Source organism: Brassica napus, unplaced genomic scaffold, assembly GCF_020379485.1.
Source record: "Brassica napus cultivar Da-Ae unplaced genomic scaffold, Da-Ae ScsIHWf_2397;HRSCAF=3098, whole genome shotgun sequence".
Lineage (NCBI taxonomy): Eukaryota > Viridiplantae > Streptophyta > Magnoliopsida > Brassicales > Brassicaceae > Brassica > Brassica napus.
Genome location: NW_026015745.1, coordinates 115,990 through 223,421, shown reverse-complemented (window position 1 = coordinate 223,421; position 107,432 = coordinate 115,990). Strand labels below are relative to the sequence as shown.

The 107,432-nt window shown below is 35.8% G+C and overlaps 12 protein-coding genes, 7 non-coding genes and 2 pseudogenes across 19 annotated transcripts; 11 read left to right on the top strand and 10 right to left on the bottom strand.

Moving 5' to 3' along the window:
• Window positions 1-5,242: 5,242 nt before the first annotated feature.
• Window positions 5,243-5,348, top strand: LOC125600821. The gene has a single exon (XR_007333930.1). It is a non-coding gene; the product is annotated as a small nucleolar RNA R71 (small nucleolar RNA).
• A 3,202-nt stretch (window positions 5,349-8,550) lies between these two features.
• Window positions 8,551-11,480, top strand: LOC106382660 (myrosinase-like). The gene is made up of 12 exons (XM_048773406.1): window positions 8,551-8,779; window positions 8,868-8,928; window positions 9,010-9,071; window positions 9,163-9,238; window positions 9,332-9,497; window positions 9,630-9,891; window positions 9,978-10,093; window positions 10,170-10,390; window positions 10,513-10,547; window positions 10,669-10,783; window positions 10,896-10,998; window positions 11,092-11,480. The coding sequence occupies exons 1-12, from the start codon at window positions 8,603-8,605 to the stop codon at window positions 11,342-11,344; spliced, it is 1,647 nt and encodes a 548-aa protein (XP_048629363.1). The 5' UTR covers window positions 8,551-8,602; the 3' UTR covers window positions 11,345-11,480.
• A 1,883-nt stretch (window positions 11,481-13,363) lies between these two features.
• Window positions 13,364-14,452, top strand: LOC125600777 (MADS-box transcription factor PHERES 1-like). The gene has a single exon (XM_048773355.1). It carries the CDS (start codon window positions 13,364-13,366, stop codon window positions 14,450-14,452), a length of 1,089 nt encoding a protein of 362 aa, XP_048629312.1.
• Window positions 14,453-18,005: 3,553 nt separating this feature from the next.
• On the bottom strand, window positions 18,006-19,655 carry LOC111199542 (anaphase-promoting complex subunit 11). Its single transcript, XM_022689656.2, has 5 exons — window positions 19,629-19,655; window positions 19,420-19,498; window positions 18,952-18,979; window positions 18,428-18,546; window positions 18,006-18,343 (listed from the first exon to the last, which is right to left on the bottom strand). Exons 1-5 carry the CDS (start codon window positions 19,653-19,655, stop codon window positions 18,228-18,230), a joined length of 369 nt encoding a protein of 122 aa, XP_022545377.2. The 3' UTR covers window positions 18,006-18,227.
• Window positions 19,656-21,376: 1,721 nt separating this feature from the next.
• Window positions 21,377-25,611, top strand: LOC125600792 (agamous-like MADS-box protein AGL80). Its single transcript, XM_048773373.1, has one exon. It carries the CDS (start codon window positions 21,832-21,834, stop codon window positions 22,480-22,482), a length of 651 nt encoding a protein of 216 aa, XP_048629330.1. The 5' UTR covers window positions 21,377-21,831; the 3' UTR covers window positions 22,483-25,611.
• Window positions 25,612-26,933: 1,322 nt separating this feature from the next.
• Window positions 26,934-28,358, bottom strand: LOC125600782. The gene has a single exon (XM_048773361.1). The coding sequence runs from the start codon at window positions 27,350-27,352 to the stop codon at window positions 27,092-27,094; it is 261 nt and encodes an 86-aa protein (XP_048629318.1). The 5' UTR covers window positions 27,353-28,358; the 3' UTR covers window positions 26,934-27,091.
• A 1,663-nt stretch (window positions 28,359-30,021) lies between these two features.
• On the bottom strand, window positions 30,022-34,286 carry LOC106354996 (putative RNA polymerase II subunit B1 CTD phosphatase RPAP2 homolog). The gene is made up of 9 exons (XM_022688599.2): window positions 33,658-34,286; window positions 33,241-33,363; window positions 32,755-32,877; window positions 32,493-32,672; window positions 31,492-32,247; window positions 31,192-31,397; window positions 30,860-31,123; window positions 30,489-30,635; window positions 30,022-30,413 (listed from the first exon to the last, which is right to left on the bottom strand). Exons 1-9 carry the CDS (start codon window positions 34,277-34,279, stop codon window positions 30,309-30,311), a joined length of 2,526 nt encoding a protein of 841 aa, XP_022544320.2. The 5' UTR covers window positions 34,280-34,286; the 3' UTR covers window positions 30,022-30,308.
• Window positions 34,287-40,094: 5,808 nt separating this feature from the next.
• LOC125600787 (solute carrier family 40 member 3, chloroplastic-like) lies at window positions 40,095-43,984 on the top strand. The gene is made up of 12 exons (XM_048773368.1): window positions 40,095-40,544; window positions 41,174-41,384; window positions 41,479-41,542; window positions 41,721-41,935; window positions 42,017-42,193; window positions 42,349-42,423; window positions 42,515-42,616; window positions 42,702-42,807; window positions 42,877-43,023; window positions 43,089-43,195; window positions 43,274-43,387; window positions 43,461-43,984. The coding sequence occupies exons 1-12, from the start codon at window positions 40,372-40,374 to the stop codon at window positions 43,755-43,757; spliced, it is 1,788 nt and encodes a 595-aa protein (XP_048629325.1). The 5' UTR covers window positions 40,095-40,371; the 3' UTR covers window positions 43,758-43,984.
• A 1,980-nt stretch (window positions 43,985-45,964) lies between these two features.
• On the top strand, window positions 45,965-48,082 carry LOC125600804 (germin-like protein subfamily 1 member 16). Its single transcript, XM_048773392.1, has 4 exons — window positions 45,965-46,084; window positions 46,165-46,251; window positions 46,374-47,293; window positions 47,399-48,082. The coding sequence occupies exons 3-4, from the start codon at window positions 47,167-47,169 to the stop codon at window positions 47,941-47,943; spliced, it is 672 nt and encodes a 223-aa protein (XP_048629349.1). The 5' UTR covers window positions 45,965-46,084; window positions 46,165-46,251; window positions 46,374-47,166; the 3' UTR covers window positions 47,944-48,082.
• Window positions 48,083-50,366: 2,284 nt separating this feature from the next.
• LOC125600781 lies at window positions 50,367-56,614 on the top strand (annotated as a pseudogene).
• A 3,856-nt stretch (window positions 56,615-60,470) lies between these two features.
• Window positions 60,471-64,455, bottom strand: LOC111207574. Its single transcript, XM_048773397.1, has 5 exons — window positions 63,877-64,455; window positions 63,516-63,651; window positions 63,284-63,336; window positions 61,817-63,178; window positions 60,471-61,231 (listed from the first exon to the last, which is right to left on the bottom strand). Exons 2-5 carry the CDS (start codon window positions 63,625-63,627, stop codon window positions 60,779-60,781), a joined length of 1,980 nt encoding a protein of 659 aa, XP_048629354.1. The 5' UTR covers window positions 63,628-63,651; window positions 63,877-64,455; the 3' UTR covers window positions 60,471-60,778.
• A 5,438-nt stretch (window positions 64,456-69,893) lies between these two features.
• LOC125600805 (calmodulin-binding protein 60 G-like) lies at window positions 69,894-73,971 on the top strand. Its single transcript, XM_048773393.1, has 6 exons — window positions 69,894-70,965; window positions 71,065-71,140; window positions 71,652-72,183; window positions 72,549-72,703; window positions 72,786-73,089; window positions 73,224-73,971. Exons 1-6 carry the CDS (start codon window positions 70,889-70,891, stop codon window positions 73,709-73,711), a joined length of 1,632 nt encoding a protein of 543 aa, XP_048629350.1. The 5' UTR covers window positions 69,894-70,888; the 3' UTR covers window positions 73,712-73,971.
• A 2,279-nt stretch (window positions 73,972-76,250) lies between these two features.
• LOC111207570 (protein DEHYDRATION-INDUCED 19 homolog 6-like) lies at window positions 76,251-78,489 on the top strand. The gene is made up of 5 exons (XM_022705755.2): window positions 76,251-76,602; window positions 77,078-77,220; window positions 77,627-77,704; window positions 77,797-78,050; window positions 78,132-78,489. The coding sequence occupies exons 1-5, from the start codon at window positions 76,527-76,529 to the stop codon at window positions 78,238-78,240; spliced, it is 660 nt and encodes a 219-aa protein (XP_022561476.1). The 5' UTR covers window positions 76,251-76,526; the 3' UTR covers window positions 78,241-78,489.
• Window positions 78,490-78,645: 156 nt separating this feature from the next.
• Window positions 78,646-78,807, bottom strand: LOC125600825. Its single transcript, XR_007333934.1, has one exon. It is a non-coding gene; the product is annotated as a U1 spliceosomal RNA (small nuclear RNA).
• Window positions 78,808-80,174: 1,367 nt separating this feature from the next.
• LOC125600818 lies at window positions 80,175-80,336 on the bottom strand. Its single transcript, XR_007333927.1, has one exon. It is a non-coding gene; the product is annotated as a U1 spliceosomal RNA (small nuclear RNA).
• Window positions 80,337-81,332: 996 nt separating this feature from the next.
• Window positions 81,333-81,487, bottom strand: LOC125600819. Its single transcript, XR_007333928.1, has one exon. It is a non-coding gene; the product is annotated as a U1 spliceosomal RNA (small nuclear RNA).
• A 1,265-nt stretch (window positions 81,488-82,752) lies between these two features.
• LOC125600803 lies at window positions 82,753-84,758 on the top strand (annotated as a pseudogene).
• Window positions 84,578-84,739, bottom strand: LOC125600824. The gene has a single exon (XR_007333933.1). It is a non-coding gene; the product is annotated as a U1 spliceosomal RNA (small nuclear RNA).
• Window positions 84,759-85,799: 1,041 nt separating the features above from the next.
• LOC125600823 lies at window positions 85,800-85,961 on the bottom strand. Its single transcript, XR_007333932.1, has one exon. It is a non-coding gene; the product is annotated as a U1 spliceosomal RNA (small nuclear RNA).
• A 687-nt stretch (window positions 85,962-86,648) lies between these two features.
• LOC125600802 (topless-related protein 3-like) lies at window positions 86,649-93,679 on the bottom strand. The gene is made up of 25 exons (XM_048773390.1): window positions 93,408-93,679; window positions 92,636-92,815; window positions 92,447-92,560; window positions 92,115-92,273; window positions 91,864-92,038; window positions 91,634-91,769; window positions 91,420-91,532; window positions 91,199-91,334; window positions 90,990-91,099; window positions 90,753-90,822; window positions 90,614-90,687; window positions 90,446-90,541; window positions 90,275-90,367; window positions 90,039-90,166; window positions 89,496-89,730; window positions 89,236-89,406; window positions 89,077-89,142; window positions 88,757-88,891; window positions 88,554-88,664; window positions 88,300-88,479; window positions 88,050-88,178; window positions 87,845-87,940; window positions 87,547-87,729; window positions 87,243-87,406; window positions 86,649-87,103 (listed from the first exon to the last, which is right to left on the bottom strand). The coding sequence occupies exons 1-25, from the start codon at window positions 93,485-93,487 to the stop codon at window positions 86,902-86,904; spliced, it is 3,336 nt and encodes a 1,111-aa protein (XP_048629347.1). The 5' UTR covers window positions 93,488-93,679; the 3' UTR covers window positions 86,649-86,901.
• A 5,313-nt stretch (window positions 93,680-98,992) lies between these two features.
• On the top strand, window positions 98,993-99,098 carry LOC125600820. Its single transcript, XR_007333929.1, has one exon. It is a non-coding gene; the product is annotated as a small nucleolar RNA R71 (small nucleolar RNA).
• The last annotated feature ends 8,334 nt before the right edge of the window (window positions 99,099-107,432 follow it).

The following is a 107,432-nucleotide window of genomic DNA, read 5'->3' as shown; positions in this document are numbered from 1 at the left end:
TATACCCAAACACATGTTCTTAGTGTGGTTGATGGTCAGGAACAGATGCCCCACTCGTGACAGGATCCTCAGTTGGGGATTACAAACAGACCCCCGTTGCCTCCTATGCAATGTTGCTGATGAGTCAATTGCTCATTGTTTCTTTGACTGTAACTTTGCTTGGGATGTTTGGAGAATCATGGCAGCAAAATGTCACTTCGCCTCATCTCGTCAATGGACTGCAATACTTCCCCAAATTAAGAGCCATACTTCAAACAAAGTCCAAACGACTTTTCTTCTTCTATGCTGGCAGGCGACACTTTATGCGCTCTGAACAGAGAGGAACAATCGACTGCACAATGCTCATTTCACTTCACCAGACGGCCTGGTAGCTCAAATAAAGCTTACGGTAAAAAACAGGATCTCCAGTCTAAGAATCGACAGGCCAAATTTCTCTTCTTCTCTACTTCAGTTATGGTTCTCTACGTGAAACCCATTGATGTTAGGAGTTTTCAAGGCTCCTAAGACAAATGTTGTAGTATAAATGATTGTCGAACCAGTTCTGAGGGATATCAAAGCACCGAGAATGCAAGTACTCACTTAATCTAAGTGCAACCAATGATTTAGATGGGTTTTAAGCTATGACTAAAACTAAAAAGCAATGACAGAATGATACTTTCTTAACTAAGGGAAAAGAGAACTCATGGGCATAGGGATTAGACCTTGGGTGATCAAGTATCGAACTAAGGATGGCAAATGATCAATCAAACTATCAACCTTAAGCCTAGACACAATTCTAAGCAAGCTCTATGTCTAGATGAATGCTCATTTGCTAACATATCTCAAACATCAAATGTCTTTGGTTGAATAATATGAAAGCAATCATTACTAACAAGTCTATTAGCTATCTTAGCATCTTTAACAACAAATGTCTTTGGCAAAGTATACTAAAAGCCTAGGAGAGTTGTCTCGGGCATTTCATCGAACACCTTTCGGGTGAGAAATGCCTAAGGATCAACTTTTGAGTGGCCAACTCAGAAGATGCATTATGATTACTCTACTAGCAAGGAAATATGAATGATCTACACTAAAACATCCTAGCTCTAACCTAATCACCCTTAATCTCCCTAACCCATGAATTCAAAAGGTGATTACTCACTAATCTCCATGATTCCTCTTAAACCCATATTGGATTTCAGATTAATCATGTAGAGAAATACAGGAAATAAAAGGAACACAGAATTTCAATAACAAACTGATCAATTCATTCAAAGAGATCCCTTTCCAAAGGTTTTTGGTGGTTTTTCTAAGAACAAAGATGATCTGCCTCCTGGTGGCTTACAGAGTAATAAAACATAGGTTTAGAAAATAAAAACGTGCATAATGAAATGACCAAAATGCCCTTGAGAAATCACAAGTTCGAGCAGAAACAAAACACGGAGCGACCTCAGCCCGTCGCTCCGACAAGTCGCTCCAGGCTTCGGGAGCGACCTCGCTGTGTCGCTGCGAGAGGTCGCTCCGGGCTCGTTCTGAGCATCTCCGGGTGATGAAAACGCGAGCGACTTCTCCCTGTCGCTCTGGTATGGTCGCTCTGAGCTTCGGGAGCGACTTCAGCACGTCGCTCTGGAAGGTCGCTCCGAGGTGTAAATGTGTGTCTCCAGACGTGAAAACGCGAGCGACCTTGTGCAGTCGCTCTGGATGAGTCGCTCCGGGATGTGGTGCACAGCGACCTCATGCCGTCGCTCCGAGAGGTCGCTCCGGCTGTGCTCGTCCAAAGATCACTCTTTTCACCTCTTTTGAGCTCCAAATAACCTCATGTGGTACTCCAGTACCTAATAGAGACTCATGTATGCAAAATGCAACCTAAACATGTCTGAATCCTAATCTATATGATGAAAATGCTCATGGATGAATGGATAAAACAATGCAAATATGCAAGATATCAACTCCCCCAAACTTGTTCTTTTACTTGTCCACAAGTGAACTTTCTAGAACTCATAGGAAGAGAGGTTGAAGGTGGGAGCACATAGCCAAAAGAAACACAACTAGCACACTCTCTTATTACACTCTAGCTTCTCTAGGCCTATCTTAACTCTTTTTGTTCTTACACTCATCATCAAGCATCCACACATTCAAATCAACCAACTCTCACATTCATTAAGCACAAAACATCAGGTGAATTCTTGCAAATGGTCAGTTGGTCCAAGTCATTTGGTTGGGTAAGGGAAGGCTTTTATTCAAGTGATTCAAGAGGTTCAAAACATATGATCTTTAAGGTGGTTTACTCTCAAAACAAGTAGCCTTGACATTGCACATAATATATCTAAGAAAGGGACCAACTCATGCATACAATGCTCAATCTCCATTGTTCTACCCTTTTCCCAAACATACAATTACACAATCATTCCCCAATGTCAAACCCAACTCACATCTCTCACCAAAAGATCCTAAGAACTTTAACTCTTTCTCTTTGAAATCTACAAGGGATTTTTCACAACCTCAAAACATTTCTTAGCTCCTAACAACTTTGCTAGCCCCCTTTTCTTTCTTTTTCTTTTTTTTCGATTTCTTTTTTTTTTTTTTTTTTTTTTTTTTTTTTTTTTTTTTTTAGGTTGGGGGCCAAGACTTTTCAAAACTAGAGCTAGAGGTTCTCTACTTATCCCAGAAAATCAATTCACTTAAGCACAAAGAGTCTATCCTTTTTATTTTTCATTTCTCCCAAATCATGATCACAACACTCACCCTCCCACCTATAGCTAGACAAAAGAGTGTCCAATCTAGCAAAAATGAAGATCAAGCATTGTCGTTCCCGATACTCTCAACATTATGCGCATGTAAGACTTTCCGAAGAAGGCCTCACTCATCAAACAATGAAAGCTTAAAAGGAAGGAAAGGTTTTGGGAGTGGTCTACCACTAGAGTTTGTCAAAAAGATTGGCATAAAAGATGTGACAACTCCAGTGTGTATAGCCATGACTCAGTACACAAGGGACCCTAAGCAAGAAGCATTAAGTTCATTCATTTCTAATAAGGTTGTAGTTGGCTTCAAAGACTGAGTTTCAGCAATCAACAAGTTTCAGGAAGAGTTTTCAAGGCTCGAAACATACAAGTCTTTTTGAGAGGTGCAAAAGCTAGTCAAGTGCAACGTAGTGTTCTTTACAAGGCATTCAAATCATTGCTCCCAATGCAAGTGAATGCAACCTATATGCTCTAGACTCTCCTAAAAATGCAAATGATGCAAACTAAATGATTGATTTTTTTTTTTTTTTATCTATGCAAATAGGTATGCCATGCATGACTCAATGAAACAACATCAAAGCAAACATGATCAAATACTTGGTACCTCCCCCAAACTTGAGTGACACAGTCTCTGTGTCGTCAAGTAGAGAGAGAGATACCGAAAAGAAGACTAATATGCAAAAATGAAATGGTATATACAAGGGAGTGTGGTGGGTTACCTTCTATAGGGAATGAGTAGAGGGAGATGCTCCCTCCTCGTCGTCCTCAGGTGGTAACTCTTCAAGGTGCTCATCAGCAGGGTGTCCATCTCTTCAATGTAGAAGGCTTGCCCGAACACAGTTGGTTTCCTCATTTTCCTCTTGATGTCAAAGTGGAGGATGTTCTCTTTACCCAAATGGAGATCAATCGTGCCTTCCTTCACATTAACAATAGCTCCTGCTGTAGCTAAGAATGGCCTTCCTAGAATCAATGGATCTTGAGCCTCCTCACCCATCTCAAGCACCACAAAATCTGTAGGTATCTCATACCTTCCAATCTTCACAGGGAGGTCCTCTAAGATGCCCACAGGGTACTTCACTGAACGATCAGCTAACACCAGAGAGAGTCTACACTTCTTGTACTGAGTGAATCCAAGCTTCTTTGCAACAGACAAAGGCATCAAGCTGACACTAGCTCCCAAATCGCAGAGACTTTTCTCAAATACCATAGGTCCAAGAGCACAAGGTAGTGTGAAGCTTCCTGGATCCTCTAATTTCTCTGGAACATCAAGCCTCTGGATGATGGCATTGCACTCATGGGTAAGAATCATCATGCCTTCCATCTCCTTCTTCTTTGCAGCTACAACATCTTTCAGGAAATTGTTGTATTGAGGAATCAACATGAAAGCATCGATGATGGGCATTGCAACCTGAGCTTCACTCATTTGCTTCTCAAACAGAGCCTTGTACTTCTCTAGCAGCTGCTTCTTGAATCTACCAGGGAATGGAAGTTTGGGTTCATAGGGAGGAGGAACAAAAGAACTTTCACTTGCTGGAGTAACAACTTCACCATCCTTTACTGTCTTCTTCTCCTCTCCAACCTTTCCTTTACCTTTGGCTTCCACTATCTTCTCCAAGATCTCGTCATTGATCTTCTCATCAACAATCACCACTTCATCATCTATGTTGATGGCAACCCCCTCACCTAGTTTCTCAGCATCCTTGGTGAGGGTTCTAGGAGGTAACTGCTTACCACTCCTAAGGGTGATAGCTTTGGCCTCCTTGGGATTTTGGTCAGACTTTCCAGGTAGAGATCCTTGCTGGCGATTCTGGTGAGTGTTCATGGAAGCAAATTGATTCTCTAAATTCCTGACTGTAGAAGCAAGGTGTGAGAATTTGTTGTTGAGCTCATTGTAGCTCCCATCAATCTTGGAATGAAGGTTCTTCAACTCATAACCAACTTGCTTCTCACTTCTAGTCTGAGACTCCAAGATTTGCTTCAGTAAGGTATCAGTGCTGCTCTCTTGAGGAGCAGAGGAACCAGACGAGGGGTTTTGCTGAGGCTGATAGCTGCCTTGCTGGTTGTTTCTTGGCGGATAGCCACTCTGTTGGTTGTTTGGGTAGGACTTCTGTTGGTAGTTGTTGTACTGAAAGTTGGGTTCTTTCTTGTACCAGCTACCATTGTTGTTGATGAAACACAGCTCTTCCTGACCTTCCAAACCCTCAACTTCATGGACAACAGCTGGTGTCTCTTGGCTTGGGTTGCCAACAAAGTGCAGCTGCTCTTGGGTAGCTTTATCAGCAAGGAGGATGTCTATCTTATCCTGTAGAGCTTTCAACTCCTTCCTCGTTTGCTTATCCTCAGTTCTACTGCTTCTGTCGTGGTCTCCACTGTAGACTGCATCACTCTTTACCATGTTGTCAACCAGCTCCTCTGCATCCTCCTCAGTTCTCCCCAAGAAGAACCCATTACTAGCTGTATCCAGTCTGGCTCTGTACTTAGGGAGAGCACCACGGTAGAATGTGCTCAGCAAGCTCTCCTTAGAGAAACCATGGTGTGGGCATTGAGCTTGGTAGCCCTTGAATCTCTCCCAGGCTTCACTGAACCTTCCAAGTTCTTCTGTTGAAAGCTGGAAATCTCGTTTCTCAGCTTAGCAGTTCTTGAAGTAGAGAAGAACTTCTCCAAGAATGCTTTCTTGCAGTCATCCCAAGTGGTGATGGAGTCGCTGGGTAGAGACTTCTCCCACTGACGTGCCTTATCCCCCAAAGAGAAAGGGAATAGCTTGAGCTTTAAGGCATCTTCGGACACACCATTGGTTTTTGACAACCCACAGTAGCTGTCGAACCTGTCCAAGTGATCAAATGGATCCTCTAGAGCCAAGCCATGATACTTGTTGTTCTCGATCACGTTGAGGAGTCCTGATTTGATCTCAAAGTTGTTGGCTGCCACAGCGGGTGCTCGGATTCCCAATCTATGACCATGAATGTTGGGGCGGTCGTAAGTGCCAATGGGTCGAGCTGCTCGCTGTTGGTTTTGAGGTATGTCTCCCATATCAGTATCCAATCTCTGCAAGTGAGCCTGTTGCTCTTCTTCTCTTCTCTTTCTAGCACACTCTCTCTCTAAAGCTCTGATGTCTGCAGCTCTTGGAACTAGGTTTGATGGACCCCTGCTCCTCAAGTTCATACACCTGTAGATTAAAGGGAGGTGAAGAAGAATCAGTAACAAAAGAAAATAAAAATGACTTAGTCTCAAGCAAGTGACTAAATCTCAATGTTCAAATCTACTCAGAATTTGGCAACGGCGCCAATTTGATGTTAGGAGTTTTCAAGGCTCCTAAGACAAATGTTGTAGTATAAAGATTGTCGAACCAGTTCTGAGGGATATCAAAGCACTGAGAATGCAAGTACTCACTTAATCTAAGTGCAACCAATGATTTAGATGGGTTTTAAACTATGACTAAAACTAAAAGCAATAACAGAATGATACTTTCTTGACTAAGGGAAAAGAGAACTCATGGGCATAGGGATTAGACCTTGGGTGATCAAGTATCGAACTAAGGATGGCAAATGATCAATCAAACTATCAACCTTAAGCCTAGACACAATTCTAAGCAAGCTCTATGTCTAGATGAATGCTCATTTGCTAACATATCTCAAACATCAAATGTCTTTGGTTGAATAATATGAAAGCAATCATTACTAACAAGTCTATTAGCTATCTTAGCATCTTTAACAACAAATGTCTTTGGCAAAGTATACTAAAAGCCTAGGAGAGTTGTCTCGGGCATTTCATCGAACACCTTTCGGGTGAGAAATGCCTAAGGATCAACTTTTGAGTGGCCAACTCAGAAGATGCATTATGATTACTCTACTAGCAAGGAAATATGAATGATCTACACTAAAACATCCTAGCTCTAACCTAATCACCCTTAATCTCCCTAACCCATGAATTCAAAAGGTGATTACTCACTAATCTCCATGATTCCTCTTAAACCCATATTGGATTTCAGATTAATCATGTAGAGAAATACAGGAAATAAAAGAACACAGAATTTCAATAACAAACTGATCAATTCATTCAAAGAGATCCCTTTCCAAAGGTTTTTGGTGGTTTTTCTAAGAACAAAGATGATCTGCCTCCTGGTGGCTTACAGAGTAATAAAACATAGGTTTAGAAAATAAAAACGTGCATAATGAAATGACCAAAATGCCCTTGAGAAATCACAAGTTCGAGCAGAAACAAAACACGGAGCGACCTCAGCCCGTCGCTCCGACAAGTCGCTCCAGGCTTCGGGAGCGACCTCGCTGTGTCGCTGCGAGAGGTCGCTCCGGGCTCGTTCTGAGCGTCTCCGGGTGATGAAAACGCGAGCGACTTCTCCCTGTCGCTCTGGTATGGTCGCTCTGAGCTTCGGGAGCGACTTCAGCACGTCGCTCTGGAAGGTCGCTCCGAGGTGTAAATGTGTGTCTCCAGACGTGAAAACACGAGCGACCTTGTGCAGTCGCTCTGGATGAGTCGCTCCGGGATGTGGTGCACAGCGACCTCATGCCGTCGCTCCGAGAGGTCGCTCCGGCTGTGCTCGTCCAAAGATCACTCTTTTCACCTCTTTTGAGCTCCAAATAACCTCATGTGGTACTCCAGTACCTAATAGAGACTCATGTATGCAAAATGCAACCTAAACATGTCTGAATCCTAATCTATATGATGAAAATGCTCATGGATGAATGGATAAAACAATGCAAATATGCAAGATATCACCCATCCAGCTAATTCACTGATTCAAGTTTGTATCTTTTAGATATGTAAGGCCACTTGGCCTACTGAGTTCAATCTCTGTAAAATATTTTCGGTCTCCTGCATTTAAATAGTAAAATCTTTTTCAAAAAAAAGTAACTATCTTATTTATTCAGAAGTCATGGTTTTGTATTTATTCAGAAGTCATGGTTTTTTTATTCTCTATAATAAAACGTATTATTATTTTTATTGAAAATATTTTTATCATTCGTCTCGGTCATACGGCTCTGATTATCTAGAAACGATGGAAAAATGCAAAAAATGTGGTTGGTTTTGGTTTTCTTTAAAAAAATGCAAATTTTTTTGTCTTTCGTAGAGTCCGGTCTCATGTGATAAAAGCATATATAGAGAGGTAAAAAGACTCAAAACCAAAATAAGATATGCTGTGATTATGAGCGGTGAGGCTCGTGATAAGTGTGGCCTTGGATCAGTGTTAGTCTAGATTCAACACTTGATAATATTTCGATAAAAATCTTCAATAATTTATGTCGTTAATCATGACGAATGTTTGAACATTATTTAATACAACAAATCTTGATGAATGATGATACGTGTCGTTCTAGTTTTGCGCAAACCTTCGATATATACATGCTGCATTCACCACTGTCGACGGATCAATTTGAAGATGTGAGACAATTCGTGTTCCAAGTTGTGTGTTCCAGATATGGAATGTAACAAAAAAAAATTACACTTGAAAACAATATAAATAATATGACAAGAAAATGACACCAGATTTATTTGTCCAAAGACGTGCTTCCGTTCAACTTCATAGGTTATTTCCTAAAATTAACTCTAGGAAAAGTAGCAATAAATCATTAACAATTCATCCCGATAAAAAATGCAACATCTTGTATTTTTTTCCCAATGTAATGGTTGATTGAAGAACAAGGCATGCTAAAAACTGGAAACAAAACAAAAAAAAAAACATAATCAATCGGTGAACACTGAGCTAAAGTAAATGATCACACGGGTTTCATCTCAGCTAAACCTCTCCCAAAATATCAGAACACTTAGACAAAGAAAATGCATACGTCACTCTTCTTTTGGAAGGGCTATATAAACCCTAGATGGTCACAAGGTTCCATTAACACAACACCTACATCAACAGATTAACCATGAAGCTTCTTCATGGACTCGCTTTAGTGTTTCTATTAGCTGGTGCGAGTTGCAAAGCTGATGAAGAAATTACTTGCGAAGAGAACAATCCATTCACATGTAGTAACACTGATATTTTAAGCAGTAAAAACTTCGGAAAAGACTTCATCTTCGGTGTTGCATCTTCTGCTTACCAGGCATGCAACAAATGTTTTTGACGTATCAATAAATACAATTCAAAAATACTAAAATGCAACTTCGCATGGTTGTTTCTTTTCATTTCAGATCGAAGGAGGAAGAGGTCGTGGTGTTAACATTTGGGATGGCTTCAGTCACCGATATCCAGGTACGTCACAGTGTATATATACACATGAGATGAACGTCGGTTTATATGTACATGTATTAATGTATTTGTAACTACTATCAGAGAAATCAGGGTCAGATTTGAAGAATGGAGACACTACTTGTGAGTCCTATACGAGATGGCAGGTTAATACATTGATACTCGTATGATTGAACTATATATGTATAAAAACTATACGTGTGGAATTGACATGTGATTAAAATATGTAAACTGCAGAAAGATGTAGACGTGATGGGTGAACTCAATGCTACTGGCTACAGGTTCTCCTTTGCGTGGTCAAGAATCATTCCAAGTATGTACATGTTATCCATTCGTTTGTATTTTAATTGGGATCATTTAGTTGAAAAAGTACTAATTAATGTACGACATATATATACATGAGCAGAAGGAAAGGTGAGTAGGGGAGTGAACCAAGGAGGTCTTGATTACTACCACAAACTCATAGATGCACTCCTCGAAAAGAATATAACGCCTTTCGTTACCCTCTTTCACTGGGACCTTCCTCAAACACTCCAAGATGAGTATGAAGGTTTCTTGGACCGCCAGATCATGTATGTGCCATGCAGACATATTATATATGAATTTAAGAGATTGATTAATATAAAATTATTAATAAAAAAGAAGAAGGTTTGGTCTTATTTAATTACATGTATTAACTGAAATAATTATATATTCATATGCAGACAAGATTTCAAAGATTACGCGGATCTATGTTTCAAAGAATTTGGTGGAAAGGTAAAGCACTGGATCACGATCAACCAGTTATACACAGTCCCTACGAGAGGCTATGCGGTCGGAACAGATGCACCCGGTCGATGTTCTCCTATGGTTGATACCAAGCACAGGTGTTACGGTGGAAATTCTTCAACAGAACCCTACATCGTTGCACATAACCAGCTTCTTGCTCATGCCACGGTCGTCGATCTTTACAGGACCAAATATAAGGTGAGTGGTCTCTCCATATTAAGGTGGTGCAAATCTAACATATCTGATTCTAATGTATAGTCATATATATATCACGTGACCAACAGTTTCAAAAAGGGAAGATTGGACCTGTGATGATAACAAGATGGTTTCTTCCATTTGATGAGTCTGATCCTGCCTCCATAGAAGCAGCTGAGAGGATGAACCAATTCTTCCATGGATGGTATATATATATATTACAGAACAATGTAACAGTATATAGTGTATGTATATATAATTAAAACATATACATGGATCAGGTACATGGAGCCGCTAACAAAGGGTAGATACCCAGACATCATGAGGCAGATTGTGGGTAGTAGGCTTCCCAACTTTACCGAGGAAGAAGCCGCACTCGTTGCCGGTTCATATGATTTTCTTGGTCTCAACTATTACGTCACTCAGTACGCCCAGCCAAAACCTAACCCATATCCTTCAGAGACACACACTGCCATGATGGACGCTGGCGTAAAGCTCACATGTACTAGTCTATTACCACTAATTAGATACAGCCTTTCTATACATATAAATATTCTTTTATCTCCTTTTTGTTGCAACGTACTTTGTGAGTGACCATCTGTTATTTCATCCTTGTGTTTACAGATGATAACTCACGTGGTGAATTTCTTGGTCCACTGGTATATATCAATGATCCACCCCCTAAGATTTGTTTTTCTTTCATTTTTTCAGTTTTCAGTATAACAACCCTAATTATGTTTTTTAATTGATGTGTATATTTATTTACTTCCATTTTCACAGTTCGTTGAAGACAAGGTAAACGGCAACAGCTATTACTACCCAAAAGGCATTTACTACGTAATGGACTACTTCAAAACCAAATACGGAGACCCTTTAATCTATGTCACCGAGAACGGTGAGTTTTACGAACTCTTTTCATTTATACCACATAATAATTATTGTATTTTGATATTAGTCGAAGAAACTGACTTTATTGTGGAATATTTTTAATGTGGCGGTTTATTTAGGATTTAGTACCCCCAGTGAAGAAAACCGTGAGCAGGCTATTGCCGATTACAAGCGAATTGATTATCTCTGCAGTCATTTATGTTTTCTCCGCAAGGTCATCAAGTGAGTGGATGCTACTATAAATGATTTTCTACATCTGTTATATTCTTCTTCTTTCTTGGTAACATTTTTATATATGATTGTTCTTGTTTTCAGGGAGAAGGGTGTCAACGTGAGAGGATACTTCGCATGGGCTCTTGGAGACAATTATGAATTCTGTAAAGGCTTTACCGTCAGATTTGGACTCAGTTACGTTAATTGGGAAGATCTTGACGATAGAAACCTCAAAGAATCTGGCAAATGGTACCAGAGATTCATCAACGGGACCGTCAAGAACGCTGTGAAACAAGATTTCCTCCGCTCAAGCCTCTCTTCCCAGAGTCAGAAGAAGAGGTTCGCTGATGCATGAACACTTTTTCCCCCGGTCAAGATCATCTCCATGTCTCTCACTCTTTCTAGTTGCTCCAAAGATAAGGAGCTTCTTCTACCTATAATAATGTACTAAATAAATATTCTCAATAAAAAGATGATCAGTTACTAATGAATTAAAAAATTGTCTACACCTACATTTTGTCAAGATGATCGAGAGAGAGAGTGAAATAACACAATTTAAACCAAAAACGTCACTTAGACACACATAGAAAATAAATAAATAATTACCCCAAACTAGTTTTGTGTAATAAATATATAAACATCAAACCGATCAGCTTAAATTAACTTAATAAGTTCAACTTTATATACTAGAATAGATTTTCAACATAATAAACAATGACCAAACCTTATACAAACTCAAATCTAGCTACACCAAAGTTCTATCATCCTCAACTAAAATTTAATAGTATTTTACATATGATTTTCCTATCATTCAAATGATTTTATTTTATTTTGGTTCTTATATAATCAAGAAAACCAAAAGAAGCTAAACCTCAGTAATTTATGTTTTATGAATGCTTCCCCATTCTCATATTAAGATCTCGACGACAGAAACCTCAAAGAATCTGGCAAATGGTACCAGAGATTCATTAACGGGACTGTCAAGAATTCTGCGAAACAAGATTTCCTCCGCTCAAGCCTATCTTCCCAGAGTCAGAAGAAGAGGCTTTCTGATGCATGAAACACTTTTTCCCCTCAAGATCATCTCTATGCATGTCTCTCACTCTTTCTACTTGCTCCATACATAAGGAGCTTTTTCCATCTATAATGTACTAAGTAAACAATCTCAATAAAAAGATGATCAATTATTAATGAATAAAAATAATTTATCTACAGCTACATTATGACAAGTCAAGAGGACGAGGAAAGAGGGAAAATAACACAATTTAAAACAGAAAACACTCAGAAATCTCAAACTACTCTAGTGTAAAAAAATATATATTGACGGGACGGATTAGCCTAAATTCACTAATTAGTTTAATGAGTGCAACTTATATAATAAAAGGTATCTTCAACATAATAAATAGCAACCAAACCTAATACAAACTCAAAAGTTTCTAACCAAAGTTCTATAATCCTCAACTAAAACTTTATGAGATATTGCATATGATCTTTTTTTAACAAACTACCTTTCATCCAATAAAAGGGAAATACACTCCATCCTGGGAGGAGAGGTTTAGAGTAGCGAAGGAATTTTGTTACTTATATAATCAATAAACCCAAAAGAAGCTAAACCGCAATCCTTTGTTTTTATTTGTTTGTATTTCAACATTGTATTCTACTCTTAAATGATGGAAAAATAATATCAAGAATTGAAGTATCAGAAGTTTCTGAAAGAACATGTCATTTCCGGTTTCCTATATTCTTTAAGACTTTTTGCGGATTTCCAAACCAAAAATAAAGACGTGATTAGCCATTTCCGGTTTCTTATAAAGATTCGATTTATCTTGTGTTACACAAGCTATAGTAATTTAATGAGTCTCAAATTTATAATTTTGGTTTAACTAATATAATAAGTTTTTTTCTTTAATTCAGAAAATAAGCATGTTTAGTAGTATTATTAGAATTGTATAAATTTTCCTTTGGATATATCTCTGTAATTTTAGTTCTACTACCTACGCAGCATTAGCTGGCAACATTTTCTTCTAAATTTGCATTGAAATTTACTGTTTCCTTATTGGTTGGTTAAATTGCTTCAACTAAGAGAAACATATCTTGAGTTATACAAATAATATCTAAAGTTACATGATTATTATCTGCTCTATCCAATGATTTCCTGACAACTGTTAATGAGTATATATACATTCTTTTTGTAACTATTATAATTATACATTACTGCAATTTTGCATTAATGATCCCAAAGAAAGTGATAAGACCTGCATACGTAATACCAGCCTCATTACACTATATAAACAAGAGCATTATCAAGTGCCAACATATCTCTATCATTCACCAACACAAAACAATGCCAAGGGGAAGGATAAAAATAGAGCCCATGACTAATAGCACTGCAAGGAACCAAACTTTCAGGAAGAGGAAGAAAGGTTTACTTAAAAAAGCCAACGAGCTGTCGACTCTCTGCGGTGTCAAAGTTTGTGTGGTTATCAACAGCTGCGACAACACGGAGACGGAGTTTTGGCCGTCAAGGGAAGACGCTGAAGCAGTGCACTCGGCGTTTATGGGTGTTCTGCCGGAGGAACGGTGCAAGAAGATGTACGACCAAGAGAGGCATCTGGAGGAGAGGATCCAGAAGGGACAAGCGAAAGCGATGAGGCTACAAGCGGAGAATCGAGAGATTGAGCTTAGAGAGGTTATGTTCGATCTTTTCAAGGGGGAGACGCTAAAGCCGCATCACTATGATGATCCATGTTTTATTGGAGAACTAAATCATTTTATTGGTGATTATGTCAAAAATCTAAGTCACAGGATCGAGTTCCTCGAGGCGAATGGTGAGCCAGTTCCTCCTAATGTCGCTGCTACAGATGCGTCTGGTCCTTTTGTTGTCGGAACTGAGGGTTTGGTAAGTAACCCTACTGAAGCTTATGATCATATGCGTCAATTTGATGGTATGGATATGAGTGTGAAGGAGGAAGCTCCTGGAGGTTTTAATGATCATGTTCATCATCAGAATATGAATCATCAAGAACCATTTCAATACCAAACTTCTACTAACTCTTATGATCAGACTCAGCCTATGTTTTATGGTTCGAGCCAGGATATGAATATGAATCTTGAAGAACCATTTCAATACCAAACTCCTGCTAACTTTGATGATCAGACTCAGCCTATGTTCTATGGTTCGAGCCAGGATATGTATACAGGTTTGAATCATGATCAGGGACAGAGTTCGAATCAGTATCCAAATTCAAACCAATCGTTCGTGGGTCTTTTGATGGGACAACCTCAGCAGATGAGTGATGGTCAAGATCCTGCAATCGTTGCTTCGATGGATGACAAAAATAATGGCTATCACCAACTACTAATCACCAGTCAGATGCCTCTCACCACCACCGCTGCCGCCGCTGCTGATCTTTCTGGTCATAGGATCAACAATGGTTGGCTAACAAGGTTTGGTTTGGATTGAAGTTTTTGCGTTTGCAATTCTGAATTTTCATATTGTAATGATTAAAGGTTTTCGCCTTTAAATCAGTTATGATTATCAGGCAATGTTGTGTCGTGTACCATATTGTCCTTGAATATTTTATTGTTTTGAATAAAGACTGTTGTTTTTTGATATTAAATCATAAAGAGTAAATTTTTTTTTCCTTAAGGCCGTGGAGGAAGAATGCAACAAGCATTTCGCAAAAAAATTATTATCAGACAAACCATTAATCAAGAAATGTGGCCATAAGACAGAAATATAGAGTTAAGTTCAAAAGGAAAAAATAAAGACAGAAATATAGAGTTAGGTGACATGTAATTGCGTATGGATATAGAATGCTTATTTAAAGATACACCATTATCTTCCCAAAGCCACATGTCATGCAATAAATAATCACTCAGATTATCAAGATAACTATGTCTGATGATATCCATTGTGTATTAATTAAAAAATGCTTCAGTCTTTATTCGAAACAATAAAATCATGAAGTGTGTATTAATTAAAAAAATCTTGTGTATTAATTAAAAAATTATATTCTCTCCATTTCATTTTAATTGTCATATGCACACAGATTAATAGAACACTAGGTTAAGACCCGCGCCTTGCGCGGGATGAACATTATATATATAAATTATTTTATATTTTATATGTTTATAACATATTATGAAATAATAAATATATATTAAATAATTAAAAATTCATTATCTACTACTTATATAATTAAATTGGTGCGAACATATAAAAAAATTTTATAAATCAAAAAAAAAATTCTATTTGATATGATATATAATTAAATTTAAATAATAGTAACATATATATGGTATATTTTAATATTAATATTTATTAGATGATGATTTTTGCTCATATTGTTTCTTATCATTTGGATCTGTTATAGCAAAAAGTCTAAATTAGTGATAACAAAATTTTTACTGTGGGATTAATGGTTTAAGTAATTTATAATATTTTAAAAAATTAAGTTGTCAATATTTTTTCAAACTTTTTATCAAAAAAATGTTCAAAGTATATTTCAAAATTAAGATATTTATGTATTTTTATATGGCATATAGTTTAATTTAAAATGATACATATATTTATATATCTTTTATTTTGATACTTATTAAATGAGACTTTCAACTTATATTATTTTTAAATTATTTGTATCATGTCATAACAAAAGTTTTAAATCATAGATCACAAAATTTGAATGTGAAACTTTTAACGATTTTAGTAATTTATACTTGTTTTTAAAAATTTAAAATATAATATATATATAATTTTTTTAATTTTTATTATATGGTTACTATGATTGTTTAATTTATTTTAATAGCTTAAAATTAAACAAATATAATTATAATACACACTTATTTTTCTCAAATTTTTGTTATTCAAAATTATTAATTGTCATATATACTTTAGCCACATTAGGCAATTCCGTAATCTTATTTAAGGAAATAATAAAGCACATTAATAATGTAATTAATAATATATTTATTGTGGTTTAATAAAAAACTTATTATATATTTAGATGGACCAACCTATTTCTCTAAGGATTCTAAGAATCATTGTAGTGATGACACGTGGCTACAAAAAAATGTTGCAATGCTTCTCAAATAATATATAGGGGATATGATTTCGTATAAAGTTTAACTAGAAAGAAAGAAAGATTTTGAAATTTGAAAACGCTCTCAGACCCGAATATCGAGACTCCCGTTTTGTCATCATCCTCCGACGTCGGTGGAGCTCGTGCTCGCTGGCATCGACCTCTCCTCCCTCCTCTCATGCTCTCTCTTTATCTTTTGTATTTTTTTGGTTCTTCCTCGCTAGTCTTAGATCCATCTCATCCGGGTAGAGCCTCGGTGAGCGCTATGGTTTCTAGCCACTTTAGAAAGCTCGCCGGAACTGCTAGTTCAATCAGAGATTCCTGGGATGCTCTCCAGTTTACCACCCTTCACTGCCTTGTTTCTCTAACAAAGACACGGATCTTCTCCTCACCGCCGTGGTATCTAGGATATGCTCCGACCCAGCCAGATCCACCACAATCTCCCGCCTGCTTTCTCCCTCGGGTCTCCGTGGTGACAACAACTTGGTCAAATCTCGTCGCTGCTGCTACCAACAACACCTCAACTCAAACATCTTCTCGAAGGCCTCTTGGCGTCAAAGATCGAAGGTGCTGGCTTTCTCACTACAGATCCATTTCAACAAGATCTGTTTCTCTCAGGGGGAATCCCCTGACCATCTCTCCACCGTTCAACTACATCCACCAGCCTTACCATCCATCATCTATACCGTCTACGCCTTCAGGTCTTGCTCGGGTGCGACCTTTGCCTCTCCGGAAAAGCTTCCGTCAAGCTATGCCTCACGTAACCTCAACAACTGCCGACCAGAGGTCTGAACCGGCGTTCTTCATCTCACCAAATCGAAACTGTTCACTCACCAGGCGATGTACTGAACCCGATGCTCCAATCTATATCACCGGGGTTGCTCTGTCCATATCGAGCGAAACCACAAAGTTATGAGATTGGGTCTATACTTTCTCTCACAATTATTTGTAAAGCTGGTGTCCATTGTAGGTGGGAATCCACTCCGGCATCCAGTCCTGAGCCATCTGTTCGTAAATCTGGCGTCCGATGTAGGTGGAAATCCACTCCGGCGTCCAGTTACGAGCTATCTGTCTGTTTATTTGGCGTCCGATGTAGGTGGGAATCCACTCCGGCATCCAGTTCAGAGCCATCAAAAACTAGTAAGGACTTGTCGGCACACAATCCTCACCTCCTCCTATGTGTTGGAGAATATTTCACTCCCATGTCTCCTTTCTATGAATGGAGAAAAATTTAGGATTCTTTTCCGAGCTTTAGTTTCAGTTTACTCACCGGTTTGTTACCTTGTGGAGCGGTCTGTACGGGGTCTGAAGGTGCAATCGAGAATACTTGGGTTTTTCTCGTTGGTGAGGACTGTCTCTCGACGTTACTTATGACTATCTCTCAACTCTCCTACTTTGTCGTGAAAGTCTTATCGACGCATCTAAGCTTTGTTTTGAATTCGCTGTCAACTTCATGTGAAAATTTATTATGCTTAGTTGTACTTCCTAGTGTGTTTTATGAATTGTCTTTGAGAGGATGTTTAATTCTCTCATCGCTTTGTAATCGTTGAATTTGAAGTTAATGAAAATTGTGTTTCAAAAAAAAAAATGATTTCGTATATTTTCAAATTGAAAACACAATTACCTATACACCTAACCATATTTCAACCAATAGATAAATGAAGTGAATAATCTTATTAATAAATTTTGCATTAAAACTCTAAAACAACACTTATTTTGAAACGAAATGTTTTCTCTACAACGACAATTAAATCGAAACGAAGTGAACGACAATTAAATCGAGACGAAGTGAGTATTAAGTATTGTAAAGTTGATAATGGAGTTAAGTTTTCAAACGAGGACTACCATAAAACCTAACGTAATCAACACGTATCGAACTTTCAGTCAACATTTTAGAAGTTAAAATTTACTTGTCTTAATCTCACTTGACTCAAGTGACCAAGTAATCATGTCAATTATAATCAGGTTGCCCTATACATGGGCCCGCATAAAATGGACCAAAAACTCTTTGCTACATTTTTTATCGTTAGTTACTTATATATGCATCCATTAACAATCCATCAAGGGTCGTACAAAATTCGGAACAATGATCCAACAATGATGGAAACCTAGACATTTAATCAAGGCACAACACAAAGGGTCTCTCTTCACTCCTTATTACTCTTTGAATTGCCATTCTCTACGACACATGGGGCAATGAGCTTGACTCGTCTGTGAGTTAACCCATTTCAGTATACAATGAAGATGAAACGAATGGTTGCAAGCTCCCCAAACTGCTCAATAACCATAATGATCAAGGCGTAAGAATATTTAAGGCAGGGGTTTTAATTTTGAAATAGACAAAGAGAGGAACTTACTTAGAGGGCAATCGTCTCCAGGGAGTTTGCAGTCTGGACAACAACCGTCAAATGGCATACGACATATCCCACATGTCTCATCTTGAGCATCCCATGTCCATGACGCAACCGCATGCCACCTACAATGTAAGAGTTCATGTACTGGAATCGAGAATGCATATAATAAACGTAGTAATGGGACAAAGAAACTTACTCTGTTTTTTTTTTTTAAGTCAGGAGACATTGTAGCACTGAGAGTCAAGGAAGAAACAGTTCTTTGAAAATAAAATCCTAAAATTAAGAAACTCTGAGCTAATCTTCGCCTACCCTATATGAACTAGTTGAGAGTTAATAACAAGAATCCTCACCGAAAAAATCTATTAGAAACTCATCAAAATCAGTTAATCAAAACTGAGTTTCATGAAAAGAGAACAGCTTTAGATCTCATGAATCATGAAACCTAAGCTGCATCTTTAAAAAAATCATGTTTTAAACATCAAAGCTTTGGATGCATGATATGCAGAGAAAATGAAGTAGAAGGATACGCAAGATCTTGACTTTCATGTCTTTCTCCTGAAGGAAACAAAAAAAAACTTACATCAGCTTTACAAACCCACCAAATGAAAAAAAAAACACAAAGCCAAGCTATGAAGCACTCATACACAACACCAAACAGAGAGATTAACTATAAGATAATAAGAAAAACAAAAAAAAGAAACATTTTAAATTAAAACTCACAATTAGCAAAGAGATTACTAATCACAAAGAGTGAATATACATCTCAGCTTCCCCCAAAAGTTCGATAGTTTCAATAGACTACCAATCAAATCCAGAAGAAACAAAGTATAATCTCTGATATTGATTTCTCTCAGACATTTGATCGAACACCTGGTGGACACCAAGATATTTGAGGACTCTAAATCTAAAACTGTAAAGGCTTGATCGTCTGGAAACTTAGTAAGATTGATATCAACGGAACGGAATAAAGCAATCAGAAAATTTCAAAAACTCACCGGCGATGATGGGGAAGCTAACTGCGACAGAGAAGAAGCGGCGAGATTGGGAATGGAAATCAATTATTAAATTATGGGGCTTTATTTAGAATTGGGCTTTATTTGAAACTGGGCTTAGAACCACTATGTGGGCTCATAATAAGTTATTTTATTTTAAAAATGGTTTTTTTTTTGTTATTATTTTAATACATATTTGTAAGACAAGAAACATTGTATTGATTAGGAATAAAATCCATTCCTATTTTAACTTTAATTCAAGATTATCTACCATATTTTTCTAGATTTCTATACTAAACATATTTATAGCTATTAGATATCAAAATATCTTCTTATTTTTGAATTAGTTATTATAATTCATAGATGACTTATATTTCTTTCATATTTATTTTTCAGCATTTTTCAAAGTTAGCAGATGTGTTTAAATAATTTTATTAATATACATAACAATTATACATATAATGAAATAGAACTAATATATATAATTTTAAAATTATATTTTCAATTGTTTTGAATGTTAATTATTATTATTTTCTGCATTTTATCCGATCATAGCTAAATGTCTAGAGATGTCTTCTATTTTCTATCTTAAAATTTACATAAGTTTTTGGATCTAAATATAATATTTTTGTTTGTATTCTTTTTCATTAATTTTAAATAGTAATAAAAATTTATACAGAATTACTTTTAAGTTGACTTATTTTGATTCGAAAACTTACCGGCGATGATGGAAAAGTGAACTGCGACAGACAAGAGAAAAGTGCGGCGAAATAGGAATCGAAATCAATGATCAAATTATGAGGTTTTATTTGAATTGGGCTTTTGTAAATTGGGCTTAAGATCCATAGGTGGGCTCTTTAATGATAACAAATAAGTTTTTTTAATTAAAAACTTATTCAAGTCAAGGAATTGGTCTAAATGTTTCCTTTTGTTATTATTTTAATTATCTTTTTATTAGGAAAAAAATCCCTTCCTATTTTAGTTTTTATTCAAGACTATCTACCATATTTTTATAGATTTCTATACTAAACATATTTATAGCTATTAGATATCAAAATATCTTCTTATTTTTTAATTAGTTATTATCTATATATTTTCTTGTTAAATTCATCGATTTACATTTCTTTCATATTTGTTTTTTCAGCATTTTCAAAGTTAGAAGCTGTGTTTAAATAATTTTATTAACATACATATAAATTAAGAACTAATATATATAATTTTAAAATTATATTTTCATTTTTTTGAATGTTAATTATTATTATAGTTTTTTTGCATTTTATCCAATCATAGCTAAATGTCTACAGGTGTCTTCTATTTTTCTATCTTAAAGTTTATATAAATTTGTGGATCTAAATATAATATTTTTGTTTGTATTTTTTTATTGATTTTAAATAGTTATGAAAAATTACACATAATTATTTTTAAATTGACTTATTTTGATTCGAAAGCAGAATAAAATCTAAAATATATATTTTAATCGTTAAACTTTTTTGACGTATTTTTAATTAAGTTTCTAACATTATTGTTGTCCAATAAGTTTTTATTTTGCTAGATACAAATGTGTAAGTATCATAAAAAAATTTAAAAAAAAAATAAAACTTAAAATAAGGAAAAGTATTAACCCCGCGTGTGGTCACCGTCAATTAACATGGGGTAAAATTGGCGGCCCTCTGGGATGCCTTCGGCGGCGGTGTCATTAAGCACTAGTCAGATTCCGTAAGGTGTTTGGATATCCGGATCATAAAAAAAATTCTTTTCATTTTCATAACCACTTCATTATTTTGATTACTGTATTACACTAACTTCGACATATTTTAAATTGATAAAAGCAAAATTATAGATTTGAATAATAGAATTATTTTTATTGTTTTTTTTCTACTCTCTTTTTACTTTATTTTAACTTTTATTTTCATAAACTTCTAAATCTGATATAAAAATATTATTCGATTTTCTTACTGTTTATAATTGATAATATCTAATAATTTTTATTTCTGCTATATGTATGCATATTTTATATATAATATATTCTTACAAAAATATAGATATAGATATGTTCTAAATATATCTAAATCATATTTCTCCTAAATTATGAAAAATAATTTTAACTGCATCCACTTGCCAGTCATAATTCATAACCAGATACTTGTTAATACAAGTATTGGTCCTTATCATGAAAGTTTGGCTATGAAAATGTAACTATACTCCAAAACTGAATGACTTCCTCCAAAAAAAATTTGCATTCAGATATAATATCCCTGAAATGGTATGATATTCATATGTAGATAAATATGTTTAGATTTAGATAATATACATCCATTTAAAATAATTCAAACATTGATATGTATATATAAACAATACTCCATTGTTATCAAATTATAATATACACAAGAAAAAGAAAAAAACAAAGAGTTAATCATGACAAGACAAAAGGTGAAGATGGCTTTCATAGAAAATGAGTCCTCAAGAAAAGCAACATACAAGAAAAGAAAGAAAGGTATCTTGAAGAAAGCCAACGAGTTAGCAACTCTCTGTGGCGTCCCAGTTGGTGTAATCATCGACAGTCCATACGACTTGACCCCGGAGGTGTGGCCATCGAGAGAAGATATGGACAATGTTCTGTCCCAGTTGCAGAGGTTGCCGGTGATGGACAGGACCAAGAAGATGCTGAACCAAGAGTCTTATCTTAAACAAAGTATCTCCAAAGCATCTGAGACATGTAAGAAGCTGACCAAAGAGAACAAAGAGTTGGAGATGAAAGAGGTAATGTTTGATTGTCTTAGTGGCAAGACTTCACCATCTCGTATTGAGAAAAATGATCTTGGTGCTTGTGGTAATGTCATTGAGCAGTACCTAAGAAATCTTAATCGTAGGATTGAGATTCTTAGTAAGAACGACGGAGCGTCTTCTTCATCTGTTCATGTTGTTGCTTCAACATCTGTTGCCATGCCTATAGTTGAGTTGGGTTCTTCTTCAACCGCATTTTGCGATATGATTCGTCAACAGCAGATTCAAAGTAATATGAATCAGAACGTTGGGAGCTTGGATCTGAATCAGCAACAGTGGTGAGCATTGGTGAACATCCTTAGAGGTCTCTCTGACCATGTTTCTGTTTCGTCAAGCTATCAATAAAAATATATTTAAGCATTTTTTTTGTTTTATACATGTATTCAATATTCATTGCTTTTAAACGTAATGCATTTTATCTTTAATGACATTTCATTTTCTCAAGTTCTAGTTCTTTGGTAAGAACCTAAATTATGTGAATTTAAATTTCAATGGTGAAACAAGAAAATACTAACACAATCCAGTTAATAGGCTATATGTCTAGTTGATTAACTTCTTATTACTCCTTAACCAAGTACATATATACTTGAAAGTTAAAACTATTTACAGCCTAAAAAACATCAAAATAATACGTGTTAAATTAAATAAATATAGACCATATTTTTGTCTAATACGAAACTTTGGAATATTACGTCTTAAATCAAATAAATATATTTAAGCATTTTGTCTTTTCGTTACATGTATTCATTGCTTTGACATGTAATGTAATTTATCTTTAATGGCATTTCCATTTTCGCAAGAACATGAATTATGTGAATTTAATTTCCAATGGTGAAACAACACAGTACACAATCTAATTAATATGATATATCTCTTGAATTGTCTAGTTTATTAACTTCTTATTATTCCTTAACAAAGTATGTATATACTTGAAAGTTGAAACTATTTACAGCCTAAGAAACTTCGAAATAATATGTGTTAAATCAAATGAATATAAGGAAGAACTAAGGAAAAAACTAAATAAATAAATAAAATAGACCAGATCTTTGTCTTATACGAAACTTTGGAATAATATGTCTTAAATCACATAAATATATTTAAGCATTTTGTGTTTTAGTTACATGTAAGTAATGTATTTTATCTTGAATGGCATTTCATTTTTTCTAGTTCTTTGGCAAGAACATTAATTATGTGAATTTAAATTCCAGTGGTGAAACAACACAATACTAAAACAATCCAATTAATAGGCTGGCTATATGTCTTGATTTGTCTAGTTGATTAACTTATTACTACTTAACCAAGTATATACTTGAAAGTTGAAACTATTTACAGCCTAAGAAACTTCAAAAATAATATGTGTTAAATCAAATAAATAAAAGGAAAAAATAAGGAAAAAGTTCAAAAAAATAAAAATTAATAAAATAGACCACAATTTTGTCTTATGGAAAATTTTGGAATAATACGTTTTAAATCAAATAAAAATAAGGAAAATTTCCAATAAAAAAAGTTAGTATTATTGCATTGTTCTGCAGAATTTTTTTACTGAAATCTAAGTTCTCAAGTCGTCCTCTTTTTTTCTTTTGGTTACATTTGTATTACTAAAAATCTGGTAGTCCTTAGCAAAGTCCAAAGAAACATCATGTTAGTTGATATATTTACATTTTTCAATTTGATAGAAAGTGGTTAACACGTGAATGCTATATTTCAGCAACAATCAGTCTTCTTTTTGCTTTTACAGTGTGCGGTAGAACTTCTTTATTCCGATCCTCTTTATTCATCTAATTATTAATTCCATATGATTCGGCAACTATGTAAATAGATACTCCAAGGAAAGAAATCAAATAGCAGACAAAAAGCTGAAAATGAAATAAAAACGATAGTAGAAAAAAGAAGAAGAGATTTTAGATGGTTGGTTCTAATACGAAAGACACGAAGGGAGTGATGTCTTGTCCATTTTGACAGAAAATGTTTCAAAACCAAATTGATGGGCTTGACTTGATCTTCAAATAATGAACCTGTTTATTCCGATTTTAGAACAACTTTGGTATACAATTTATAGCCTACTTACACTCTAGGTTTTGTCTTGTGTTTCTTCTAGGTCTAAGCATATATATATATATATATATCCTATTAAAGAATCTATAGATCAAATCTTTAAGTAAGAGATATCACTACTATTCTTGGATGATCACGTGTCTTGGTTTTTCAAAAATGTATCGTGTTTAATTTGAACGGATGGTTACTAACATTGATCGAGCAATTACATTACTATTCGAGTTTGTTATTGACTGGGACATGTAAAAATGTATGATAAATTATACTTTTTGCCAAATGAATATATTTTACCAACAGCCGACAAAAAAAAGAATATATTTTACCAACAAAACAACATGATGAATATTTACTAGTGTACCTATATTTTATAAGAATGATTTATTTAGAAATTTAGTTAAATTGTTTACGTTAAAATCGATTTCATATATTTGTATACACCAAAAAGATCAGTTTCATATACGAAAACATTTAATTTACCAAATACGTAATGCATCCCTAAAGTTGACTTTCATCAGTGAATTGACTATGGAGTATAATCAACTATTACATGGTCTTCGCTAGATGAAGTTATATAATTTTTAAGATAATAATTGATCACGAAATTTTTGCAATGTTATTAGGTTAGTTCCACTGATGATCCACTTTAGTAACAATTTGACATTTTGAATTAGACCCAGCTCAAAACAAATTGTTTTGTGTCAAAAACTACATAATTAGTAAAGGTACGCACCATATTACAGATATCTTATATTATAGATATCTTATAATTAGTAAAGGTACGCACCTTTTAAATTTCTTAGTGATATATTTTAATATATTTCAAAGAAAATTTGATATTATTATTTTATTGTCAATTAAATTTTCTTGATATAATTATATATCTTTCATTTGTTGGGACTTGCAAGCTAACAAGAATCCAACCCATAAAAAGTGAATAAGCTATAGATTTGACATTTTGACTGTAATTACTAAGAAATATTTTTGTCAGTTTATGTGTGGCTTTCGATCATCATGCATTGTGCGTTGTTGATGTGATCAACAAATCGAGTAAAACCTACCTTTAGTTGTTCTCTTTATGATTATAACATCAATTTTATTGTTCATGCTCCTGAATTTGTTGTGTTTATATTACGGCTAGATTCCGTCGTTCGATTATAAGTTAACTTTGGTATGTTTCGGTTTAAAAAATACCGGATTTTTCAATGCGAATGGTTGGCCCTGGTTTGGGCCTATCGATATTTTTCCCGAAATTCTTTATGTTCAACCGGAAAAAATACCGTTGAACCAAATAGTAACAGACCGGGTTGGTATACTTGACAGATGTAAACGAGAAGAAAGAACATATACAGGAAACCATTTTGGCCAATTCAGATAGAGAGAAGAGATATTTGGCTACTGCCGAATCATTCAACTGCAAAGATACTGCAGCTAAAACTCAGATGGCTTTTTATGATTCCAATGTTACTTTTAGTTAACATAAACTTGTGGCTAGTACTTATTCACTTCACCTTTAAGGAAAGCTGAAGATACGTACCAGGACCATTAAACTACTTAAAATTTTTTAACAGATTTGTGTTTCTCTTGTGATTATAGAGAATTGGTTTGATGAATTCATTGTTTTTTTTTTGAGAAAGGAATGGTTGATGAATTCATATATAAGGTTTTACATGCTTATTCCTACATATATATGGTAAAAGAAAGTGTTCATATATATCGTAGAGATTTATATATCCATTTCATGATCTATGCATGCAATGGCAAACGCCTTTGAGTCATGAAAAACAAAAGAGCTAAACAGGATCCTTAGTGGTTATCGTTAAATAAATAAAATCAAGAAAACAAAAAGCTAAGGCCATTTTTCATGAAAATATCTGATGAAGTTTCTTACTAAAAAATTAAAAATTAAAAATAAAGAAAGATGAGAAATGGTCTTTACTATTTCTGAAATTCAAACTACACATGTAAATGTTTTTTTTATAACAGTTTAATTCACTACAACTAAATAAATAAAATATTATTGTTGAGAAATTTATGTAGATTTTTACCAATGTAGATGTTTTTAAAACCAAAGAAGGTGAGAGGAAGAGAAAAAAACAAGGAATACATGTACTCTTAGAAATGTACCTTTGTATACAAGCTACAATATATGTGGGAAAATAATATCCTCCACATCTTGTTATATATTCTATACAGCTGGCTCTAAATCTTTGTTCTTATTTAATTAGCCCTAATAAATACATGTCATTTCTAATTGCTGCTTGGATACTAAATTACTAATTGAAAAAATGTATCAAAGTAATACAAAAACAAAATGTTACATACTGACTACGAATATTACAGTCGTCTTCAGATTATACTAGATTACAGGTATTTTGGTTTTTGGTATTTTACGATGGTTACTTATACATAGTAGCTAAAATTTTTAATAAACAGAATAGTATATTTTATTACGAAGGTGTTAGTGCAAGTACTAGCTACGTAGAGATCGATGCTATAGTGTAAGATCCGAACGTCTTGGCATGATGTTCTTGGCATATATCATTTATATAAGATTTTTTTGTTTAGAGTGAGTTATTTGGAATATTTCTATGGATCATATATAGTGTTCAACACTTAAACGTAGCGAATTATAGACTGGTCAAGTCAATTTATAATTTAGTAATTAATGTAAGATAGAATTAACTTAAACTGCATATAACACATTTTATAAACAAATCATCGTAAGGACATCATCATGAACATCAAATAAAAGAGAATATACATAGAACCAAACTAAATAAGCTAGCTATTAGCATTCTTTCATTTATCATCATCATGATGATGATTGTGATGATGGCTAGTTATGATGAGAGTGGCAAGGAGGGAGAGTTTGGCACTCGGACTCAGAAACACGAGAGGCATGGAACTTGGCGATAAAGGCAGAAGCCTTACGGTCAATACCTGGCTCAGCCACCCAATATCGCTTGTCCTCGTCGCTGGCCCATGCCTTTCTTGTGTATACGCCGTCGTCCCATGCGTCTGCTTCAATCATATGAGATGACCTTCGTGATTTAAAGAAGCTGAAGAGAGAGAACTTCTTTCTGCTGTTGCCTCCCATTAGTTAGAACAAGAATACACCAAGATGTAAGAAAAAAAACTGTAAATTTGTTTAAGGTTGATGTGTTTGTGTTTATGTAGAGAGATGGGGGGGTTGAGGAAGTATTTATAGGGTGACTGAGCAAAACAGCTTTTTGTGGGAGTTCTTTATGGTCCGGTTTGATTAGAATCTTGGTTGGTACGTTGTGTTTAGAAATTATCAAAGAAAAAATAAATAATTTCTTAAAGAAAAAAATAAAGTTTCGTTCAGCTACTACTACATTGTAGGACCAACGTTCATTTATGTGTCGCTTGCAATTATTTGGACCTATTCCTTTGTGGGATTATGTGTCGTTTATTGTAACTCAAACCTGCTAGTAGTAATAAAACAATATAAAATCCATACAATTTAATGGAGTATATTATTGCATGCAATTTCTTATTCAATAATAGCTACATGTTAACAAGTTATGTTCGTATAATTTCTTTTCTAACTCGTTGTACAGATAATTAGCTTTATGTATATTTGTCTAATTAATGAATCATATAATGAGGATTATGGTATAACGTTTTTTCGCTAATCCGTTGTTGGTACAATTCATATAATTATTTTCTACAATAACATAAAAGTGTTGATCATGAGAAAATCATAGTAATAGAGGTATTATGCGAGAATCTGAAATGGAGGAATGAGGAAGAAGACGAAGAAACGTGGAAGCTGGTATATTACAATCAGACGGTTGTTGAGATTTCATCAAACAAGCTTCTGAAAGGGGTCCGAATTCACTTTAGCTTAAGAGTCTTTGCTCTAGTTTATTTTATTGTTATTAATTCCTAACTAAAGTCATCCAAGTTCTCTGTCTCTTTAAGTCTTTCCTTTTGATCTTTCTTCAAACAATTTTTATTCGAGTGATAGAATCAAACAAAAAGTGTGTATTATTTTATGTTTCGCTACATGTAAAGATAGAATTATTGTAATAGATGTCCAGACATAGTAGTGTTTCTTTGCTGGTTCTTGCTTCCTTATCTTACTTATGCTTCTAGATATCGCTCTCTCAAATTTCAACGAAGTGCCAAACTCTAACAGTTAGATTCATCTGCCTAGAATCAGTCAAAGTAAATAAGAAAGGTCTTTTTAGTGTCATGATTTTCTTTTGGCTTTTTAGAAAAACTGTTCAATTTTGTCTTCAGCCCTTAATCATATACAAATTTTAAACTTAAATATACGTTTTCTTGAAATTGTAACATGTTGCATATTTTAATATCAATGGACTCTAGTAACATATGTTTATACTTCAACACTAAATATCTCTGTTGAACAAATTGGTAAACACGTTAGGTCAAATACTATAACAACATAACTAAAATATTACAATAACTATATTAAATCGTATATTAAATCGTATACTAAACTATGATGCAGTTAGACGTAGATCTTCAGAAGACATATAGTATTGTTAATTGTCGATTGTCTATGTAATATTTTTCATAAATGTAATGTTATAATAAATCAATGTTGAAAAAAATCGTATATACTAAACTACAGTAAGTTCATATAATTCTATAAATAAGAAATCTCAACTATGATTTAGTGGAGGTTGTCCAATAATGTAAATGCAAAATCAAGGAAGATAGAAGATGTAGTCAAAAGGCAAATGAAAAGAAACCTCTCGAAGCACACACACTGAAAATGTGTTTGTATATGACAAAGAGTTTCTTCCTCTTTTGAGGAATATATTCAACAGCTTCTACCTACATAATAACAATTATTAGTTAATGAATATCTTGAAGACTTTTTCATACAAATATCCAAATCTTATATAGTAATCTTTTAGCCAGTAAACTGTATATTTTAAGCTATAATTAAAGTATAAATTAATCCACCACCAATAGTGATCGTTATCGAATTTTATAGGGAATATATAGAGAGAAATTTTTTGTTCATTCTTTTGGGATTTGAATGGATTAATCTTGATTGATTTTTCTTTTTGCTAAGAGATTTTTATAAAGGTCCATATATTTTTTCAGGTTCAGGATTATTGTACTCTAGTCATTTTCAAATATATGACATTTTAAAAGAATTCTTTTGTTTTAAATTAGATGATGTTCTTATTTTTAGAATGTTATATGATCATTTGTATTCATCATATAAAAGTGATGTTTCTGTTTTAAAAATATGCTCTTTCGTTTCATTTTAACTGTCTTTTTAGAGTTGTACACAAAGTTAAAAAAAAAATTTAATTTTGTATATTTATTAAAATAAAAACATTATTACCGATATACTTAATCACATTTCAACCAACAAAAAAATATATTGAAATATAAATTTAATAAATTTTATATTAAAATTATAAAACACATTTATTTTGAAACTAAAATTTTACTTTATAACGACATTTAAACTGAAATGAAGAAAATATATAAAAGAACAGTCAAAATAACTATGATTGTACATGCCACTATTCAAAATCCATTTTTATTTGTTTGTACATGAATGTTCTTGGAACTAACTAAAAGGAAAGGCTTATTTGTGAAATGACAAGGAAAAAGAGGAAATTAGTCTATTAATTCGTTTCCCAGTACTTAGCAAGTAATTGCTTTGGTCAATATCATTATTTTCCTTCTCACATGGAAAAAACTCGGGTCCTATAGAATCAACAACATCTTAGACTAAAAACAGCAACGTCCGAGTCAATCAAATTTCACATTTCAATTCAACTATTTTAACTCACTAATCACGACTTAAAGAGTTTTTAATTTTTATAACACATCATCTCTCACCCCACTTTTATCAAACTCATATCGAAACATTTTGTTCCAAGTAGCCAAGCCTGACTTCTGAAATTTTGTTTACCACATTCTCTTCCCACTAAACAATCCATCTGTCAAATAACATAAGCCAGCTTTTGAATGATTTTTTCATTTTTTCAAAGTTGCTTTTATATTCCCCCAAGTAAAACTCTAAACCGGGTTTTGTCTTAAGCCCCGCATAGTGTAGCAAACTGAGGAACACGGCCAAGCGGTAACAGAATCTCCTTCATTGTCTCATACTCTTCATTACCAATCCCACTTCCTTCCAACACCTGTTTTTAAATTTTCCACCAACACAATAAACTCAATAGACTTCACCTTATATGTTCAAGTTAACTGCAACTAACCTTGTTTCTGTTTAATAAATAAGGCGCAATCCGAGGGATCCGGCACACAGACAACGCGTCCAGGAACAGAAGTACAACCACTAACCATTGCTCTATCCTAAACGACGGAACCGCCCCTGTCAACGACATTGTCTCCAACAAGCTTCCCTGCTCAACACCAAACCACAACCACCACATTGCTAAGAAACTATACATATATAAAACTTCCCAGCATAACTCTGGGATGATATTACTATGTCACAACTAGATAAAGAGCTTCAAATGCCATTTTATTTTTAAATATCAGGAGGTTCGGGCCCAAGCCAGTAATCCCATGTTATATTAATTTCGTCCCAGCGGTCACTAAAGTTTCCTTTTAGGAGAGTACTTACTAGTCCCTTTTCCAGCTCGGATATAGGAACTGGCAGCCTAAGATCAGTGGCGACTCTAGACACAGCTCTTGCAAGACACCCAGCAACTGTCTCCTTGATCTCTGACGAAAGCCCTTCTCCCAATCTAATCCTCCTGGGATACTCCTTCCCGTTAACTGACAAGAACTCCTCATGAGCAGACTCATCCTTCCCATAGATATACGCAAGTGAAGAGGATGAGACCCATCCAAACAGTGAGTCCCACATCATAGCAAAAGGTGATAACTGAGGAAAGGTCAGTGAACGTTAGCTCCCATGTATAGTCCTAATGGGTTAATTACAAAAAGACTTACAGTTAGATTGAACCCCTCTGGAGTTTCATCGAACCAAGACTGATCACGGTCGAATAAATCAGAATCTGGCGTCCCTGGCTTGTTTGGCCACTTCAGAAGAGTTGCTTCCTCCTCCTCCTCCTCCTCCTCTTCACTCATTTCCTCCTCGGAAACCTCTTCATCAAGTTGATGTGTGCTTGGCAACAAAACGATTCCAGCTTTTGCAGCTGTATAAAACATGACAAAGTGCATTATTCAGAAACTTATAGACACTCAAAGGGTATCATAATAGCATAGTTAACACTTCCTATGGGGACTTACCAGCATCACTTGCATCTAAATCTCCCGAAGAAACAGCTTCAGCAGCGTGGCTCAACGCCTTAGCGCATGCTTCTGCTAATGCAAGGCGTGAGACACTGTTCACATCCTCTGTATCATCGCTTCTAACCTCACAAAGATCACCACGGACGTCACTCTGATCAGCCCAAGTAACTGAATGGCTTAGCTTCTTAGAGCCAGAGACTTTAAGGCATGACTTAGTGACGGTTTCACTTGATGAACACATATCCTGATGAGCTTTAAGTCCCTCACAAGAATCAGAAATAACTTTCTTTCCCAAGGCTTTTGTATTAGAACTAGATGATGATCCTAGTAGAGCATTTTTCTTGTCCAACGGCATTGAACATGGTGGCTGCTTAGACACATTATATTCCACACTGTATCCATCTCTCATTACACCCATCTCATCAACCAGAGAACTTTGAATGTCCTTCTCCGTAATTTTCACAACTGTTTTCCCTTTGCTTGATTCGCCTACATGAGAAGCTTGTTTTCGCCGTGGTGGAGGCTTAAACCCTTTCCCTTTAGACGCAGAAGAGGAACTTTTCTCATCCAGAGGCTTGAGACTATCTTTCATTTGGCCATCAAGAGGGTCTTCCTTTGAACAAGGAGGCTGCTTAGACACGCTATATTCAACGCTGTATCCATCATTCCCAGTGACAGGGCTCGCACAGCCCATTGCATCAAACCCAAAGCTCGCCAAATCGATCTTTTCCTTTTCCTTTTCACGACGAAACCCTGCAACATGTGGTAATGAACTTCAAAACCATCCATATAAACAAAGAGCATGGTATATAACAGTATCTATTGCCACACACATCAGCAGCAATAGCCTAATAAGTTAATAACCATCACAACATCTAAAGCTCCCCTAACAATAAACCAAATGATTCATGATACAAGTAAGTAACATATACAGCTACATTTCTTAGGGATAACTTTGTCGTAAGGCCTACTACTCTTAACACTTTCTTAGTGCTTACTCGATTTTTTTGGTGTTTTCCCTTGGCCATCCTCAGGTTTCACCACAGGAGGAGTTTGTTTGGTCTGTGGCGGAACCTTTGAAACACTGCACTCATCAGGAATGATAACTTCGCTAGTGAAACCCATCTCGTTAAAAGGCGGATCCTCCTGTTTCTTTTGATTATTCTTAGCCTTGGAATCTGTTCAAAACCAAGCACATGCTATAAGCAGCATAGAGACAGAGACAAAACCAAACAGATATGGTTTCATCACCAAACTTACCCTGTCTGGAGTTGTAATTGCTTACACTACACTCATCAGGAACAATAACTGTGCTAGTAAAACCCATCTCGTTAAAAGGCGGCTCCTCCTGCTTCTTTTGTTTATTCTTAGTAGCCTTAGCATCTGTCAAGAATCAAATCTCATACTATAAGCAGCATAGAGACAGTAAACCAAACTACTAACAAACATAAGAAGCAAAAACCAAACGGATAACATGTCCAGTTACAATTTTTTTCAATGTTCTAAAAAATGGTGTAGTCATCAAATCGGACCTAAATGAAACAATTTAAAAAAAAAAAAAAATCAGTCTTGAAGCTTTAAAAAAATCGGTTTAGGCGCCTGACTAATCAATAATCTCATATAAAATGTCTAACTGACGACTAGCCTTTTTTTTTTATAGTCAGTGAAGAATATGGTTTCCATCATCCAACTTATAAGCAGTATAGAGACAGACACCAACAGATATGGTTTCATCATCGAACTTACCTTGTTTAGAGTTGTAATTGCTAGGAACACTACACTCATCAGGAACAATAACCGTGCTAGTAAAACCCATCTCGTTAAAAGACGGTTCCTCCTGCTTCTTTTGTTTATTCTTAGCCTTGGACTCTGTCAACAATCAAATCTCATATCATAATCAGTATAGAGACAGTAAACCAAACTACTAACAAACATAAGAAAACAAAAACCAAACAGATAACATGTCCAGTTACAATATTCTCAATGTTCTAAAAATTGGTATATACCTAAATGAAACAATTATTAAAAGAAATCAGTCTAGAAGCTTAAAAAAAATCGGTCTAGGCGCCTGACTGATCAATAATCTCATGACTAGCGATTTCTTGAACATTGATTTTTTTTAAATAGTAAGTGAAGAATATGGTTTTCCATCATCAAACTTACCCTTACTGCCATCTTTAAATTTGCAACTGCTTCGATCAACAGGAACATAACCTTCAACAGCACTAGAAGGACCCATCCACTCCTCCAAATCCACCTCCCCACCTCTCATCACATCACTCTTCTCACAAATACTCAACTTCCCCAACCCCAAACCCTCCTCCTCTTCCACCACATCCCCATCACCAAACAACCCAACAATCCCACCAAGCTTCACCATATCAAACTCCGAGGTACGGACCTCCTGCAAACTCTTCTCAAACGCTCTGCTGCTCACAAGACACTCCCCCGAGCAGAACTTCCTACTCTCCCGAACATCGTAGACCCTGTGCTCCTTCAGGGAGACGCGGTACTTCCCTCTCCTGGAAACGACGTCGGAAGGGAGGGGGGATCTGCAGAGAGGGTAGCCGCAGAGCTTGGCGATGGTTCGCTCCGTGACGACGTCTTCGTAGTCCGATTGAGACATCAGGGCCCTTGCGGAGAAGAGGTGGGTTTGTGAAGTGATGCCGTTGAGGAGAGCGAGCTGGATCTTGTGAACCGCATCGTTGATTGCGATTGCTTCGTGGTCCTTCGACATGTTCGAACTGACGGAGGAGATTGGGAAAAATCTGAAACAACTGAACATATATGAGTTATTAGTTCGCGAGTTCCGGTCTTAAAAGGCGGTTCTGTTTAATGGGCTGTAATTGGACTCTAATATGGGCCGCTGAAAAAGATTTGCTTTTGCGTCATAATGACTCTTTTGATCATTAGCATTTGTTTTTTTTCTTATCCAAAATCTTTTTTTTTTAATAGGGGAACTCCATTCTTTTAGTATTTTTATACACCTAAAAACTATTCTAATGTTTATTTAATTTTGTTCTATTTTGCATATCACTATTATGTAAGAGCACATTTTATTCTATAAAAACTTATGAATAGAAACCTTAGAAATAATAATAATAATCTTCTTTTTCGGTGTTTTGTTTGGATAATTATAATTAATATGATTTTTATCTATGCGTACGTAGATTATGGATTTTGAATTTGTTGAAATTCTTGTTTTTTTATTCTATGTCTATAATAATATTAATTCTTGGTTTAAAGTTTTAATGAATTGATTAGCCACTATGATTTCACTTTTTGGAAACTGCTAGAGATGACATCTGTAAAATTGACATGCATCTCAGTTCATGCATTGTCGACAACTCTCTTCTTTTCTTTGGTAAATCGAGACAATATACCTTTGCTTCGGTAGAACGATCATGGAAACGTATAAAAGGTAGTGATATCCATCATTGCACTTGAGCGTGTTGGATCCAACCTTGTTGAAACTGTCAAGTCTCATGTACAAGCTGTGCACCAAAGCCAAACTCATCTCGGTTTGAAAGCGCGTTTCCAACTTATCTCAGTCTAATGAGATGCTTATTTATGGATTCTTCTTTTGCTTTCATCTCATGAAACTCTTTTCATGTCTTTAGCTTCTAGATTATAGATTATAGATTATGTTTGTTTGTATTTTCTTTGATTGACTAAGCATATTGTTTACTTTTGAATTGAACACTTTTATGTATTTGCTTCGATGTAAGGAAAATGATAGTTATATTCATACAATTGATGTTTCTAAGCATGTGAACCCAATGAAAATAAGTATATTGATGATTCTACTTAATATAAACATGTGTTAAATCATATCTTGATATCATACATTTGGGTAGAAATTTAACAAGCTGTATATGTAAGATTATGAGGCTGAATTTTCATGTGTTTTTTATGTTTACATTGATTTGAAACATTATTTTTCCCCTCGACTTGAGACACATTCCGTTTTTATTTGTTTTCTTTGCTATATATCTCAAGTGATTATTTTATAGATAAAGTTTTTAATAGAATTCTTTTTAATTTTTATGTTTTTTCTTCTAACTTTATTTTCTCTTCTTTTAAACATTTTTCTTCTGCAAAACATATATATGCAAAAACATTTTTCTAAGTCATGGTTTAAAATGTGGAATGGACTAATTTTTCAATTTTCTGCTTTCTACTTTAAAAATAAATTGAAGTTAGAATTTTAAAATATATACAAGCTATTAAATATCTAGTTAAATGTTGTTTCTTTCTAATTATATTTCAATTACAGTTTTTATAATATTTAATCAAAAATTTATTATTAAAGTGGCTATGATTATTACTGGAAATGTTTTTCAATTATTTATGATTGTTGTAAACTAAAATCTTTATAAGCCAATATGACATTATTGAATAAATTAGATGTATAACTTGTCCATTTTCATAGGTTCCGAAAATGAAGATTTCAAGATCTCCTTTCTCTTGTCCTCGTAAAACCCTCCAACTCGACATTGGCCTAATTAGCTGGGCCGAATTGTCCTAGGCCGAGTTGTTGGTTGATATTGAGTCGTGCTCTGTATTTGATGGGTCTTGATGGGGTATGCAATTCTTCTCTAACATATACATTGTGATTTTCAGGTTATGAATGTTATGAAGATGAACTATGCATTCTTTAACATTCGAAAGAAATTTTACCATTCATAAGAAATAGTTTCTCCTTTTCGTTACTTCTCATTCTTTTTATTGTAGAAAAATATAAAGCAAATTTTTTCCTCGCTATATATGATAAGGAATTACCTTCTTCTTCAGTCATATAATTTCATTCATGTTCGTTCTTTTCCTAATATGTTCCCACTGTTCAAGTGATGGTTACCAGTTAGACTATATGTGAATTTCGTATCAAGTTTGGCTAAAAAGAAAGAACATTTATGATTTTAAGTGAATATTTTAATCCAATTTGGCTAAAAAGGCTGAAACTTTAAGTTTTTGATTGATATTTTCTGACATATGCAGTGAAGGTTCCTGAGTTCTTGAGTGGAATTGGAAGAGGAGTTGCTATGTTGCACCGGGACGGATACGGGAACAGATACGGGTACGAAAGTGGGGACGGGAAACGGCAAAACTAAATAATTATTGGTACGGGTACGGCAAATATATATATATATATATATATATATATATATATATATATATTAAAAATATATATATATGCTATCCATAATGAACACAATAAGAAAACAATACACCAAAATCTTAACATAAAAAATATTTCAGTATATTATTTTAAATAATAATAATAAAAACAATGGTTAAACATTTTTTTATCAAAATTTGGTTCATGTAATAAAAGTTCATAAACTTAGAAACAAGATTGAAAGTTAAAAATACAGTTACAATGTTACTTCCTTTTATCTTTTTTGGAAAACAGTAAATGAATTAGCTTAAAATACAATAATATTGAAGAAAATTCATTTCAAATATTCCATAAATGAACTACAATGTCCCGGAAGTGTCCCCGTGCTGTTTCTATGGTGTTTCCGTCCCCAAAACGTTTCCGGTACGGGTACGTGAACCAAACTGCCGTCCCCGTGCTTCATAGAGGAGTTGAGACTCACATTCCAAAACTTGAAATCGCGATAGGTGATCTTTTGAAACTGCAAACATGTAAGTTTTATCACGTCTCTCTACTGTATGGTTTACACAGATTGCGATTGCATACTTTTGTATTGTTGTTGTAGAAAAGTAGGACACTTAGGGTCCCAGATTTCAGGGGATTAATAATATATATGTTAGAACCTTGAGTTTGTTCCATTACATAATTTCATGTGGTAACTATACAAATCAAGGAGAAGAGGAGAGAAAAGTTTGAGTTCTTGAACTTTTCAAGTACAAAGAGATTGATGTAGATGTACCTATAGTTCTATCCTAGTCCTGGAACTTGGGTTTAGCTTGCTAGTGGGGAGTATCATTATTATCACCCAAAACAAAATGCTTACATGTTTGCTTGTTCATACTTCCAGTCACTATCACATGTTATGAATTCTGGTTTTAGAGAAAACTGATACTAAAATATAGCCACAAATACAGGCTAGGGCTATGGAGACCTAGAGCTGACGCTATAAAGGCGTGATTGTTTCTTTTCTTTGTTTGGATTGTTATCATAATAGAGTTGTTATCAATTAAAAAGGCTCTTGGTTCATGGGGCTCACAAATGGATTGGTGTCTCGGTTATTAAGTACCAAACCGTTGGCCAACCAAGAGACTTGTTAAGGTCTGACAATGATTTGAGTAAAGAAGAAGAAATGTACGTGAGTGAGAGAGATAAGAAAATGTTTTTTTTCCTAACATTAAGAAAATGTTTTTGCTACTGTTTTTTAATGATCTCTTTGGATAACCATAAACATAAGGTTTGTTGCATACTTATGGGTTTCCTTTCTCTAATAAAACCATAAACGAAAGCCCACAAGGCCCATCTTATTCAAGACTATCCACCAAGTGTTTAAGATAACCAAACCAGAAATCATGTAAATCAATATATGCATTTGGACTCTCACAACTGTAAATGACCACATCAGCTTCTTCTAATAACCACTCTTAGATACCCTAAGCCTTATCAAACCAATCTTACTACCTATATTATCATCCAACTTTATCACCACAAAACCAAAAGAAACAACAAAAACTTATAGTTCTCTTGTAGCTACTTCAAAGATGATCAAAACAATGTTCTACACCTTCTTTCGAACAAAACACCAAGAAGAAAACGCCAACAATGATCAACTACTTCCTCAAGAAATCGATATCCGTCCCATAACTCCTGATCCTTGGGATATCACCAAAAACCTATCGCCCCATGAAGTATGGTACGGAGGCAAACTCCAACTTCCAATGTTGTATATCAAGGCTACTATACTGAGACACATACCAGAAGTCATGTATTTAGCACATATGAGTATTATTGCTCATTTCGATGTAAAGGTGAATGATCTCGATACAAACACAGTCCACACTCTTTCATTCTGGAAGGACATTCATGAAGATAATTTTGCTACGAGTGAAACCTGGATCGAAGAATTTGTGAAGAGGAGGAGTCTTGTGGCTGGCATGGTGATTGGTATGTATTGGGATTTTAACGTTAACATGCTTTGTTTCTCGGTGTTGGAATGAAGGGTGTGGGTGAGTAGAATCAAAATGATATGTTAAAGATCATTGATATATTCAATAAAAATTTTAATGACAATCTTGGGGAAGTAGAGGTGATTAAAAAATAAATGTATTAGATTATATGTAGAACTTGTGTTTCTCTTATGCATTCCAGTTGACGATGAATGGGAATACAAGTGTCTATGACTTATTTTTCTTTGGAAGTATGCATGAATTAAACTTTGCATTAGAATACAAACATATATTTCATAGTTGTTTCGATACAGTTGCACGCCAAAAAAAAACTATACAGATATTCAAAATCTATACAGCAACGTCTTAATTAACTGTAAAATATGTAAAGATAAGTAAATGACCGTTAAACTATGTTATAGTTATTTCAGTATCATTATCGTTGTGCACTAATTAAAAATATATAAATGTAAATATTCAATATTTATATAATAATGTCTAATCAAATGGTAAAAATTTAAAGATCGTTAAATGGCATTAAAGTATGTTATAGTTGTTTCAATATTGCGCACCAAAAAAATCTATATGAATATTCAAAATATATAAAATAACATTTTAGTTATAAGCCAAATGATATATTTATAATAAGAAGACAGTTTCTTTATATATTTTGTCAATTTTATAAACTCAAGCTGATTCATGAAAATTTAAATTAGCTGGTTTAAAATAAATTTTAATTGTCTTTAAATGTATGTGATAGGTGATGCAATTGTGTATTTTAAAATTAATTAGAATCCGCAACATTTTAATATATTATATATTATATTTTCTTACAATTGTAATCATTAAAAAATATTTATATTTTCGTAATATTAAAATTAAAATGATAAAATGAAGACATTAGAAGTTTTCTTTCTCTCCATTTGTATGATTCTAATATATAAGCAAAAAGAAAATATATAAACTTTTCAACTGGAACAATCAAAACTGAAATATATTTTACATTTTTGGAAATGATTTGCTTTAAAAAAATTATTTATATATAGGATTATGGGATGCATGAATCTACTCTATTAAAATTACATTCAAATCCAAATTCGGAACATAAGAAAAAAAGGCTTGTCTCTATAAAACAAAAGGAAACAAAAAATTACCTGGTTTGACTTTCTTAATAGACAAGATGGAAAACATAGAAATTTAATCCTGATTTTATTTCCAAAAAAAAAAACATTTTCATTCTTATCTTTCCACTAAACATTATCTTTTGCTTAATGGTTTTGGGCTTTCAATTCAATCAAATCATTTTTATATACGAGCTGGGCTAGAACGTTCACCTGCGTATGTTTTTAATGGGCTTTTTATGAACAAACAAATGGGCCACAAAAAAACAATGGAGGATTTAGTAAGCCAACGTGGCTAGATATCATTGGTGAAATTAAAATCTACGTGGCTTAATCTCCCTTACACAAACCCTCGCTTCCTTTTTGCCCACTTGAGAGCTCTTTCGTGTTACGGTGATGAACCACCATAGTCATAGATAAGGTTTTTTTTTTTAATTTATTCTTTCTGATTCTCATAACCAAAAGATTCTCTCTGGATATTTTTTTTTTCCTCTCCCTGAGGTTGAAAACAATCTAGTGGCGATGAAGCACTAAGGGGAAAAGAAAAAATAATCCAGAGACGATTCGAATTCATTTGATTTTTTTCTTTTGTTCTCGGAGGCTGCATGAGCTTCTAGAAGCCGAAGAGAACGGAGAGGATAATTAGTTTCTAGAAATGGTTGTTTCCATGGCTCTTCTCAGACAATCTCCCTCTTTCGAACTCCTGTTTCACTGTCCTGTCCAAAGAACCCGCTTTTTATCGCCGGCGGGTTTGTCTGGAGTTCGCAATCGTTTCCCTTCTTGTAGATGGTTAAGTCTAACCTCACCAGCTTCATCTTCTTATCGCAGGTTTGTGTTTTAACACATTATTATTACCAAATTTCAGACAGACATTCGAACTCATTACCAAGTTTCAGACATACATTCGAACTAGGTTTTGTCTCTTTTGTTAGTTTGATTGTTGATTCAGACCTGTGAGAATCGCCATGTGTTTCATACAGTGTCTATTGCGTTTTGAGATTAATGCAAATTGCTACTTTTGCAAGAGTTTGCGTTACCAATTTTCAGACAGACATTCAAACTAGGTTTTGTCTCTTTTGTTAGTTTGATTGCTGATTCAGACCGGTGAGAATCACCATGTAATTTAATACAGTGTCTATTGCGTTTTTGAGATGAGTGCAAATTGCTACTTTGCAAGAATTTGCCTTATTCATGATAGGTGTGCATTACCAAGTTTCAGTTCAGACTTCAGACAGACATTCAAACTAGGTTTCTGTCTCTTTATTAGTTTGTTAGTTTCATTACAATGTCTATTGCCTTACCAAGTTTCAGTTCAGACAGACATTCAAGTTCAGACACATTCAAACTATGTTTCTGTCTCTCTATTAGTTTGTTAGTTTCATTACAATGTCTATTGCATTTGAGATGAATGGTAACTGCTACTCATTGCAAAAACATTCCTTTACTCTGAATGATAGGCTAAACAGCTTTACCTCAAGATGTTCGATTACAAACACAGACGTCTGTCACGAGTTTGTCACTACTACCGATGACGAGGACTTGCCATCACCACCAGAGGATCATCCAATCCCAATTGTTCATCTTGATAATACAAACATCGCTGTAACCGAGTCTCTAAGCTTACTCACCGAGTGCACTTACGTAGACACCGTTTTAACAGCACTCCCCGTAATGTTACACTTACATCCCCTTTGATAAAAATCCAACCTTTTTCTACAGTTATTGCTTTAACCAAATCAATCTTTTTTTTTTGTTTTCTTAGGTCTTGTCTGAGGAAGAGCAGACTGCACTCGCAGCCACACCTGCTCACCCTGAAGGGTTGTATGGTTAGATCTCACTCTCATTAACTTCATTAGACTAGAAACCATGATAGATGTTTTACTCAGTGTTTTAAAAATCGGTCTAGGCGTTTGAAAAATCCGCCTAGACACCCGAATCTCCTATAAAACGTCTAATCACTGCCTAGCGATTTTTTGAACATTGGTATTTATTTTGACTTGTCAGTGTTATACGCGAGTTGTTTGGTGGGGAACTTGGTTGAACAACTTTGGAATTTCGCCTGGCCTTCCGCCATTGCGATGCTCCATCCGAGCTTACTACCAGTGGCAGTCATGGGGTTCGTCACCAAGCTGGCGATAATCATCTGCGGTCCAGTCGTTGGGAAGTTTATGGATCATAGTCCGAGAGTTCCTACATATATCTCCTTGAATGTCGTTCAGGTAGTAAAACCCTTTCAATGATCGGACATGAACTTGTTAGTTAACTACTGTCATAAAACATCTCTTGTATCTACTTTTCAGGCAGCCGCTCAAGTGCTGTCTGCAGGAATGATAATTCACGCTTACACGGTTCCTTCCACGCTGGGGTCATCGATTCTTCTGCAGCCTTGGTTTTTTGCACTGATACTCTCAGGGGCCATTGACACGTTATGTGGAATAGCTTCTGGAGTCGCTATAGAACGTGATTGGGTTGTATTGGTATGCTTTTTCTTTGTCATGCCACAATATAATACCTATATTTTTCGTTAGGGCCGGTCCTGAGATTTTGGGAGTTGTAAACGATTTAGTAAAAGTTCTTAAAACAAATTTGAGGGTCTAGACCAACTGAAGTAATTAATTTTGGCATTTGGTAGTTGGCGGGAATAAACAGACCAATTGCTCTTGCACAAGCAAATGCTGTCCTAAACAGGATTGATCTGCTTTGCGAGGTATACTAACTCTATCTTCGGCCTTATGTGTGTGTTTATGCTCTTTAAACACTATCAGTTCATCAAATGACAAGATTGTAACCTTAAACAGATCGCTGGGACTATGTTATTTGGCATCCTCTTATCTAAATATGACCCTGTGACCTGTTTAAAGTTTGCTGCTACTCTAATGATGGGTTCTTTGCCTACCATGGTAAGTAGTATTGCCCTATAACCTTTAATAAAGGAAACACAATGTGTTTCTAATAGACAAAATGTGTTTCTTTTTTTTTATTCAGACGGCTCTCATTTGGCTGACCAACAAGTTCTCCTCTGGAGTTCTGGACCGTCCTAAATGCTCCCAGAGCAGCTGTGCTCCGGAAGGACCTGAAACCGAGAGTATATGTAAGAAGACATTTTACTTTATAATACTTGGGTAAGTATATTATATGAACCATTTGCTTTGTTCATCAGTTGATTTGGGCATGGAAGCTATCAAGCTTGGATGGAAAGAATACATTCAACAGCCAGTTCTTCCCGCTAGCCTTGCTTATGTCCTTCTCTGCTTCAACATCGTCCTCACTCCAGGCAGTTTGATGACTGCCTTTCTAACTCAACGATGTATGCTTCTCTAAACCGTGATACCCAAGTAAACCAAAATCATCACTAAACTTTCTTTTCAACAGGTGTGAATCCATCGGTTATTGGGGGTTTTACTGGACTATGTGCTGTGATGGGAGTCGCTGCAACTTTCTTATCAGCAAACTTGGTCAAAAGATTTGGCATTCTAAAGGTATAAAGTCTCTTAAGAATGTGTTAGCGTTCAAGCTGGCTAATGTTTTGTTGCATTTGCGTTTTGAAAACGATGCAGGCGGGTGCAGTAGGATTGTTTTTCCAAGCTTCACTCCTTGGTGTAGCTGTTGCTGTGTACTGGAGCTCTTCTCTATCCCAAAAGAGCCCACTCTTCTTCTTCTTGTCCATGATCGTAAGTTATCTCTTTAACACTTTCCTCTCTTTGCAGTTTTGGTTTTGACACAAAAGAGGTAACAACTTCTCAGGTACTATCAAGGCTAGGCCACATGTCTTACGGCGTAGTGGGAGCTCAGATTCTTCAAACGGGTATCCCATCGTCCAAAGCTAACCTCATCGGTGCAACTGAGATATCAGTGGCTAGCCTAGCCGAGTCTCTGATGCTGGGAGTAGCCATTGCTGCTAATGACGCTTCTCATTTCGGGTTTCTTGCGGTTCTGTCTCTTCTATCAGTAGTTGCAGCCTCTTTGATATTCTGCAGGTTGCTGAGGAATCCTACTGATGAACAAAGAAGGCTCTTCTCCTTTGATCCTCTTGCGAACTGATTTGAAAAGTATACATTGAGATGTTTTGTATAGTTAGTTTATCTAGCAGTGTATAAATTCTTCATTTATTTTGAAGTTGAAAGAAAAAACATGAGTTATATAATCTCACTAGTGTATAAATTCAAACTCAAATCTCAGAAAGGACTTGTGAGTTTGAAGTTGACTTCCGGTCTAATCTCTAATCAAGATTTTAACCGGCGAATCCTCAATTAAAATTTTAAAACCAATAATTAGCATTATTATATTACTTTCTGAGTTTATGTGATGTCTGGTGAAATTTATTGGTTGCAAAATTAGTGATGTTTTCATTATTTTAAAATTTTGTATAGTTAGTTTCACTATCATTGTATAAATTCTTCATTTATTTCAAAGTTGAAAGAAAACATGAGTTTATATTAATGTAATTTTAAGGAAAATTATTGGCTGCCAAAATTGCAATGTCTTCATTATTTTAAAATTGTGTAGTTAGTTTCACTATCATTGTATACATTATTAATTTATTTCAAAGTTGAAAGAAAACATGAGTTTATCTCAGAAAGGACTTGTGAGTTTGAAGTTTAACATATGCTAATATTTTCAATAATAAATTATGTTTGCACATAGAAATAAATTATGTTTGCACATAGGGATATCAGTAGGTGCCACAACACAAAATATGAAAAAAGACCACTCTCAATAAATTTGTAGTTAAAATAGATTTTTCATTAATATCTTTTGAATTACTATTATTCCTAATATCCTATTTTGTAAAATATCGCATGAACTAAAATTAGCTATGACTATTATATTTTGTACATAATCATTTTAGATAATATATTGTTGCATACGAGTTTCAAATTATTAAATAATATATAGTTGTAGATATAAAAGTTTAATATATGCTAATACTTTTTGCATAAAATGTAAATAATTTATGAATTTTAACCTTTTTTAGCGGTGAATGATAGTTTATTTTATTTATTTAAATGAAAGCAATGATAGTTTATTTTATTTATTCAAATGAAAGCAATTTTAAAATAAAGTAGGTTAATTTACCAATTTATATAGTTTTGTTTTATTTAATTCTATAGTACTTCTATTTTAAAAAATATATTATAAAATTTATAAAAATAGCAAAGATTTTTTTTTGTTTTATAATAAAATTTTAATTAATATTAATGTATAATCATATTATATTACTAATTACGAAATTAATTATCGCATGATTTAAAAAAATACTTATAACTTTTAATAAGATTTGGGTAAATATTTTCTCAACAGATTTTATTATAATTAAAAATAAAATTTAAATCTATAGTTTCTCAACAGATTTTAATAATAATCATTATGTCATATTAAATAATTAATCAAATGGTCCTACTAAGACTTTTAAATAGTAGATAAAAATTAGGACCCTAAATTAATAGGTTAGATGGAAAATATATTTTTATTTTAAATAAATACGAAATTAATTAAATAATTAAAATAAAAGGTTTGTTTTAGTGAAAATAATAAATTTATATTGTAAAAAAGATATAAAAAGATTTTATTTTGATGCAAATTTAGAGAAAATAAAGAAATATCTATTTAATTAGTTGGTTTTAAAATAATTCAAATATTTATACAAAAATTCATTTAAGTAACTTTCTAAGGGATGGTCCAAATAAAAAATCACACATGAAATAAGTTATGACTTCTATTTTAATAGATAAGATAATAGTTGAAAGTTGAAACCGTTTGAAAACATGATGTGAGAAAATTTAGGAGTAAGAAACGTGTTGAAAGTTAAGGTTAATACTTTATTTTCTTTGAAAATCGAACGTGTTCTGGTGATCTGAGAAAATTAAGAAATAGTTTTAGAAATACTGAGAACCGAAAAAAAAAATTATTGGCATTGTTTGCTTTTTTTTTCTGAAAACAAAATACATGTGTCAAAGTTTTATTGGGCAAGTGACTTGTGATTTAGTTTATGAAGGATAATTTACATAGAAATAGGTCCCTTAATTTGTGAAAAAAAATTCTTAATAAAAACTCTTACTAAATTGTTTATATCTATTGTCTTTGTCTTGGTTGTTGCAGAAATATCTTCAGTTTCTTGAAGAAGCCAAAAAGTATGACCACAGAATTTTAGGCCAGAAGCAGGAACTCTTCTTTTGTCATCCACTCAGGTTCGTTCCAGTGCTAATATATTATGCTTCCCTCTTTGCGTTTACCTATACTGATATATATACTCACCATCTTTGATCTTCAGTCCTATGAGTTGGTTCTTTCTTCCATTAGGCACTCGTGTATATAACAAGTTGATGGAATTCATTAAAGAGCAATATTGGAAAAGGGGTTACACAGAGGTTTCTTCTACGCTCTCATCTCATATTTTTAATGCAATTGATAAGTGTGTAGCGGCTAAACTAACCTTCCACTTTGGCAGGTTATAACGCCGAATATGTACAACATGAAACTGTGGTATACTTCTGGACATGCTGAAAAGTACAAGAAAAATATGTTTACGTTTGATGTAAGTGTATATAAGATTCCCCCTTGACACTGTTACTAGTGTTACTCTAGCAAACTTCTCTCTAGAATCCAATGTTTGGCCTAGGCTATACAGTGACATTTTGGGAATGTTACCTTGTGCAGATTGAGAAACAAGAGTTCAGGCTCAAACCTATGAATTGCCCTGGTCACTGGTTGATGTTAACCGCTCTAACTTTTAACGTGAGAACGTGAAAGCTTGATTCCAAAACTAAATAAAATAAGTAATAAATAAAAATCATCAACCAATCAAATTATAATATTTTACTTAAACTTCACATATGAACGATACATAATAAAAAAATCATTTGACAACAGGAAAAAAAATCAAAAATCACTTAAGTGACTTCTCATTTGGTTCCTCTTCATTCCCTAATAATCTTGTGTATTTCCTTTGTCCAGTCCGTTAATGCATCTTATACTGACACTATTTGCAATCTAAATCTTCCCTGTGACACTTCTGTTGTGTTTTGTACATAATTAAATGCAAATTAGATTACAGTTGTTAGATAAGTTAAGCCATTGTGGGATCTCTCCTAACATTATAGGCTTATAGCCTACGTTATTTTGCCATCTACCCATTTGGCCAGTATCTTCCATTCTTCCTAAAGGAATTCCAACTACCAGTCTCTTTTGTTTAACTTTTTTTTTTATGTAACTAAGAGTCTACCGGATTCGCTGTAATCTCATTAATTACTTAATGCATTTTATCAAACAATCTGAACTACCAGTTACAACATGTGAAATACGAAAACATAAAATAATAATTTTAAACCATGTCAAATATAATATATATGACTTATGAGCTTGTCCTATAAATATAAAGCACCATGCTTCGCAAACCACACACGTAAACGAATCTAGAGAGAGCATTCACATATAGCCTTTTATTTGAAAAATGAGGTTTTTTAAGGCTCTCATCCTCATTCCTATTGCCATATTGGCTTTGGTAATTTCCTTTGCTGAAGCTTATGATCCAAGTCCACTCCAAGATTTCTGTGTCGCCATTGATGACCTAAATGGTGGTATGAAAAAAAACCATGTTTCATCTATTTCTCTTATTTTCTCCATTCAAATTGATCCTAACGTTGTAATAATGTATGATCTTTGAAATATATTTCTACATGCAGTTTTTGTGAATGGTAGGTTCTGTAAAGACCCGATGCGAGTCAATGCAGAAGATTTTTTCTTCTCTGGCCTCAACGTGCCTGGGAACACCAGTAATCAAGTTGGCTCCAATGTGACCACGGTTAATGTTGATCAGATCCCAGGGCTAAACACCATGGGCATATCATTGGTGCGCATAGACTACGCTCCACATGGACAAAACCCACCTCACACGCATCCCCGTGGCTCAGAGATCCTTGTCCTTATCAAAGGAACATTATACGTCGGGTTTGTCTCTTCCAATCAAGACAATAACCGTTTATTCGCTAAAGTATTGCATCCTGGCGACGTATTTGTGTTCCCCATTGGAATGATTCATTTTCAGGTAAATATTGGGAAAGTCCCTGCCGTTGCTTTTGCAGGATTGAGTAGTCAGAACGCTGGTGTAATCACAATCGCAAACGCTGTGTTCGGGTCAAATCCTCCTATATATCCAGAAGTTCTAGCCAGGGCGTTCCAGTTGGATGAAAACATTGTCAAAGAACTTCAGGCCAAGTTTGGTCCATGAACTTTGAAGTCATTATGAGTGCTTATCATTGCTATATGCACTTAAACAATAGTGTACAACTAAAAATGTTATGTCAAATAAAAATAAAGAAATAGTGTTGTTTACCTGATTATTTTTTTAATCTTATATGTTACTTCTAAAATAAAACACAATTATGTCTAATAAAGTAATATAGGCATAGTTAAATTTTCATGGATACCTAATCAGGTCTTTAAGAGTTGTTACAAATTACAATGTACTCATTCCGATAAGGTTAGTGAAAAATAAAGCCACATATAAATAGAGTATTACATATAATGCGCCAATGGGCTACTAAATCACATTTAATATCATAAGATACTATTTAATTTATCTAAACTCATATACTATATTACTAGGTGTTCTGCCCACACATGCGATGCGGACATAAACATTTTCATAAATTTTGTGAAAAGTTCTTTGTACACTATATTCATTACTAAAATAAATCTTAAAATAACTCAATATTATATTTTTAATTATATAATTAAGAAATTTATTTTATTAATATTTAATTATATAATTTATGTTTTTAACGTTTTACTAAAATACTTTTTCAGATAAAAATGCAATATATATATATAGAAATTATTATTTTAAATTATATTTTTAGATTTTGGATAATTTAATATTATATTTTTAATTATATAATTAAGAATTTTATTTGAGCAATATTTAGTTATATAATTTATATTTTTAATTTTTTACTAAAAGACTTTTTCAGATAACAGTACAATATATATAAAAATTATCTCTTTTTTAAATTATATTTTCAGATTTTGGATAATTCTTACTATTAGTAATATTAATCAATTATCTAATCAAATCAATTAAATTTTGTTTTTAATTTTTAATTTATTTATACATTTTATTAATTAAAGGTATAAACGATATTAATCATTCTAACTTTTAACGTGAGAGTTCGATTCCAAAAAATTTACTTCGCAAATAATAATATAGATAGAAACAGAGAGATTATATATGCGTGCAACTTACTCAAAATAAAATGGGTAAGACCTTCCAAGAAGCTATCTTGCTGACTTGGACAAAGGAAGACAAAAGAAATTGTCTTGAAGACTTGAAGTAGTTTGCATGATTGGTGATACTTTTTTCTTTACCCCCAATAACAAACAATCGCAATTTGCGTCGACTTTTTTTCTCTTCTTAAGCACAATAGAGGCTATTACGTCTGAATATACGTTTGTCTAAATCTTTGTCAGATTCCTCCGTTTTTCATTAGTACCAAGAAGTTAGTAATCTCCGAAGACATGAAGTGTTTCTTTAAAACGGAGAGTGGAGAATGTAAACATTCAGACAAAAACGGAAGCTTGTTGGTAGAGGAGCTAATCGCATCTTCAGATGGTAAATACAATCCAATCCGAGTGTTTTCTTCTGACCAAATTATCAAAGCAACAAACAACTTCGATGCAGATCATGTCATAGCAAAAGATAGATTCACATGGTACAAGGGTACTATTGAAGAGCGAAAAGTACTCATCAAGAAATGGGAAGGAGATAATGTATTTTTCCCTTCCCCTGACAACGTTTACGGCGACATCGCTGTTTTTTATGGTGAGAGTGAAGTTTCATGTGTGCAAGTGGAAGCATTTTTCAAACTTGCTATGAGATGCATTAGGTTCTGGCCAGGACAAGACATGCATGCGTACGATGATTGATGTGGCTAAAGAGCTTAAGGGGTTGGAAGATCTTTCCAAAACGTCTACTGATAGCAAACATCAACCGGTGACAGAATTGCCTAAGCCGTTGATCAAGTATAACGATGTTTTGGGGAAAGAGAAAGGTATACTTTATGAAAATTGATTCGGCTCACTGATTGGAGTAGTTAAATAAGTCTCTAGAGAGACAGAATAAGCACGCGGAGTTTTCCTTTTGTATTTTCCGTTTGTTGTGTTCTTCGACTTCGCTGTGTAAAAGTCTAAACCTTTTTCCATACTTTCAAATTATTTATTTCTTTGTTATTATATAATCATAGTCAGTGGTGGCGGAGGCAGGAAATAATTTTGTTGGGGGTATAAATAGTAACCTACAATATTTAGAATAGGTGCATATAGCATAGACTTTAATAAATTACACTAAATATTTAAATGTTGTTGGGTTCAGTGGCCCCGTCTCGTTACATGTGGCTCCGCCACTGATCATAGTTTGGTTGTTGTTACTTTGTAGAGCTAACTAATAATCTAGGCCAAGCACATAATGCTTCTCTTCAATGTTTTAAGACGGACACATCTTGTAATGATAGTGTACTATGTTCTTTTGTTGTAACAAATGATTAGTAGAGATCATCACTGTAAAGGCCGTATCTTAGTTTATACTTGCCGACCTAAAACGACGTGTTTTTTTTTTAAGAACCTAAAACGACGTAGTTTTACAGTAAGGCAAAAATGGTTGTTCTCTCTCTCTTCTTCGTCGAGGTTTATGAAGGGCTTTGAGACACATCTCCTCCGTCTTCAACCTTCTTCTCCTTCTTCGCTCTCTAATGGTTTCTTGCCTCAAAGGCAAGGCGTAAACAACCTCAAAGTCCCAACCTTTCGCCCTAGATCTTCTCCCTCCTCTCCCCCGATGTTGAAGCTCTTCTCCTCCTCCACCGCTTCACGGGCCCACCACCATCTGTCCCCGGCGATTCGTCCCGGGGCGAGCTCGGTGGAGTCTCCGTTCTTCAAAGCGCTGAGTCATCTCACCGGGTTGAATCGGAGATCGACCTCGCTGGGTGGTCGCCGCGTTTTCTTCTGCTCCGATAACGCCTCCGACGCGGCGGCTGCGGCGGCTGAGGCCGAGGCGAAGGCGGCGGAGTCAGATTCGGATGGGTCTGACGCGAAGTCTTCGTCGGCGATTGTGCCCACTAACCCTAGACCCGAAGATTGCTTAACGGTTAGTTCAATTGAATTGCATAAAGGTTGTGGCTTTATTCAATTGAATTGGGCAAATCTCAATTTTGTTGAAATGATTACAAAGTTGTAAACTTTGGTTTATAGAATGTGTGTTAGTTCAATTGTGTTCAAGCTCATTTTTTTTTTTTATTTTGTTCCCTGGGGAACTCAAAAGGTTATGGATTGATTGGATTGTTTAACGGTTATTCAAATTGTAATCAATCTCAATTGCATAAAGGTTTTGGCTTTATTGTATCGTTGGCAATTCAGTTGTATTGGGCGAATCTCAATTCTTGTTGAAATGATTATAAAGTTGTGAACTTTGGTTTATAGAATGTGTGTGTTTGTAATTGTAATGACTTGAGTGTGCATGTTGCTTATGAGCTGCTTTTCATCTTAGTGGAGACACCCTAGACCCGAAGATTGTTAAACGGTTAGTTCAAATTGTGTTGTGTTCGAACTCAATTGCATTGCATAAAGGTTGTGGCTTTATTGTGTCATTGGCAATTCAGCTCTATTGGGCAAAGCTCATTCTTGTTGAAATGATCACAAAGTTGTAAACTTTGAGTATAGAATGTGTGTGTTTTGTAATTGTAATGACTTTGAGTGCATGTTGCTTTGTGAGATGATTTTTTATCTTTGTTCTATTAGTGGAGAAATTTTTGAAAGCTTCAACGGTGGTTTTGTGTTTCTTATAGCATTTTTTGAATCTAGATTGAAGCAAAGCTAGTGGCTTTTGGGAGAATTATACATTTGAATCATTACTATTTTAGTGGATTTATGTTTCTTCTTTTGTAATTGCAGGTTCTAGCATTGCCGGTGGCACATAGACCTCTTTTTCCTGGTTTTTACATGCCAATCTATGTCAAGGTTTGTCTATTCATCCTTTTATAACCTTAATGCATTATACAAAACTTGGTCTCACTTAGACCCTCAGAAATATCATGGAATTGAACCGTTTGTAACTCTAGAAGACTTAGAAGTAGATTCAATTTTTTGGTGTCTAGTAGAGGCAGTAAGTAGAAATGAGTTATAAAAGTTGACATACATGCTTGTTGTATTTCTACGTATAGGTAAATTTTTAGCTTACAGACTTTGATTTGCAGCCTATTTGTTTCTTGTATTGTAATCTTTCATGTATAGGTCATGTGGTGAGTTTGGATGATTAGCTAAAACTACTTATGTGCAACCATAGCGATCAACATTATATTTGGTTTCGGAGATTTCAGATTTTGCGTCTCTGACTGACCAGCTTCTGCTTTTTGCTGTGGTCAGGATCCTAAAGTACTGGCAGCGTTACAAGAGAGCAGAAGACGACAAGCTCCATATGCAGGAGCTTTCCTTCTGAAGGATGACCCGTCAACTGATTCATCTTCAAGCGCTGACGTGGAGAAAAACATAAATGAGCTGAAAGGGAAAGATTTGCTTAAACGTCTTCACGAAGTTGGCACACTTGCTCAGGTGTAGTGTTGCTGCTACTGCTCTTTAGCTTCTTTTTTGTTCTCCGTGTGATAAAATCAAAAGACATGACTAGCATTACTATTTCCCTGCTTTTTCTCCAGATTTCGAGTATCCAAGGGGACCAAGTTATCCTCGTTGGTCATAGACGGCTTCGCATAACAGAGATGGTAAGTCGTTAGAGTACCAGGGTTCATAGTCTGTAGAATTTTTTTTGTTTTGAAATAACTTTATGTTCTTTATTCAGGTGAGTGAAGAACCACTTACAGTCAAAGTCGATCATCTTAAGGTACATTTATACTTCTATGCTTTTCCTCGTTTGATGTAAGACTTCTGATTGATTTTCCATTTTTGAACTCTGTAAGGAATGTAACCTTTTTTATTGCTCTTTGTACAGGATAAGCCGTTTGACATGGACGATGATGTCATCAAGGCAACATCCTTTGAAGTTATTTCAACGCTTAGGGATGTACTAAAGACAAGCTCACTATGGAGAGACCACGTCCAGACATATACCCAGGTATTATTTTCTCTTCATGATAAACATAAGTCTCAGGATATAAAAGTATCTTAGTTAGATGTCTTTCAAACTTGTGTAGCATATAGGTGAATTCACTTATCCACGATTAGCGGATTTTGGAGCGGCGATATGTGGTGCAAATAGGCATCAAGCTCAAGAAGTTCTTGAAGAACTTGATGTAAGGAGTTTCACTATTACTGGTATTACATGCTTAGTCAAAACCTCATCTCTTTTATTCCTCGACTCAGGTTCATAAACGTCTGCGGTTGACGCTGGAATTGATGAAAAAAGAAAGGGAAATTAGCAAGATTCAGGTAAGGAGCCTACCTATCCGATAGCTGTTTGAATGGCAATAGATTCTTATTTGTTTTTAATCCCTTTACAGGAAACTATAGCAAAAGCAATTGAAGAAAAAATTAGCGGTGAGCAACGCCGTTACTTGCTAAATGAACAGCTCAAGGCTATTAAGAAGGTATCCTTCACAAATTTTTCTTGTTAGTCTCGTTCCACATACCAGGTTTTGTGTAGTATATTAGCGTATTTGGTAGTCATTTTTAATTCTGAAGTGATCCAATGCAGGAGCTTGGTGTGGAGACAGATGACAAATCTGCACTGTCTGGTTAGTACTAACTTAAAAGTATCTTCATTCTCAAGTAGTGATTGTATATCCACATAAGAGATTCACCACACATTCATGAGGCGTCAGTGTTTTTAGTAACTGCAACTTATGGTCCGATTCTTAATTGCAGAAAAGTTTAAGGAAAGGATTGATCCTAACAAGGAAAAGATTCCAGCGCATGTGTTACAAGTCATAGAGGAAGAGCTCACAAAACTGCAGCTGTTAGAGGCGAGTTCAAGCGAGTTTAACGTCACCCGTAACTACCTTGATTGGTTGACCATATTGCCTTGGGGAAATTACAGGTTTTCTACTCTTTCTTTATTTTATACTTTATTAGAGGGATGAGAATACATGATCATCTTAAGGCACCAGTGGTATATGCTTTGTGTTAACTGATTGAGGAATCTGTTTATTAAAATTTGCAGTGATGAAAATTTTGATGTTGTGAGGGCACAACAAATCCTTGACGAGGATCACTATGGCTTATCTGACGTAAAGGAAAGGATACTAGAATTTATTGCTGTTGGAAGGCTTAGAGGCACTTCACAAGGTTTGATTACTTACACAGTAGTGGTACCTTTCCTGTTTATATAAGCCCTGCTTCTGAAGTTTGAGTAAATGTGTAACCAGGGAAAATCATCTGCCTCTCGGGTCCTCCTGGAGTAGGTAAAACTAGCATTGGTCGATCTATTGCACGTGCTCTTAATCGCAAGTTCTTCCGGTTCTCTGTTGGAGGGTTAGCAGATGTCGCTGAGATTAAGGTAGTATAAACACTTTTGCTTCATGTCTTAGTCAAAAAATGAAACTGCAAATCATTCTTGTAATACAATGTTTAGGGGCATCGACGAACATACGTTGGCGCCATGCCAGGAAAGATGGTCCAATGTCTCAAGAGCGTGGGGACAGCAAATCCTCTTGTTCTAATCGATGAGATTGATAAGGTAATATATCTTGTTAGTAATTGTATTAGCTTCTTGAAGTTTTGTCACCTTCATTGCAACGATATTTGTTTTATTTATATCCTGGGCAGCTTGGGAGAGGCCATGCTGGTGACCCAGCCAGTGCTTTGTTGGAGCTTCTGGATCCAGAGCAAAATGCAAATTTTCTTGACCACTATCTCGACGTTACCATTGACCTCTCAAAGGTTATTAATATGATCTGATCCACCAATTAATGGATATGGTAATCATTTGTTTTATATGAGCTGATCCATTTCGCTACAGGTTTTATTTGTGTGCACAGCAAATGTGATAGACATGATTCCAAATCCTCTGCTAGACAGAATGGAGGTGATTAGCATCGCTGGGTACATCACTGATGAGAAAGTTCATATCGCAAGAGACTATTTGGAAAAAACCGCACGTGGAGATTGTGGCATCAAGCCTGAGCAGGTCTCCACTTTTATCCTACTCTCCAATTATCTCTGGTCTTTGAGTAATTGTTTTGGAATTACATACTTTCTTCTGGAATTTTCTTAAAATTATTGTACTACTTGCAGGTTGAGGTGAGTGATGCAGCTCTTCTTTCACTGATAGAAATTACTGCAGAGAAGCAGGAGTTAGGAATCTCCAGAAACAGATCGAGAAGATTTACAGGAAGGTGAGTTTTGCTACAAGACTCTCAATTAGGCCTGGCTGAAGAAAAGTTTGGTTTGATTCGGCAGGTTTATAAAAAAACTTCGGTTTTTGGTTTCGGTTCGACAATCGGCATTTCAAAAAAAAAAATATTAACCAAATTTCGAACCGAACTGACCAAAATTTCGAACCGAACCTAAGTAACCAAAACTTTTTAACCGAAAATAACTGAAACCAAAAACTTCGGTTAGTTTCAGTAAAAGATTTAAAAACCAAACTATCCGAATACCAAACCGGACTTTTTTTTGTTCAATTTGGCGAAATTTTGGTCGAACCAAACTATCTGACCCGAACTATCCGAACCTGCATGCCTACTCTCAAATCTATTCTCTCAAGCCCGCATCTAACATGAGTTACTTTTTCATTTGTAGATTGCTCTTAAATTAGTACGTGAAGGAGTAGTCCCAGAAGAGCCTGCAGTTGCAGTTGATGCCGAAGAAGCTGAAATTGTGACCAAGCTTGACGTTGAATCCACCGAGAACCATGTTGTCGAAGAGAGCCCTGCCCCCGCTGCTAAAGAACCAAAGGAAGAGGCTCAAAACGAGAAGAAAGCGGTTGAAAAGGTTATGATTGATGAATCAAACCTTGCAGATTATGTAGGCAAGCCTGTGTTCCACGCAGAAAAGATCTATGAGCCCACACCGGTAGGAGTTGTGATGGGTCTAGCTTGGACATCAATGGGTGGTTCAACGTTGTACATAGAGACAACTGTCGTGGAGGAAGGTGAAGGTAAAGGTTGTTTGAATGTAACTGGTCAGCTCGGCGATGTGATGAAAGAAAGCGCACAGATCGCTCACACGGTCGCTAGAAAGATCATGCTTGAGAAAGAACCAGAGAACCAGTTCTTTGCGAACTCCAAGCTTCATCTCCATGTTCCTGCAGGAGCTACACCTAAGGACGGTCCAAGTGCAGGCTGCACTATGATCACGTCGTTGCTATCACTTGCCATGAAGAAACCTGTTCAGAAAGATCTTGCAATGACTGGAGAAGTCACTCTAACTGGTAGAATTCTTCCTATTGGTGGGGTAAGTTAGTCTCACTCTGTTAGTGCTTTTTGAACCTATTAGTACAGAAACTTGCTACAAGTTTCTTACACAAAATTATTTCAGGTTAAGGAGAAAACCATAGCAGCGAGGCGGAGTCAGGTGAAGACTATAATATTTCCTGAGGCAAACCGGAGGGACTTTGATGAGCTTGCGGAGAATGTGAAAGAAGGGCTTGATGTTCACTTTGTGGATGACTATAAAAAGATCTTCGACCTTGCCTTTGTCTCTGACAACAAGCAACAAGACTGAGAGAACTTAGAAGGTCACTTTGACCTTCTTCCCCTGTTGTCTCCATCTAAACAAGAAAACCATTCTTGATTCTTTCTGTTTTTCTATATACTTGTGTCCCTTCGAGAAGGGCTAATATACTGTAACATTTTTTTATCATTAGGATAGTTTATTTATGTGGTTGGACCTTTGTGGTATATTTCCACAGCCAGATCATGATGCATCAAAATAAAAATGTTATCTGCTTGTTATACTCTGAACAGTTGGTGTATGACTTGTGCATTGTTGCTAACAGACTGAAGTACAAGTATCATATTATTTGCTAATGCTTAGAGAAATTCATACGGAAAAAAATGCTACAATGCTTAGAGAAATTCACACTAACAAATCAGAAACTAACACTTCTTATTGGCTTCAATGCTCTTCTTTGGACACCAAGACAAGATCGTCGGGATGCTCTCTCTCGAAGGTCTTCTCAAATGGCAATGATCGGTTCTACTTTGGTACGTAGTACTCACTACTGGACTACCATTGTCATCAGTGTTTAATTTTTTTATCACCTGTTACTATCAGTTCAATGGTAGTTTCAAACATTGTTTTCTTTTCACCTGTTGCTATCAGTTCAGTAGGCAGAACTCCAGAAGAGAGAACAGTTTGTGACCTTATATTTTCAACTTCTCCATCACTCAAACCTGCTGAGAATAGACAGGGTTTTTTTTTTTTGCAAGCTAATGGCCAGTCCTGATCTTTCCTCAAAGTATTTTAGCACGCTAAGAATGGCTAGACAGAAGAGAAAGAAACATCTAAGAAAATGAGCAAATCATCAGCAAATGATAAATGAGTTAGATTAGCTTTACCACATCAAGAATGGTAGAGAAATTATCCATTTGCAGCAGCTTTATCCTGAACCATAGAAAGACATTCATGACCAAGACAAAGAGATAAGGGGATAAGGGAATCCCCTTGATGAAAACCTCAATTGCCTTTAAAGTAATCGTAGGTAGAATTATTGAATGCAACAGAAAATGAAGGGGGTACAAACACACCCCTCCAACTAGCGAATGAGAGTTTCCTGAATGTTGCAACTTGGTAAGCAACTGAAAAATACCCATTTCACAGTGTCAAAAGCTTTCGCAATGGTTATCCTTTTCTCACCGCCAATCCTATCCTATGATATACTTGGACAATTTCAGAAGATAGCAGTGTGTTTTCCATCAATAGAACGCAGTTTGATTAATTTGACTTGATAAAAACTCAAAACATATGCTATAAACTAGTAAAAACACATATTATCTCAGTTTTATAATGTGCTCAAAAAGGTTATGAGATTTTCTTCATGCAAAAGGTGTCAAAAATAATTAAATAATAATCTTTTCCAAAACAATAATTTTCAAAATCAACAACACATGAGAATATATGTCTTATATAGTTATATCTCCAACAGAAAAATAGCGAATTAGAATATTTTAGTTAATATGGAAAAAATGATGGTCCATTGGGCGTAATAAGGAATCACCATAACAAAGGTTATATAGCTTTCATATTTTTTTTTCTCGACTAATAAACGAACATGCTATTTAAACAAGACTTAAGGAAAAAACAAAGTGTGGAAGCCCAACATGAAGTCTGAGTTTGAATCCAGGAAAAACTAAAAATAATTATGCTCATAAGACATCTTAGAGTGATACAACCAAATAGAATTGCCGACTGTAGAATCATCTATGCAATATTTCGAATAATTGTAATATTATTAAAAAATCAGCAGAAACAGTCATCTTTCTCACCTTGTCCATCAAGTTTCTTGATTCATCTTCATTTCTTCCCTAATCTCTTCCCTCTGACTGATCTTACAATATTCTCATCTACTTAAACATCTTTTTTTCAAACACTCGTTTTCCATTACACTCTCTATGTTTTTGGCTTCCTTCTTTTCATTTCTATTTTTAGATGTTTCACAGAAGGGTTCATTCAAAAAGCAAACGCTTGCATGGGTAGGCGGGGCTGGTAGGTCAAAACGCAAATAAACAACCATCTTAGAATATAATAATGTTAATTCTTGCTTTAGAAATTTAATGAAGGATTAGCCAGTGTATGATTGATATACAAAGATTTAGGAAGTGGTTTGATCAGTGGCGGAGCCAGCCAAAGTATTTACCAGGGTCAAGTTGAAAATCAACATAAAAATTACATGGGTCAGTCAGGCTATTTTACTATATTTTTCTCAAATTTCTCTATAAAAATTCAAGTTAAAAAAAAAATTTCCTTGATTTCACATGGGTCATATGACCCCCTCATTATTAACTACCTCCGCCACTGGGTTTGATAGAATAATATACATTGGGACTAAACAGTAAATCTCGCGTCAAAGTTAGTGGTGAGCAAATGGATTGATTTGGTTTTAATCCGGTTTGATGTTCAGTATTAGCAGACATGGTACGACTCGACCGATCAAACCAAACCTGGTCCTGATTTTATTTACGTTCCACAGATTAGTCCGGTTTTCGCAGAGTAAGTGACATTAATGTGGTCCGAAACATAACGGCTTAATGGGTTGTATCCAGTTTATGAATGCCCATTATATACCCATATGTTAAGCAATTAAAAGTGTGTTTTATCTGATACACTTGTTATGTATGTTTTCGTCGTAGACGCGAAGAAACTCTAAGAAATTGCACTTCTCCATGATGTCAAGATGATTTTGGTGTGGATTCGTGATTCCTTATTCAAGATAGCTAGTAGCTTGTTCGAGTTCATCAAGAGGTGGTTCTGGGGAGGTCGAAAAGTCAGGACAAAGTCATACTCATGTTTAAAATCAGTTTCCGATGATTTGCTATCGGAGATTACTGGGTTATGCTTGCTTAGCATCTAGAAGGTTAGGAGAACTTGTGAAGTCCAATAAGCTTTGAATTTTAAAATATGTCAATGATAGAATAAATAACGTCTATGTGATATCCGACAGTACACACAAAACAAAACGATTTAATTTTTGAAACTTAGACATGAAAAGAAATCAAATTTCATGTAATCAAAAATATGTAAGATGCTTAAGAGACATAAAGAATCTTTAAATCCAAAAAAAAACATATCATAAGCATCTATGAGATGATATATCCTCAACAATCATCATCAAAGAAGTGAAAGTTTCACTATCATTTTCACGTGATACGTAATATGCGGAGTCTATGAGAAAGTACAAGTTGTGTACAATTTACCATTTAATTTAACTATATCAATACTTGTCGAGTGACAAATTATGGCATGTTTAACAACGGTTTCATGACACTTATAAAACCAAGTTACAATAATTAATAATATCACTTTGAGAAAATAAATTATTGACAACTAACGAGACAGGTTTGACATGGAAAGCAACATGATTTTTTTTAATATTTTTATCTTTTTATTAGAAAAAGGTTTGCAGTTTTGTTTTATTGATAATAACATACTTCCTCCGTTTCATTTTAATTGTCGTTTTATGTTTATGCACACAGATTAAGAAAACATATGATTTTGTATATTTCCAAAATAAAAACACAATTACCTATACACCTAACCATATTTCAACCGATAAAAAAATAAAGTAAAGAATCTTATTAATAAATGTTGCATTGAAACTCTAAAACGACATTTATTTTGAAACAAAAAATTTTCCCTACAATGACAATTAAATCGAAACGGATGGAGTAATAAACAACAACTACAAAATCAACATGTTAAACCACTAACACATAATATAATATTAAGTAAATAAATCATTAGGATATACTGAAGCTTTGCGAATTCTCTCGCTTTCCATCCCAAAGTTCACCATATAAGGCATCACCATACATTTTTTTATCATTAGGATAGTTTATTTATGTGGTTGGACCGTTGTGGTATATTCTCATTCCCACAGCCAGATCATTATGCATCAAAACAAAAAATGTTATCTGTTTGTTATACTATGAAGGCGTATTACTTGCACTGTTGATATAAGCCATTGCAGAAGTCCTTTACTGGGATGAAGGACAAGACTGTTTCATCAGAACATGTATCATACTATTTGCATTTCATCCGATCTTTAAGAATACAGAATATATTTAAATGGAATGCTTCTGAACTACATTGAGGGATATATAATGCTACTCAACATTGATTACTTTCCACTTTATCTTGGTTCTCATGTCAGAGAAACTATCACATGAAAGAAACACAGACCATAAGCTTTCAACAATGCAGAGAGAAGATCAGACTCAAAACAAATCAGAAACCAACACTTTTCATTGGCTTCAATGTTCTTCTTTGAACACTGAGGCAAGCTCATTAACTAAATCACCAACCAACGTAGATACTATCTCTCCTTCAATGTCAATACCTTCTTCATAAGTCTCTCTCTCGAAATCAAGCCAACTCCCTTCTAAGCTACTCATCTCTTTCTCAACAAGCTAGTCCATCATCATCTCCCTCATCTTCTTCAACCCTTGAACCTCTCTGTTCAGTTCTTCTGCTAACCAATCTCTATGCTCAAACAAAACCCCCTCTCTCCACAATAGCCCTCTGCAGCTACCCCTAAACATCTGCTCGCATTTGAGCGCTAAACTCTTATTGACAAAATCAAACAGCGTCTTTCTCTTGAGCTTGGCTGCTGCTGTTTCTCCACAGCCTTCCAGTTCTTTAAAGAGGCTCGCAGGTAATATGTCAGTATCCATTCCCAAAGCGAATTCTTTCACCATCAGTTGGTCAGAACCGAGGATCACAGATATGTACTCAACCTCCCAGACTAGCCTTTCTGCGGTTTGTCTGCAATCTGAGAAGCCCTTGCTGCAAGAGCTTCTGAGATCATCTGCTTCTGTTACAGTGCTAATGCTGCTAACTTCATGCTCCTCTGCATGCGTCATCTTTTTTTTTACCGGAACAAACGAAATTACACAAAAACATAATTAGTTAGAAAGCCTTGAATAATGTAGAAAGATTTACACGTATAGAGACAGTGCCAAGATACTAAAACTGGGGCTGGGATTTTGAACTGAACCGAACCAAACCAAACCCGCCAAACCGACTGAAATTTTCGATTACTTTGGTTAGGAGTTTGGTTTCGATTTGGTAGGGTTTTTAACAATATGGTGTTCGGTTCCCTTTGGCAATCGGTTTTCTTTAATAAAAATTAACCAGACCATACAAAAAACCATAACCAAACTAACCAAATTTCAAACCAGACTAACCGGATATAATTGAAATTAACCAAATTTATTTGAAATTTTAACAAAACTAAACCAAACCAACATATAACCAAAATTAAAAACTTCGGTACGATTTTCAAAAACCAAACTAACCAAATACCGAACCGAACTTTGTTTTGAGTTAATTCGGTAAGATTTGTTGAACCGAACTAACAGAGCCGAAGTACTTAAACCAGCGGGCCTAACTAAAAATATAGAATTCTAAATATGACAAATAATAAAATGCATCAGGAAGGAACTAACCTGAAGTTTTTGTTTGTCATAGGATGAGGTGCAGTCAGAAACAGACTCACTCTCTGATAAAACTTTTTCCAGACCATTTTGGGTCGACTTGTCATACTCTGATGAAGATGAAGGCTCTTCTTGGGTCAGGCTACAGCTAGAAGACTCAAGCTTAGAAGTCATCACTCTGAGCTTTTTCCCCAACAGAACATTTAAAGGATTGGCGCCAACAAACATATCGAAACTAGCTGCAGAGTCTATGTCTTGATCAGTTACTTGAGTGGAGGATAGTGAATCAGATGATAAACCTTTAACCGGAGATGAGAATGTGAATGAAATCACATCCATTTCCTTTTTCAGATCATCTTTGCCTGACTGCAAGCCACCATCACTGGCAATATTACATTTTATCACACTTTCAACCCTTTTGATTCCACACTCTTGCGTCCCATTTGGTGGTTTCTTGCTCCGGGGAACAGTCTTTTTGCGCAACAAAGATAGAGAAGCATTCTTTCCTGCCGGTTCAGTTCTCACACCGGACTGCTTTGATATCGATCCACGCTCCACTGGAACCTTGTTTACTAACCGTTGGTTGTCCTTGCAGTTCTGTTTCTGTTCATTCTTCTGCTGAAGACCACTCTTGACGATGCGCTTTTTAGGTTCTGCTTTCTCCTTATGGCTTGGAGAGTTTCTAATGACACGTAAGGGCGTTGTGCTGGCCTTTGCTTGTGCTGCAGATACATGAGGTGACCTAGCTTTACTCTTCAAACCATCATGACTACTTTTGGTAGTGACTGATGTTGATGCTCTCTTCTCGTTGAAGGTATTATTAGAGGAGACTCGGCGGCTTGACACTTTCTTTGCAGCTTTTAGTTTCTCTCTCAAATCTTGAATCCTCATAGGAACTGATGTTGAAGGAGAATCTGATGGCGAAGAAAACCGGGTTCTAGTAACCATCCTAGGACTTGGTGCAATCATTCTCGAAGCTGCTTCCATTACATAAACTGGATTCCTGTATGGGACAAACCCAGGACTCCTGATTGGAGACAAGAGTCTATTGTTTGCAGCAGAGATCGGTTTACCCGACCTGGGAGGGAAAGTTTCGGAATGAAACCTCTCAACCGGCCTGTTGTGGCCATCATAACAAAGATTCTCATATGCATTACATTTGTTTGTGTTTAGTGAATGTCTGAAGAAGAATGGATCAAGAACAGGATTAAACCGAGGTTCCTGTACCGGTAAAGACTCTAAACCCATGAGCCTTGCAACCACACTAGGGCCTCTTGTCCCTTGTCCATCATCACTGGTGACAGAAGATGCACAACAGCTCGAGTCACTTCTTGAGGTGTAATTCCAGTTCTTGCCATTCTTATCAATCTCATTCTGCATTAAAAAAAAATCATATTCCACTAAATCAACACAATAAAACTGAAAAAGACAAAAGGCACTTGACATAAACAAGGTAATAATAGTATTGAGAAAACTCACGAGAGAAGGACTTGAGAGGTTATGAGCATTCTGTTTTGTCTGCTTCGGTTCTTCTGGTACAAAAACAACAAGAAGAAGATTGAACTTGTTAAAACAAAAACCAAAACATGTTACAACCAAAGATCTTGAAAACAAAAAGTGCATTGCCTATAACCATATAATCAACAAAGAACACTAAACACTGCTAATTAGTTATGAGCATTACAAAGGCAATACTTGTAGACACACACACCTGAGAGCTCCGAGTTGCCGGAAGAGAAGAGCTTCTTCTTCCGTGATTTACCAGGCCAGTCAAATAGATTTAAGAACCCTCCTCTTGATCGTTTCCTCTCAGCAACCTCCATTTTTTTTTTAAATTATTATTCTATCTACACATTACAATCAGTGAATCACTTTAACTTACAAGACGCAGCAAAAATGGGGGAGGTTCTAGCTGTACTAGACAACCAAAGAATAGACCAAAAATTGTAGAAACTATGATATGAAGACAGTTATTAATCTACAGTCAGAAAGTGGACACCACAGGATAAATACAGAAACAGAGCTGTGAAGAAGACAACGACAACTCAAACAATGTAGACACAGAAAGTTACCTATTAGCTTTACTTTGGGTTGCCAAAGACTTTGACACGTTAAGAGTAGAATGTAGCAACGGGAAACAAGAACCCAGACCTAAAAGCGACCAACAAGTTCTCTCACTAGGGGATGAGGTAGTGTCTTGTGTTCCCCCAAACACACAGCAATTGAGAAGGTTGGAAACACCAATGAATCAGAAGAAAGTAGTTAATGGCAAAGGGACCAATAGAGAGTGCAGAAGCAGCAAAGGAACTTGAAACTACACAGTGTGGATTGATGTGACGAGAGAGAGAAGAAGAAGAAGAAGAAGAAGAAGAAGAAGAAGAAGAAGAAGAATAAGAGTTGGGAGAGAGATAACAGCCTTTTGAATTGACCACTCTCTCACTCTTCCACCTCTGTAAATTAAATCAAATTAATTTAATTAATGTATTTATTTTATTAATTATTTTTTGTCAGCATTTTATTAATTTTTATAAGAAAGTGAATTTATTCTGCATATGATCCCAAAAGAAGATAGTGGTGGACACAAATTGTGTTAATATCCCCATTTTTAAAAATATTTGTGATCTGATTTATTTTGTCTGAATAAATAATTATTTGATTTGATTTGATCTTTAATTATTCGGGTGGGTGTTTGATAAAAAAAACTATTGGTGTTTGAATATCAAATTTTAAAATATTTTTTTATTGAATATACGATTCAGTCCATTCAAAAATATAAAATAAAATAAATAAATAAATCTAAAGATAATATAAAATAAAAAGATTTTACATTTTAAAATTCTAATAACTGAATAATAAATTTAGTAATAAAATATTGTAAACTTACATAAAATATAGTATTTATATAATTTATATATACTCCTTTAAATCCAGATTTTTTTTTAATCAAAATGAATAAAGAATCAAATAAAAAAATTAGATATTTTGTCCATTCCTAATAGAATATAGTTTAAATCTTGTATTTTTCTAAGGCGACGATCTAGTATCGACGAATGAACTATAATGAGTACAGAGAAAAAAGCTGAATAATATTCAGTCTGATTAGATGAATCTGTAGCAAATTGAGAAATCGACCATACATATGTTTCTCCTGTTCGGTTATGGAAGCATGCAAAAACTTTATGGTATACAGTGCACACGTCTAATAATGCCAACTCGCAATAGTTGATTTTCCACGGAGTTTGGGAACCACAAAATGGGTTTTCGGGCTCCACTTTCTATAATAATAATAATACGTTAGATCGTGTTTTTTTGTGTGTAAAGTTTTGTCCAGTTGTGTTCTCGAAAGTGAATCAATACTTGCTTGCTGCTATAAGCATCTCATTGTAAAGTTTTGGTGCATCCTTTTTCGTGCAACGGTTCTCTGTGATGGAATGCATTTTAAAGGTGGTACACGGAATACGAGTATCCTTTTTGCATATATAACCTGCAAATATCATGTGAAGGAGAAAATGAAACAAATTTTTATGTTATCTAAAGATGAGCAACGGCGCATGTAGATTACTCAAAAGATTGTTGCTCATTTCTTAACTGAACAAAGAACGAGCATTTACTGACGAAGAGTCGGTCTATTAGCGAAAATTATTTGATCATTTAATAGAGGTTTAAAGAGTCATGGGTTTATTCTTTGGCAATGATTTTTTATGCTACATAGAGTTAAAATGTACTGACTTTTGAGACCGAAAACTTTTAATCGTTTTTAAAAATAAACATTTTTGCTAAAATAGAGGTGAAAGAGTCCACGTGTTATTCGAGTTGCATAAGGTGAACGCCAAAATAGGTGTTTGTTAACTTATAAAAAAAACTTAAGGCAATTATAGGAAGAATATAATAAAAGAAGTTCATTAGGGATATATATAAAAAAATTCTCTTCTGACAATTTTTAGGACAAAAATTTGTGGAAACAAAATCTTATACTATAGAATAAACAGAAAATGATCTGCTAAGGAAAATATACTATTGACATTTTCTCTCTGAATGTATTTCCTAGGATATGATTAGCAAGATCAGTCGCATACCTTTCTTACAGGTTCTTACAGCACTTTAAGGATATCATTTTTCGATATGAATTAAAAAAAGACTGATGCTTGGTCATAAGTTTCACTACCATACAAGTATTTGAGGAACAAGTCTCAAAGTTAGTATATATTTAAAAGAGAATCTACCATCCTATATATCTTTAGTTCAGAAACTTCGTGGATGCTGGGTTCGCTAATATATAATTTTAAATTAACAAGACGATCTAACGTAGATCTACATGTACTCTGACTCACTCATGAGCATGTATGTCCATGAAGAAAAAAACATTTCTGGAACGATGATTACAAATGTATCTTTTAAAACATTATTACTGCAATACGTCCAAAACTCTTAAATGAAAAGGAGAAAATAAATAAATAAACATTAAAAAAACTTCACTTTTAGACTTTGGATTCGAGTGAATCTGTTTTGTATACGTAGTGCTTGATTTCGAATATATAAAATTGTGAACTCAACATTAAAACGTTTCGTCTATATGGATTGTGTGTGTGTGTTGTCTTTGCATTTCTAAGTCATGATCACAGCAAGTTCTTCTGTGATCGCTCTGCAAGGAATTCTCCATGACATCAGTGTGTTGAGTCTTTCCTTCTCTTCTATATGTTTTAAGTTTGTTCTTCGGCTCTCTAATACGATCGCTGATCGTCTGGCCAAAGAGGTTTTATCTTTGTATCTCAACCCCTCTGTGGTGAGAGGAAACCTTGATAACTAAGTAGTAATATAAGCATGTTTGACCAAAAAAAAGTATAACCAAACGCAAACCTTGTTTTGGGACAGATAACCAAATGCAGAAAAGAACCAAGACTCGCTTAATCTCTCATTTGCGCAACAAACTTCACAAATGAACCAAAATATAGTTCTGATCACAACTTAGCATGTGCATTTTGTTCAACTTTGCTGTACGATGATACATCCAAAAAAAGATTAACACAGCAGATTAACTATTACAAGTGAACAATATAATTAAAAAGTATGAAAGCCACGTCAAGAGTGACTGGTTAACGAAATGATTCGATGATCAAACTTAGATATCAATCAACAGTTACTTTGACTATTCGGCAGTTCCTTTCCGTTTTCCTCGAATTTGGAAGGAAAGTTTCAAGAAATGTATTTATACATATGCACGCCATTTTTTTCCGTAAAAGTCATCCATACATTATATTGGCCTGGAAACAATTGAACAAGAGTTCTTGAAACCTTTACTTTTAATTTTATTAAGTTTCAAAAAAACCCTCTAATTTTATTATATTTAACTTCCTCCTTATTTGTATAAAAGATCAGAAATTGTCTATCCTAATATGGTATAGAATATTTTTTATATCAACTTTTATAAGTTCTGAATCTTCAAAGCTACATTGTTTGATGTCTTCAATGCAAGGAGACATCACACAAGCTGGATGACAGTTGAGACCATGCGTGCTACAATAGACAAGACCATGCGAAATCGCATCTCGTCTCTCAAATATAGGGGGGGACATAAGTATGCAGGACTTCTCCAGAGATGGTTCTTGCTCACCATGTAGATGGGCTCTTTACTTTCAAAATTTTCCAGCTTACACATAGCATAGAAGAGTAGTCATAGTAGTTAAAATAGCCATATTATTCTTTTGTAAATATTAATACCCTAAAAGGATGAATAAATTTGAAATTTCATCAAAAAAAAAAAAAGTCATCCATACATTATATTGGCCTGGAACAGTGGCAGAGCCAGAAAATTTTTGTACCAGGGTCAATTTGTTTTTTCCAAATACATAATTTATAACCACAGAAAAACTATAAATATACTCTATGATCATTCATATCTTAAAACTTGTTTATCATAATTATTTACTACAATTTAAAATATTTTCGATAAAACAAATCATAAAAAATTTAGAAACTCACTACTGATGCGATATTGTATTAATACTATTTTTTGACCATTTTATTGGCTGATATTTTTTTGCCGATTCAGAAACTGATCCATTAGTTAACTGATAAATTTACATAATCATTGAATCATAATCAGTTTTTAGTTTGGTAAAATAAAGTGGAGAGTGTATAACAAAAAAAAAATAGAAAACTTATTTAAAAATTATTCGGTCAAAAAAAATATCCAAAAATTGCTTGGGGAACATGAGAGTTCTTCCTTTTTGCGTTGTCCAGAAAAGAAGTACAAATCCTTTTTTTCAAATTCACTCATTAATTTCAAACTTTTTTTAATATTAGTTATTGGACCTAATACAATTTGGGCTTTATTGAAATATGTAACTAACACTTAATATAAAAACGTGTTTATTGAAATTTAAGCTAAAATTAATATAAATCAAATGTTTAACAAATAAAATAAACATATTATTTATATAATTTTAAATTATCTTCAATTTTTAATGTTTTGTGATTATATTTGTGAAATTATATTTTTAGTGGGGTCAAATTTTCATTTTTAATAGGGTCAATAAAAATTTTCTTAAATAAAAAAAATATTTTTTAAAAAAGTAGTGGGGTCAGCTGACCCCACACCTCCTTCACTGCCTCCGCCCCTGGCCTGGAAACAATTGAACAAGAGTTCTTGAAACCTTTACTTTTAATTTTATTAAGTTTCAAAAAAACCTCTAAATTTATTATATTTAACTTCCTCCTTATTTGTATAAAAGATCAGAAATTGTCTATCCTAATATGGTATAGAATATTTTTTATATCAACTTTTATAAGTTCTGAATCTTCAAAGCTATATTGTTTGATGCCTACCTATTATAAACAATCCCTTAATTATTAATATACTTTTCTGTTTCAGTTTATTTGATGCTTAAAAATATGTTTATTGTAAAATAAGAGATTTTTCATTATTTCAGATAAAAAAAATTGTTTGAGATTTGCGACCAATTAATAATACTACATTTTTCTTTATTGATTAAATTAGTTTTGTTTAATGATATTTTTATATATATAGTCAATATAAATTATATAAAATTGTATTTTCTTAATATATATATGTATTAATCTTATATATTATATAAAATGAAATGAAACAAAGAAATTATCGTAAGTTTGAGTAATAGATCAACCGTTTGATGTAAAAAAAATCATATTTGCATTTTTAAATAAATAAAAATAAACCGTTTGTGTCGTTTTATTTGGTTTCCATCGTAGAGGGAGATAGTCCATCATCGGAACGCGTTAATGAAGAAAAATTTGTTCTTATATTTATCTGCATCTTGTCCTGCAATCGTTAAAACTTTAATATTTATGTTGAATGTTATTTTATATGATCATAAACTACTTAAAACGCGTTATCATTACCGCCTAAACGTGTTTTTTGGGGGTCATATGCTTTTAGTTGACGATGTAGCCTTGTCAACGCTTATGTCATCGGTTCTTTTTGGCTGGTTTATAAATTTTCAAATGTTATAAAATTGAGATAGTTCATTAAGCTAAATAGAACAATTTAACGTTAATATACGCTAAATTTTGATTGTAGTTTTACTTGCTTAGAATTTGATAATATGATCAAACTGCTTCCTTTTTTATCAAGGGATCATACCACTCCTAAATTTGGAAAATACGAAATTTATGCTATATATATCAACTATTGCAATTAAAACCAGTGCATGAGTAGCCGCGTAGGGTTTGATTGTGCATGGTAGCACCATAACAGTTACGTGTTTCTCAGGTCTAGTCAATGATTGAGAAATGGACAAAAGCTTTCAAGTAATAATTATAAAAACGCGTAGACTGTAACATCTATTAAGATGCAATTCTTACACATAAATGCAGGATCTTGTCTGCTAACAACAACAAATGTTTTTCGCTCATATGATTTCTGACCACAAACTATACAAATGAACGTTTGTAATACTTAGAAACCAAGATCGAAGGAAAAAAAAAAGGAAGCAGTTTGATCGAAAAAAAAAAAAAAAAAAAAAAAAAAGATCGAAGAGATCATCGACTAATTTCTTAATGAAATTATTTCAATGATGATATTTTATTTACAATGGAAAACTAGTACACGTTTTCTCAAGTTTACGTATAGAAAATTTCAATGATATATTTAATTACATATTATAAATGACAAAGTACTAGTTAGAGACATCAGAAATCTATTTTTCCTTTAATATATTTGTGTGTTTAGGTCAATGATATTTTTTCTCTTACTCTGGAATATATTATTTCAAAAATATCATGTCTAATTTATTTCGTTTGAGATATCTAAACGCTTATAGGCATCAAATTCATCAGATGAGATCAATAAAAATAATAAGTCCAAAAGAAAACAGAAGAAATTGAATAAAAATGATTTAGGAACTGGTTCTTGTTTTCGTTATTCGGCTGATCTCCCCGTTAAGGGAATTTTTACAACAAAAATCTTTAAAGGTTGTAGACATGAAAAAATCTATAGACTAGGAGTTATTAGACCGTCTCTTAAATAACAGATATAAGAGTTTTCTTTTAACCGAAAAATGTAAAAAAAAAATATCGAATCATGAATTAAAAATTTCGGCTAAGAAACCGGGGTTAATCATGCAATTCTACTTTATTTCTGACTTTCCCAATATTCGTGGATGTTCTTATGAACCGTTATATTTTGAATGAAATACATGAACATGTTTGGCCGGATAGAGTGTATATTCGAGGTTATCATAAGCTTGTGACTCAACCAGCAATTGATTTGGTAACGAATATATATATACACTACACAAGTGTCCTTATGTTTGGTTTTAATTAATTAACAAAACACTAAAAATAACTAACTATAGCGTTGTTAATGTATAGCGCTACTAAACTATAAGAGCAGAACGAATCTTCCTCGAAGTTTCAAGTGCTACTTCGTCAATGCTCTCCCTTTATATAATCCCCCATCAACTACTCTTTCACAAACTCATCTCCTGCTCTCTTCTCTCCTCTCACACACACAAAGATCCCTTTCTTTTTCTTTTTTTAGAAAGACGATAAAATCTTTTGAGGTTTTTTAAAATCTGATAACACACACACACAAACCAAAAGTGATCAATGAAGATGCAACACACCCATTTTCATGGGGCTAGTGTGTACAATGGTTTAAAACCTCATAAACTAACATTCAAGAAGTGAGTTTCTTCCATCTTACAATACACATATATTGTTTGGTTGGTTTTCTAACAATAATTTAAGTTTTTGAGTTTGTTTTTTTCTCATGTAAACCTCAGAGCTGTGAAGAAAGTGATGAGAGATCGGTTAACTAATCAGTTCATGGTCGAGATGGAGAACAGGCTCAGAAAAATTGTGAGTTTTCTCACTGTCTTCAATTACACATAAACCACATAATTAATTAAAATCTCAATTAGTCACGAAATTAGTTAAATTAATCCATTCCTACAAAGCCGCCAGCTTTGACCGACTTCTTCTTCTCTTCTGTCCCGTTTTAGTTTCTGTGGTTTTATAATTTGTGGGCTCCGTATCAACAATATTGAACGGTCCTTAAGTCTAGCTAGTTTCTATAGTATATCATATATACATATAACTAAGAAGTTTATTGATCGAGTTGTATGTACTAATATACGTATAAACAAAATACATGTGTTAATTAAACCAGTTACTAATTATGTTATTTTAAATCATTTAGGTTCGAGAGGGGCTTGATATATATATATTTTTTATTAAAAAAAAATACATGTGTTTTTCTTTGTATCTTTTGCATGCAATTGTTGCAACTTGTTAACGTTTGCTTAGTTATACTTTATATTCAATGATATGCGTAAACTAGTTACTAATTATGTTATTTTTTATGATTTAGGTTCGAGAGGAGCTTGATCGTGTTATTCAACCACATCTCTCCTCGTCATGGTCCCCGACCGAACGATCACGTTCAGAAACGCCGTCCTCGCGTTCACGTTACAAGCTGCGATTCATCAACGCACCACCGTCTACGATATTCACGGGGGCCAAAATCGAAGCTAGGGACCGTTCTCCCGTAGCGTTCGAGCTCGTGGATACAGCCACGAACTATCGAGTCGTGGCGGGACCGCTCTCGTCTTCTCAGGTCGAAATAGTGCCGCTGAACGCTGACTTCACGGAGGAAAGCTGGACCGTTGACGTATTCAAAGGGTATATTGAAAAGCAACGCGAAGGGAAACGTCCGTTACTCACCGGAGATTTAACGGTGACGCTTAAAGACGGCGTCGGAGTGATCACCGGAGTTGTTACTTTCTCGGATAATTCGAGCTGGACTAGGAGTAAGAAGTTCCGGTTAGGTGCTAAACTAACCGGTGGTGGTGCCGTGGAGGCGAGAAGTGAAGCCTTTAAAGTTAAAGACCAACGTGGAGAATGTAAGTATACTTAGCTGTCTGAAACGGTTAATGTGTTTAGGGTAAAATATCAAAACAAATCACTTAGATAGCACAAAAAATATATTTGTCACAAAATAGTTTACCAAGAGAAAAATCTTAAAACTAACAATAATTTAAAAATAAAATGATTAATTAATTTAAACCTTAAAAAATTATGGTAATAATTTAACCCTAATTTTACTCCCAAAATATTATTATAAATACTAATTACTAAACCAAAACTCAAGTAAAAAATAAATAAAAATAATATTTTTTAATTAATAATATTTAGAAGAAAAAGTGTTCTAGTGCTAGTATTTCTCAATGATCAATAGTTTTTATTTTCTACATTTTTGGTTATGCAGCTTATAAAAAACATCATCCTCCGTACCCTGGCGACGAGGTTTGGAGGCTGGAGAAATTAGCTGGCGTTTCAGCGAAGCGTTTGGCTGAACGGAAGATTTTTACCGTTAAGGATTTTCGTCGTTGGTATACGGTAGATCCAGAGGCGCTATACAACGTAAGATTGATTATAAACCTAAAATAATTCAAATAAATATTTGAAGTAAATAAACCTAACCTAAGTTGTTCTTTTCTAACAGCTACTTGGTGGAGGGATCTCAAAGAGAACTTATGAAGAAGTAATTGTATCCCATGCGATGGAATGCGTTTTGGACGAAGCCGAGTGTTACATCTACAACACAACCGCTCTTGGCGTGTCGCTTATTTTTAACTCAGTCTATGAAGTGATCAAAGTGTACTTCAGTGACGGCACGTTTGGAAGCCCCGATCAGCTACCAGCTTATCAGCTGGACGAGCTGAAGCGTGAAGCGTATCAAAACCTTAGCCAGTTTAGGTCCTTGCAATGCACGCAGAATCCTGGAGTGCAGCACAACAACTTTCAAGGTATATATATTTAATTTTTGTCATAGTCTTGTAAAGCCCTTTTGGTATGTAAATAACTTGACTTAACTAATAACGATGTTTTTGATCAAAAAAATTAATAATGATGTTTTTTTTTTTTCTTTTCGGATATTTAGGAGTTTCAATTCCAATAGACTCTTTGAGCTCTTTTTACTTCACTGCTCCAACCTCCACGGTCCAACCAGAGATGGTGATGAATTTTGATAACTCACCAGCTACGACGTCGTTTCATATGGACGGAAAGTTCATGCAAAGAAACAGCTTCAGGGCTGGTGAACACGATCCGGTGTACAGTGAATCACAAACTGTAGAGACAAGGGATTGTATCGAGAATGACGGGAATATTTTTGCTTATCATCAACATCATGACTTTCCCTTGAACTGGTCGGCTGGTGCAGCGGATGTGGAGCAACAATTGAAAAGTTTTTGTGTTAGCGTGTCTGGCACGGAAGAAGCTGGAACGTACGATGTTAACATTAATGTGGGATCTCCAAGAGGCAGGTGGTGTAAGGTCAAGGCAGCCTTTAAAATCCGAGAAGTCTGGAAACTCACAACTGCCAGAAAACGAGGGAAGGCTTGTAAGAACCCTTGTCTAATGTATTAGATACAGAGGTTTCGATTCTTATACGGTGCATGAAAGATGTGTATATTGTATATGTGTGTGAGTTCTTATTCTTTCCTTTTGATAGAATATGGTTAGTTGAATGGATCCCGGCCATTGACTGTTTCCAATGGTTTAATAAGTACTGGGGATTAGTCTTTGTGTATACCATGTTTGATATGTACTTCTACAAAATGTATACAGTATATATATATAACCAAATCAGTTTCCATATTTTATAATTAAAGTATTTGTTTATCCCCTAATTTGAAATGGTGTTATAGCTAAGGACTTGTAACTTGTAGCCTTTACAATATAGATTACATGCCATATTGGATTCAAAGGTTCCTTGATATGCACGAAAGCTATATATATATAAGATAAATTTTCTCTTTGCCTATACAATATTTTTAGAGAAAAATAAAACTATTTATTTTTGACAAAGTCAGCTTACATCTTTAAAATTTTGCTGTAAGAGTATTTCGATTTTATCCGCTAACAATGTGTAGAATCATTATCATAAAGACCATTCAAACAAGTATATAAACAGCACTATTAAGATATACCAAATCAACCAATACGATGAGGCATGAACTCTCAGTTTTCATAACAGAATCAACTTTCAAATCAAATCCTCAGTTGGCTAGAACTTATTAGAAAATAATCTGCTGGTTTGGGACAGACTATTTTATTGTATGTATTCCCTTTATAGTTTGTGACTTTATAGTATATGTACTTTTTCTTTCCCTCCAACTGATTGAGAAAGAAGACTATTGGCTTCCTAATCACAACAAAAAGTCTATGAGTAAGTGAAAACATAGGTGGCTTTTGTTTCATTACTTTTTTCTGTCTTTACGTGAACAAGTTTGCTGAATCTGTGGCTTTTTTTTTTGAAACACCACTTGATTTCATTAGAACTTCAACTTGTTTGAGTACAGAGTAGAATCTGTGGCTTATTCTACTTTCTTTTCTCTAATACACACACAAACGCACTCATAATTATTAAAAACGACAGTTGTTCAAAAAAAAATTATTAAAAACGATTCCAAAGATCCCGGTCGTGCGTACTGCCACTTGGCTTTCCACCCGACAATTATTTGGCAGATGTTTTGTTTTTTGTCATCAGTCTAGCAGAAAGGCCATAATCATTGACTGACCAAAAGTGCGGCCAAGGGCGTTTGTGTCTTCTTACCACAGTCACACTTGTTTGAAAGGGGGTTTAAAGATGTCCTAAGCCTTTCTTGATGATTGACTCATACCACAAAAATAACTAGCAATCTTGACATTGTTTCTATATATCAATCCTCTTGGCTTTATAGTGATCAGGCCCTCTATTTTGCTAAGAGTTATATAGATAACTGGGATAGTTCTTTGCTACTGTGGTTGCAAAAAGAGGCTCTGAAAATAAAGGTTGGTTGGTTCCTTTGATTTGATTTGATCCAAGAGAGCTATGTTCTTATACTTCATCTAATATTGTCATTGTTGCTCTTCTAAAATTGAACATAGAAATGGAAGAAGAGAAGGAGAGAGTTAGGTGTTGCAGTGATTGCAAAACCACCAGGACACCAATGTGGAGAGGTGGACCATCTGGTCCCAAGGTCTCTTCTACGTACCTTGAGTTACTATATTTATAACTTTGTTTGATATAGTTCAAGAAGTACTCTTAACTTTCTTTCTTTTTTTTTTGGATAAAGAAGTGTTTTTAACTTGGTTTCCTTCTGGTTTTGCATAATGGAATTAGCAGTCACTTTGCAATGCATGTGGGATCAGATTCAAGAGACAGAGACGATCCCATTTGTTGGGTATTCATAGACAGAAAGCCCACAAGAAGATAAACACATCAATATTGTCATCAAAAGTTTGCGTGTCATTCAAGAAAAGAAAGAGTTTAAAGGAGGAAGAACAAGCTGCTCTTTGTCTACTATTATTGTCTTGCAGTTCTGTTCTCGCCTGAAAGAAAAAAAAAACAGAGTATCTCTGAAAAGACAGTTTTGCCCTTTATTTTATCCACGCTCTTTGGGCCATTCTTTTTTAGTATATTAACGTAGTGAAGTTGGGCCTGTTTTGTATCGACAGTCCTGACCCGTAGAGACGATTGGTCAAAATCTAAAAAGTGAAATTAGACCGGAGCATTTCGATTTATAGCTTTGCATTGACTTCGGTTTAGTCTGTTTGCACCGAAAAAAATATATTGATGTGAAAACAAAAAGTTAGTGTATTATGAAAAATGAATATAAAAAATACAAAAAATCTTTGAAACAGTGAATACTCTGTTTGCGCGGGTCAAGTTCACCTGCTTCACCAATATACCATAACTAAACCAGTAATATTTAGACACGTACGCCTGTAACTAGCACATTGACGTGTTCAATAAGCGGGAAATCGTGCCAGTGTTATATTACGAAAGGAAAATACACGTCGGGTAAAAGGTTTAAACGGCATGTATTCGTGCGGGCTGTTATAAACGAGACATTAAAATTTTTTAAAAAGACAACTAATTAAGGAAGTAAATACATGTAATAAAACTAATTTAAATTAAGAAATTATTATTACATAGAGAGAGAACTCGTCTCCTCTCTCCTATGTCTCTCACTCTCTATCCAAACAATTAAAAAAAAAAAGACAACTTCCGGAAAACAACGCAGCATCGCCGTCGTTCGTTGTCGTCTTCGTAATACGTCTTTGCATCTCGCCGGAATCTTTTTGATTCGTTGATCGGAATATTCGTATTGTCTTTGTCCGTACCGAGAATCTTGATTTGTTTGGTATCTCTCCCTTTGATTCTTCGAATTTATTTTGGGATTCGATCGAGGAAAAAATGGATTCTGATTCATGGAGTGATCGTCTCGCATCGGCTTCACGAAGATACCAGCTCGATTTCTTGTCTCGATCTGGTGAGTTGAAAAAAAGAAATTATATTGTTCTTTGTTTTATTTTTTGAGATTTGATTTTATTTTGTTGGCTTATATTAATTGTACGAATGATAAAGAAACGAGAAAATTATTATTTTTGTTGTAATTAAATCCATCCTGTCCGAAAATCATTGACATAGAGAACCAAGAAATGGAGAAAAGTTTCTGTCTTTGAGGCATTTGAGTCTCATGTGTGTGTTAGTTTATGTGTAAGAGTTCTGTTTGTCAAAAGGTTGGAACCTTTGATTCTTGATTTAACAACAAGACATACAAAAAAAACTTGTTTTTGGTACAACGTTGTTTATTGCATAACTCCAACTTTTATTACATATCTCAGTGTTCCTTCTGATCCCCATTTATATTTGTCGTGTAACCACAAGAATGGAACACACTTTTAGTAGTCCTATCTTTTTCAAGTCTCTGATTGTTTACATTTTGTTTTTGATGATAAATGCAGATAACTTTTTGGGGTTTGAGGAGGCAGAGGGGGAAGATGAGTTCAGGGAAGAGTATGCTTGCCCCTTCTGCTCTGACTATTTTGATATCGTCTCTTTGTGCTGCCACATTGACGAAGATCATCCAATGGACACTATCAATGGGGTAGACATCTCTTCCGTATTATTCTGTAATATCAAAAATCTAATTAATGTCTCATCACATGGTTCTTAGTAGATTAGGCAGACCATTGCTCTTTGTTTAGTAGTTCCTCTTCTTGGACATACAATAAGAAGATGTGTTTGAATCAGGATAGGAGTCCTGTTTATTGTCAGGAAAGTTTCTTTTATTGTCGACAGTGTTCTAAAAATCGGTCTAGCTGCCCGCCTTAATGGTAAATTGGGTCTAAGCGAAACGATATTTTTAGAACAATATTTTTTCAAAATTGGTCTAAGCGCTCAAAAAAATCGGTCTAGGCATCCGTCTAATCAGTAATTTTCTATAAAGCATTGTGACACTATCTAGCGATTTCTTGAACAGTGATTGTAGATTAACATTGTTCTCCTTGTAGGTATGCCCCGTATGTGCGGTGAAAGTGAGCTCCGATATGGTTGCTCATATAACACTTCAACATGCAAACATGTTCAAGATATCCTTTTTTTTTTCTATCCATCATTTTACCTATATGATTCCCTTCCTTCAATGAATTGTGTTTCATTCATTCCTTAACTATAATATTACGTGACAACGCGGAAAAGAAAATCAACAAGAAGAGGCGGGGCTCAGTCCATGCTATCCATCTTGAAGAGAGAGTTCCCTGATGGAAACTTTCAAAGCTTGTTTGAAGGATCTTCGCGTGTTGTTGTACCTCCTTCATCGTCCAGTATAGCTGCTGACCCTTTGCTGTCTTCCTTCATTTCGCCAATGGCAGATGGACTTTTCATTTCGGAAACAAGTTCTGCCAAGAAGACATCGAATCAGAGTTTGCCTAAACGGTATTGCTTCATTCATCATCCTCAGATTGGTTTTCTTACATTCACTCTCTGATGGTTCTCGTCTTGATCTGGATTTTGCAGGAGTGTTGAGAAGAAGTCTCTTTCGGCTGAGGATCACAGAGAAAAGTTGAAACAGAGCGAGTTCGTTCAAGGGATTTTCAGCTCCATGATTCTTGATGATGATTTATAAAGGGAGAGAAAAATATTACTTATCCACGAGTATTAGATCATTCAACTGTTGGACTTGTTGTTTATTTTCAACAAGTGATATTGTGGGATAACCAGAATAATGTTTTAGCTTTGTATTGAAGAGTCAAGAGATACATGAATAATGAGTATTATTTATCTTATTGAACACATCTTTTCTTTAATGAACACTTTGTTCGTCTGTACACTGTAAGAAAACAACAACATAAATGTACGTATTTGATCATATTTATCTACATTGAGTTATGTTATACAAGTTCTTAGTACTATAATTCACAATGCACACCAACAGATTTTGAACATAAGATATTTAAGATTTACAGCAATTTCTTTGCAGGGCTACTTCTCCCTTTTGGTTGATATTAACATTTAAGACTAAGGTTAGATGGTAGGAGCCGCGCGGACGCAGGCTCCCTCTGCCACAAATAATGACGCAGGCTCTCCCACTTGGGGAGACCTTAGGCTAAGCGCCCCTCCTCAGTGCAATGGAGGTCACTAGCCTAGGCCACTCGTCTTCTTGATCACGAGTCGACCCCGTCCAGGTAAGTGATTTGCTTGTAAGCTTCCCTTCTGTTTTTATACTCTGGTAAGCGAGACCTTCTCTTTACGTGTAAGCGATGTGGGACTTTTACACATCTCTCATTTACGAGTTTTAAACGGCAAAATTGTTGGGTTTTTTAGAGATGGGCCGGACACGATAAGCCCAGGTTAAGTGTTTCGTCGTTGGTCGTTGGTAAAAAGCTTACATGCATAGTTGGGGAATGTGTTTACATATGCTAGCTTCGCCTTCAACTATTAACCAATCAAACTTTCTTTACCAAAAGTATATAAAATCTGAATTGTGTTTACATAGTAATAACATTTGAGTTCGTGTATAAATTAAATGTATTACTTATATACGCCAAACCAGTTACACAGAGGTAATGAATAATTTGAATTAGAGATAGAAGAAGGACCAGTTTCATGAAGGAATATAAATATGCATTATTTTTCTGAATGTGTATCTCTTACAGATAAGCATCCCGTATTAGCAAACAATCTGCACGGCGTATGGATTATATAACCCAGAATTAATTCATTTCACAGTACGGGACACAAGGATTAAAGAAACATTAAAAAAAATTCAGTAGCTATAATATGACTAGAATAGTTCTAGGGAACATCAGCTATGGTAAGAATTTTTTAGTCTTTATTCAAGTTATCAGGCTTGAGAAATTTGGGGTAACGATCGGTGGCTCCAGTTTTGTGATCATAGTACTCAACTGCAGCTGCTCCAGCTAGACCGGCCAATGTCAGGCCTGAGCGTGTAGCCTGAATCCGGAAAAAAAGGGTGAGAGATGTAATGTAGAAAAGAATCAAAGCTCCACCATCAAAAAGCATGCTAAAGGAAACAATCTTAGATGAATTAAACGACTTAGCGTGACCGTGCATTTTTTGATACATCCAAAACCCTAAATGTTTTGTCAATATATGATTTTTCAATTACAAAACAGGCGTACTGGCGAGGATGGTGTTATATGCTACATATTGGAGACGATTAGATGTTGTGAATGTTGGTCTTCTACATCTAACCAGTGAGAAAACGAAGAAACAAAGGGAAGTAGAGATTTTTTTTTTGGAGAATCTCAAGCAGACACACAAAAGGCAACCATGATTGAAAGCTAATGTTTGATTAATCAAACCATATTCGTCAACTGGAAAAGTTTGAATAATAAATAAATGGAACCTGGCGTGGATGATTCGGACACTGGTTTCAGATCCTAACAATACTTTCGGTTTATTCCAGCTTTTTGCTATGGTTGTTGGAATATAAGTTCTTGTATTTCATAGTGCTCACCAACGATTTTTTGAAAAGAAAATGTTCTTTTCTTTCTTCCACCTGTTGGTTTAAACAACATTTAAGACTAAGGTTAGATGGTAGGAGCCGCGCGAACGCAGGCTCCCTCTGCCACAAATAATGACGCAGGCTCTCCCACTTGAGGAGACCTTAGGCTAAGCACCCCTCCTCAGTGCAATGGAGGTCACTAGCCTAGGCCACTCGTCTTCTTGATCACGAGTTGACCCCGTCCAGGTAAGTGATTAAAACGTTAGCTCCCCGTCTCTTCTTATACGCTGGTAAGCGAGACCTTCCCTCTAAGTGTAAACGATGTGGGATATACATCGTTCTCACTCACAAGTTTAGATTCTTTCATGCTTACTTACATACACGGGCCGGATTCTAAAGGCCTAGTTAAATGTTCGAAGCCCTTGCCTTGTTACATTTCTGGATACGTACCATTTGGACTTATCCCTCCCATGCAGTATTTTTGCTCATATTTTTGTTTCGTATTGTGGATCAAATTTTATCTTGGATCAATAAATAAAACGTCACTGTTTTGTGATCTTTAATGAAATATATAGATGATCCCTAAGTTACCAACTACCTAAAGCTATTGAGATCTGAATTTTGTTTGTTTGTAAGAATATAATTTCAGATTTGCTCTAAAGATTCTTGTCTTGACAGGATTTTTACAGGAATATTGGAGAGCAGTGTATTTCAGTTCCACTATTCCTGGTGGTGATTTATAAAGGAAAACATGCTGGTAACTATTGAACGAGTGTTAGATAATTCAGCGATTGATTCTCATGTAACCGAGTTGGCATGGAATTTTATTTAGAAACAATGACAAATACTAAGTAGAGGCGTGTTAGTGAGACTTAGATTTCTATAGAGTTTGTTGATTTTAAAAATTGTGAGATTTGTAAAATTTAAAAAAATTTGTAGAAAATTTTGTATATTGTGCAAATTTATGAAAATAAAATAATGTAATGATTTTAAGAATTCAAGGGAAACATGTAGTATTCTCAAAATCTTGTGTTGTGAGTTAAAATATTAAGAATTTAACTCTGCACTCTGATGTGTGATATTAGAAGTAGCTTGACCAACCTCAAAACCATTATAATAAACTTTCCTTTCTGCATTATATAATAACTTTCCCTGCATGGTTTATACGGTCGGTCAGGAGATAAGTATCATAACTAATGATGCAATTACTACATAACTAACAAAATAACTTTAAAGACTAACAATGGATGGTAGGGGTCGCGCGTACGCAGGCTCCCTCTGCCACAAATAATGACGCAGGCGGGAGAGCCTTAAGCTAAGCGCACCTCCTTGGCGTAATGGAGGTTAGTAGCCTAGGCCACTCATCTTCTTGATCATGAGTAGTTGAAACATTCCTAGTATTTAACAAGGATCCGAGTGCCCAAGCCTTGTATATAAGCTTTAGTAATTAGGACATTCATAGTATTTAACATTTAGTGAAAAACACGACTCGGCAGTTAACTAACCAGTAACCACGAGGAGAAGTGTAGTCAACACACGTTTTGTAAAATCTCTTTGATTCCTAATACAAATACACAGCACCACCAATCTCTCTTTATCGTTCCTCGAATCAATGACGATATTACTATAATCATCAAACTCTCCTAAGCCTCAAATCATCACTGAGACGAACCAGGATCGTGCCTATGTCCATGTCAACAAATTTGCTCGCTCCAGGCCCCCGATTAATGACTTTTTTAAGGCCTCAAAATTTAAAAATAATTTTTACTCTAGAAGTTTAGACTTATTTAAAAAAAATATTTCCACAAAAGTCGATTAACTCAACTTCTAAATTCATGTATTTTTTAGTATATGACATAATATAACATATTTACGTGATAAATTTATTTTTTTACAGTGTTAGACTTGTGTATTTAGTGAATGTGATAGTGTATTAGTAAATTTTATTATAGTTGTAACTAAGTTTATTTTTAAAATTTGTGTTATGCCCCTAAAAGTCTTGCACCGCATGTCAACATCGTGCAAGTTTAAGGTTTTATTGGGTCAAGAGACGATCAAGATCAAACTACCTAAAACATCGGAGAGAAGAAAAAAACATGAGGAAGAACGAGACGGATACATACAAGAAGATGAAAGAAGATAAAAGGAAGAGAGATTTCATCAGACCCAGGTTGGTTTTTCGAGTTAAGAAGATAACTTCTGTGATTACCGGTGTCTTGGGACGCAAGAAAAAACACTTGCAGGTGAAAACAGAGGAAAGAGAGATGATTCTGCAGAAGAAACTACTGAAGCTGATGAGACCATGGTTGTTGCTAAAGCAAAGACTGGAGACGACAAGAAGAAGATGCTTAATCCCTCTTGAGATATGCCACATACACTTCTTCAGTCATGGTCTTGTTGCTTATTCACTCTTGAGATTTGCCGATAGTAATACAAACTTTATTTCTTACCAATATCATCATCTTAACAATCTTCAAACTAAGACTACATTCGAGGACCTAATACCACTGCTGAAACCTTAAGCAAATAATCAGCAAGAACACTAACTAACCAACAAACCTGAAGAGTCAATAATATGGAGACATTTGAAACTAATTACATGGATAATTATGAGTAAAGCCATTGTAGTTTGTTCATCTTTGTAACTGTTCTTGAGTTTGTTTTTTTGTGGTCGATGGCGAAGTTGGAATCTTTGATTCTTGTTTAAACGACAAGAAAATACAAAAACTTGTTCTTGGTAAAACCTTACATATCTCCAACTTTTATTACATATCTCCATGTTCCTTCTGATCCCCATTTATATTTGTCGTGTAACCACAAGAATGGGAACATTTTTAGTATCCTAATTTCTTTCTCAAGTCTATGTTTTTTTTTTGTAGTTGTGCCATGTCTGATTGTTTGCTTTTTGTTTTTGATGATGAACACAGATAACTTTTTGGGGTTTGAGGAGGCAGAGGGAGAAGATGAGTTCAGGAAAGAGTATGCTTGCCGCTTCTGCTAAGATTATTTTGATATCGTCTCTCTTTGCTGCCACATCGACGAAGATCATCCCATGGACACAATCAATGGGGTAAACACTTCTTCCATATTGTTCTGTAATATCAAAATCTAATTAATGTTTCATCACATGGTTCTTAGTAGATTAGGAAAACCACTGCTCTTTTGGTTAGTAGTTTCTCTTCTTGGACATACAATAAGAGAAGTGAAAATAGTCTACTGAAGATTTGTCGGAATTAGGATAGGACCCTTGTTTATTGCCAGTAGAAATTCTTCTTATTGTCAACAATCGGTTTTGGTGGCAAATCGGGTCTAAGCGAAATGATTTATTTTTTCAAAATTTGTCTAACCGCTCAAAAAATCGGTTTAGACATCTAATCAATAAAACACCTAATTACTGCCTAGCAATTTCTTGTAGATTAACATTATTCTCCTTGTAAGTATGCCCCGTATGTGCGGTGAAAGGGAGCTCTGATATGGTTGCTCATATAACACTTCAACATGCAAATATGTTCAAGATATCCTTTTTTCCTTCATCAATCATTTTACTTAAGTGAATCCGTCAATATATTGTTTTTCATTCATTCCTTAACTATAATATCACGTGACAACGCGGAAAAGAAAATCAACAAGAAGAGGCGGGCAACAATCCATGCTATCAATCTTGAAGAGAGAGTTTCCTGATGGAAACTTCCAGAGCTTGTTTGAAGGATCTTCACGTGTTGTTGCATCTTCTTCTTCCTCGTCCTCCAGTATAACTGCTGACCCTTTGCTGTCTTCCTTCATTTCGCCGATGGCAGATGGACTTTTCATTTCAGATTCAACTTCTGCCAAGAAGACATTGAATCAGAGTTTGCCTGAACGGTATTGCTTCATTCATCATCCTCAGATTAGTTTTTTTACATTCACTTTCTGATTGTTCTTGTCTTGACGTGGATATTACAGGAGTGTTGAGAAGAAGTCGCTTTCGGCTGAGGATCACAGAGAAAAGTTGAAACAGAGCGAGTTTGTTCAAGGGATTTTCAGCTCCATGATTTTTTATGATAATTTATAAAGGGAGAGAAAAATATAACTTATCCACGAGTATTAGATCATTCAACTCTTGGAGTTGTTTATTTTCAACAAGTGATATTGTGGGATAACCAGAATAATGTTAGCTTTGTATTGACGAGTCGAGAGATACATGAATAATGAGTATTATTTATCTTATTGAACACATATTTTCTTTAATGAACACTCTGTTGACTGTAAGAAAACAACAAAATGTATGTAATTTGATCATATATCTACATTGAGTTATGTTCTTGAGATCTCAAGTATATTTTCGGCTTACTCCAGTATTTTGCTATGGGGTTTGTATATAAGTTCTTAGTACTATAATTCATAGTGCACACCATCATATATTGAAAATAAGATATTTAGGATTTACAGCATTTTCTTTGCATGGTATTACTTCTCCCTTTTGGTTGCGACAAACATTTAAGACTAAGAGTGAATGGTAGGAGCCGCGCGAACGCAGGCCCCCTCTGCCACAAATAATGACGCAGGCTCTCCCACTTGGGGAGACCTTAAGCTAAGCGCCCCTCCTTAGTGCAATGGAGGTCACTAGCCTAGGCCACTCGTCTTCTTGATCACGAGTCGACCCCGTCCAGGTAAGTGATTTGCTTGTAAGCTTCCCTTCTGTTTTTATACTCTGGTAAGCGAGACCTTCTCTTTACGTGTAAGCGATGTGGGACTTTTACACATCTCTCATTTACGAGTTTTAAACGGCAAAATTGTTGGGTTTTTTAGAGATGGGCCGGACACGATAAGCCCAGGTTAAGTGTTTCGTCGTTGGTCGTTGGTAAAAAGCTTACATGCATAGTTGGGGAATGTGTTTACATATGCTAGCTTCAAGCCTTCAACTATTAACCAATCGTGTATAAATTAAATGTATTACTGATATACGCCAATCTACGACCAGTTACACAGAGGTAATGAATAATTTGAATATTAGAGATAGGAAAAGGACCAGTCAGTAGCACCTGCTTTACCACCAACCTTAATCCTCTCCTGAAGAAACTTCTCTAGAGAAGCAATCTCCATAATCTTGTCATCAACAGGCTTCGAACAATCAATGGCGAAGGCAACTCCTCCCTTCTTCTTCCCCTTTGGAGCTGCTGCACTTCCACGACTCATTTTCACCACTACAGTCCAAAAAACGTATGACCATTCGTAACGTTCGCAATAATTAAACGACAAATTATTATAATCTAAGCTCCTCAATTAGTTTTTTTTTTGCAGCAAAATATTACATATAATCGTTAATTCTCTTCTTCATCATTTTCAAATCTCTCGGGAGTTTCTAACAATTATACAGAACATTCAGTGGAAAGAATTATTCAAAAGTTCAAAGAGGGACGATAAGAGCTTTACCTGTTATACGAAACGAAAGAAAAAATAAATTGCGTCTAAGTCTTTTTTTTGTAGAGTTTTGAGATCGATTCAATTTGTTCGATATGGCCCACGTATTCTAATGGGCCGAAAGCCCAGATGAATCGGTTTGGTCTTCCGAGTTTAGTAGATTTATCAATGTGGGATCCTGTACGTTCGTCAACATACGTAACAATAAACTTTTCTATATATATCTGGAATATATAATTTTAGACGGAAATTCATTTTAAGTTTGAATGGTATAATTATGAAACTATTGGAAAAATATTAAACTCAAAGTTTGAATGGTAGGAGCCGCGCGAACGCAGGCTCCCTCTGCCACAAATAATGACGCAGGCTCTCCCACTTGGGGAGACCTTAGGCTAAGCGCCCCTCCTCAGTGCAATGGAGGTCACTAGCCTAGGCCACTCGTCTTCATGATCACGAGTCGACCCCGTCCAGGTAAGTGATTTGCTTGTTCGCTCCCCTTCTCTTCTTATACTCTGCTTAGCGAGTCCTTCCCTTGTAACGTAACCGATGTGGGACAATTTACACATCTCTCAGACTCTCGCAAGCTTTACACGGTAAAAAGCCTAGTTAAGTGTTTGAAGCCATTTTCTGGATACGCACCACTCGGACTTATTCCATATACAGTTTTTTGCTCATATTTTGCTTCGTGTTGTGGATCAAATGTTATGTTCAATCAACAAAACGTCACATGTTACTTTGTTTTTGTGATCTTTAATGAATTTTAGCTGATCCCAACGTTCCTAACTAACTACCTAAAGCTCTTGAGATCTGAATTTTCTTTGTTTGTAAGAATATAGGTTGCAGATTTGCTCTGAAGATTCTTGTCTTAACAGGATTTTTAAAGGAATGTTGGAAAGCAGTGTCTTTTCAGCAGAGGATAAAACAGAGAAAAGTTGAAACAGAGCCGCCGAGTTCATTCAAATGATATTCAGTTCCACTATTTCTTGATGGCGATTTATAAAGGAAAAACATGCTGGTAACTTTTGTATGAGTGTTAGATCATTCAGCGATTGATTCTCATGTAACGGAGCTGGCATGAAAATAAACAGAACAATGTTAAAGAGCTAAGTAAAGTACCAAAAATGACAGTCAGGATGAGCATTGATCGATTATTGATGGTAGGGTGGTTTCACTAAACAGTCATGGTCGTGTTGCTTATTCACTCTTGAGATTTGCTTATACAAACTTTATTTCTTACCAATGTCATTATCTTAACAATCTTCAAACTAAGACTACATTCCAAGACCTAATACCACTGCTGAAACCTTAAACAATAATCAGCAAGAACACTAACTAACCAACAAACCTGAAGAGTCAATATTATGGAGACATTTGAAACTAATTACATGGATAATTATGAGTAAAGCCATAGTAGTTTGTTCATCTTTGTAACTGTTCTTGAGTTTGGTTGTTTGTGGTGGATGGTGAAGTTTTGATGGCTTCAGAGGGTGGAACCATCCCCCACTTGCCTTCAGCCTCCGTCGGTTCTATCACCTTTACTGACCCATCATTCAAACCGACCGCAAACTGGTTTGGCTCTTGCGGGTGAGCTGCCACAACTAGAGGAGACAAGCCTTGGTTCCTGTGAAAGCAAAGAGAGTTAATATAGAGACGAGTTTATAATTGTTTGGCTTCCTTTTAAGTCTATTACGCAGATTCAAGACGGAATCTTAGATTGACTTAGAATTAAGAATCTAATGGAATGTTGGATAAGCACTTACCCTTGAGGCAAGTAGGCGGATGGAGAGATACGACATCTTAATCTAAGAGTGTCTGCGTCGAACACTCCAATGTTACCATCGCGGAAAGTGGTGTAGATCAGCTGGCTGTTGCAGGCATACACTGCTGAAGATATAGGAGCAGACAACGAGTCTTGAGGAATCCACTGAGGCATGGAAACAAGAAAACATAAATCACTAAAAAATTCAGAACAATAATTAACAACCCAGGTGTGTGTATGATCTTGCATTTCTAATTTTGGTGTTTATATATCTATGGACTTAGAGAGATGTATCTCATACGTACCTGTCGGATACATTCCATCTTGGAAGCATCAAATATAGCTAGTTGTGTCTCGTGGACTGCCAGGATACGGATCTGATCCACATGGAACTGTACACGCGTGTCTCCATTGGCGGCTTTTCCTGCTGGCATTTGTATTGCTACGGATTTTCTCTTCTCCCATGTGTCAATGCTCCAAAAGCATATCTAAGAGAAGACAACAACAAGAGTTAGCATCCCCCTGGTAGAAAATTGAGCAAGGGAACGGCATGAAATATTCCAGCAATTTTTTTCTGCAACAACAAGACGCAGCATAACGCACCTGAGCATCAGCACCAGATGAAACCAAGATATTGAGGGTCGTTGAAAATGCTAAGCCAGTGATGCGTTTCTGGTGACCCTTTAACTTTGATTTGACCTGATGAAACACAGATGCAAGAGAAGAGAGTTCGTTCATATAGTTTAGGGTAACATCTATAACTGTAAAGCTACTTAAGTGGCAAGGGTTGGTATTATCGACTACTTACCTCATCCACTCGGACATTGTAGATGTGAATCGTGGAGTCTTCCATCCCAATGGCAATGATGTTGTTGTCCTGAGGATGGAACGCCAAAAATGTTGAAGCCGGTGGAGGTTGCATGAATGTTGTCATCACCTATAAGGCCAACAGATTTTTTAAATATTAGAACCACCAAAGGAGTTATATAGTATGAACGTGAGAACATTTTCAGCTAGAGCTTGTGGTTTAAGTGGTCTACTTTCAAGTTCATATATACCTTAAAAGTCATCATGTTAAACAACGAGACTTTTCCTCCAGCAGCCGACATGACGTATGAGTCGTTCTTAGAGAGAGCAATGCACGGGTTAGACTCTTCAAGGTTTACACCAGAGACATCGTTGGCCATGAGAAGACCACTGTTTGGTTGCCATTGCTGAGGAACAACAGCAGTAGTTGCCTGCAATAAATGGTACTTAGATAAAGCCGCACACAGCATGCATTGAGCTTTCTATAACTCTCTTTTATGCTTACCTTTCCACTAGGGTTCTGCTCATTGCGAACCCACTTCCAGAGCCTCTGAATACCGTTCAAACCTAGTGCCAAGATTCCAGCGCCGGAATTAGTATACAGAAGCCGAACAACCTGCTTTGCCACGCAACAGGAGAAACATAAGCCTAAGTTGTTTTTTTTTTAAATTACAAAACAAATTTATAGTAAAAGTTAATTAGGCAAACCTTTGTGGAAGAACCGGCGGTATCGGGTAAAGTAGCCTGGCGACACTGGGCAGGGTCCATTATTTCAGCTAATTGCCAAGGTCTTGGTTTGTCAGTTGAGTCGTCTATTCTTGGCTTCGAGGGATCAACTCCATTCTTGATGATTTACCACAACAAAAAAAGATTAGCAACTATCCTTGAACATATAAGAAAACTGAAATGCTATTAGCCATGATTTTAAACAAATGTAATCCAATTTCATTTTCTAGTGAAAAATTTAGAACATAATAATAATGATTTATAAAAATGGCTAGAAACATAACATTTAATGGGTAATTTACCAGCATTGGTGAGGGTCTAACAGGAGAGCCTCGTTCAATTTTACAGCTGACAGAAGCACCAGGAACCTAACAGAATACCAAAATGTGTAAGCCGAGAGAGCTTGCTACAACAGTGGATGTTAATAAAGAGAAATATACTACAAAGTTGGGAAACATTACAGCTTTGGCTAAGGAAGAATCGACTGGATTCCTCATCGTTTCAAAAGCAGAAGCTTCCATGGCTCTCAGAGATCGGAAACCAGCTGTGTTTGCTAGGATCTTAAATCCGTTCTCTACCGTAGAAACCGCTAGAAGATTACCTTCCCTGTTAAATCTCAAGCGAGGAAGAGCCTGAAGATGAGATAAGTTAGTATCCAAATCTAAAAAGATCGCCTAAGCAACAAGCCGTGGGAGAAAAAAAAAGAATCTGTGAGACTAACCGGAAGTCCACCCTCCGCATCAGTGCTAGTCAGAACATTGATATTGTCCATATCCCAGAACTTGATTTGCCCATCTTCACCAACAGCCAGAAAGTGGTTCTTGGAGGTATCAAACTGAACCACACCAGCCAACTTTTTATGAAACCCAAGATACGTCCTTTTAATTGATCCTTCACTTTCATTCCATTCAACTAGGAAAAAGTCTCCATCTTTACTCGTTCCACAAGAGAACAATCTGAAGAAGAAAATGCACCACGATATCAGAAAGAACTAAAGCAGAGCGATGAAAAATGTATTCTGAAAACAGATAGATTTGAGTTGTTCTAAATCAGTAAACGATGCAGGACATTTGGGAGAGAGTAATGTGTATTTAGGAGGAAAACAGACTAGAAAATCAAAACGACAACTCAGTACATTCATGAATAAATAAATCTCAATGACGACTTTAAACATTTTAGGTACTAGGTATGAAGAATACAGAACGATTGTATAAGCGAGTTTGAAGGACTAGAAGATGGACTCTTTACGAAATTCAGATCGTACCTAGACCCATCAGCGCTGTAAAGCATCGTAGTACACCATTTACCAGGAGCATCATAATCAACTCTGGAACCCATATTGTCATAAAGCCAGGCCTTTATCTTCCCATCTATGGCCGTTGAAAATATGAACTGAAATCCAAATAAGAACAGAAGTCAATAGGCAGGATCTTCTAAAGGAAATATGTCATCTACTTTCATTGTTTCTTTAAGCAGATGATAGATGATAGAATGCCAAACCTGAATGTTCTCTTTGTGATGAGGACAAATGGAATAAACAGGAGTTTCATGACCTTCAAAGGTAAAATGCTTTCGACCTTGAACATCCCATACCTGTTCCACATATATCAAGTTAGACAGGTGCAGCAGTAGATATGTCTAGCGGTGAAATCCTGTGATTCATTTACTCACCTTGATTAGCTTATCATCTCCGCAAGTAACTACACCTAGCTGTCTGTTCGGAATAGCGAAAGCCAAGTCGTTCACAGCACCCATATGGGCATCGATCTGTGAGAACAAAAAGAGATATAATTACATAGCATTCCTTATCGTACGGAATATGATCTATCTTATGCTCACCTCAGCATGCTGGCGAAGATCGTTAGGTCCAGAGAAAGCATACAAGTGAACAAGATGTTTCGAATAGGCAACCCCTGCACAAGAAGAGACTGAGACAAGAGACTAACTAAAATCAAAGAATGCACGAAGGGAAGCTTACCAATGAAATTTCCATCTGGACTCCATGCAACACGGGTGACAGAAATTGGTGTTTCTTTAGCTATCAAAGCCTGAGTGAGTCCCAAAAAATGGTAAGTATAAGATTCTCGGACAACAGATAGTTTGCTGATACATTTAGTCTCCATCAACTATCAGTTCTCAAAGAAATATTTTTTTTTTAAATCAAGCCTTTTAGATCAAACACATAAACTACAAAATTCTTAGCGGTAAGACAAACCTGAAACTGATTTGTGCAGTTAGTCATATCCCATACTTTGAATGGCCTTGAAACCACCTTCTCTCGAACAGCCAGTTCCCACAATGTGATTTCTCCCGTCGCAGATCCGACTAATGGAACACAAATGGCATTCAGAATACGAAAAAATAACAGAAATATAACTTCAAATCGAGTTTAGAATTTGCATTCTAAGTTTCAAACCACCATACCAAGAAGTAACGTATTTTGCATAGGGTGAAACTCCATGCTTGTCACAGTAGACCCTTGATGCAACGCTAGAGCCACCTTTAACGGCAAGTCTTCCGGCGACCATAGAGCTTGTTGCCTAGGAGCAGGATATGTCACCTGAAAACGAATAATGCTTAGAATATTTTGAGAAAAATGCAAGAATCGTACAAAAAGCTTTCCAGAAAGAAAAAAATTATATTACCTCCTCCACAGATGGGGCAGGGCGGAGACGCTTCATTAGTTCATGATCCGGATTCTGATAATCTACTATACCTGGAGTTGCTGGTGGTGTTCTTGGTCGCTTCAAGATGGCCACTTTTTGTAAGAAAGGTAATTAGTCTTAGAAGGATGTAAAACAGGTACTTACTGATAAGTACAGAACAAAAAAAAAATGTAGAATACTGTCACAAACTAACCTTGATTCATAGGTAGAGGCATAGGCGCAGGTGTGACAACGGCAGCTTGAACAGCAGAAGCACCAGAGGCAGCAGCCATCCAACTAGCTAAAGCGCCAGCATTAGCAGCAGCAACAGCACCACCAGGAGGAAAGGGCTACATTAATACAGAATTACAGATTTACTCAAATATTAATTTTTTGTACGATTCAGAAACATGAATAAAGGAGTCAAACGTTGAGGTTTCTTACACCATGAGCTCCAAGTGGCGGAAAAGCTGTTGGCTTTGTCAAAGTTGTAACAGGCTGATTGACTGATGAAGGTGCCAGAGGACCATTGGGAACTGCGCATGTGTGGTCTGTGAATAGAGTTTTAATATCTGGGTTTGGCCTCGGATTTTTGCAAAGCTGGTGCTGCCAATTAAGACTGCAAGAGAACATGTGCACGATGAATCCAGCAACATATTCTATGGTCGTGAGGAGAAAAAGAAAAAGAAACACACCTTTGATTAATGAGAGTCCGCAGTCTCGAAGATCTTAGTGCAGGGAACGTCAATTTGTCACGAAAAAGAGGATTTGCTTCAATTAGTTTTTTAACTTCTGATAGCATTACGGTCCGAGCTGTTTTAGTGTCTCCGTATTTGGAAAGCTGGTCATTTTCCCTGCAGAATCAAATTGTTTAATATCATTAGATGTCAGATTCACATTCCTATTGATATCAGTTGAAAAAAAAGGATCTTGAACTCTACATGAACAGACACTAATCAATCACATTCTCATAGTTTCAAAAATTCATCTTCCATCACAAGAGAAATGTATAGACTAAGTATCGTACCTGAAGTTCTGTAAAGTTAAAAGCTGAGTAATCTCTTTGTAGAGATCCTCGTTAAACGTGGAGAAGACTCTCAAGTCCTGCACCAATATCTCAACTGCTTTGGCCTTGTCTTGCCTGGAGAAAAAAAGACATGGAGATGACATCACACACACACACACACACAACAAGAAATAATCAACAGGACATTACCGATCAAGGGCCTCGAGATACTTCTGCTTCCTAATTTCGAAGAAAATCTTCATGGAGTATCTGTTATCATCAACCTTGGTAAACCCAGACAAGTACTTCTCCACTTCATCCCACTCTCCAGCGAGTACTTTCTCGTCGAAATACTTTGTATTGAAGAAGAACCCTGACTCTTTCTCAAGCCTGTAAACAATAATTACAAACATATGAACAACAAACCATCAACTCAAGAAAGGCTAATTAAACAGCAAAATCATAAGAAAATTAAAACTAAATTCCACTCTACTCTGATTCAAATACAAATAATTCAAACAAGTCTAGGCGGCGCCTAAGCAGCAAATCGAGCCTAAATTAGACCTATTTTTTCAAAAAAATCGGTTTAGGCACCGCCTAAACCATAGCCTATTTAAAAAACGGTAAACCATTCCCCGGAAAGAGAATATAAAAGCTCCGGTGGCCACGCGCGTGAAAATCTTGTATGGTGCAGATTCGAATCCTGGTCCCTTAGGGATCCAACCACCCGAGCACAGACGCAGATTCGGGTCACTTAGGGCCATATAAAACGCCTAATTACCGCCTAGCAATTTCTTAAACACTGATTCAAACTACATAACCATCATCCATGTATATAACAATAACAAATGTTTTATTTAAATAATTACATAATTATATCACGAAACTGCACTTCTAATAAATCTCACAAACAGAGTAATCAAACACAGAGACGGCGAAATAATAATTTTTGAATTTTCAATTGAACTTCTTCTAGACTAACCTGTGCACAGACTCGTTGAATTTCTCTTCCTCGAGAAATTGCAGAATCAGAAACACCAGCTCTCGGCTTAACGATGACATTCTCCGAAGCTCCAAATCTCAAATCTAACGTCAAAATCACAAAATTAAACGATGAAAAATACACGATTACGTACGAATCGGAGCTCGGTACAGAGCTCCGAAGATCTACACGAGCTAGACGAAATCACGATTCGAGAATTTCTAGGGTTTTGAAGAGCTGCGTGGAGAGAAACAATGGAGAGAATAAATAAAGGAGAGAGAGAGAAACTTGACCTCGCTTTCTTGGACGCGTTCTTCTTTCGAGAGAGCAGGTCTTACCGACTTATCAGATATAAGCGGAGCAATCTTCGGTGATACGAGATTTTGCTTATAATATAGGTGGAGTAAGATATCACGTAATGAGGTGATAAGGAGGATTGGAGATTAAGTGGCGGATTCGAAAACAAAATTCAAATAGTGTGAATATGCTGTGCACACGTCCAGTCTGGTGGTCCCCACGTTTTTCTCTCTCTTGTGACGTCGCTCTCTCACCTCTTGTTGTTTGGCTTTTCTCATTTTCTCCTAATCACCCCCTTTTTTATCGCGTTATATATTAACTCCGACAACGTGTCAGTTACACGGTGGACTATTCAACATATCACAAGTCACATCAACAAATAATAATTTTTTTTTTGCAAATAATAATATTCTTACAAAAACATTTATTTTTATTTTTTTATAAACACATTGCGGACTTCACTAGAACAACAAGCGAATATAGGATGGGTATTGTTACATGGCAAGGCAGCCATAGAACCGATTGGCTCACCACTTGAGGCAGAAGCTGAAGCCTTACGTACGGCCATCTCCCACATCAAAAGACTAGGCTTCAACTCAGTAACATTTTGTGGTGACTCAATGTAAATCCTTGAGTTCTCAAAAGCATCAAGTCGGATCTCCTCAAGCTCATTGAGTTGGAGAAGTCTCTTCTCCTTGGCACTCTTGATATCAAAATTCAGCAACTTAACAGCCCACAATGCCTTGTACTCAAGCTCAACCGGTAGATGACAAGCCTTCCCATACACAAGGTTGAAAGGTGTGGTTCCTAAAGGAGTTTTGTAAGCAGTCCTATAGGCCCAAAGTGCGTCATCTAGCTTGATAGACCAATCTTTCCTTGTAGTCCCCACAGTCTTCTCTAAAATAGATTTGATTTCTCTGTTAGAGATCTCAACTTGACCACTTGTCTGAGGATGGTAGGGAGTTGCAACCTTATGCTTCACACCATTCTTCTTGAGAAGACTTTCAAACAGCTTGTTGATGAAGTGAGAGCCTCCATCACTGATGACAGCTCTTTGAACTCCAAACCTTGGAAATATGGTGCTTTTGAACATCTTTATCACCACTCTAGAATCATTGGTGGGACTTGCCACAGCTTCTACCCACTTGGAGACATAGTCAACAGCTACAAGGATGTATTTGTTGCCAAAAGATGATGGAAATGGTCCCATGAAGTCAATACCCCACACATCAAACACCTCCACTTCTAGAATTGGGTTTTGAGGCATCTCATTCCTTTTGGTGATGTTCCCTCTCCTTTGGCATGAATCACACCTAGAGACAAAGTCTTGAGTGTCTTTGAACATATGAGGCCACCAAAACCCAGCTTGTAACACCTTTGAGACAGTCTTGAAAGTGGCAAAGTGCCCTCCATAAGATGATCCATGACAGTGTGTGAGGATCCCTTCAACTTCTTCATCAGCTACTGCTCTTCTATAGAGTTGATCCCTACAAAGGATGTAGAGGTAAGGTTCATCCCAATAGTATCTCTTCACATCTTTGTAGAACTTCTTCTTGGCATATCCTTCAAGATCGAGTGGCTCTCTTCCACAGGCTAAGTAGTTCACCAAATCAGCATACCAAGGCCCCTTCTCTTCAGTTGCCTTCACCTCTTCAAGCTTCTTTCCAGTTTCACAAACTGCTACCACTGCTCCAATTGCCATGATTTGCTCTTCTGGAAGCCCTTCATCAATAGGGATCCCACTCTCAATCTTTAGTCTAGACAAGTGATCAGCTACACCATTTTCAACTCCTGGCTTGTCTCTAATTTCAAGGTCAAACTCTTGTAGCAGCAAGATCCACCTCAACAGTCTTGGTTTAGCATCCTTCTTGGCGATGAGGTGTCTCAATGCAGCATGATCAGTGTAGACTATGACCTTTGACCCAACTAAGTAGCTTCTGAACTTCTCAAAGGCATAGACAATGGCTAGCAACTCCTTCTCAGTTGTAGCATACTTCATTTGGGCTTCATCAAGAGTTTTACTTGCATAGTAGATCACATGAGTCTTCTTGTCCTTCTTTTGACCAAGAACAGCTCCCACAGCATAATCACTAGCATCACACATGATCTCAAAGGGGAGATCCCAATCTGGTGGCTGCACAATGGGGGCACTAACCAGCTTCTCCTTCAACATCTTGAAGGCTTGTAGACATTCCCAATCAAAAACGAATGCAGCCTCCTTGCATAGAAGCTTAGTCATTGGCCTTGCTATCATCGAGAAGTCTTGGATGAACCTTCTATAGAATCCGGCATGACCGAGGAAGCTTCTAATGTCTTTAACCGTCTTTGGTGCAGCTAACCCAACCATCACTTCAATCTTGGCCTTGTCTACCTCAATCCCCCTCTCTGAAATCTTGTGTCCAAGCACAATCCCTTCCTTTACCATGAAGTGACACTTCTCCCAGTTCAGCACAAGGTTGGTCTCTTCACATCTCTTGAGGACCCTGCTAAGATTTGACAAACAAGCAGAAAACGAAGATCCGTAGACAGAGAAATCATCCATAAACACCTCCACAACATCCTCTATAAGATCAGAGAAAATAGACATCATGCATCTTTGGAAAGTGGCTGGAGCATTACATAGCCCAAATGGCATCCTTCGATAAGCAAAGGTACCATAGGGGCATGTGAAAGTCGTTTTCTCTTGATCATTTGGATGTATGGGGATTTGGAAGAACCCTGAATACCCATCAAGAAAACAATAATAGGGATGATTTGCAAGTCTCTCAAGCATTTGATCAATGAATGGCAATGGAAAATGATCCTTTCTAGATGCTTTGTTAAGTTTTCGATAATCTATGCACATCCTATGTCCTGTTATTGTTCTTGTTGGTATTAGTTCATCCTTATCATTTTTAACCACAGTCATTCCTCCTTTCTTTGGAACAACATGCACAGGAGACACCCATTTGCTATCCGAAATAGGATAGATGACTCCTGCATCTAAGAGTTTTAGAATCTCTTTCTTTACAACATCCTTCAAGTTGGGGTTCAACCTTCTTTGATGTTCTATAGAAGTCATAGATTCATCCTCTAGATGTATCCTATGCATGCATAAAGAAGGTGATAACCCTTTAATATCATCTAGTGAGTAGCCTATTGCCTTTCTATACTTTCTAAGTTCATTCAAAAGTTTAGACAATTCATCTTCACTAAGCTCACTACTCACTATGACAGGGTAAGTTTCATTAGGGCCAAGGAAAGCATACCTTACACCATGGGGAAGAGGTTTAAGCTCCACTTTTGGTGCTTTGAGTTCACTCCAATCATCCTCTTGGAGGTTCTCTTGTTGAGTAGCTGAGAAAGCATGATGATCCTCATATGAAAGCTCCTCATTCTGTTCTTCATCACTAATCTCCGTGTGAGAGTCCAGCATCTTCACATAAGCATCACTTTCCTTGTTCTCGACCATTTGGACCTCTCTCTCAATTGTTAAGGCATGTTGTAGAGAGTCTTCAAGTGCCAACTCCTCTAGAAGTTCATCAGCTAAAACCTCCATCTCCTCAATGTAGAATGCTTGGCTTTGTGTAATAGGCTTCTTCATCACCTCCTTGATGTCAAAGTGAAGAATGTTTCCCTTTCCAAGGTGAAGATCAATCTTCCCTTCCTTAACATTCACAACTGCTCCTGCTGTAGCCAAGAAAGGTCTCCCCAATATCAAAGGATCTGTTGGTTCTTCATCCATCTCCAACACCACAAAGTCTGTAGGAATCTCACAATTTCCAACCATAACAGGGAGATCTTCTAGGATACCAATGGGAATCTTCACTGAGCGATCAGCTAGCACAAGAGAGAGTCTACATTTCTTGTATTGTGTAAAGCCAAGCCTTTTAGCAATGGAGAGAGGCATAAGACTCACACTTGCTCCCAAATCGCATAGACACCTCTCAAAAGCAAATTGCCCAATGGCACAAGGTAAAGTGAAGCTTCCTGGATCTTCAAGCTTCTTAGGGATGGTTAGCCTTTGGATAATAGCACTACACTCATGAGTAAGAACCACCATGCCTTCCATCTCTTTCTTTTTCTTAGTTACAGCATCCTTGAGGAACTTGCTGTATTGAGGCACTAGCATGAAGGCATCAATTATGGGCATAGTAATCTGAACTTCACTCATTTGCTTCTCAAATAAGGCCTTGTATTGCTCCAAAAGTTGTCTCTTGAATCTACCGGGAAAAGGAAGTTTTGGTTCATAGGGAGGAGGATTGAATAAAGCTCCTTTTGATGAAGTTGCAGCTTCATTCTTGTTCTCCCCCTTCTTTTCTTCTCCAATTTTACCCTTTCCTTTTGCTTCAACTATCTTCTCCAAGATCTCCTCATTGGTTTTCTCATCCATAATAACCACATCATCATCCACATTGATGACCACCTCTCCATCTTGCTTCTCATTATCCCTAATGAGAGTTCTTGGTGGTAGCTGTTTTCCACTCCTAAGGGTGATGGCTTTCATTGTTTCCTTGGGATTTTGCTCTGGCTTTCCAGGTAATGCCCCTTGTTGGCGACTTGGCTGAGAGTTCATTGAAGCAAACTGATTCTCCAAATGTCGGATCTTGTTGTTGAGCTCATTGTAGCTTCCATCAATCTTGGAGTGAATTTTCGTGAACTCATAACCCATTGTCTTCTCATTCTTGGCCTGAAAATCCAAAAGTTTCTTGAACATTGCATCCACACTTGTATCTGAAGCTGGAGCTTGTGAAGAACTTCCTTGAGCTTGAGTTGACTGATTGTTGTTATTGTTGAAACCAGGAGGGGTGTTTTGCCTAGGCTGATAGTTCCCTTGCTGAGTGTTTTGCCTCTGCTGGTATCCTCCTTGCTGGTTGTTTGAGTAGGACTTTTGCTGGTAGTTGTTGTACTGAAAGTTAGGCTCCTTCCTGTACCAAGAACCATTGTTATTGATGAAGCACAGCTCCTCTTGTCCTTCCAAACCATCAACCTCATTAATCTTGGGAGGAATCTCTTGAATAGGACCACCCACAAAGTTGACCTGCTCTTGTTTAGCTTGGTTAGAAAGAAGCAAGTCCATCTTCTCCTGCAAGGACTTGATCTCTTTCTTTGTCTGGTGATCATCATTTCTGTTGACCCTATCATGCTCCTCGCTGTAGACTGAGTCGCTCTTAGCCATGTTCTCCACCAGTTCCTCTGCTTCTTCTTCAGTCCTCCCCAAGAAGAAACCATTGCTGGCAGTATCAAGCCTGTTTCTGCACTGTGGTAAGGCTCCTCTATAGAAGGTGCTAAGCAAGCTCTCTTTGCTGAAACCATGATGAGGGCATTGAGACCAATAACCTTGAACCTCTCCCATGCTTCACTGAAGCTCTCTAGACCTTTTTGTTGAAACCCGGAGATTTCGTTCCTGATCTTAGCTGTCCTTGAAGTAGAGAAGAACTTTTCTAGGAAAGCTCTCTTGCAATCTTCCCAAGTAGTGACAGTGTCACTTGGAAGAGTCTTCTCCCATTGGTGTGCCTTGTCTCCCAAAGAGAAAGGAAATAGCTTCAGCTTGAAAGCATCTTCAGAAACACCATTTGTCTTGGACAAGCCACAGTACTGATCAAACTTGTACAAGTGATCAAAAGGGTCTTCAGCAGCAAGACCATGATACTTGTTGTTCTCTATAGTGTTGAGCAGCCCTGACTTGATCTCGAAGTTGTTGTTCTCCACAGCTGGTGCTCTGATTCCCAACCTATGACCATGAATGTGAGGTTGATCATAGGCTCCAATGGCACGAGCTTGGCGCTGTGGATGTTGTGGCTGGCGCTGTGGTCTAAAAGGATCAGCTCTTGAACCATTGCCTCCTTGGGCTTCACCATCTTGAGGCAGATTCTCCATATCAAACCCCAACCCTTGCAAGTGAGCCTGTTGCTCTACTTCTCTTCTTTGTCTTGCTATCTCCCTCTCAAGTGCTCTAATGTCTTCAACTCTTGGAACTAGTTTTGTTGGACCTCTGCTCCTTGTGTTCATACACCTGAAATGCAAAGAGAGAAGAACAAAGAGAAGCAATAACACAATTATATAAAAATTGACTTAGTCTCAAGCAAATGACTAAATCCCAATGTCACAATCAACTTAGAATTTGGCAACGGCGCCAATTTGACGATAGGAATTTCAAGGCTCCTAATCAAATGTTGTAGTATAAAGGATGTCAAACCAGTTCTAAGTGATTCTAAAGCAAAGGGAATGCAAGACCATGCTTAATCTAAGTGCTACCAGTTTTTGAGATGTTTTTAAACTAGATTACTACCTAAAATGCAATAAAGACAAAGCTTTCTTTCTTATAAGAAGGGAGAACTCATGGGCTATGGGAATCGATCTTGGGTGATCAAGATTCAACCTAAAGGTGTCAACTTTGAACCAATCTATATCTACCTTAGGCCTAGACACAATCCTAAACAAACTCTATCCCTAGATGAATGCTCATTTACCTAGATAACTCAAGCATCAAATCCCTTTGGTTGAATGTTATCTAAGTAATCATTAATCTCAAGTCTACTAGCCATCTTAACACCTTTAACAACAAATCCCTTTGGTAAAGGATGTTAAAAGCTTAGGAGAGTTGGTTCAGGCATTTCATCAAACACCTTCCGGGTATGAAATGCCTAGAGCTCAACTTTAGAGAGGCCAACTCTAAAGTTGCATTAAAAGCCCTCTACTAGCAAGGAATAAGATTGATCTACACCTAAACACCTTAGATCTAGCTTAATCACCCTTAATCTCCCTAACCCATGAATCCAAAAATGACTACTCACTACTCTCCATGATGAGCCCAAGAATCAAAGATGATTTGGTGCTAATCATGATTAGTGATCAAGATAATCAAGCAATCACAAGAGAAAGATGATCAAGATAGGATCTTTCACTAAAAGTTCTTTTGTGATTAGATAGAAAACAAGATAAGATCCTACAATTAGGTTTAGAGAGTATTTATGTGACTTCTAAAACCTAATGGGCTTAATTAATCACTTCAAAAGCCCAAATAAAACATAAGTTTTCGACATAAGATAAAACGCGGCGCGGGTGCACTAGGTCGCTCCCATAGGTCGCTCCGAAAACACATGCTTCACCTCTCCAAAACGCGCGCGGGTTGATGACGTCGCTCCAGAGGTCGCTCTGCATCCGGCGCGGGTGAGTGACGTCGCTGCCATAGGTCGCTCCGCATAATGAAAGTCGTCGACAAGAAGTTGGGCTTGGAGCGGGTGTATCACCTCGGTGCAAGACGTCGCGCCAGCCTTCGATTCTTCTGGAGCGGGTGTCGCACGTCGCTCCCGTACCCCGCTCTGGTGCTTTGCTCGCCTAAACAGCATTTTCCACTCCCTTTTTGATCCCAAATGCTTCCAAGTACCTCTAATATCTCCAATGGAAACTCCAAAACCTGATAGAGACTTATGCAGTGCAAAAAGAGACTAAAATGCATGATTCCTAATCTAGATGATCAAAACATGCAAGAAATAGAGGGTTAAAACAATGTAATTATGCAAGATATCAACTCCCCCAAACTTGTATCTTACTTGTCCTCAAGTGACTTGTAAGAACTCATAGGGAGAGAGGTTTGAAAGTGGGAACTCATAGCCAAAAGTAACACTTCCTAGCACTCAACTTAACATCCTAAAGAAACATAACAAATAGCATGAGCATTCTCCTTATTATACTCTAGCTTCTCTAGGCCTATCCATACTTTTTTTTCCTCTACTCAAGTTGCAATACTCTTTACCAACAAGTCCTTTCAATCAGCTCTCACATTGATTCACACACACACACACAAGGTGAAGTCTCACAAATGGGCACATGATCTCAATCATTTGGCTAGGCATGCAATGGTCTAATATGAATGAAGAGATGGGTTCAAATGTTTTTATTTAAGGGTGGTTATCACTCAAAACAAGGAGCTTGATCATTATGCAAAATTTATCTAAGATTAGAAGCAACTCATGCATACATAGATTCATTCTCATCATTCTACCCCATTTTGTTGTAAATGATCACAAGTTCTACCCTCTTTATCATCATCTCAAAATCAATCTAAACCCCCTCACATCACTCACCCAATGTACAACTCTCTTTTCTTTTCATTTGACCCACTCACTAGGGATTTTAATCCACTTTCCACAAGCTCTAACCTTTTTTCATTTCTTTCCCCAACTTCTTTTTGATCTTTTTTTTTTTTTTTTTTTAGGGGGAAGGTTCTTTGTTACATAATCAAGAGCTTCTTTTTTTTTTTTATATATATATCCCTAGGAGCTTTATTTTCATATCTCTCATCTTTCTCACTCTCCAAACCCAAGATATTGAAATTTAAAACACATAAACCCCTCTCACATCCCCAAATGCTAACTCATTGTGCTAGCAAGAGATGAGAATAAACCTATGTCGCCTCCAATACTCTCAAGATTTTGCACATGACAAGCTATCAAAAGAGGCCTCACTCATGCAATTAAATGTTTGGTCTCAAGGAATGGTTAGGGTTTTAGGGTAAGGAGTGCCATTTGGGTTAACAAAGATAGGTATGAAGGAATAAGATAACCCAAATGTGTGTGAGATCCATGATCAAGTATGCAAATGCCCATATGCAAGAGAAATTAAGTTCATTCAAGCCAAGTTTAGATTGGAGCTGATCTTAAGAACAATGCTAACATCAAGCAAGCAAACAAGTTTCAAGAAGAGTTTTCAAGGCTCGAAGCGTGCAAGGTTTTCAAGAGATGCTTAAGCTACTTGATATGTTTAACTAGGGTGTCATTTTGAGTTCTAGACAAGGGTTCTTTGCAAGGCATTTTAAATCATTGTTCCCAATGCAAGTGAATGCAACCTATATGCTCTAGACTCAATCTTAAAAGTGCAAGTGATGCAACTACATGTTTCTTTTTGTGTTTTTTTTTTTTATTTTTTTTTTTTTTTTTTTTATGCATATATATATGTACAATGCAATGCATGAGACTCAAATCATCAAAGAAAACATATTAAATACTTGATGCCTCCCCCAAACTTAGTTCACACAGTCTCTGTGTTAGGAAGTTGGAGGAGATACCGAAAACAATTGCGAAGAAAAACTGGTATATACAATGGAAAGTTAGTGGAGTACCTGTCTAAGCGTTCGGGAAGAAACCCGAGTCCCCATATCCGGAGTCATCAGGGAAGGTAGTGTAGTATTCTTGGGGCTCGCTGGCGACTTCCTCGTTGTCGGTTTCAGCATCGGTTGAGGCAAGGGAAGGAGACAATGATGCTTTTGAGGTGGTCATCAATGTGGATGATGATGTGGTTATTATGGATGAGAAAACCAATGAGGAGATCTTGGAGAAGATAGTTGAAGCAAAAGGAAAGGGTAAAATTGGAGAAGAAAAGAAGGGGGAGAACAAGAATGAAGCTGCAACTTCATCAAAAGGAGCTTTATTCAATCCTCCTCCCTATGAACCAAAACTTCCTTTTCCCGGTAGATTCAAGAGACAACTTTTGGAGCAATACAAGGCCTTATTTGAGAAGCAAATGAGTGAAGTTCAGATTACTATGCCCATAATTGATGCCTTCATGCTAGTGCCTCAATACAGCAAGTTCCTCAAGGATGCTGTAACTAAGAAAAAGAAAGAGATGGAAGGCATGGTGGTTCTTACTCATGAGTGTAGTGCTATTATCCAAAGGCTAACCATCCCTAAGAAGCTTGAAGATCCAGGAAGCTTCACTCTACCTTGTGCCATTGGGCAATTTGCTTTTGAGAGGTGTCTATGCGATTTGGGAGCAAGTGTGAGTCTTATGCCTCTCTCCATTGCTAAAAGGCTTGGCTTTACCCAATACAAGAAATGTAGACTCTCTCTTGTGCTAGCTGATCGCTCAGTGAAGATTCCCATTGGTATCCTAGAAGATCTCCCTGTTATGGTTGGAAATTGTGAGATTCCTACAGACTTTGTGGTGTTGGAGATGGATGAAGAACCAACAGATCCTTTGATATTGGGGAGACCTTTCTTGGCTACAGCAGGAGCAGTTGTGAATGTTAAGGAAGGGAAGATTGATCTTCACCTTGGAAAGGGAAACATTCTTCACTTTGACATCAAGGAGGTGATGAAGAAGCCTATTACACAAAGCCAAGCATTCTCCATTGGAGATATTAGAGGTACTTGGAAGCATTTGGGATCAAAAAGGGAGTGGAAAATGCTGTTTAGGCGAGCAAAGCACCAGAGCGGGGTACGGGAGCGACGTGCGACACCCGCTCCAGAAGAATCGAAGGCTGGCGCGACGTCTTGCACCGAGGTGATACACCCGCTCCAAGCCCAACTTCTTGTCGACGACTTTCATTATGCGGAGCGACCTATGGCAGCGACGTCACTCACCCGCGCCGGATGCAGAGCGACCTCTGGAGCGACGTCATCAACCCGCGCGCGTTTTGGAGAGGTGAAGCATGTGTTTTCGGAGCGACCTATGGGAGCGACCTAGTGCACCCGCGCCGCGTTTTATCTTATGTCGAAAACTTATGTTTTATTTGGGCTTTTGAAGTGATTAATTAAGCCCATTAGGTTTTAGAAGTCACATAAATACTCTCTAAACCTAATTGTAGGATCTTATCTTGTTTTCTATCTAATCACAAAAGAACTTTTAGTGAAAGATCCTATCTTGATCATCTTTCTCTTGTGATTGCTTGATTATCTTGATCACTAATCATGATTAGCACCAAATCATCTTTGATTCTTGGGCTCATCATGGAGAGTAGTGAGTAGTCATTTTTGGATTCATGGGTTAGGGAGATTAAGGGTGATTAAGCTAGATCTAAGGTGTTTAGGTGTAGATCAATCTTATTCCTTGCTAGTAGAGGGCTTTTAATGCAACTTTAGAGTTGGCCTCTCTAAAGTTGAGCTCTAGGCATTTCATACCCGGAAGGTGTTTGATGAAATGCCTGAACCAACTCTCCTAAGCTTTTAACATCCTTTACCAAAGGGATTTGTTGTTAAAGGTGTTAAGATGGCTAGTAGACTTGAGATTAATGATTACTTAGATAACATTCAACCAAAGGGATTTGATGCTTGAGTTATCTAGGTAAATGAGCATTCATCTAGGGATAGAGTTTGTTTAGGATTGTGTCTAGGCCTAAGGTAGATATAGATTGGTTCAAAGTTGACACCTTTAGGTTGAATCCTGATCACCCAAGATCGATTCCCATAGCCCATGAGTTCTCCCTTCTTATAAGAAAGAAAGCTTTGTCTTTTATTGCATTTTAGGTAGTAATCTAGTTTAAAAACATCTCAAAAACTGGTAGCACTTAGATTAAGCATGGTCTTGCATTCCCTTTGCTTTAGAATCACTTAGAACTGGTTTGACATCCTTTATACTACAACATTTGATTAGGAGCCTTGAAATTCCTATCGTCAGTGACTCAGCTCTAGCTCTACAAACAACTTCCACAATACAAAGAGCTTCTTATGATTAAAAAAAGAAAACCAATGAGTTTGTCATGCCCAACATACATGGAAGACACTGGTAATCTTACCAATGGAAGAAAAGCTAGCTTCCGCTTTCAAAAAGTCCTGATAACTTAGAGCTAGAGAAGGTAGAATGAAAAACTTAAGCTATGTGGTTAACTGGAATCTTGTATAAAACTTTTATATTATTATGAATATAAATTAATAATTAAAACCAGGGTTTCTAAAAAGTTCACGGCTGTTAGTTCCGCCACCTAGATTTGAAACCCGGCCACTGAAAAATTTACATGCGGACCCCCAACGTCCAAGACCAAAAAGACCGTTAATGGTGAGCCACATGGTGACGTCCGAGCAGCGTCCTTGCTCGCTTCGGTTTCTAGTCTGGAACACCACGGTAGAGCCAGGACACTCAGTTATCAAAAAAAAAAATGAATATAAATTAAATGGTCGACAAAAAAAAACGATACCAATGAAAACAAATTAGCTACAGGATAATGTTTTCAAACAACTTTATTCATAAGTAACTATTGATAAGTTGTATACTTTTAAGACAGTAGGATTTTCTTGATTTATTTTTTGTTCCAAAATAATAGATTTTCTAGAATTTTAAGATATTTTTAATAGTTAATATTGTTAAGTTGTACTCCCTCCGTTCCATTAAGATCGACTTTTTAGAAAAAAAAAAGTTTGTTTCACAAAGATGTATTTTTTGTGTTTTCTATGAAAAAAATTGTAAACTTCAAGAAAATTAGTTGATTTTATTGAATTACTATTGGTTAAAAGTTATTGAAAATTAAAATTACAGAAAACAATATATTTATTATGGTAGTTTAATGTGTTTTCTTAATATGTGTGAAAACACTAAAAAATCTATCTTTGTGGAATTGAGGGAGTATATTTTTAAGAAACATTAATTGAAAATATTTAAATTGGTTAAATATTATTGATTGATAATTATTGAGAAATGTATAATAAAGTAAACGATAAATTTAATTGTAAACATTCATTGCTCCCTTCATATCACTTTAAGTGGTGTTTAAGGATTTTTATTTTGTTTCATAATAAGTGATGTTATCACTATTCTAGATAAAATTTAATGTCATTTAAAATTTGTGACCAATTACAAAATATTATGTTTTTTTTCTTATTGGTTGAACTATTTTTATTTAATACGTAACTAAGATAAACTATATAAAAATTTGTATTTTCTTAATCTTTATGAAAAAACCTTAAACATCAATTAAAATGATACAAATGAAGTATATTCTTAACATGCGTGAATATTCTAAAAAAAAAACTTTATTTAGAAACGGAAAGAGTATATATTTGGTTTCAGGTATATACATTTTAGGGCATCTTCAACTTTACTATAAAATCCACTCCAAACTCCATTTTGCAGTAAAATCATCTCCAATCCCACTCCAAAACCCACTCCAAAATGGAGTAATAGATATGATTACTCCAAATATGAAGTAACTCATTACACCAAAATGGAGTTGAACTTTTTTATTTATAAAATGGTCCTCCATATTTAAATATTTTCGTTTTTAATAAAATATTATTATAAATAAATATATAAATATTATTTTACTATATATTATAAAAATTACTGTTAATATTTCTTAATTATATAAATATCCATCTAATGAACTATTTTATGCAACAAAATATATATAATATAAAACATAAAAGACCATACATATAAAAAATAAAAGATAAGCACCATACAAAAGATATATAATATTAAACATAAAAGATCATACATATGAAAATGGACTATTTTGCAAATAGTATAAATGAAAGATGATATTACTAATTTTTTAATAATACAAAACATAATATATTAAAAAATTATATTTTAGAGTAGGAAATGAAATAATACATTGGAGCAAAACTCAACTTTATTTTGAAGTTACTTTATTTTGGAGTAGAAAATGGAATAATACACTGGGGAAGAGCATTGTAAAAACCTCGTGTAGTACACGTAACATCTCTTTATCGACCAGACCTTTTAGCCAAATTTTCGTAGCTTTGGTCGTATAACACAATACATTTAGACCATTGTAGGAAAAAGACTTATAGCAAACTTGTAAACACATCTAGCGTTTTTCTTGGCTGCCTTTGATATTTCTGAGAGTTGCCGTATATGTATTGTGTTCTTCATTTTTTTTGACATCATATGTAGTGTGTTCTCTAATATGTTGAATTAGGATAAAAAGATGATGTTGTTTCCCGAAGTTAACCATATAAATTAGAATTCAGTTATATATAAGTAAGATTTTTCTTGTTGATGTATCAATTT

Coding starts and splice junctions, on each gene's coding strand:
- LOC125600792 (XM_048773373.1), top strand. CDS start 21,832: ATGACAAGACAAAAGGTGAAGATGGCTTTCATAGAAAATGAGTCCTCA.
- LOC111207574 (XM_048773397.1), bottom strand. CDS start 63,627: ATGGAGGTTGCTGAGAGGAAACGATCAAGAGGAGGGTTCTTAAATCTA. Junction 63,337..63,515: donor CGGCAACTCGGAGCTCTCAG/GTGTGTGTGTCT, acceptor TTTTTGTACCAG/AAGAACCGAAGCAGACAAAA. Junction 63,179..63,283: donor ACCTCTCAAGTCCTTCTCTC/GTGAGTTTTCTC, acceptor TTTTTAATGCAG/AATGAGATTGATAAGAATGG.
- LOC125600804 (XM_048773392.1), top strand. CDS start 47,167: ATGAGGTTTTTTAAGGCTCTCATCCTCATTCCTATTGCCATATTGGCT. Junction 47,294..47,398: donor CATTGATGACCTAAATGGTG/GTATGAAAAAAA, acceptor TTCTACATGCAG/TTTTTGTGAATGGTAGGTTC.
- LOC106382660 (XM_048773406.1), top strand. CDS start 8,603: ATGAAGCTTCTTCATGGACTCGCTTTAGTGTTTCTATTAGCTGGTGCG. Junction 8,929..9,009: donor CTTCAGTCACCGATATCCAG/GTACGTCACAGT, acceptor AACTACTATCAG/AGAAATCAGGGTCAGATTTG. Junction 9,239..9,331: donor GTGGTCAAGAATCATTCCAA/GTATGTACATGT, acceptor ATACATGAGCAG/AAGGAAAGGTGAGTAGGGGA.
- LOC111207570 (XM_022705755.2), top strand. CDS start 76,527: ATGGATTCTGATTCATGGAGTGATCGTCTCGCATCGGCTTCACGAAGA. Junction 76,603..77,077: donor CGATTTCTTGTCTCGATCTG/GTGAGTTGAAAA, acceptor TGATAAATGCAG/ATAACTTTTTGGGGTTTGAG. Junction 78,051..78,131: donor AATCAGAGTTTGCCTAAACG/GTATTGCTTCAT, acceptor TGGATTTTGCAG/GAGTGTTGAGAAGAAGTCTC.
- LOC125600805 (XM_048773393.1), top strand. CDS start 70,889: ATGAAGATGCAACACACCCATTTTCATGGGGCTAGTGTGTACAATGGT. Junction 71,141..71,651: donor AGAACAGGCTCAGAAAAATT/GTGAGTTTTCTC, acceptor TTTATGATTTAG/GTTCGAGAGGAGCTTGATCG. Junction 72,184..72,548: donor TAAAGACCAACGTGGAGAAT/GTAAGTATACTT, acceptor TTGGTTATGCAG/CTTATAAAAAACATCATCCT.
- LOC125600802 (XM_048773390.1), bottom strand. CDS start 93,487: ATGTCATCGTTAAGCCGAGAGCTGGTGTTTCTGATTCTGCAATTTCTC. Junction 91,770..91,863: donor CGCCACTTGGAGCTCATGGT/GTAAGAAACCTC, acceptor GTATTAATGTAG/CCCTTTCCTCCTGGTGGTGC. Junction 91,335..91,419: donor CTGCCCCATCTGTGGAGGAG/GTAATATAATTT, acceptor ATTCGTTTTCAG/GTGACATATCCTGCTCCTAG.
- LOC111199542 (XM_022689656.2), bottom strand. CDS start 19,655: ATGGATTTTATTCCTAATCAATACAAT. Junction 19,499..19,628: donor TTATTCCTAATCAATACAAT/GTTTCTTGTCTT, acceptor TTCTAAATAAAG/CCCCATAATTTAATAATTGA. Junction 18,344..18,427: donor TGGAGACGATTGCCCTCTAA/GTAAGTTCCTCT, acceptor GTTATTGAGCAG/TTTGGGGAGCTTGCAACCAT.
- LOC125600787 (XM_048773368.1), top strand. CDS start 40,372: ATGGTTGTTTCCATGGCTCTTCTCAGACAATCTCCCTCTTTCGAACTC. Junction 42,194..42,348: donor AACGTGATTGGGTTGTATTG/GTATGCTTTTTC, acceptor GGCATTTGGTAG/TTGGCGGGAATAAACAGACC. Junction 43,024..43,088: donor TGCCTTTCTAACTCAACGAT/GTATGCTTCTCT, acceptor TCTTTTCAACAG/GTGTGAATCCATCGGTTATT.
- LOC106354996 (XM_022688599.2), bottom strand. CDS start 34,279: ATGTTCAGTTGTTTCAGATTTTTCCCAATCTCCTCCGTCAGTTCGAAC. Junction 33,364..33,657: donor ATTTAAAGATGGCAGTAAGG/GTAAGTTTGATG, acceptor GATTGTTGACAG/AGTCCAAGGCTAAGAATAAA. Junction 30,414..30,488: donor ATTTATTAAACAGAAACAAG/GTTAGTTGCAGT, acceptor ATTTAAAAACAG/GTGTTGGAAGGAAGTGGGAT.
- LOC125600782 (XM_048773361.1), bottom strand. CDS start 27,352: ATGGGAGGCAACAGCAGAAAGAAGTTCTCTCTCTTCAGCTTCTTTAAA.
- LOC125600777 (XM_048773355.1), top strand. CDS start 13,364: ATGACTAATAGCACTGCAAGGAACCAAACTTTCAGGAAGAGGAAGAAA.